The sequence below is a fragment of the Amblyomma americanum genome, chromosome 1 (assembly GCF_052857255.1).
Source record: "Amblyomma americanum isolate KBUSLIRL-KWMA chromosome 1, ASM5285725v1, whole genome shotgun sequence".
NCBI classification, from domain to species: Eukaryota; Metazoa; Arthropoda; class Arachnida; order Ixodida; family Ixodidae; genus Amblyomma; species Amblyomma americanum.
In genome coordinates this window covers 322,105,318-322,249,496 of record NC_135497.1, presented here as the reverse complement: position 1 = coordinate 322,249,496, position 144,179 = coordinate 322,105,318, and the positions used below count along the sequence as shown (strand labels likewise).

General features: G+C 45.0%; 1 protein-coding gene and 1 non-coding gene across 2 annotated transcripts; one reads left to right on the top strand and one right to left on the bottom strand.

Annotated features, from left to right (window-relative positions):
* The first annotated feature begins 80,615 nt into the window (after nucleotides 1–80,615).
* Nucleotides 80,616–132,112, top strand: LOC144120576 (nose resistant to fluoxetine protein 6-like). Its single transcript, XM_077653133.1, has 15 exons — nucleotides 80,616–80,904; nucleotides 100,411–100,622; nucleotides 103,464–103,575; nucleotides 107,215–107,299; nucleotides 109,325–109,416; nucleotides 111,147–111,323; nucleotides 112,391–112,484; nucleotides 114,297–114,383; nucleotides 114,949–115,114; nucleotides 117,787–117,869; nucleotides 120,861–120,983; nucleotides 124,087–124,207; nucleotides 127,338–127,527; nucleotides 129,785–129,927; nucleotides 131,137–132,112. The coding sequence occupies exons 1-15, from the start codon at nucleotides 80,616–80,618 to the stop codon at nucleotides 131,443–131,445; spliced, it is 2,283 nt and encodes a 760-aa protein (XP_077509259.1). The 3' UTR covers nucleotides 131,446–132,112.
* On the bottom strand, nucleotides 122,173–122,254 carry TRNAS-GCU (transfer RNA serine (anticodon GCU)). Its single transcript has one exon. It is a non-coding gene; the product is annotated as a tRNA-Ser (tRNA).
* Nucleotides 132,113–144,179: the final 12,067 nt, after the last annotated feature.

The window sequence follows — 144,179 nt, the reverse complement described above, 5'->3', positions numbered from 1 at the left end:
GTGAGATAACTGGATCTTTTGGGATGGAAAAGGTTGGTATTGAATATTGTGTGAGCAGTCCATCCTTATCACTATCAACAAAAGACATTGCCTTCGTAGATGCAGGGCCCTGTGCGAACTTGTGAAACGGTATTACATGTTTTTAGGTTCTCTTTTCGTTGCAATTGCTTTAGTTTTGTTTTTCTTTCGAGATGTCTGATTTCACACTATCAGCCTGTTAACCCCTCATGTGGTCCCCCCTGCTCTTGACTATACCTTCGTAAACCCTCTAAGCGCCATGTTTGCTTCCACTTTCTAGTTACCTTAACTAACTAAGGAGGGCGCCTGCGTCACAGCGACACTAGCTCCAAAGATGGCGTGATTGCTGCGGGTTTGTGAGATACAACGTGGGCAAACATTGACTCGTAAGTTGGCTGGTGAGTCGGACGACCTTGGATCCTTAGCGTATTTTGTTTCTAGCCGGCGTTGTTCTTTTTGTAGAAGTAAATGCCTTTCGGTGTCAGCCCGTGTCGTTCCTTTGTTCCCACAGAGCTGGGCCCACCGTGGTCGGCGAGCGCTCGTAGCGCTCGCGATCACAGGGAGGGGTCAGCGGTTTTCAGTTGTCAGCTGCGGTTAAGCGGGGAAAACATTTTTACCCCTATTCCAACCCCGCATACCCGAAGCACCAGCACCGCAGCAGTGACGTAGTTGTGACGTAGTTGCAGTGACGCACCTCGCATGCGGGAGGTGCGAGGGATCTTCGGTCCTTAGCGCCGCCGGGTACCAAGCATTGACACAATAGGTACAAACTTTCCCCTGGCCTGGTGCTCGGCTGATCTGGTGTTAAGTGCACGGGAAATAAGTCTGTGACCTCACCTTGAATAGAAGAAAATATCTTGCGCCATGGCGCTATGGCCTCTAATTTCTTTCAGGCTTTAACTGGGCAAGGCCGCTCCACCTTTTATGCAAAGAACTTTCACACAACAAGAGGTGATTCATGATAAGGCGGATTACAAGCGCATTGCATTGACCATTACTTAACCGATTGCTCCCTCACGAAAAATGAAAGAAAGCTAATCACTGATAAGTTCCCCTCAGAAACTATCGCACACAAACCAGAAATAATGAAAGACGATATAACATATGAAGCCACAGAATCACTTATTGTGCAAGTAAAAAATAACACAGATCAACACATTCAATCGCAACCAACATATAGGAATCACAGAATGTAACCCTCAGTAACTTCCTCTCCCTATCGTCAGACCAGCCGTCTCTTCAAACAAATACTCGCTCACCGCTGGTCCACCCCTCACCGCACTATACAGCCTCTATGCCCTCCACAAACACCATTTTCCTTCTTCTTCGTTTTAAATGCAAAATCATAAAGAGCTCCATAGTAGATAAAAAACAATTCAAGTGGGGAATCGCTTGGAAAAAAAGAATCATAAAGGAAGGAGTGAGAGAGAGGGGAGAGTTAGAGAAAGGAAGAACGGAAGAAAAATCAGCAAAACTAAGATGGAAATACAATAAACCGTCCAACGATATTTATAGCACTGAGGGAACATACCTGGGCACAGATCCCCTTAAAACACCCCTTCTAAAAGGAAACAGCCTCAATATCACATAATAAGTGAGTTAGACACTCAAGAAACTAAACATTTAACATTTTTGTTACATTAAGATAATTAATAGCTCTAAAGATCTAACAAAAGCGGCTAGCCAGTAAATAGCACATTTTTATTGATAACAGCACCTCATGCCAAACTTCACACCAATTAAGCAAATTGCAACCCAACTTAATAAACCAACTCAAAAAGCTCACGCCACACCTACAAACAGCAAAACTTTATCAGGCGCTCTTCATGAGCTGATTATTTCGCCCACAGAAAGGGTCCCCAGCCACCACTCATTTCGACAACAATAGCACTTACGGTAATGGAAACCACAGGCAGAAAACCCCTGTACAATGAAATCGCATGCCTGAACTACAAAAATAGTATAATTCTTAAACCCAGTAAAAAGCAAAACTCTGAATCTATTATTCTTTATGGGCTGAAGGCAAGTAGCAGGAAAAAACAACACACTTTCTTTGGAGGGAGGGGGGTGATTATCTTCTTACATTGTCTTCCAGGAATTTTTATCCCAGTCGACAGCAACAAAAGGAGCAAGGTAAAACCCACTTAGAGCAAACAACCTGAGTCCAGACATAGGCCACATCTCCTATATGTAAATAATTTAATTTCGATAGTAAGCCCAGAAAGAAAATGATTATCATTTTCTATTAGATATTTTTCTTACCTATTTCTTTTGAGTCCCATCCCCCTTAACTGTTCTTATCTCTCATTGTCATGCGAGACTCTTCTTTTTTGTGCCACTCCATTAAAAGTTGGTTTAACCCTTTATACTTAAGTGGCACGGGCCGGGACGCTTCATTTTTAATTCCTTTTAATCAGACCCACCACAGTACAACAAACAAACAAATACACGACGTAACACGTCCGGCTCCGCCTCGAGTAGGAATGTCTGTACATTAATTCTACGCGTTGGGGGTCCTGCCCGAACAGAGTGCAGGCTCTCTCCGCTTCAGACTCCATTTGTCACACGTCTCAACGCCGGCCTGTTCACCTTAAAGTATACTGGCGGTCTCGCTTCGTCTGTTTGTGTGGCACTTGTCGGCACAGTGTTAACAGCTTGTTCCTGCGGGCACCACGCCACCTTGGGCTAAGCAACGATTTCTCGCTAAGCCATCCGGAACCGTGTTCACGGCTAATGTCCAGGCAGAAATTAGTTCTCACTTTGTAGTTGCGCTAGCACGTTAAGCTTGAACCGCCAACTACTGTGGTATAAAAATGTTTGTTCCAGGAGACCAGCGTTTAGTAAAGACCGAAAAAAAAAACTGGGGAATGATGAGCTTCTCAGAACCCCTCGGTTTCTATTTGGGCCGAAAAGAGCGACGTGTATTTAGGAAGTAGTATAGTTTAACACCGTGAGAACTTGTGCTGCGCTGGCAGAGGTGCTTTCTAGACGGCAGCCGGAGCAGATTTTCGCCGCTGTTTTTCTGCGCAAATGCGAAAAACGGAAATGATCCGTGCATACAAAGTTGTATATTCGCGAAAGTCACTAGGCCCCAAGGTGCTCTTGCGAACACTTCACGATGTTTCGTTTGGTTCCTGGCTGTACTTAGTGTCATTTACTTTGTTGTGTAATGTAAAAAAATGAATTGTCACTGTTGGTCGACCCCTCACACGTCACCTGCTCGTTACCTTCGTCATTCCTGTACCTGTAGCCTTTCGTAGCCGGTTGTTTTACCGCCTTGGCAGTCGCCATCGTTCCTAGTTCAGCGGTCTGCCACCAGGCTGCGCCACCGAACCGCTGTCGCAGCTAGAGTCACTGGAAAATTTTTCCCGCGGCTCAAGTCTCAGCCGCCGCGGAGCGCATCTCGCTCGTACCTTGTGAGCAAAAGTCACCTGAGGAGTAATCAGACGACGACATGCCTTTGGTCTAACAAAATTCTTTCTGCTATTTTTCTGTACGCTTTCACGGCTTGCGACTCGGTTATATATGCTTTATCATATGGCAAGTTATACTACACGTGCAACTGCCGTGGACTGTTTTTTAATTTCATTGATCATAATCTCAGTGACTGTTCACAGGCAGTAAGGTAGTGGCATCATAAATACCGCATCACTTGCGCTATCAGGTGGCATTCTGCTGGGCCCCTCCCTGGCGCTTCCTCTTTCTATTCTCTATGTTAATGATTTAGGTAACTGTGCTTTTTACTGTCGCTCCTTTGAGAATGCTGACGACATGATACTATATCAAGGAACATTGAATAAGATACGGCTGTTGCAAATGTACAGCATGAGTGCGAACTTTTCTTGGACATTTTGCCAGAATTTAAAGCTATTATAGCTACAGAAAGGCAGGTAGTCTATTTTCACAAACCTTTAAAGCCCATGCATTTTATTACTGCACTAATTTTACGCCAACGTACCGGCGTTAATTGCAGCTGTTTTTCCCTAGAAAACGTTTGTATGATAAAGTAACAGCGCATATTTTTCGACGTTGACTTTTCGTAGGGCAGCCATTTTTTCCATGTGTGCACTAAACTTTGTGAATTAGCCTGTTTGCTTTGTTCCGTTAAAGTAATTTTCCCTGTAGTGCATGTACGAAATAAACTATGCATGATCTATGATACGGTGTACTTGGCTATAGAATGTGTTGCTTCCATTTTTGTGCTGTTTTTTTTTACTCTACCTTGAGAATGATATTAAGAGTCTGTGGTGTACGGGCGTTATAAATGATGATCTTTTCGCTTGTGTGCGGCTGCCTAACTTCACTTTGTTTTTCACGAAAACAGTTGTTCTCAGATACTTGCGGACGGAGGAGCTCTTTGGTGAGTACCCCCTGCACGAGTGATATGCCCACTGGACTGTTTTGTCTACCCCACAACACGCACAGAATATGCCGAACGAGTTCAGGTATTTTACGTTACACTAATTTGTTGCATTTGGCGAAGTGAGTGCATTTATTATCAGTAATAACAATTAAAAAGTGATTCAATCAAGCTTTATTTTCAGTGCCCAGGAACAACTCAAAGGTCTTGGTGCTTAAACGCCATACCCACACGCAGAAAAGTACATTCATTTTCCCACAAAGGAAAATAATCAAGTGAGGTAATGAAGCAGTAAACGTGATAGAAAAAAGATGTATCAACTTGGCCTCTGCTTTAGACAAAGGTGTGACAGCGAACATAAAGCATAACAAAAAGCGAAAACATGAAAACAGCTAAAACAAGGAACACACATATAAATAACAAACAGAAACAAGAAACAAAGGGAATGAAAAGAGGAACGACCTTTCACAGCAAAATACAGCATACAGCACAATACAACCAAGAATAAACAAATTCAAATATGATCGAATATGAAATCTCCAGAACACAACCTAGAAATAGAATCAAATACAGTGGCGAAATGTAATTACTGAAAGCGTTACAGACAATCAGACGCGAGTGCATGGTTTTAAAGTGAAAATATTAATGAAAACAACTACAAGTGATCAAACAATTAAGGAGAAAAAACAACCAACACTCTACAGGTGTAAATGCCCAGGTGAAGTAAAAACAAAATGCTTTAAAGGGGAAGTTATACGTGAAAAACGGTCTGCTCAAAGTGCAATGTTAGAGACATCAAATATAAACGAAGAGAGAGAGAGTTTTCGAATATATCAAGACGAAGACAAAGAAAATTAAACTTCTGCATTTTGTCCAGAGGGGAGAGGGAGTGTAGGAACGCAGAAACTTGGACCGGTCTGAATTCCCTTATGCACTTTCGCGGTACACGCAAAAGGATACATGGTACTAGTTCAGGGCATAGAATGTGACCATGAAAGGGTTTATACACAAAAATTATATCTGCTCTCCCACGACGGCAGTTAAGAGAAGGAAGCTGCGGTGAGCTACTCCGTCTGGAACAAGACCTCGAAGTTGTGCAAGAAAACCGATTTTGAAATATGCGTAAAAACTTTAGCTGAACTCTGTCGATTTTGTAACAGTTCGACTTGCAAGTGCCACTCCATAGAAGAAACGAATACTCCAAAAGCGGCAAGCATATGGACAGGTAGAGCTTAAGAAAGAAAGTGGGGCTCGGAACTCTCTCGAAAGCCAGCAGATGAAACCGAGTGTACGCATAGCCGGTAGAGCAATGAGTTTAGTATGAAAGGAAAAGCTGAGGCTACGCTCGAAAAAAACGCTGAGGTCACTAATTTCATCAACCCTGGACAACAGCATACAATTCACAGAATAAGAATAGAGAAGGCTATGCGTTTTACGCGTAAATGAGACAAACTAAGTTTTGGAAGAATTGAGTGTGAGCCCATTCTTCAAGCACCAATTAGGGAAGGCAGATATGTCCGATTGCAAAGACGAGCAATCTTGAAAAGAATGTATTACCTTGGATGTTTACATTACCTTGGAGCATAAAAGAGACACGATGAGGTTTTGGCCACAAAGGAAACGTCGTTCATAAAAACAGAGAAGAGAAGCGGCCTTATAGAGCCCAGAAGAACTCCGCTGGTTGCATTGGAAATAAATCAGGTCTGTCCATTTACACTGACAAAGCAGAACCGATCAAGAAGGTAGTTGCGTAGGAAGGCTACAATTGAAACGTCGATGTCAGACAGCAGAAGATTTTGGAGAAGTAATGAGTGACTAACAACCTTGCAAGCTTTGTTGAAATCACAGTACACAGCGTCTACCTTACACCTCTTAAAGACGGCAGCTTAGGTACACGTCATAAACGTCACAAGGTTAGTTGAAGCAGAACGACCTGTTATGAATCCATGCTGATTAGGTATATTAACATGTTTGAGGTGCAAGGAAGGAAAGTACTTTGTGCAGAGATAATTCAAAAATCTTTGAGGTTGCACAAAGAAGAGAAATGGAGCGGTAGTTCGAAACAACAGATTTGTTTCGTGAAAACTGTCAAAATGACTGTAGCAACTTTTTCAGCTTATATTTAGTCTGCTGAGGGGATCTCATCCGGGAGGACATTGAAAATTTTCGGCACGTAGGCACATCTCCTCGCTCGACCATACCTGGTACAGCTGCGCGGTGCAACGTATCGTTATGTGTTGCGCAGCACTTTGGGAGCCGCGAATCCCGTTTTGAAATTTTATGGCCAAAAATGTCGGATGGTAACTGTTTACTTAAAAAGTGACTCAAAAGACGGTAAGCCAAAGGAATTAAATAAATCATTCAAGAAGGACTAAACAAGAATTAATTAATTAAAAAAATAATAATTTTAGTATATACGTTATTTATGGGCTCACGGAGTGCTATCAACAAGTAAACCGTAAGCAAGACAATTGAAACACAAACAAAGTGACATCTTAGCCAAGGAAAGCTTAACGCTAACGCAGTTTAAGAAGCCGCGAAGACCCGGCTTTAGAAGCGCCATTCAAACTTGGTTGCATTTTTTCTTCAGAAGATGGTTTTGTTTCTGTACTGGCATTTCGCTTTTTTTTTTGTTCGTGTTTCTTGCCGCTAGTGCATATATAGACCGGTCCAAGCCGACGAAGCGCTTGTGGTGCAGTGCCAGGCAGTATGGGACTCGTCAGATCATGCACCACTAATATCAGTTTAATAATGCAGATAATAATGCCGGATTTTTAATGCGGATTTGTGTCTACAGCCAAGCGACCGAGGCGACATGTTCGATATGTTGACAAAAGATGCAAGAGGTGACTAATGCTAGGAAGGGGTAATGTAGAGGGAGACAAGGGTTTGGGCGGGGAAGGGGGGGGTCAACCTTTTACACCAACGAAACAGCCTGTATGAGCTTGCTGGCGGGACAGTAATCAGTGCATTTCGTGTAGCGTATAAAAAAAAACACTAGTACACAAAGTCATCACAACGAATACGTGATTTTGAGCTTTCATCCTCTTGCCTAATATCCTTGTTATCTCCTTGACATCATTTGCTATTCTTTTTGATGATCGCTGTCTCGTCTGACAGAATGGTATTAATAACCAAAGTGTCACTGGATGTGAAAAATACATCTCGAAGCGATTTGAAGGCAGCATACCTTTCCCGGCGCCTGACACCAGTTTAGTCACCCTCTGTAGCGATGACTTTGCCATTAATGTGTACAGTGTTTTATATGCAATGGTTCTTACTGTTTTTTATTAATCCTAGCGCAGTCCCTTTGCTACGTTTCTTGAATAGGAAGTGCCAAAACTGGATCGATACTGCTGACATCAGTGAAAGGCTAACAGCAGGAAAATAAATGCAAGGCGACAGTTCACTGCGAACTTGCGCGGTAGAATCGTGTACGGCTATGCCCATGCGCATCGTGCTGCCGTGCGCAAGGATAAAATGGAAACTAAAAACCAACTGGGTGCAGTGATTTGCAGTATTTTGAAAGATAAGAGCAGACATTACCTTGACGTCGTCTGGGGAAAGTGCGATGGACAGCCCTTCTTTATCTTTGCCTTTCTGCGCTGAATAAGAAGCAAAGAAATTCCGCAGCTTTATTTATCACTTGTCTTGTGTTTGGTGACCAATATTCGTCTAAGCTCATCCGCGCCATAACTACAATTTCCTGCAACGACCTCGTATCGCTTCGTTGCGCTGTTGTTGCCTGAGCTGTTGGACACCAGTTTAGACACCGGGTACCTTGGAATAGCAGATGACCACTGGTTTCTCTCGTGGATACCACTTGGCCTCCCGTTAAGAGATCTATGGGCTAGAAGAACAACGCTATGTCTAAGGAGGTCTCGCAGCCTGTGTCACGTGAGTGGCTCGGTCAACGGCAACGCCACCCCTCCAGCGACGACGCTGAACTTCTGAACCTCAGGACTCCGAGCGAGCTGGATGACGGAGTGCTACCACTGCCGCCAGCACCGCCACCATCACCAGTGTCAGCTGAGATCTTCTTTGAATCTATCGCCACGATCCCCACTGTAGACGATGCAGTGCCTACCACGAGGCACGCTGGCAGCCACCAAAGCTTTCGAAGCGACGAAGTCGGTAAAAGCTCAGCTGACTTCGAAGTCGGCAGCGAAGAGAACGTCGTTCCTTCAGGGGGTAGCGAACCAGAACCGAAGCCTTGAAGACGCCCATGACGTGGTCCTCGAACATCCGCTACTCAAGGTGCCGTCAGGACTCCAAGAAGTTCTGGGAAATGTGCTGCTGATCCAGTCCTCTCGTGGTGTTAGCAATATTCGTCGTGCTGGTCATTATGTAGGCGTCAGTTCGCAACTAGCGACAGACAGCTCGCGCCTATCTGTTATGCCCGAACTGACTGTCCCAGGGTTCATAGGGTGGTAATGAACTTCGGTTCTTCCTATACGCCATGAGGAATGAAAGTGTGTACTGACTTTTCGTAAGAGTGCACACGGATACATTCGGCCAAAACTTGTCCACGGATATTCGTGTGTCGAAGTAGGGCATGCAGAACACGAAGTAGTGCACAACAAAGTATTATGCAACCCATGTGGGGCCCGTGTGGTATGGCCCTAAAATACCTTGCCAAGGAATATCTTTTCTCGGAAATTTCTTGCATTTGCCAGGATAGGTATTTCTCGGTGTCATTTACGCTCCTTTTAATGTCAGCCGGTGATAACTGGCACGAATCTTTTGCATTCATTGACATATCCGAATCCCGGACCTGTTCCATCAACTTTTCCATTGTCTGTCGACATTTTATCTGAGACACAAATAAAGCTGACATCTGCCACTGGCGTTCCTTTTCTCTGCTAGGTTAGAAGCACCTCGTAGAACTGCGTAGAAGTTTTAAACTAGATTCTTGCTGTTAATGATTGCCTCCTCCTTTCCTTTGAACTTCGTGGTTGCTGGCACACGTATTAGAGGATCTTGGTCGGAAATTCCCATGCCGCCGTGGTCACAAAGGCTGTGGTAGCTCGCTGCTTGCTAGGTTGAAGAGAGGGGGCAGTAAGCTTGCGCGCACTTTCGTCTGCGGCGGCCAGTGCGACGTATCTCTTGGCGGCCACAGGGATATTTCGAAGCGTTTGCACGACAACCACAAACTGGAAGTCGTAGTGACCACCGCTCCGATTGTTAGGGCGTGGGAAAGCTTTACGAAAATATTAGGCCGAGCACCGAGCAGAAAGTATATTTACAATGGCGAGCCGTTCTGCTTTAGCTGTCCCCTATCTCGTGGACGGCTACTACTACGCCCACTTACATTGCGGCTTGATCAGCATCCCGCGTAATTTCGTCGTTTGAATAGACGGCCACCAACGTGTTTGAGTGTCCCTGTTATTTTCCAAGCAGGTTTTAATGCCCCACATGCTGGCGCTCAGATCCCAGTGGTCCCATGTTCTTCGCTTAGCTTCGCGTGAAGTTGTATAAATCGAGTTTTTACTAGAAAAATGATACACGGAGTTCGTTCATATACGAACGGAAGTCAATGATAGTGAGCGACAGCTACTGCGCCACACTCCGACAAGAGTAAGTTGGCTCTTCTTCCTCTTAACGGCTTTCAAGTGGGCCGCAGTCCAATGAGAGGCGATCTAGTTCCGCACTCGAACACTGCCCTAACTGTGCGCCCCTGTCGTCATTACGGTAGGGTAGCCAGGGATGGCATGGCGGTAACGGATGGTACACGCACTCTTTTACTGGCAGTAAAAGTAGCATCGCTGTGCTGCTTAACTTTAAGCTGCAACGAGGGCTCAACACAGATGACGCGTAAATACGGCTTGGTCTCACATGCGCGGCGCGTATAGAAAAGGCAATAAGAGACAAGAGCGGAAGCTGATCGTGTTTGTACTTTTATGATCGTTTCAGTCTTCTGTTGCTAGCCGCAGGAAAAGAGGGGCGATGCATTCTTCTAATCTTTGCCGTTGGGACTGAAAAAGGAAGGCATGATACACCATTTATTTCAGCGCTCATATGCAAGCTGCACCTGCGCGTAAAGATTTATTTGAAAAGATACAGTAATAAACGTCTAGGGACCACGCTTGAAAAAAGAACCATTTCCTTCTGTTCCAACACCTCCTACGCCGCCGCGCCACTTTGCGCAGCAAAACTGTAAATTGCCGAATTTCTCGAATGAACTTAACGGTTTGCCTTTGAACTCGGTATTATTGTAGGAATACGAATGGAAGCGGCGGATCACGTTTGTTTGGCAGCTCTACTTCGCACGCTCTCCTCTCGGTAGGAGGTACATGGCACTTGCCTGGGGAACTGTCCGACAGAGGAATTTTCTTACCTGCCCTGTTCCATGCAACGGAGAAGGAAGGGTACGGGCGCGTGTAGAAGGAGATATGAGCTGCCGGACCAATCACTTTACTCTCCAATAAACACAGAATATTCTCAGAATATTCTCAAATGGTCTAATTGCCCTGCACCCAGAGCAGATTTGCCAAAGCCTTCCACAGGAAAGTGCTATAAAAATCACCCCCAAAATGTCTTAACAGGACGTATTTTGGAACGCGTGTAGAAAGAGATATGAGCAATCGGATCCAACACTTTACTCCCCAATGAACCCAAAGTATCCTCAAAATATTCTCAAATGGTCCAGTTGCCCTGCACCCAGAGCAGATTTTGCCAGGGCCTTCCACAGGAAAGTGCTATAAAAATCATCCTCAATATATCTTAACAGGACCTATTCTGAATCACGAGGCAATTTTATTTTCTTGATGTGAAAAGCAATTGACCGTTGAAAACGACAAAGCTAAAAAAAATGCCTGTAAATACGTCCGGCGCGGAACACTAGTATGCGTTTTTGTGAGTGATACAGCCCTAGCACACCGAAAAACGTATGATTAGACAGCATCTCCCGAGTACGAAGAACTGAGAGCGTGTGACTGGCAAAACGTTTTAAAACTTGCAAGCGCAGCGTCGCAAAAGGTGCGATGCGCAGCCACAATTCCTCTGGAAAGCGATGCACTGGAGGAAGTTTGTGGCCGGCTAGCCGAATCATGCCAAGCCAGGTAATGACCAAGCCAAGTTGATTTCGTTCCACTCAGAGCGTCACAGTTTTTGTAGTCGTTGGTTTTTACATGTAGATTTATCATCTACATTGCGCGTATTTACTGTGATTACGTGGACTGCGCCACTTATGCGCGAAGCGCACATTGCCGCGATGGTGCAGAAGTCGCCGGGCAAGGTAAGTGGCTAGTTCCTGTTTAGCATACATCACGCTTGTTACAATCTGCCAATGACAGGTAGTGCAGGGCGTAAGTAGCGTAAGTTTCGGCGTTCCTGGAATTGGCGCATTTGAAATGTGAAACAATTGGAACTCACAGAATAAACTGCATCGAATGTGCCCCAGACTTCTCGAGGCGGCGAACTCTTCGCTTCTAAGTAGAAGAGACACAGAGAAACAACGTAAAGCGAGTTGCGTCCTCCGTTCGAAGTTCCAAGCTATGTGTTCTTGATTTGTTCTTCACCGCCAAGACAGACAAGCCTGAAGTTCTTTTTCGTTCGATTTTGTCGGAGGCTAACGCGCGGCGATTTTCCATGACAGCCTCTCTTCAAAGGAACTTGAACACGCTTGATGTACAGGACCCTTTCATCGTATTTATCTCTGACTCGATGGTACAATTTCTTAGCAACCAAAATCCCGCCGATTGTCTTATTTTCAGTGTTGACGCTGATGATCTTTAGTATTCTTTACCTCATACGGAGGTGATGAAGTGTGTCAAAACTTGCATCAATCAAGACAATGAAGAGGTCGCCCTCATAGCAAGATATGGGGTATCCGTTGATAGGTTTTTGGAAATCCTGTTCTTCTATTCGACATCTACTGTCATAGAGTGGAATGGCCAGCACTTTATTAGAAGGTCAGATGTATGCATACGATCCTGGGTGGCACCTGTGCTCAGTAATATCTTTCTGAGCTATGTTGGTAGGGCTATCAATGACAAGTCTCGTGGCATCTTTCAAAAATTGTCAGATATGTGGACGACTACCTGACTTTTTTTCAGGCGTCGGATTTCAAACTTGGCCTTCAGGACAATGTTAATTTATTCAGAGGGCGTGGTCGGGCGTTGAACTTTACCACTGAAGCACCGATGGATGGCAGGATCCAATTTTGGGACCTCTGGTTGCACTTTCGTCCTGGTCACTTGCACTGGCAGTATTGTCCACGAACTACGAAGGCTTTGTTAGACTTCAATTCAGGTCACTCTAAGCTTGTAAAGGATGGTATTGTGGTGTCTTTAATCCGGTCAGCCGTTTACAATGCCGTCCACCTGGTCAATGATAGCTTGTCCGAGAAGTTGGCTATAGCTGAAAATGAGTGGGCACCCTGATCACCTTATAACCTTATAACTGATCACCTTTATTATGTTGGTAAAAAGTTGCGCAAGAAAGCAGCAGATTCCCAGTGACCAAAATAAGGTTGCTGTTGTACCGTACGTCCATAGGTTGTCCCATGGATTAAAGAAGATAGGGGGCAATCGCGGCGAGAAGGTTGTTTTTTGGGCACCCAATACGTTGAGGGGCATCTGCTCACAACAAAAAAAAAAGAGATCTGACATAAGGTGCGTGGTAAAACGAGTAGGTGTCAGGTCAGGCATCGTCCAAAGTTCATTTCATGCAGTGTTGTAGTTTATAGGTTTCCGCTTTCTTGCGGTGCCGTGTATATTGGCCAGACCGGACGACGCGTTAATAAGATACTTCAGGAACACTCCAATTCCTGCGATAACAACTCGTCAAGGTCATTCATTGACCTCGCACTGCACCGTCGCTCGTGTGGTTGTACCCGAGTATTGTCTGCTACAGCCATTCTTTTTACGCGTAAGGACCAATTTGCTAGAAAGGTAATGGAAGCCTATCACTTGCTTAATTCTCATGACACTTGCGCCAGTCGGCCTTCAGTGGTGGTGTCACAAAGTGAACTAGATATCCTCAAGGGTGCTTATCTTGATTGATAACGCGATTAAGGACGCGTCCAGTGTTATCATCCTGGTCAGCGTGCTTTTGTTGTTGGACACGTGCATTTTAGTTCGCGCCTTCTATGCCGGTTCCGTTCGTGTGTTTGTTTTTGTAAGATTCGACTATGTGCATATTCTTCCCTTCCTGCAGAAAATTTTAGTTGAAGTCAGCGCTTGTTTTGTCCTGTTGCAGTTGCAGCCTATGCATCCTGAAGACTTTTGTATCTGATGATATATTTGACCACGGGCCATCATTCACGTCTCTTCTTGTGTGCTGAAAGGTGCAAGGGATAACGAGCAAAGTATGGTTTGTATGCATCAAAATCCACAAAGTAGATTTTATTTGTTTGTTTTGGTTTGTGGCTACGTAAAACCAGCAGAAGGAAAGGACAAATATTTTATCGGCACTGCTCCATGTCTTGGCTAGTTCGGAAGTGTCGTTTTGTTTTGAAGCCAGTAGTACGCGAGCATTTGTGCATGCAAAAGACAACTGCAAATCACAACTTAAACAGGTTAACTGCTAAGCTGAATAATGTGACTTATTAATTAGCCCAATTTAAAGAGCTGCAAAAAAGAACATAACGCACCATACAATGTATCTCGTATATTGCACTGTGATTCAGCGAATGTAAAACATTCCTGTTTTTGCAGGTAATTCGCAAACCTTCCATTATAAAAAGCTTTTGTTTACTGCTGCTGTTGGTGATGAAAGGTCGTGGCTCGAACATTTGTAACACTCATGGTGAAATCCTAAATTACTGCTCTTTTGTTTTCTTTTATTTGTTCTCACTTTAATCACTGACGTGCTCCTGCTTGCAGATAATAATATCAGTTTACGAATTGAATGGTTTGCTATATAACTGCGGGATCCCAGCTCTCATGATTCTGAGTGAATCAAATGCCATTAAGGTGTCATTATTTAGAATTTTTTGTTTTTTGTAAGCAGTGTTTAATCACTCAATCAGTGGTACTCAGGCTGGCTTTTTATGCTTCCGTTGAATTTGCTTCAGTTGCATGAATTGTATGTGTTGGTTTTGTTTTTTAATTTGAGCTACTCGAGCTTAACGGCTCTTTGTGAGCTTAGTGTAAGTGCCTTGACTCACACATTTTGAAGCATTTCTGATCCAGGAAGTGGCAGTGCAGAATGGGTGACTTGACCAAAAGGGAAAACAGAAATTCTCACAACTTCACATATTTCATCTTACCTACAGTAAGCGACCTACTCGTCTCCAGCATGCGCTTCAGTAACGGGTGTTTATAAACTGTTTATCGATTACTAGGGGTATGGGTAGAAACATAGCGGCTGCAGGGTGTACAGTCAAAGCTCGTTGATTCGACCCCCATTAATTAGGAGAATTCTAACTGCCGGCGCAGTCCAGGCGAATACCCATGAGTATATGGCGCCGGACGCTTGCTAATTCAGACATTACGGATCCTGAACCGCTTAATTCGAACGGGTTCCTGAAGGCAGGCCTTGAGTAATTATAACCGGCACGGCAAGCAATCGTCAGAATAGCCGTACTCTAACCTCAATTGCATGCTGCAGTCTCCCGCGCACCTCTGACGTGCGCACAACAGCATGCGTAACGACGAACGGACAGTCTCGTCTCCCAGAGTAGTCCGACCGCTTGGCGTAGATCAGTTTAGCCTTTCTGAGCTTCGCCCCAGGCTGCGGCGATGGTGGCCAAGGGTAGGAAAATTCCTATATATACCACTGCCCAGTTAGTCCAGACGTCAGCTCCAGTTCTTTCAAATAGCGGCCGGAGGAAAGCCAACTGGGGCGTCGTATCATTGTCATGGCAGGGTTAATTAGCACAATAAGACTTCAACCCCAACGGGACTTTCCTTACGGTGGTGAACAGCGTAAAATCCCGCGACACTAAAACACGTGGACCCAACATTCACGGGCAGGCGCAAATTCTGTGGGCAGTATGCTGACCTGTACTATATGTCGTGGGCCTGCCAGTATAATACAAATAGAGACAGTATAAAAGCGCAAAATAGGTAGGGCTGGGAGGCGGCCTTGTCCAGCTTGGACCTGGAGGTCCAGCGGGCCCTGGTACAAACAGTTGGGCATCGGCGGCGGCCAATGGCGTTTAGGAATCGGGACTGCCACCCAGCGCAACAACCATTCCCTCATTTTTGGCATGCGCTTAGTGAATGCTTTGACAGACATGAAGATGTATGTTTTCTTCTGAACAAAATCAGTTGCGAGTCTGCTCCTGTCCTTGTGCTCTTCACTTCCATGATTGTGTTGCTCAGTCCCTTGCTTACCGATGTACGACTGACTTGCCCGACACCATGCACTCTTATCCCCATCTCTCTTTCACAAATTATAGCACTTTTTCAATAAGTTTCCTCCTCCTCCTTTTCTCAAAACACATGCTTTCGCATTCCTCCACGTAAGCAGACTTAAGTGCCCTCAGAAATTTATTAAATTAATGGGAATGGAAAAGGTATATGATGTGGATGAATTGCTCAGCCCTGTAACTGCCTCCAGTAAAGGGTCACCACAACGGGGCCGCGCATGGGTGTGGGAATGAAATGGAAAGAGGAAAGGAAGCGGGTGGTACGTCGCCGACGTTGTTACGTTTGGGATATCCCCCCGCACGACGCAGCCGCTTGTGAGGGAACCTCCAATGCTACCGTGCCGCACCGCGATTGTTGTCGAGTATAAGCCCTTTCCATTTTAGAGTATTTCTGCTTCGACGCTCTGCTTCGACGAAAATAGGAAAAAGAGTCGTTTCGCGCATTTCTCATCTCTAAAGCAGTCGATCATTGCCCAGTCTTTCAAGAACTGAATTTACCGGAATGCAAGTGGTTGTTAAGCTTTTTTGCGGGGTCATTCGGTAATGCGAATTTCGGTGTAACTCGGACATTTTTTCTGGCCCTTTGCAAATCGAAATGGGAAGATTTTTCTTTTTGACCAATACAGTGAAGCTAAACACATTGGTGCACAGGCACTTGATAAGTTATGATGCACTGTAAGAATCTAGCATTCTCACTCATTATAATTTTTCTTGTATACTACATGTTTGCTGTAATGATGCTGCTTTTAGCACCAGTTGGGACGTACTGTACTGTCATAAGCATCGGTCAGTATGGTTCATGTGGACAGCATCATCAGTGCATTGCCACTGCGTATAGGACATAAGGTTCTAAATGAAAAAAAAGCAGTTGGCTGAAATTGGTGGTAAGCCGTTATTATTTTGTATTTTTTATCTGGCTTCTGAGGTAAGGCAGTGGTTAGCCATATTTTCTGTTGTAAGGGGTCATGTAGAAAATTTAATTGAAGGCCGTAACAAGTCTATGCACTTCATTACATTAGCACTGGTGGAGGCAACTAGCCGTTTTCGAGAAGGTCTGGGCGTTAACTGGGCTTCTACCTCTTGCACTAGAAACATTTTAGCGCATTGGAAATAGCAGTGAAATCACTTTTCATTGGTATGAGTTGTTAATAGATAGTTTTAGCTGTGCGTACGCAACGGCTTAGCGTACGCAAGGAGTTTGCGGGGACGGTAGTGCGCATGCGCAGAACGCGAGCGCAAGCCCTGCGTCTTTCGTGCGTACGCTAGCCAGCGGACTTTGTGTTGCGGCGCATGCGTGGCTTGCGTACGCTAACTTTGACAAGATGGCGGCGCCCTGGTCGCCCACTGCGGAAAAAATACATGTCGCCGCTGCTTTCACCGACGCAATAGCTCACTCAAATGGTAGCTGTTCGCTTTTATTTCGCCTACTCTTGCCCACACGTAGCGGTATAAGCGATAACTAGCCCCTGTTTTTCAGATAATTTGGCGATTTTCAAGCTCCAAGGCCTAACTAAATTCAGTGTGTTTTCCTCGTAGCAACGACACTTGGCGAAGCAGTTTTCTAGCTTTTAGCCAGTTCTTACATTTTCTTCGGTTTGCATAGTTTTTCTTCTTGGATCAAAAAAGGCTCCCAGTGCACTCACACTAGTTGCCAGTAGTCACGGATGAAATTTTCTTCAACCGAGCGTTGATGTGCTTTGACGTCTTGTCACTAGATGGCGCTACGTGCGCGTGAGGGACGCTACGGCTCGGCCAGCTAAAACCACACTTCGGAGCGGACAGCGTAACGCAAGCAGCGCCGTAGCGCTTTGCGTACGCAAGCACTTGCGTACGCCCAGCTAAAGCTGTCTAATGGCAATTATTGTTGATACACATGGAGTGAGGAACATACGGTGCGCATAAAAGGTATTTTCTGGTCACTTCGCCTAATTTGGTAAAGTTTTTTAACAAAACTATGCGCCATAAAAAGAGCCGCTTTTCGCAGAATTTAGAAGGGGCGCTAATTACGCATTCTCACGAGCCTGTTTTAGCTTCAGAAGCTAGTAATCTAACACCAGCACTGTAAAAATAACTGAAAATGTAACATATGATGGGTATTAGAGGCTGTATGGCTTCTGGTCTAATCGACAAAATTAAAGCATATTTGCAACTATTGGGGATGTTGTAATTTTGAATTAGTTCTGGGAAGTTTGTCCTAGCTACATTTTGAAGTTTTTACTCGTGGTTGGAAGTTCTTTATTTAAAGTTCTCCGTAACCAAGAAAATATGCTTGTGAAGGAAAGAATGTGTCTTGGTTGCGGTCACTTTAGAAGAACGATAACACAAAATTACAAATTGCAGCTGAGGGAAATTGAGTACACTTGACGAAATTTCTACGATCCACAAATTTGTCTGAGATGCTACCACTATTACCGAGCTTACCAATATTGGCATTAAAAACACATACTATTAAACAATTAATGCACTGTTTATTCCGATTAGTTATATAATTTGTTTTTCGAGTGCGAGAAGTATGGTCACAGCGTTGGCGCAAACATTGTCATAAACTGCCAGCAGCTGCTTCCAGCGTGGAATCACCGCCTGAAGCCAAGAATTTTGTTTTGCCCAGCAAGTCAAATCGCTATGAAAAACTAGACAATTCTCGTGTACCTATCGAAGGAAAATAAGAGTGGCATTGTATGTTTGCACGGTGATGCCCAGATAATTTTTACATTATAATTTGCACCAATGGCGAGCAATTTTTAAAAATTGGCTTTCTGGGTTAGAATAGTTTTTTTTTTGCATAGAATTGTCAGCAGTGTAGCGATCCAAATGCACCTGAGCTGTGCTATCTAGCAAGCTGGTTAATTAATATTGAACAGCTAACTTTTAACTATTAAAATTTGTCTTATTTACTAAGAGGCGCGTTGCCTACTGTAAGTAATATACATATCAGTTTTTACAATTTCGAAAATACGGTGGCTCTAGGCGCTGTGGACCAACAACGTTTGACTATTTCTTCGAGTTACGTGCACTGGAGGGGTTGCTTTGCCTACCAGCTTTTCGAAAGCGCATATATTCTGGCGCGATGAAGGCAACATTTTTCGGGTCACAGCAAGAGAAACTGCGTTTTCGAAATTCTAAAATCGGATATGCACATTACTTACGGTGGGCTACACGCCTTTCAATAAATAAGGAGACTAACAGTAATTGCTAAAAAAATTCTTATTCACTATTATTTCACCAGCCCACTAGTTAGGACGTCGAAGCTGTATTGTTATGCACTACAGCACTAACAGTTGCTAAGCCGAGGAAAAGCGCTTTTCTAAGTCAAAAAGCAACATTCAAAAATTGCATAACATCATAGATGCCTTGAACTACACTGTCATTGCCTTATATATTCTATTAAGACTTAGACAAGAAGCGCGTGCAGTAACTCGTTTTGCATTAACTGAATGATGGGAGGCATTGCGTGACTGAAAAATGTTTACAAAGAGTACTGTATAGCATTGGGATGGCTGGTTAAGGCTTTTTAAACAAATCGTGCTACACAACTAGACATGTTTGCAGACGACTGACAAAAAAATGACTTCCAAGAAAGCATCTCACGTCATGGCGCTTGATTGTGCTAAGCATGGCTCAAAATCTTGCGTGAAATTCGAGCAGAGCATAAAAGCAAATCTGTCGGAAGTAGGCCTGGGATAATATGGAAAAGATCCTGGAACTTGCTTTCCAGGACATTCTGAGTATGTGGTTTTCTCGACGGGCAAATGGGCCCCGGTAGGAGTGCTTGAGGAACAGTTCAGTGCTGCCTTAGGATGTCTGAACATTCTGCCAAGACACCTTGAGGACATTTTGTTAATGACTTTGTGTTCAGTGGGTTATCTTGAGCTTGCTTCCGCGCACACCTTCCATTCCGATCATGCGTGGATCGCGTGCTCCGTCGAATATCTCGGTGCCTGCTTCCGACAGCTATTGTATGCTTCACAGCCGCAATTCGCGTGTATGTGGGCTTCTTTCGTCATCGCAGATTTCAGAGGAATTAAGCTTCAGTTTGCATCCTTCTTAGATGACATTCAGAATAATGGCCGAATCTGACCGGTAAGTAATGCGCAAAACTGGCTAATTACAACATAGGCATCCTCGGACCATTACGCTAATTGCTTTTACCAGACTCTCTGCGAGGCCGTGCGTCCTATTGTGTGCGCCCCAGGAGCGGCAACACTGGCGACGCGTCTTGAACCACTTGGCCTTGTTGAGAGTTGTGGTTCGGCTTACCATGCAGTCTGTCGTGTTTAGGAAATTGCCCCTCCCGTCATATGTTTCCTCTTGTGTGTCTGCGATCCCGCAACCTCTGAAACGAAGACTGCACGCGACATGGCCGGGTGCCTTGCGGTGCCCGTGGACGAGCACCACTTGCTCCTCCATGGGCACGAGAATTAGTCTGGCCTCACTTGAGAAGGCAACGTCCCGGGTTACCGGTGGCATAGAGAACTATAGAATGTTTCTAGTGGCGTGGCCGCCTCTGTGCGGGAGCCTCAAGCGGTAGGAAGATGCGCGGCGCTGCAGTCGACCGCACTTGAAAGCGCGCCAGCTTTCAGACCGTCTGCCGTAGCGCGACGGCGCACCACGATCGTCTTGCCGTGCACAAAGCAGCTGCAGCTGCTTTATGTGCAGGATTCTAGCAGCCATAACTAACTAACACCACAAAATAATGAAAAACTAGGAAGAAAACAAAAATATTCCTTTCCTAGGTTTTTTTCCTTGCAGCAACACGTTGCATATGTGGAAAGATATATATTGATGCTTCATGGTCATCGTTTGCGCTGAACTTGAGGAATTAAACTATAATTTTCAATAATAAATGGCCGGAGACTAGTAAGGAATCGAAACCCGAGGTATAGAATTGCATCATATGGTATCACGGGCAGTTGCATTTAGTATGCGCATAATGAAAATGAGGCGACCTTGCTTCACATGTATGCACTTATATTATTCAGTGAATCTACCGCCAAGCAAAACAGCGGGAGAAAAACTTTATGCGTTCTTTATAATCTGCATATGGCTTTATTCGGTGCAATTTGGCAAATTTATAAAGACGTGCACAAGATCCCAACAAATACGGAAAGCATTCGTAAGATATATTTTTAGCTGCAAACGTGTACCCCACAATATTCTCGGATTACGAGATTGTTGACCGCAAGATACGCTCCTCGCGTATAAATATGCTTATTATAGTGAATGTTCAAACTGACAGTGCCTTTCCATAAAACCTTTCTTCACCTCTGTCCTTACTTTCCAGTGCCTAAAAAAATGGTTTCCGCGTACGCCATGTACAGTTCAATTGAAGGCGCAGCTCACGCCGAGACAAAAAAATTAGGATGCTACATGCCGGGATAATGGCACATGCTGGGCAATCTCCGGAAGGAGCATGCTTCTATATGGTGCGAATTACCTCCTAGTGTAAAACGTGGGACAGTACAAAAAAGCGGACGGGACGATCTTATATCTTTGCTACTTAGCACTCGTTCCGCGTACCGTTTCGTGCTGCCGCATGTGTGGCGCTAACATCTATAATAAGCCTTTAACTGTGAGTCAAACAGCCGTAAAGGAAACAGAGCTAAAATAATTTCACGTGATGTTGGAAATTATTGATCTTGGCGGCTCCTTTTTATTCCTTCTGCGCGTCGGAATTCGTTGCGATTTATATCGCTTTATGATGCTAATGTGGTTCCCTTTCTTTTTTTTTCCTTTGCAGTATATTCAGAAGACAATCTAGTACTTCGCGTTGAATCGCGTGCACGCATGCATGGTTGCTTTGTTGTTTTATTTGCCATAATTTTCCTTAGGCTCTCATATCTTTAAACTTTCTCAACGTTTCTTTTGTTGTTGCTTTCTGCGTACAGAAAACTCGTAGCAAGAGCAAGTAAAGCCCAGGAATGCATTCGGCGCCAAGTTTTTAGATGCATATGTATGCGGAAGTCGGCGACACAGAAGAACTTCGTGTGCTTCGTCGAAGGCTTCGCGTCAGCGTCGTTTGTGTGTGTGTGTGTCCCCGTTCCTGTGCACAGTTAGCGCTTTCCAAAACCGTAAGGATGAAATACCAACTAGCCCCAGTAATTACTCTTCTTCCTGTACTGCAGCATTTGAGCATTACCGTCTGTTTGAATAGCGTGATTTGTGCGACAAGCTTAATCATCCTTGATATTTCCCAGCGTCTACATCTTTGGCTACAGGCGCGAAAAGCACACAACACAAGGCAAAAAGACAGGACAGAGCGCCGCTCACAACTGATTTATTTGAAGGCAACACGGACAAATATATGCCATTGTACACGCAAGGAATGCTGTCATCTTCAAAGTTGATGTGAAAGCGAACGAGTGAAAAATTTGTTCTCAGCCTTATACAAAGATATGGACGTGTCACTGATGCACATGCTTCCTTTGATTAATTCCCTAGCTTTTGCATCTTTGGTTTTTGATAGAATTCGTGCACCGGAAAAACATGGCTTACAAGAGCGTGACGGGCTGGACCTTATATGCTTAGGCATATTTGGGCCTTCTTTATCTTCCTCAACGTTTCTTTCGTATTTCCTTATTCGCTCGTTAACGCAGCGCCCAGTTTGCCCTATGCGGCCGCAAGAGAGAGGAATTTCGTAGACAACATCTTCGGCGCATTTCATGAACGATCGTCCATGTTTGGTGCAACACCCTCTCTCTTCTTTTCGTTCTCTTTCAATACGAGAGCAAAGGCTTCCGAGGTTTTCTGGGGCTGGAAAAACAAGAGGCACACCATGCCTGCTCCCGACCTTTTTCAAGTTGTGGGCTAACTTGTGCACGTAGGGCACCACCACAGGTCGCACGACCTCTCCTCTAGGGACATCTTCCCCTGCTCTCACAGCATTTCTCTTCATCTTCTGTAGCAGGCTTTCAGCGACCGCCGTTATCTCGCATCGAGATAGCAGCGACCACTGCTATCTCGAAGTCTGCAACTGGAGCTTTCTTGCTAAAATAGGCTTAAGGTTAGGCTAAAGTGTTGGAAACGCGTCTGTGTCAAGCGTTTCTGATGTGTGCATATAATCCTTCAAAATCAATCGTGCCTGAAAGTGCAGAAATGCACGCGCAGCACAGCCGTAGCCTAGGACCAGTTCAATCTATGGAAATTTATTTGCCAAAGAAGCCGTTACTCTTCACGTTTTAGTTCTTTAAAAAGGGATAATATAAACCCTTATCCTGTTGTCGTATGCCCACTTGTCCATCCTGGTGCGTAACTATTATATAAATGCCAGTTGGCAAACATCAGCAACAGAGAAGCATAAAATTTTGCGCTGGTTTAGCTCTGGTTAAACCTGGAGTGACGCGATAGCTACAGCTGGCCAAGTGGAACTTGGTCACGTGACCAAACACGTGACGAACCACGTGATCAGCCATGGCGCCGCGCCGCCGGCAGCTGCCCCGCACCCCGTAACCAACCACGTGACAGCGTGGCGGTGCAGCCACAGGATGGCGGCGCAGCTACAGGGTGGCGCACCACCACGCTGAAGGCTCGAAATGCTACCGTAATGTAGCTATCGCAACAAAAATACTGCAACCAGAGAGCATATAGCTACTTATGTATTTCAAGCAGAAAAATTGGCAGTGGTTTAGCTCTGGTTAAACCTGGAGTGACGCGATAGCTACAGCTGGCCGAGTGGAACTTCGTCACGTGACCAGCCACGGCGCCGCGCCGCCGGCAGCTGCTCCGCACCACGTGACCAACCACGTGACACTGTGGTGGCGCAGCCAGAGGGTGGAATTGCCGCCACCATCACGGCGCCGCCACGCCGAAGGCTCGGAATGCTACCTTAATGTAGCTATCGCTACAAAAGGCGCGAAAGAAGAGGCATTATGCGGTGAGACGCAGTAGGAAGAAGCGGCCGAGGGCAGGCTGCTTCGCTTCAATTGCGGGAGACTACAGCGCCGCCGCTTGTTTCCACTAAAACCAGTACGCGCTGAACAATAGGAGCAGCCCCCCGCTCGTGCCACTGTATAACATTCTAGTACACTGTACCGGTGGCCACGGACGTCACAGAACTCAGGTGCACCTTATAATGGGCGGCGACGTCCCAACCCAAAGTTAGGTGAGGTCGGCATAGTGGGAGTCCTGTCTCATGAGGACAACGGGACAAGAAAATGGATAAGCGAACGCAAAATCACAGTTGTATTAAAACTGCTGTCCGTCGACATTCACTCTGGCGATTGCTAAGGGGCCTCTCAGTGCTTTCCTTTTTAAAAACAAACAAACAGAAATACGTATTAGGTGAGGCGCACAACTACAACAGCAACTAATGTGCCCCCCAGAAAGGAAAGAGTCTGAGTTACCAGCTATGTAGTCACCTATCTCTGTTACAGTCGGTGAAATGATATCAGCATTTAACTAATGTTTCCGAGACGGCTCTTTAATATTTGGTAACCCTATTATGCTGAGCTTCACGGCAAAGCAAAGTTTAGAAAGAGTTACTTGTCCGTCTTGGAGAAAGTACTAAATCCTAATGTTAAAACTGCGACCGGTTCACAAAAATAACACTTTGCTGTGAAATTGTCGTCATGAAAAACGTGGTATTAATGATAATTCCGCTTATGGTAATCTGCAAAAAATACTGTGCCAAAGTTCTTGCTGCTGGAGTGGCGCCGTACTTTCCTGATTCCAAATGGCAGCGTCTGTTTGTTTGGGCTTGCTTTGAGAGTGACAACAGAACTCCTTGTCGCGAGATTTAATTGCAAAGTCGAGTCGCAGCCACTACTACGCCACCATGCGGCCTCATACTTACGCCGGCGCTTTCACCTGAAAATTTGTGCCGAAGATTGTTGCGACAGCTGAAAATTACTTACGCCCTTAGACTACCACATTAAAGATAATGAAAGACCTTGAGTGCCTTGTTTTGCGTTCCGACGCCTTTGAACGCTCTGCGAAACTTTACGATGCATTGATTTCTGTGTTAATGACCCTACATGTGCCCCGAGGCCTCGCTTGAAGAACGTTTTGTTTCATCTCGCATATAGTTTCTTTTTTCCTGATTTACTCCTGCCATTGCACAAAACTGTAGCGGATCTGTCATTCAGCAAACATTTTCACATTCTATGCGAGGCTAACGTTTACTAGGACAAGTTGTCGGGCTGGTTGGCGGTAACCCATTCTTTTGTTGACAGCGCTTAAAAAACAAGAACAGAAGACTTAGAAGACCTGTGACGTCGTCTTCTATGTCTTTTGTTAGCGTTTACTGCATTACAATTACGAGTCTTTCGCGCGACTCGGCTATCGCAACTCGCTGTTGCTCGCGTCGCGTTGAAAAGTAGGTCCACCGGTGTTGGTAAAAGCATTCCACGTTAATTCGGAACTATGAATCCGACACAGTTTTCGTAATGTGATGGGGTGAGTGTAGCCTTTGGATTTTCTAGGCTTAAAAGATAAGACTCGGAGAGAGAGCGTCTTTTCCGACTGGTATTTACCGAAAAAAAGTCCAGTCGGACTAAATGTGAGGGGTCCCAGCTGAAAAAGTCCATTGGATCCAATTGGAATTCCAACTGGTTTCAGGTGGAACCAATTGGAGTTACTGGGTTCCAATTGGCAGCAGCCTGTTCAACTGGTATTGCCAAGTGGCATTGACTGGAACGAATAAGAGTTACTGGGTTCTAATTTGCAGCAGCTTGTCCTGCTGGTTTTGCCAACTGATGTTAACTGGAACCAGTTGGAGTCACTAGGTTCCAATCGTCTGCAGCTTGTCCAACTGAATAAACCCAATTGGCTCTTGAGGTTCTAATTGGGCATTCCAATGGGTTATAGCGGTTTCAGGTGGTCGGTGCCCCAGCTCACAGCTACAGTGCTCATTATTGACATACAACAGTGAACTAAAGAGGTTTCTGTTAAAAAGATATTAGCAGCTTCACCTACTCAATTGTTTTCATCATTTCTACCACCACCGCGGGCGTGAGTAAATGAAATAATTTCGCTCAACGGAGAAGCGTCACTGGCTCAAGCAGGAGGGTCCCATTAATGGAGTATATATATGTATAAGCAAAAGTGTGCTCTGTGGATATGTATTGAGCTTACGTGCCTTGTGTGTGATGCTTTTGTGATGGTTTGTTTGCCTTACTTCCCTAATAGTCTACAATTCTCATAATTTAAATTTCTGTGTAAAATGTTGGCTCAAGGCAGAATGTTCGCCAATGGTGCTGGTAGAAAATCTAATCAGTTCCAGTTGGAACCAGTTGATTTTTAACGCCACTGAAACCAATTGAAACCAATTGAAACCAATGGACTTTTTCAGCTGGGGTGTGTGATGTTTCGTAAGGTGATTCACGACCTTTTTTCTTCTTCAAGTGTTATGCCGAGAAATCGGTATTGCCTCACAACGGAATGAAAGGAGTAAGTGAAGAACATTTTCAAATTAATCCTCTTCCCTGCATTCATACTTGAAGGATGCAGAGGGTTAATTGATCTTACCAGAAAAATCTTGTAGCTGCGCTATTTGAATCCATTGCGGGGGAAATAAAGTTGTGGCCCTTGTAATGCTCAGAAAAATTTTAAAAATGGGATGACGCTTAGGCTTCGCCCTAAGAGCAGACGGGATAGCTTCTACTCCGTTTTTATCTTTATTCATTTTCTTTCTCACTTCTCACCGATTACCAATCCAAAATCAAAGTACCGTTCACGGTCATCGATTACAATCACAATTACTGATTACGTTACCGATAACCAATCACCCATCACAATTATCGATTACCAATCATCGGTCACTATATCTAGGTAACACTGCACGGCATACCACGCTATTGCACACTCATACACACCGTTTGTTTCAGTGCAATGAGGCGCCATAACACCGTCTTTTCATTTCTCGCAATCTCTGACGCCTAATTAGCATATTCATACTTCATTGTATTTTTTTATTTATTGTAACATCAGTATGCATCCCAAACACACGTTACTAAGTCACACACACCTTAACGCGTTCGCTAGGTGCCCCTGTAAGTCGCTTGAACCGACGACCTTTCGTGGCCTATGCGTTGCGGGCCCGCCTGGCGTGCGGGGGGCCTGGGTTCTAATTCTAATGCCGGATAATTCTGTTCTTCTTTTGAAACTTGTGGGGTTTTTGTCTGACTGACGGAGGAAGATGGCCGACACCGAGCTTCTGAGCAGAATGCGCTCCTTACGCCATCGCCTGAAACGTCTGTAGCTCCGCAAATGACACCAGGAGCTACTGATGGAGAGCCACGTGAATGCGCGCCTAAATGTCAATTCGAAACCCGCACAACCAAACAGCAAGCGCCCCCGCCTACAGAGGACAAAATCCATCCTTCGCGATGTAACAAGAATACTTCTTGTCGTTTCGTCTCCTTCGGTGTGTCTTCTTTCCTTTCCCGCCCCAAGGCCACCAACCCGCGTGATGAAAGCATTCCAGTGAGGTTGACAACGTATAGTGAATTCAGATCTGACTCGAAACAGAAATGTCCTCAGTACTGGATTCCCATTTTGGCTTAGTGCTGGAAAAGCTGCCTCAGCACATGACGTCTTTATTCCTTGCGCGATGCTTGTTTGCCCAGAAGTGCTGAATGCCATACACGAATAATGGACCGTTTAAGCTCTGAGCATGGAAAGGAAAAGAAATTGCCGCAGGGAGCGTCTGTGGCGTTGCCCATCCCCCCAGGTCCTTGGATTAAAAATGGACGGAGACAAAAACACATACATTCTAAACCACAAATACTGATGGTGGCGGTATTATCTGGCTACGATATCACTGCCCTTAATTCGCTAAGGGCGTCCCTCATAGCCTGAATGGTTTGGGATGTTAAACTCCAAATTACAAACGAAACCATCTATTCACTAAATCATTGTTAATGATCGAACCATGCGGCAGAAGCCGCTGAACAAGTCAAGGGTAAATAATTTTAAATGAACCGCAGACGCAAAGGATATGGACTATTCATTTCAAAGTAATAAAGAAACACTGCTTTTATCTGGGGATATATGATGCCTACCACTTTAATTTGCCTGCAGTATGCGAGTCTGAATTCGACAATTAAGCCCATAATGATGTGGCCTGCAGTCCCTTTCCCCCACTGTACAGCAAACGTTTCAATTTGACGGAAAACACAACACGAAAGGAAGGAAAGAAGGAAAGAAGGAAAGAAGGAAAAGAACTTTAATGGAATAGGGGATGTCTGCCTGGTTGTCGGCCTGGCATGCTACTCCATATGAGGGTGAAAGAAGAGAAGGGTAGAGAAAAGGATGGTGAAAAGAAAAGGAAAAGAGAAAAAGAAAGGGTGAATGGTGAAAACAAGCACACTCGCGCATTCAGAAACACACACACACACACAAAATTGTCAAAGAATGTCCACCAAACCCGTGTCTCTTAAAAGCACTAAAAATGCTTTTGTCCCGCGCACACCCGAAGCCGCGTTCCTCCAGGGTCCAAGGACATGCTCGATGAGTACGGGGCCATCCTGTGGGAGTCCTAAAGCCCTTAAAAGTGTCTTGCGATGATTGTTGAAGCGTTTGCAGCGGGAGTTCAAATGTGACAGATCCTCAGACGCACCACATGTGGGGCACTGAGGGCTACTTAATGCACCAATTTTATGTAAATAGAACTTAGTGAAGGGAACGTCCAGGCAAATTCGGTGGAGGAAATTTTGATCACATCTAGTTATATTGCGTGGCATGCGGAAGTCACAAGTGGGGTCAATACGAAGAAGGGGTCTGTATTGATGTTCCGGATCGCACCACAAAGAGCGTTGCGTGTGCCAGGATTTTGTAGATAGAAGTATCGCGCCATCACTGCGAGAAAACGGTATAGTTAGGAACAAGGTGGTGTCGCCATGCGCCGACCTCGCTGCACCGTCAGCGTGATCGTTGCCTGCAAGGCCACAGTGAGCGGGTAATCACTGCAACACAACACGATGTCCAAGCTCACAGGCCTCGGAGTGGAATCTGTTTAAGTCCTCGATGATCAGCTCTTGAAGGCTTCCTGATGACTTTATGGATTGTAATGCAGCCCGAGAGTCACTGAAAATAACCCACGCTGTTTGAGGTTGTTGAAGAATGTAAGTGAATGCTGCTCGCAGAGCAGCCAGCTCGGTAGCAGTAGTCGAGGTGCGATGACTGAGTAACGCCGAAATTGTGGTGCGCGTTGACGGAACCCAGACGCCAATCGCTGATGAGACGGGTGTGACAGAGCCATCAGTGTAGATGTGATGGTGCGCACTGTAGCATAACATAAATGTGTTCAAGGGCAAAATATTTCAGTGCGGGGCCGGGGCGGTTGTTTTTCTTTTGATGCAAGGAACCGTTGTGTTGATTTGCCATGCTGTGTACCTCTAAGGTGGGGAGGAGGTCGTGACAGGGCGCTGGTAGTGTAGTGGGAGAATGTCAGAAACTTCCTCTATGCAGTGCGCTGCGAGTGTATGGTGAGGTACACGAGCCACGAACCGCATCTGGGCACGAAGCAACTCCTGGGTTAGCAGTACTGATGCAGATAGACGTCTGCTCTCTGCTAGAGTACCCACTGTAGAGGTGGTCTTGGGAAGACCGAGGCAGATTCTCAAGGCCTTAGCCTGTATAGCTTCAAGGAGTTTGATATTTGTTTGTGCGATACCCTGAAGATCTGGGAGACTGTAACGTAGGAGGCCTTCACACAGGGCACCATACAGCCGTAGTAATGAAGGTGTAGAGCAACCTTTTCTGATGGCGGAGAGCATACGAAAGACAGAGGCGTAAGAGCAGAGCTTTATTTTAAGCTGTCGTACATGTGGGGACCACGACAGTGACCTGTCAAATGTCACCCCTAGGAATTTATGGCTTGTAACGTATGGTATTGGGGTACCAGAAACTTTCAGCACGTAGCGTGAAAGATCGCGTCTCGAAAATGCAATTGCTGAGCTTTTATCTGACGACATGACGAGACCGCGCTTACTTAAAAATGATTCTATGCAACCTGTTGCCCTCTGTAATCGGGCATGCACAATGCGCCTGTTGCGTCCGGAACACCATATACAGATGTCATCGGCGCAAAGGGAGATTTCAATTGTATGTAGGAGGCAAGCATTTTTCCAAGCCAACAAGTGAGATATTGAAAAGGGTGGGACTTAAAATGCCCCCCCTCCCCCTGAGGACCTCCGCGAGATATTTGATGCGGAGCTGTGTCACCTTCACTTGTTGACATTAAAATCTATCTTTCGTGCAGATAATCGCACAGCCAGTTATACATCCGTCCACCAATGCCAACTGACTGTAAGGCTGAAAGAATGGCATCATGTGTGACGTTTTCAAATGCTGCCTTCACGTCAAGAAACACAGCAATCACCATAGACCGCTCTGTTTTGCGGCGTTTGACACAATTTGTGAGGGCAATAACATTTCAATGCTGCTGCGTCCTTTTCGGAAACCGGACATGGCCGAAGGGTAAATATCTCTGTTTGTCAGGTCCCAGGTAAGGCGGGAGTTTTCCAACGCAGCTTACAAGCGCAATGGGGCGGTAAGAGTTTAAGTCAATTGATGCTTTTTCCAGGCTTGAGGATAGGTATCACACGCGCACGGTTCCAACACGTTTCAAGGCGGCCGGTCTCCCAGGAGGTGTTTTAAAGTGCGAGAAGCTGAACCTTGGCCTTACTTCTAAGATGAGAAAGGGCAGTGTAGCTCACACCGTCCGGTCCTGGGCACGATTTTTTATTAGGAGCTGCCAAAGCCGCCAGAAGTTCTTCCATGGTGAATGGATCATCAAGGAGGGCAGTAATAGGTGAAGGGGTAAAGCTTTGGAGAGGAAATGGCACCGATATGGCCCTTAATCGAGCAGTGATCTTAGAACATAAAGCCTCCGCTTCATCGAGACGAGAAATATTCGCATTTACAGCTGCGCAGTCAAAAGGATTTAGTGGGGTGGGCTGACTACTGAGGGTGCGTACAATACTCCATATCTTAGAAAGAGGCTTTCTGGGATGAAGCTTCGCGCAAAAGGATCGCCATTCCCGTCTTGCCAGCTTGACCAAATGACGCTGAACATGTTTCTGTGCGCGCCTAGCAACCCTGATGTCTTCTCTATAATTTGTTCTGAGTGTTCGTCTCTCTGCTCTGCGGCGAATTGCTCGAGGTCGCTCATATTCAGCATCTGCATTTGAGTGCACTTTTGATAGCGTTTTAACCTTAGTGCTGGACGTTCCGTAGTGTCACTTAGTGCTGAACCATAGTGCTGTAGCACGTGCTACAGTATCGATGAATCTTTCATAATTGAGGTTTGGGAGGTCCACTTTTTCAACTGTGTAAGCGAAAAGTTCCCAATTCGTAAAGCGTGCTACACGCCGCTGTGAACTTAAGGAAGCACCACCAACCTCTATATACGTAGGAAGATGATCGCTGCCATGAGATTCGATGTCAGCACTCCAGGTTGTTGAAGACGACAGATGAGTAGAAATCATCTAAATGTCAAGGGCACTGGATCTTGTACCTTGATAAAAGGTTGCCTGGCCGCTGTTGAGGAAAGTGAAATTGTTGCACTGTGCGATATCAAATAACTGTCGTCCTCTGGCTGTTGATGTGATGCCTCCCCAAGCAGGATGATGTGCGTTGAAATCACCCGTAATAATGTGTGGCGCAGGGGTACTGCGTACGATAGCCTGAAGGCGGTCGACGTCAAAGTTGACACGGGGGGTATGTACCGGATGATCACTCTGAAGGACAGGTTCATGATCTTGACGGTGGCCGCAACATATTCATTCCGTGCGTCGGCAGATATGGGTTGTGGAATGGAGGTGACGTCTTTCCGAACAGCTAAAAGAACTTTGCTGATGTCAGCACCTGTCATCGAGTTTACAACAGTATATCCTGAAAGACGGATAGTAGTACGCAGACGGGATTCTGAGATGGCAATGATCGGAAAACGGTGCTTCGAAACAAATTGTTGGAAATCAGACAGTCGAGGACGAAGACAGCAGGCATTCCATTGGAAGATGGTGGCCTTGCTACGGATGATTTGCACGCTAGGGAGAGTAGCTGGTCTATTGAGTGCTACCGCCATTGTGCAAGAACAGGTACAATGAATTCAAGGATTGTTAGGATGGCCTTCGCCACCGGCGAGGAGTGTGGTGTAAGGAAAGCGCGGACAGCAGCAACAAGCGAGCACAGTAGGGAACTGGTACTGTCGGAGTTTTGGCGAGTAGATCCTTCACGTGGATGGTTCCAGGTTCCATACTGCGGCTGCCGTGGGGTGTTCACTTTTTTACTCGCTACAGGAGGTGGATCAACATTTTGGCGCGGTGGAAGAGGAGGAAATTCAACCACGTCCTCAATGCTCAGGTGTCTGGCTTTGTCTTTGTCCGGCGATTGAGGAACTTTCTGCAGTGCTGAAGCGCAGACAATGTATGGAAGGCCGGTAGACTAAAGTTCCTTAAAGTATCCAAGGGCAGCAATTCCTCCCGCGTGCTTGTCCATGAATCGTCAACGACTGGGGGGTAATGAGAGTGAGGTGGATAGAACGAGGGATGTAATGGAGAGAGGCGTTCTGCGAGAAATTGAGCAGGTTTGTCAGCAGCTCTCGAAGCTATATAAATAGTAGTCGTGAAGGAATGTTGCTACACGATGGGCACAAAATCCTAACTAATCCAAGTACGTTGTCCGGGAGCGTACCCCGTATAATGTGTAAGTTAGTGTATGACCCTTCGTTTTTCGAGAAAAACGAGGACTTACAAGGATCTTGCTCCCCAAAGGGATTTCTTAATATCTTTGCGCAAACCGCTTTCTACCCGAAAATGCGCTCCTTCTAGAGAACGTATTTTTTCCAGGGCATAGAGCTGAAGACACTGCTCGACACTTAGCGAATACCAGATGGGTGTATTCCGCTAACTGATAGTTTTAAATCGCCTTTAGCGCTTCTTATTCATAGCGCGACTTAAAATTAGGATAAGTTCGAAAAATGCACTTCTGGGTAGAAACAGAACCGACTAAACCGGCTCATGTGGCCGGTATCCTTCGCGGCTCTGATAGCAGCAGGCGGCATCGTTGCGTTTATTTCTTCTTTGAATCTCTGCATCCGTAACAGCATCCCTCCATTTTCTCCTCCTAGTTCTCCATTTCGTTCTCTCATCGCCTTCCCTGTATTAGTTATCTCTTCTTTCTCTCCTGGCCGCTTCGATCGGTGACCTTGGACGGGCCTCATCTACGCGACGGCTAAGGTTGTGCGCTGTATAACGGCTCCAGCCGTAAAAGAAAAGAAAAATACTTCCATGGTTTCGATCTCGGGACCACCGCCTGTCTGGGGCAGTCGCTTCACCAACTAAGATAACCAACCTTTTATATCTACGAAATGTCTGTGAAAACTCTCCAGCTTTCCTTTGGTTTGGTTTATGGGGTTTGTCGCGGCGGGAAGGGCGAGGTGGCAAAGGCCGGAGGTCTTTAACGCAGTCCACAAGACGCTTTAGAGTCTGGCTAGCCAGTTAGCTGTTCTGACGAGAAAAAGTCTCCGGGGAGACGCGGGGAAATACTGTAAACAAGTTCTGGCGCAGAGCGTTGGAGGTCTCCTGGGAGTACGGCCCTTAAACACGAGCAGCCCAATAGGCAGGAATCTAATTAAAGCAATTCAGCCGGAACGCTACGTGCGTTCGGATATGCATATACAATTTATTTCTTTTCTTGAAATGATTGTGCACAGTGCCCACTCGAGCACTTATTTTCGAACATTGCCTGTACGTTTGCGCGTCAGCGGCGCGAACTAGAATACTTTTTGTATTCTGTAAATGCTGTACAAAGCTCTCCCCTGTCCTTTCTTGCTACCGCTCCCCTCTACACTTCTCATTGCTATCCTCGTCCATTCCCTTTCACCTACGCACGTTGCAGCTCGGGTTCTTAAGATATTGGATGCAATTGCCGCGGACGGCAACATTCTTTTCTTCACGTTTTTATTTCTTTAGAAAATAAACCCCTATCACTACCATCAACTCAGTCGGGTAGCTAAGGCGGCCTTCAGGAAAAAAAGGTGTCGCGACATACCAACACGCCTAACCAGGCCTTCCTTCTACCAGGCCATCGATCGAGAATGCTCATCTGGACATCGTGGGACCTCTACATGTGTCTCAAGGTTCTCGCTACATCCTCACCATGGTCGACTGTTTCACATGCTGTCCACAGTGCGTTTACTTTAGCGACATCACCGCTGAGGCTCCTTCACGCGCCTGCCTTTCTACGTGAGTGTCTCGTTTTGGTTGTCCCAGTACCGTGACAGATCGTGGGCGCCAATTTAAGTCTACCCTGTTTGCTTGCGTCAACCCCATTCTCGGCGCCAAGCATTGCCGCACCACTGCGTTCCACTCATGCGCCAACAGCATGGTGGAACACCTTCACCGCCAAGTGAAGGCCGCCCCATAGTTACCCGGCTCAATTGCGCCACTTGGGCTGACGACTTGTCCCTTGAGCCCTTGAGCAGACCTCCAGTGCTCTGCGGCAGAGCTTGTTTATGGTACTTGCCTGCGTCTTCTCGGAGACGCGTTCTCTTCAAAGGAGCTACAAGCCCAGCCGCAAGAGTACCTGCAGCGACTTGTGGACTGCGTTAAAGACCTCTGGCCTGTTCTACCTTGCCTTCCTCGCCGGATCACCATCTTCGTGCACCGGATCTCGTCAGCTCCACGCACGTTTTTCTCTCCGCGACGCCTTCAGGGCTTCACTAATCACAGCATACGACGGACCATTCCGTGTCATTCGCCGCACAAGAAAAACTGCCACCTTGCTGCAGAATGGCAATGAGAAAGTAGTCAGTTTGGCCAGCCTCATGCCGGCGTATCTGCCCCCCCCCCCCCCCCCCCCCCCCACTGAGCGCATCGCGTAACAGACTGCCTTCGGCAGCACATCGTGCGGCGTCTCCGACTGCCGTTGTCACGTATTCGCCGCCGCCGCTTCGTTCGGCTTCGACTTCCATTGTAGGCGGACGCCCTGCAGCAATCTTCTTTGGCTATGCCAACAGCGCGGCCAAGGTGTGGCCGCACGTAGAAGAAGAGAATAAAGAGGGTGCCATGCCGTGGCATGTGACGCCACGACACAGCAGTTCGGTTGTGGTCTTGATAAGTGTAGGTGTTCTTTTTCCTTCAATACCGTGGCATAAACATATAGATTTAATGTCCCAAAGTGGCCCAGGCTATTATGGACGCCGTAGTGGAGGGCTCCGGATACTTCCGTCCATCTGGGATTATATGACGTGCCATGACATCGCACAGTACGCGGGTCTCTAGCATTTTGCTTCCATCTGAATGCGACCACCGCGGGTGTGATTAAATCCGCATCTTTCGGTTCAGCAGCCGAGCACCGTAACAACTGAGCCACCGCAGCGGCTTTCCAGCTTTTCTCTGTAGCCGTATTGATGTGCTTGGGTGGGTGTTAGTAACTACCTCCTTATTACTATGTAAGGGACTGTTTACATTTTACACATTTCTCTTATCACCTGATTGATGATGCGATGATCTGCTGTCGAGTATGCTTCCACGAACTCGCCTTCTTTTCTGGTTGGTTGAAGTCTAAGGTTTCTCTGATTCTTTTAGCAGGGCCGTCGCGCATATCGTGTAAGAAAGGACCATAAGGTAAGTGGTGAAAAATTTTATGATTCCTTAACACCACTTTTGTTAATTAAATATTATGATTTTAGCATATTTTCGTGCTTCATGTATGATTGAAGCCATGAGGCGCTTCATACATAGGGCTGCATTTGGTTTCTTTAGCACGATGCCTGCAGCGTCCCTTTCCTCTAATATACCAAGCAATTTCTTTGTATATCTCTTTTGTCCTTTAGAACAAACGGAAGCAATTTCCAGCCTTTTAAAATTGCCCAATTTCTCATCCCCGTTTACGCCGTATCCCCTTAGTTCAATGATTTAAGCATATTCAGTAAAAGGATTAAATTACGTTATTAAAGAGTGCACCTTTGTGGGAGGGCTACGTCGCGCGACAGACTTTTCAAAAGTGCGGAATTAGTGTGTACATACACAACCAATCAGCTTTTCTTCTTATGTTGACCCCGATGAGATGGAACGCTGACAGTGTTTTTGCGTCAACTACTCCTCGGTTCCGCAAATTTGTGTTTGCACATTCGGAGTTTTTAATTAATTGGCTGGCACTTGTTAGTATATTCCAAATGTCTTAAATTTGGCATTTTTTCCGGAGAAGGATATTAATGGCCATCCATACCGAAACGAACGAATGAAAAATACTTTCGCAGATTCACCACATTACCAACGCCTGGCCTTGCGCAAAGAAAAAGTATATATCTTGTTGGCTACTTGGAGAAAAATATCCTTTTGGTGCGGATCGCGCTGCTTTCTTTTTCCAAACTTTATTTCCCGTGTTACATCATTATTTATTTGCCTGATACCTGTATTATTTTGACCCAACTGTTTTCGAAAGATGCTTTTATATGAAGGCATGGCGCATGAGGGAAACAAACTAAAAATTAAAGAACATGCAGTTCATGTTTTGAATGAGAAAAAGCATATTTGGATAACAAAAATTTGTTAGTTTTTTTTAATTTGCGGCCGTCGTTCTAAATCCTTACACTCTTTATCGCGGAGAACAGATCTCTCATTAAAACGGGTTTTGTCTTCTTTAGCCTCCATAAAGACGCCAGACAAAAAAAGCATCAATTCGGTTACCTAGAAAAATCCTCATTAAAAACGTTTTTGGTCCCGAACCCGTTTGATCCGGTTCGAACAGGAATTAAATTTTGCTCCCGAGCTGAACCCGAAACAAAACCCGAAAAGCATGAGCCCGAACCAGAACCGAAACAATTCCTGTTTGACACCGTGAGCAAAACTGAAACAATTTTGTAATTAAAGGCGAGCGTTGCTACATTCAAGCCCTCACCAATTTTGTACGGTAATTATTGCGAAATTTATGTAGAAAACTGCGCAATTTGACCGCCACTTCATGTAAGCCAACAAGATGTAGTTCATAGCGCAAGTTAGAGCATTTAAGGTTATGTTAAGGCCTTAAGGAAGCACGAACGAGAGACTTCATGAACGCTGCATGAGCCGGAGGGTGAGGCTATCCTCAGCGTGAAGACCTGAGGAACAGTGATTTGTCATGAGTTCAGCTCCGGATATGACCGGGACCGACAGGAAATTGAAACCAGAGGTAAAAAGTATGAAGGTTTACATAGAAGCATAAAAAAAAATAAGCGTTTATACGCAGAAACAGAGTTAGTGAATGCTCTTAGTGAGTGCGAACCTTTCTACCACGTCAAAGTTCGCGGGTCCCGGCTCTAAGCGCTGCTGCCACACGAGGAGTTTGGATGGACTTCGAGGGAAGACTGTTTGTACCTGGTTACAGGATCAGAAGTGAAGTAGTCGAAACTCATTTTTTTATTTAGTTAAGAGGTCTGTAGTCACCAGATCCCTATTCAGGTGTTTTCGTTCTTTCCCAATCGTCCAGTATCGTTTCTGTTCTCGCAACCTCAGAGGTGAGAATATGTATCGAACTTTGCCTCGCAGTGTTTCCAGTGGAGACGGAGGAAGCCATCGCTAGAATGCTCGGTCCCCTCGAACATCAGTGAGGGAGGATGTTGGCGCCATTCCGTTGCGCGCTGATAATGTCTCCGCAGTAGTGTTCAGGCTGCTGTGACGGCCGGGACAGCGCCTTTAATTTCACAGGCCGTAGTTTTCGCAGCGACGCCACGTACGTCCATCTTAAGCTTGATAAGCTGGACAGGCGCGGCTAGCTATAATCACTCGTATTCGTCTCGTCGGGGATATATGCCGTAATTGTTTCTCGGCGATGGGCAACAAACAACTTTCGTCCCCGCGAACAGTGGTACAAAGCGTGCCGGTGATGACGCTCCGCATCAGAGGTCGGCACCCGACAATCTAGTCCTTGTTTACTCACTAGCTTAGCTTGGAGGTCTACGGACACCGCAACGAAGTCGGTACGCAGGCTGCAGGCCTGCGATCTTAACAATGTGAACGGGGCGGGAAGCCTGACTGAAGCTGTCCCGATACAATTAGTGAGCCCCTGGAGGTGAAGCTGAATTTTCATTTCGTGATGGTGTTTACATCGAGGCTTTGCAGAATAAAAGGGCTTGTCTTTGAGAGAGCTTATGAAGCTTGCATGGATTAACGTGAGTAGTTGATTGCTCACGTGAAAGCAAGTGACTGTACAAAGGGGAACCCAAAATATGTGAGTTCAGAAATAAATGAAGTAGGGAATACAAGCTAAATGTTGTTAGAATTCAGGAAATGGCAGGGTGACAGAACCTGTGAGAGTATTTCGATAATCTCTCGTGGTATTAGGTTCATGCGTGTCACTTCTGGTTTGCTGTCTTGAGTTCCGTGTTGTCTCAACGCACCAGCTCCTGATAATGGCGTGGAGCCCTTATCTCGAAATTGAGCACGTTCACTTCAGGTAAGAAAAAGCAAAAAAAAAAGGAGAGTAACTACCCAAGCATGAGGAATTGATAATTTCCTTGCAGCACGGCTTCACTGTACCTATAGTAATCCTGTGTCAGTCCTGTTTTGTTATGCGAAGAAAATTAAAATGCCCCTAAAAAACACTATTCGAAAATTTATTTGATTGATAATGATTAGCTGGCACGCCAAATCATCAGTCGTCGATCTCTCACTCTGACGACTCCATTTCTTGAACGCGGACCAATATATGACACCACCTTCGATATCTGATTTAACCCATATCAGCTGCGACCAACGTATAGCTAAGTCGAGCAGCGGTCGCGACGGTATGCGGCGCGGCTTGCAACGGCGCTAGGCGGCACATTAAGAAATCTTTGCCGGAGGGACTTCGAGCGTACACAACTGCGCGGAACGGCGCGTAATAAGCCTTCGACTCATCGTCACCGATAAACGACCGCCGATAAATACAGGCATACAGCCGTGATTTGTGTGCGTTAATTGCAGTTGCAGCGATCCCTGCTACGCCGTATATCATGTTTATTAGCCATGTAGCGTTTTGCGGCGGCGTTGCGAAGCGACCGCGGGAGCCTACTCCCGACTGATGCGAGAGTCCGTGAGAACGATGAATGGGGGGACAAGATGATTGAGGCATGAAAGCTGTTTACCCTCGGCATGAAGGGTAAACACCTTGCTGGGGAAACAAGAACGCGTCGAAGGTCAAATGCGCCGCAGCGACAAGGTTGCGGAAAACTACTCGAGCGTGTTTAGCGGCCCCGAGGCCATACTGCGTTTTCCATCGTCTTCCTTCCTTTCCTTCCTTTGTTGATATTTACAGCGTTGTCAACACTTTGAATACGCCGCCTCTCGCGCACTGTGCGTGGGAAAAGGACACCTTTAGCCTTAATCGAAGCATCCATCTGTTGTTCTCGGCCGCAGCTCCTTTAGGCCGTCCTTGTGCTCTAAAAAGCAAGAAGCCGGAGCACTGTGAACGTACAGCTCAACGCACAGGCATGCGTCTGTTGGCAAGACTGGATGGCGAGAACTTCGGCACGTTTGGGTGGCAGCGTCCTTCTGACTTGCTTTTATTTGGTGGATATTAAGTAATTTTAACATGACTGTAAATACGAGAGTACAGTGTGTCATGCCAAAGCAATGCGGCGCAGCTTACTGTCGTGATTACTCTCATATCAAAGTTGCCCGGTGTTTTTAAGCGTTCACTTTTTTATTCTTTGCCATTTCATGAATTTCTACAAATTTCTCGTACTGATGAAGACGGCGTCACTCGAGAGGCCGTTCAGCAGGGCGCTTTTCCAAAGATGAATTCGCAGCGTAACTTGCGACAATACCGAACATTACCTATTACCGCAGGAATATTAGGGCGTTTATTCACACTTCCTAATGCGCTCATTGCAATGGTTGTTGACTGCCCATCTTACGGGTATACCGCTTAGCAGAAACTAGGGTGAAAATTGCACACCCTCCGAAAGTTACTGCAATTAGGCCGTAATTACGCGGCAGTTTACGTCGCGGCTAATGTGGTCGACCAATCAACAGGCGTGGACAGCAGGTTTATACGAAGATGCGCAGGAGGGTCAAGAAACGGTTCCCAGAAAGGCAGGTCAAAAAATAAAGCGAAACACTGAATAAAATCAAATGTGAGGAAGCTTTCCAACGCCGGGCTAAGAGGCCGGGCTAAGAGGCCGGATGATTTGACTTCCACGGGGAAGTCAAATCACCATGCTGTAATATTTCGACATACTATATGAAATCGCCCATGGCCAGGAAGAAATGGATGGGCAAGTCCAAACACTCTGGCTTTTATTGACGCTGCGGAGGAATGCAGACGCCTGCGTTTGTGGGCGAACCAGGAAAGAAGATGCCAAACCGTTACATATTGCTTTCATCAGTGGAGGCACTGAACACAAAGGAAACGTTAACAACACATATATTCAGTAGATAGTAATCAATCGCCTCAGCACATGAGGTCAATGCAGCCGATAAGGAAATGCTGTTCAGAATTAAGAACCTGCAACAAAGTACTGCGGAAGGAGCATCAAGTTTAAATTATTATTGGTGCTGTTTAAGACGTCAGCAAGTAGATTTTATTATTCATAATTCCCACTCGTGATAGAGTTCAACCTTTTTAAAATGCGTGCTGTGGAATATATGTTGTTCTCGGTTGGATTATATCTTTTTTAGGATGTTGCGAAGCGGCTGGCAGCAAGCGTGAGTACATCTGCAGTTTCGTTTAGATGAACAAATAGAGGTAATCAATCTACCAATTAAGCAAGAGATCGATCGTTCATTGAAGGCTTAACATGCATATGGTCGTTTCGTAATCGATGACAAAGCACATTATAGAGCTTGAACTCTCGGAATGCCATATGCAAAGGTGGCTTTACTTCATTCTGTTTCATTCTGCAGTGTGACTACTTTCAAGAGAGTAATTTTCTTGTCGCAGAAGAACTCAGAGCGAGCGCAAGGATATCTGTTTGGGTTCACGTATGGTGTGCAAACATTGAAACCAGCAGGCTATTTCCAAGCGCATATGTTGTCAAGATCATGCTGGAGGTGAAGACGTTGCGCGTGAAAACATGCAACCTGCCCAGCATGAAATGGCAACCGCAGAAAGATCGCGAAGACGTGGCGTGCGATTTCGAAGGAAACGGCAAGGCGAAATGAGATTAGAGAGAGAACGAATAGATAACCGATAATCCTGCAAGTTTAAAATTGAAACTCAAAGCTTGTTCACTAATTATAAATACAAATTCATAAATGCTGACTGGCTTACGCACGTTGTAGTTGTTAGCTAATCAGGGAGTGGGTGAAGAATTGTTCGCATAGCAAATCAAGTTACGTAAACACATGGAAGCGTCAATGATTTTCACAGCACAATATAAATAATGCAACAAAACCGGTCAGAGCTATGCACAAGGCAGCAAATTCAAATTCACGCACCTATCTCTTACGTGACTAGTCATTTTTCTCTTCTACTTGTGAGACATAGATATAATTTGGAATTTTATTAAATTAAGCTGGCACATAATTTCACATCGCTGTAGTATAATTTGTATAAACGCGAATTTTAACAAAACGTTGTGTTTCCATGACATATCACCTTTTTGACGGGAGTTTTGTATTCATATAAAAAATTATACCGTATCAGCACAAGAAAATAAATCAGTTAAATTTTATTTTATTATGACTTTTTATTTTATTATGCGCATTTTTTTATGCCTGTTTAGCACCAATAAACCAGCATTGCGGCTGTGCCAAGTCAAGACCGAAGGACACGTATTTATTTTGCAGTGTAAAGTGAACCGTGGGTGATTTAATGCGTAAAAAAGCGTGACAAGGTAACGGAGAGCCTTAAGTGGAGCCTAGGGCAAGTGGCCAAGGCCGGATTCAACTACGCCGCGAATCACCACTCATTTATCTGTTTTTCTCATCAAGACCTTGCCTCCGGACACCAAACCGTAGCCGCAACCGTAATTTTGGTGCCCTGCCTCGGTAAATTTTGCGCCCCGAACCGGTTTCCTAAAGGAGATGTTTTCGCTGGCTTACGTAGACTGACGTAGTTGAAGACGGGTGCATGTGATGATACGCTGCCGGGGAGCAGCGTATCAGTCAGTCATTTATCCCGAACTATGACCGAGTGAAGGTTATCCGCATTGCATATTTTTGTCGTGATGCCCAGCAGAGAACAAAAGCAACGCTGAAAAGTGAGTCGCAAGTTATACACTGGTCGCCTTTCCTTGAAACCTGTTTTAGTTGCGGATAAGGCAATAATAAATAGGGAGGAGCTGTGATCAGAAAACCAAGTAAATGATAGAGGCAGCCAAGATTGCGCGACTGTGTGCCTGCCGCGTGCTTCAGCTCGCCTTCGGTTAATTTGTCCTCGAAAATACTTACCTGTTCTTATTAACCATAAAGGTTTCTCTAGCGCTTCGGCATAGTCACCTAAAAATGGAATGAAATGTGCACTTGCTAGCAAGGCCTTTTTACTGCGTAGGTTAAGGCTTCTCTCTCTTTTTTCGTTTTTCTTGTCGCATGCGAGCGTGACAGAGTTATATCGTGTGCTTCCTAATGCACTTGCGCAAAATCTATTGCCTTCTCCAAAGACATGTGCGCATGCCTTAAATAAAAAATAAAATAATGTTAAGTCAACGCTGCGTCTCTCCCCTTGGTGTCTGCGATTTTGCGCTTTTAGGCAGTGCTGTTTTCGAATTCGTTGGTGAAACACATGACGTGTTAGCCTCGGCGTTCTTGAGGCTGTTTGAAGGGATTCAGTCGCTATCTTACGTGGTCAGTGTCGAAGAAATCTCCTCGCCTTGGCTAGGTGACGTTGAAAATAAGCACATTGAAACCGTTCATCACATAAACGGGGTTAGGGTGTAACCGATGTACCGTGCTTGTGTACGTTTTTTCGAGGAGGCGGGACCAAATTATTTCGGTCGGTAAGCGCCCAGGATGGTGCCTACAGGAAATCCCCCATCTACATCACCTCCCGCATGCTGGATTTTGCGACTTTAATATTAGTTAATGCCGCAATTTTTGCAGAAGTTTGATTACCCATCCATCGGGACTACGAATGCAATCAAATATTTCCTTCATTTGAAAACCCGCCTGCCGCTAGGTCCAGGAGGTCATCCTTTTATGTGGCATGAACACTAGATCGTGAGCCAAATAACCGCGAAACAAAGGTAAATATTATATATATTACTTTCAGTAAGGTATAGGATATTGCCCGGGCGCGGCTGGTGCTTCTTGGTGGAGGCGGAATACAGAAATACCTACCTGCTGTGCAGTGCTAGTGCATGTTCCAGAACCTGAGGGGGTCAAAATTTATTCGAAGCTATGCAACTACGGCGTCGCTTGTAGCCCGCGAAAACTTCGGGACGTTGAATGACATATATGCCACAGCAACGAAAAATTTCGGGCTGAGCATAGCAATGAAAAGATGCTTTATTGTGCTGAAGAGGGGAGCTTTTGGCATGACTTCCGGTAGAAGGCGACCATGCGATACAAGCTTGCCTGAAAAAACAGGCCTGTTATTAAAGGTGTGTTCAGGGAATACCCTGATATGGAGTAGATTTTAAAATACCGGTGTCTAGACTAAAACGAATGTTTCTTAAACAGCGAAGTTTATGGGAAGGCCGATAGCGTTTTTTTCGTAGCCGTATGGCCTGTTTGAGTGGCGTGTCAGCGCTTCTCACATGCCGGCAAAAATCACTGTTCTTAATTAAAGGACATCTCACTCTCTCTCTGCAGTTGGGTGCGTGTTAATCAGTCGCTGCTACCTCATTAGTGTTTTGAGAAGCACCCAGAAAACCGCGATTTCCACGTTTGGTACGGAAGCTCCAGTCCTGATACCATGGAATAATGCACGGAGAAATTCTGCAACATTATACTTGCATTAAAAAATAAAACAGTAATTTTTAAAAGAATAACGCGGGGCGAAGCGCTGTATACGCATCAGAGCTCTGCAGTGTTGTGGTGGTAGTAAAAGTCAGCGGCCGGGACTATTATTACGTAAGCACTGTTTTACAGCCCACTTAGATGCGAGGTTTACACCGCGGGCTTCTCTTTTCTAGCCAGCTTGCATCGCCCTTTTTGTCAACGAAAAACGAAATAATCACGGCTGCAATCGACCTGACCTTACCTTCACCACTACTTAACAGCCAGGTGATTGAGGAAGGACAGAAACACAAACTGGTTTATGGTTGATGGGTGTTTAACGTCCCAAATCGACTCAGGCTATGAGGGACGCCGTAGTGAAGGGCTCCGGAAATTTCGACCTCCTGGGGTTCTTTAACGTGCACTGACATCGCACAGCACACGGGCCTCTAGAATTTCGCCTCCATCGAAATTCGACTGCCGCGGCCGGAATCGAACCCTCGTCTCAGAAACTGAAGAAGCAGAGAAGCAGAAACTGACGCTCTGGTTTCGGGCTGTTGGGGCTGTGAGGCCCCGCCACAAGCTTCATCGCAATTGTACTGAAACAGGGCTTTTACAGAGTAGAAACAATTTCATTCAAATATCTCAATTTTACGCACGCTTCTTCATTTGAAGACAAAAAAAATCCATGTCGTTATTCGAAGCTTGAGTTCAGATGTCATGCTCCGCTTCAGGCGGGTAACCATTTCGACCTCACGGTTCGAATAACGGTCTACTTTGCCTTTTTTTTCTGTAGCCACGGGTTGTATTCAATACTTGCTAAAGCTACCGCGATCTCAAAAGACGCTTACAAAAACTGACGTTAAGGGCTATAACGTGTTTTCATTACAATGATCAAACTGCTTTTTCGTGAATTGCTAATTCTGCCTTTCGGTCTTCTGAGACAACTGAAAAAAAAAACCTGTATGTACTGTATGCGTTGATATCTGTAAAAAAAAAAACAGCCACCATTTTCACGCAACACTTTCTAAGGAAACGTCGTGTGCTATTGAACCCTCTCGTCCGCGAACTACGACTTACCTCCTTTATGATACGTATATCACGAATATTTACTTCAGTTCAATAGCAATGAGTGAGTGAGTGAACATTTATTGAATAGGATGGTGGCAGCAGAGCATGTGGGCGGGCCGTGAAACCTACAAAAGTTGTAGCCGAACAGTCATAGAATGTTTTTAAAAAATTATGGCGCACCTGTTAACACAGTTCTTTTCACATTAATAATAATACTGCGTGTGTCTGGGAGACCGCGCTCCTCAGGTTGCCGGGCGCCCGCTTCACCGCCATTCGCAGCGGCCGCGTGGCGGCGCTGCGTAAGTGGGATCCGGTAGGGTACACCTCGATGGCCAGCGCAGCTTTGGTTGCGAGCGGGCATCAAGGCACCCTTGGTATCCGGTAGGATCTGGGAGGCTGGCGCCGGACCGACTGCCCAATACACTGCCTGCAATACGAGGCTTGCAATACGAAGCTTGCATTCCTGCTCGTGTTCGTGTTTGAATGAATTCTTGTTTTTCTCGGGCTTGGAAGCGCGTGTTCCGCTTGCGGCCTGTCCAGCGGTGTTGCCAGTGCGAAACTTGCATTCGTTTTGATTGCATTCGTGTTTTTCTCGGCCTTTTGCAACCACGTGTTTCGCGCGCCTCAGTATGGCTTACTGTTGTGTGCCATTTTGCAAGTCCCCCGAAAAGAAAAAGACACCCTCTTGGGTTGTCGTTACACGAAATACCCGCCGCCACCGGTTCATCAGAGATAGCGTGCCGTAATTAGGCAGGGCGATTGGTCGCCTAATACAACTTCGAGCGACGCTAAAGTATGCAGCCGCTGGCTTCAGATTTGGAGACTTCGTGGAAGGAATAAGGCGGCGACTCAGAAAGGACGCAGTACCATCAGTCTTCGAAGACAACCCTTCAAATTTGCAGCGAAAGGCAGCAGCTGAACGAAACACGGCAAATATCGCGAAACATGATGGCGCTGCGAACGAGCAGTCGTCAAATGCTTGCCCCTAGCAACGCTACTTCGCTACCGCCGCCGAGAGCAACGCTGACACCATCATATTTCGAACCTGAAGAATCGGAGCCCATGCAGACTGCTAGCGCTGCCGGCGAAACAATAGGCCATCATGTTGTAGATTAACAGTGCCTGAATGAATGCATGCTCAAGGCTGGCCAGACGGCTACATGAGATAAAATTGTCTAGGTCGACATCAAATCCACCTCCACTTTGATCACTTCAAAAAAAAAAAAAGAATGGAAGAGAAAAGAAAGACGCCTAGCTGAGGAGCTTCTTTCCTCTTGAGTTCACTATTGAGCCTATTGGGGTCATTTTCCTATGTATTTAGAAGGGTTAAAGAAAAGATGTGGACAAGCACGTAAATTCCTCACAAACAAAATGTGTGAAGCGATTCTCGTAACTACCTTTTCCACAATTGCAATCGTTAAATATTTATTGACAGAACAGTTCTTTTTTGTGCTCACCCGAAAGTTCAATAGCTATCCAAGCGAATCCGTGTTTGGAAGCTTGCGCATGGCATCCGGGTGCAACGACATGCTGGACATTGGGTCTGCACTGTTAGGTCTCGAAAAGCTGTTAAAGACCGGGGTTCCTGCGTATAATGCAGTGTCTAATATTTACCAACAAAGAGAGTGCTCTAATGTCAGGACACACGCTCGCTGATACCGTTCATAACCCTGTCATAACCGTTCATATCCTTTCATAACAGTTTTGACTGTACTTACAAAAAAAATGAGTGCAATAGGAAACTCAGCAACAAAACATCTACGAACGTAGCCATGGCATGCATTTCTGTCAGGGATGACACGACAGCGGTCCCACGTCAGTGGTGGCACGGCGGCGAAAGGCTGCATTAGCGGCGGCGGCCGGCCGGCTCCCATTTTTTTGCTCTCATTTTCCCATGCACAGAAAGCATCGAGAATGCTCGTGTCAAGCAATCTAACGTTGTGCCAGTAGTTTGTGTCCAAATTCATGGGTGTCTTGAACGTCTGTGCTCCTGCCTCTTTTCCATAAATTTTGCCGATGTCGCACGCTTTACCGATTTCAAATTTCTTAAGATTTTATTGTTAACATCTATGACCCACGAGAAAATGAGGCGGCGGGCTAATTTGAACCGAGTTCAAAAAAAGTCCTTGATGCCTTCATGTAGTGTCATCAGTTCAGTGTTGAGAAGCCGCAATTTTGCTTTTTCAAACGCTAATTTTATGCGCACTTTAAGACTTTCACCTACATGCAGGTTGGGCATCAACCTAGCTCGGTCGCCCTGTCATCTCGAAGACCAGAGGCACAGGTGGTATTGAGTACGATGACGAATTGCGGTGCGCGGGTCGCTTCAGGCCTCGAAACAAAGTAACAAGTAGCGTGCAAACGATGTTAGAGAGAGAGAGAGAGAGAGAGAGAGGGAAAGGGGGGAGGTTTAAGTCCACGCCTCCGGTCGACAAACATAAACAAAGCAGCAGAGTCGGCACTGGCCTCCTTTGCTAAGAGAGGTGATTGAGGGCACCCGTCAAAAAGAGAAGGGTAATGCTGGCAAGCGGCGAGTCCGCGGCACGCACGCACCTTGAGAGGTCCCCCTGCGCGGCGCGGTGTCATTCTCTAAAACGAGGCTGGCACGATGGGCACTGCGCATAGCGAGGGGGCCAGTGAACGGCTCCAAACTTTCCATTGACCCACAACTAGCGCCGGGGAATAACGGCTGCTCCGGCCTCGCCTCAGCAGACACCCAAGGCCGACGGGGCGCCCGGCTGCCGGCATTGCGCAAACAACGGCGCTGAACTCGGCATACGAGGAAGTGGACGGGGGGAGGGCGACGACCAATATGCTCGACACATTGAAAGGCTCCAGAGTGGCACGGTTTTTTTTTTTCACCGCGGTGGCGTACATTGAGAATATATTTCGTTGCAGAATTGCATGAACCAAACCTGTCACGCTTTCAGTCACAGCCGGCTCTTAGGTATACTACGTTGGCATTGCGTTTTTGTAAGCCACCGCAGTAATAAGACAACTGGCTCTTTCACTTCAGCAGAAACTTCTCGCTGAGTTTTGAAAATAAAGGCAATTTTTTTTTCTTCTGATGCTATAAGTGTGTTCTCTTCATCGTCAACATCAGCCGGACAACACCCACTGCAGTGCAAAGGCCTCGCCCCTTTGTCTCCAAATAAACCTGTCCTTCGCCAGCAGCGCCCACCGTGTGCCCGCAAACTTCTCAATCTCATCCGCCCACCTAACCATCTGCCGCCCCCCGCTACGCTTACCTTCTCTAGGAATCCACTCTGTTACCCTTAAGGACCAGCGGTTATCTTCCCTTTATACACTGTAAATTACTGCCTAAGTTCTAAGCTGCTTGAAGAAGAAGAAAAAAAATTGGGAATCAAAGGAAAGTACACATAACGTGGCGCCCAAAGCATCCCATGCGCTTTTTGAAAAGAACCTATAGTGTGTAATATTTTGGGTCACATATAATTCACTCCTCCCGTCACCTGAAGGCTATGACAACCATAATACAGCGTCTTTTTTACGGTCTATACCTGAGTGAAATTCAGCCGGCGTGTCCGAGAGCGCCGAGTGTCGTACTGAGATTCTATGCTTGAATGTCCTTAGCGTGAGTAGACTGACCATACAGTGAGCCGGGATGGAGCTTCCAAAAGCAGAACAAAAGTTTGTCATAACGTAGGCTGTTCAGCTTTCTTAATTCGAAAGTGACACTCACAACAATTAGTTATTACCAGTGTTATTTGCTCTTTTTGTAAGGAACTCACAACTGCTCACTGCTCACTGTTTGCCAGCTACTATTTAGCATGGCTGCTATAAAGAGTGGTTCACGTAACTTGAGCCAAGGAAGAAAAAAAGAATTGCACGTTTCACGAGAGAAAAAAAAAACAAAACCCTCACATTATTGCAGTATTGTTTCCCGGAGAGTAGTGCGAACAGAGGCATTCTTTTGTTTCGTTATTTCTGATTTCATTAGGTCACATTAGTTTGGTTTGGTTTATAGGGTTTAACGTCCCAAAGCGACTCAGGCTATGAGGGACGCCGTAGTGAAGGTCTCCGGAAATTTCGACCATCTGGGGTTCTTTAACGTGCACTGACATCGCACAGTACACGGGCCTCTAGAATTTCGCCTCCATCGAAATTCGACCGCCAGGGCCGGGATCGAACCCGCGCCTTTCGGCTCACTAGCCGACCGCCATAACCACTGAGCCACCGCTGCGTCCAGGTCACATTAGTAAGCTCACTCCGGGTAGATATTTGCAAACATTTTGATCAGTGAATTATAGAGCGCTAAAAGATACTCTGAATGGAGCCGTGGCAGTTTTTGCAATGTTAGCTTCATTGCGAATACATTTTACCCCGTTTCGCAAAATAAAAAGCGCATGAAGCGGCATCTTTCCATAATTTCATCCAGACTGAATATGGAGAGTTATTTGCTTACTTTGCGGAGCCTACTTTGCAGCACGGCCGACTTGCACCAAGCAGTATTTACGATTTACTATTTCCAAAATAGAACCGTTTGCTGTCTGATACTTCAAGTGTAGCTATATATGTATTTACTTATGAAGGGAGTGCCAACAGTCACCGAAATCAAGGTGCATAGGGGAATGTGTAATTTAGTTTTTTTATGTGTTGTGCTTAACAGTGGGATAATAATACTTAGATTAATCTATGGCTTAAAGAAAATTACTTATAGAGCAGCAGAAAAAACAACCATGCCACCGGTGGTCTCGGTTCTGGCAGTGTTGATGCCATAGGTAGCATAAGAGGGCTCTCGCACAGTTTCCGCCCTCGCCGTTAGATGACGTTCTACGTCACACTCGCGGTAATGCAGGACGTGCTATGTTCGCCGCTATGGACGAGGGTGGCGCTGGTGAACACTCTCAAGGCTCGCTTACACGCATAAACATAAAAACCCACGAGAGCAGCAGATTGGACAGCCGTCGCCGTAGTTCAGCTGGTAAGAGCACCGGACGCGATATTCGGAGGTCGTGCCCACCGGCGGCATGGTTGTTTTTTCTGCTGCATTATAAGTAATTTTTTCTAAGCGATAGATTAATCGAAGTATCATTATCCCACTGTTAAGCACAACACATAAAAAAATTAAATTAAACATTCTCCTATGCACCTTGGTTTCGGTGATTGTTGGCTCCCTTCATGAGTTTGTCAAACGAGCCCCTCATTTCCTTTACCTTGTCTGATATATATATATATATATATATATATATATATATATATATATATATATATATATATATATATATATATATATATATATATATATATATATATATATATATATATATATATATATATATATATATATATATATATATATATATATATATATATATATATAATATCAGTAATTCACAGTTCATAGGCAGTAAAAGAATAAATAGTATTTATATTGACACTTTATTATATATATACCTTGAATTGAACACGGTTGGAAATGATGTATTTAGTTACGTTAGGAGAGATTGGCGCCTTAAATTGTCGCCGGCTACTTTTTTTAGTTGAAGGCAACAAATCTTGCAAGAACTCACATTATAGCACACAAGACGACACAGATAGCACGAAACGCATAGAGCAATTCACAACACAGCCGTAATATTCGTAGATAATGCTAAATGATTAAGCCTAAACAGCAGAGTGCACAACAAGATGATTAAGTAAACTGCAGATTATTTGCGAAATAGAATAATAACGAAGGAACTGTCGCGCGCCTTCCTTGAGCGCGTTGTGCTGCATGGCGACTGCTGTTGCATCAAATTGTAACCGCGCCGCTGGTCGCTCTTCTCGGCCGAGAAGAGAGTGCGTATACGAGCACATACGTGGACGAAAACGAAAAAGACGGGGCACGAGCATGCGCATGAGTGACTGCGGAATGTGCATACCACGCGTGGTGCGCCGGGCCCGCCTTCTAGGAGCGGGCTGGGAAAGCTGAGGGAAAATCCTCCTAGGCAAAGAAGCGGCGCCGTCAATGATGAGCTTCAAGACTGCCCCTTGAAGCATGGGGGTGTCACAAAAAGCGTGGCTGAGCAGAAACTGTATGACGTTTATATAAGGAGACTGACCTTCCCTGTCGTGCGCAGCTGCTGACAGACAAGTGGGTGAATACAATGCATGTCGTTCCATGCTGTGTTACTTTTGGCCATTTTGAGCTTCCTTGCATATGTGCGGTATGTGCTGTAATTTTCATACATTTGTCCTGTTAGTTACAGTTTTCTAAACACCGCAGTGACTTTTAATGAGCATGATAAAAAATAGCGCAAAAGAAACAACCAGGGACAGAAAGGGAACGACGTGTTTTTTTTTGGCGCTATTTTTCATCATGAACGTTGTACAACCCGACCAACTTTCGGCTTTGCTTAATGTGACTTCTAATGTGGCGCGAATGATGCGCTCCGACAAGGTGCAAATAAAAAAATAACACCGTGAAAATGAACAAAACGCGACCATGCTAAGCTATTCTAATTACAAGCGCACTTTCCTAGTAACGAAAAGAAGTTTTTGACTTCGTAGAGCGCATATAAGAAGAATGAATAATAGGCGCGCGAATTCCAATGACAATTTTTTTTTTCGCCGCACTTGCCTGCTTATTTCACATCAATGCGATGACGGTTGTCTTAACGTCTTTCGTAAGCACTTGATCTCGCGGCGCTCGGTGGTGATGAAAACGTTCTCAAAGCTGCGTCTTGATTTAATAAGATTTCGCAAGAGCGCCGTCCGTATCAACGCCTGCTGGTCGACACGATCTGATCAAGGTTGACACGATATCAACGCATAGTTGAGAGAACCAGCTGGGCTGTTTAAACGCTAAAAATAATTAGAGAGATCCCAAAGCCGAGAAATAAGCGAGGCTGACGCAGAAACTTTGAATGTCAGCTGAGAATCGGCGCAACAAAATTTACGCTCGGCAGTCGTGTAACATTCAAAGCCTGTTTCACGTACGGGCGTGAATTTACTTGCATCAGAGCGCCTAGACGACGCACACTGTGGTAAGGCGGCGCAAACAACAAGAGATAAACCTCTCAACGCCGTTGTACGAATGATATTAGAGAGCCTTGGGCACAACTAGTACTTTTTCATCGAGTGCAGGAAACCAGGAGATAGAAGATGCAGGTGACGCCGGTTTTTGCATTCACTTGACACGCAGAAGAAACGGCACCAGTTCTGCAGTAAAGATCACACGCAGGTCAAAAGAGAACAAGATTTGATGTAACTTATGTTCTATTAACTCGTATGTTCACTTGCTAGAAGAACGCTAGTAAATATTCCGAGGATATAATCCTCAAGCTTCTTTTTTTTTGCACTGCGTTTACGGACCGCATATATAAATCTCTGAATGCTGAAGTTACCTGTCGCACATAACAAATTTATCAAAAGTATCGCCGAACTGCACTACAACTCGTTACAAATAGCTAGCAATGTGTAGATTTCCTGATTCTCCTTAAAAACGCAACATCATATCAGGAGTGCTGCTCGTGGGTTATTGAGTGAACTTTGCAGTATCATTTCTTTTCTGTTTGTGTGACATTGCTTTAATATAAAGTGACAGCGCAGGGGTGTGTTTATTGCTTACTGAATCATAGTTTCATGACCCGTGCCCTATTTTCACAGGCTCCGCTCCTGCCACGCGGCCATCTAAAGGTGTTACAATCGTGAGAAATCATGACAAATTCCTTCAAGGTCTTTACCACTGGCTTAAGACATTTGTAATTCACTCTAGTGCTCTTTTTCGCTGGGAGCAGATTTTTGGAAGTGGATACTACGATCTCCGCTTCGAAGCATTGTTCCGTTTTGTGGTCTTTGTCCTTGGACGGCTCCTCGCCTTATGCGGCTAACGAAACGCGTAGGTAGAGATGACTTCCTCTACCGTGTTGAGAAACACTACTAGGACAAAATTAAATGTTGGCAGAAATGTTCAAAGCGAACCACAAAGTGGCTCAGCGGTTGTAGCGTTCTGGCACTCAGCTCAAGAAGGTTGCGGGTTCGATGCCCCACCACGGCGGTGAAATTTTGATAGAAGCGGAATGGGAGAACACGGTTCGAGATATCGTAGCACGCTGAGAACTACGCGTGTTGGGCGTGCCGCCGCGGTGGCTCACTGGTTACGGCGCTCGGCTGCTGACCTGAAAGACGCGGGTTCGATCCCGGCGGTGGCGGTGGCATTTCGATGCTGGCGAAATGCTAAAGGCCCGTATACTGTGCGGTGTCAGTGAGCGTTAAAGAACGTCAGGTGGTCGAAATTTTCGGAGTCCTTCACTACGGCGTCCCTCATACTCCAACTGTGTTTCTCACTACTGAAGTGTATCTTCTCGACGCATATGTCTGTATTTTTAAACAAAGTTTTTGAAGCGATGGGCCACTATTGCGAATTGTGCTCGGTATTTAATTTATGATTGCCTCGACGAAGAAGCACTGGCACTAGCAGAATTATAGCACTATAAAACTATTTGTAGCATTTCCTGTATACAAACAGAGCGTATAGGTCGACTATCAACATGCGTGGCGGCTGAAACATCCTTTTTAGCAGCATGCTGGCGCGATACATACAGATGTAAATAAATAAAAGTGGTTTGTTAAAGGACTATACACACCTAATTTTATTGCGTGTTTTCTTCTCTCAAATGATGCGTTATACATTGTTATACATGGGTCCCCGCATGGTATTTGTTGCGACGGCTAAATAACTTATAATTGAATTTCATATCTCGCGCTGTTTCGGTTTCAACCGAACAATGGCTGTGACGTGTAGTGGAACGTTGGGCCACGTGAGCAACGAAAAAACTGCAATATAAACGCTGATACAAACTTTTAATTCACTACAGCGCTTAAACCACATTTCTTCAAGAGCTAGATTTACAACAAACGACGCCTCAGCAGTTATATTGCCGTTTTTCCATGCCTCACGTGACCTAAAGCTCAGCTACACGTCAGAGCCATCGTTGGGTTGATGAAACCAAAACAGCATTAGAGAAGAAATTAAATTACAAATTATTTAGCGGTCGTAGGCGAATACCGCGGGGTGCTCATGTATGCCAATGTCTAGCGCATCTTTTGAGAGAAGAAAACACGCAAGCAGATATTTGCTGTCTGTAGTCCTTTCCAGATTAGAGGTGTGGCGGGGACACTTTTTTTTCAAATTTTCTTTTAGTCCCACCGCAGTATAAGCGTTTAAGATGTCACGTGCAAATTGCGTAATCACTGTCGCTGCGTAGGAGGAGCATATGCTGCATATAAAGTTCTATTAGATGCGAGCTGTGAGAAAACGAATCGTAAGTATAGTACGCTCATTCTATTTCCTAAAAGCTAACTGCAAAGCAAGCTGGATGCACTAGAAAGAAAAAGAAACACAAATAAACCGAAAGAAATACTTGCGCCTTCGTTGCCATACTCCCCGAAAGTACATGCATGTACCAGGTGTCCCAGCTAAAAGCAACCGAGGTTTTAAAAAAAAAGGAATTGCTTTAATGGGGTAAAACCAAAAGAGTGCTGTTGATAGTCGGTGGGCAAGTCTTTGGAATTGTTTTTGTTATCCAATTAGTAAATACTAGTTCGATAACTTTTTACATATTGGCTTCAGGGATGAAGTGTCAATTCAGTAGTTGTATATATAGTGTTGAAGAGCAGCCGGACGGAATGTTTGCAGCAAGCTTGTTAACATTTACTCAGTTTCATTTACCGGCCTTAAAACAAATCCCGCAAAACACAGAAGCTACCACGTGACAGCTGTTGGCGCCCGGATACATCCGAAGCCTGGCTGGCTGCAGCGCTCCGGAGAAAAGGATATTTTGTTTTCTGAGACACAGTTTTGGACGCTGAAATAGCAGCTGTGTCTCGTGGTAACTTTTCTACTTTGCGAACTTTTCTTTAGGTCTAGTAAAAAAAAACTATGTAAATAGTTCCTCGGTGCAAGCATTTCTTTCGGCTGCTTTTCAAGGCAATCTACAAATTCCGCACTGCCGCTCCATTCCCGACACCAGTATATTAAAATTTAGGGAATTAGTCTTTACTGATTATTCAAGTTTCTAGAATGAAAGAAATGCTGCTGAGTAGGTCACGCGATTCTCAACAGCACTTTAATGGCTGTAGTCGCGTAGGCCACTCGGTCATTTTTAAATTTTCTTTTCTTCTATCTGGGACGCCCGGTATAACACAGACGAAATGCATAGGCCTGAACGCCTTTGATGTTGTTCTTCATATCAGGACTGTTTGCTTTTCCGGCCAGAGCAGTCTACAAGCGTAATTAGCAGCAAACACGTTTCTTGTGAAACCTGCCTAGCATACAAGCCTGTAAATACTGGGCCTAGTCGGCGATTTATGGAACAGTAATCACGCCATATACCATACTTATTCGAATGCAGGTCGATGATTGTTTAAAAAAACACCAGATATGTAACTCTTAGGTCAGCTTTGATTCTAGTATTTGGTCGTTGTAGTCATCAAAGACGACGCCAACGCATAAAAAAGAAAAAAAGTAGCACCAAGGTGGCGCCCCCACGAAACGCCAACAGAAGGCGGCACTGTAGCCATTACTAACCTCGTTTTCTCTTCGTGTGGTGGGATGAGCACGTTCCGCGGCAGTGCAAGTTTTAGTGCGAAAGCATAACTTCATGTGGTCTAACCGGCTCACCAAGTTTGTGTGAAGTTTGACCCTGAGGGTGACGTTAGGTACGCAATAAATAAATAAATAAATAAATAAATAAATAAATAAATAAATAAATAAATAAATAAATAAATAAATAAACATTGCCTGGGCTGGGCTTAGAACCCGCGGCGGCGCGAGCAGGTCAGTTTCGCTGGTCACATTAGGTGTGTTGCACACTGTCGCATTGATCAACTAATACTGCTGTTGAGCTAATATCGCCGCCAGACGTGCCGACTGCCAAGAAAAGCAAAACCATGAGCCAACCAGGCTAAACACATGCTTTCACACAACTGCTCGGTTTAACTGCGTTAAAACCACACCACTCTTTCACCCGTGGGTTTTCACCGAAATCATGGAACCAAGCAGATGGTGTCATTATAGTGTCGCCTTCAAGTGGAAAAGTTGTGCTCGTTGCAGGTCAGCCTTCAAACCAGCAAGTTGGTCGGGACTTCGGCGTGGACGAAAAGAATGTTCTCCGTTGGAGGGGGCAGCGTGATGAACTTACTGCGTGCGTCGCAACGAGGAAGGCATTCACGGGCCAGAAGAAAGGCCGGCATCCCGAAGTGGAATCAGCTGTTGCGGAGTTCGTGAAATTGTGGAGGTCACCGGCTCTTCCAGTGACCACGAAAGTGCTAGAAGCCAAAGCGAGAGAGCTGTCTAGATAGCGAGGCATTCCACGGGGCCAATGGAGTGGAGCGAACTACAACTAGCCGCATCAAGCGCGCGTCGCTAAGAGCAGGAGAAGGAGAAACAACTTTATTTAAAAAAAGAACAAAAGGCCCTCAAGGGTGGGCTCCTACTTGTCCACGAGTCCACAGGCCTGGGCTTCGCGGAGAGCTCTGTCCACTAGCCATGTTTGACCAGCTGGTTGAGCAGCACGCGGAGCGCCCTCCGATGAGGAGGGGGATGGCTTCGGTGGGGGGGGGGGGGGGGGGACTGCCATTTGTTGGTGGCATTGCCACATGCAGTGTATGAGGGTGGCGTTGGCCGTCCCACATGTTGAGCAGAGTGGGAGGGTGAAGGTAGGGTGGCAGTCATGAAGGAGGTGAGGTGAGATGTAGCAGTTTGTCTGGAGTTGACGCCTGACCGCGCTGTATTTTGAATCGAGTGTATTGTGAGCTGGTGGCAGGCGATTTTGTGGTAAATGAGAGGTGATTTAGTGGTATGTAAATAAAGCCCGCGAGGTTTCCTGCGAGGATGTGGGTGTCCGATCTTCCGGGGCCTGGAGGGATTGTTCTCGAGCCAGCGCATGAACGCGCTGATTACCGGGGATCGAGTCATGCCCAGGAACCCGCGTAAGGCATATTTCTTCAGTAAGCGGGTGACCTTATGCCAGAATGCATCGGGCTTTTGGTGTGACAATGCTTTGCTGATAGTGATGGTACGCAGAGTCGGTGCCGATTTCCGCGATGTTGGGATCTTGTGTAGCGTGTATGGAAGCGAAGGTAATAGCTGCGCCCTCAGCCTCTGAGCCTCAGCAGGGTTGTTTGGCGTGGAGGGTGGCTGCGGACCAATGGTGTCATCCTCGTAAGCGGCTACAGCGGTCTAATAGCCTGGTAGGGTTTGTTGAACCACGTCTACAGTGAGGATGTTGGGTCTGCCTGTGTAGTGTTTGGTGTAATATTCAGCTCAAGAGTTTCGTCGGCCCCTGTGTAGCTCAGGGCTCATATTTATGGGTAGAGATTTGATGCCCAGTTTGTACTGATGTCGGGTGGGATGATTTGATAGCGGAGAGCAGGTGAGCAGGTGGTGGAAGCCAGGTGAAGCTGACATCCCGGTAAGCTTGGTAACATGCTCTTTCCGAAAGTGCAGATTTTCCAATGCACTTGATGGCGGAGAAGATTGTGCGCTGTACGAACAGGACAGTGATGACGAGGGTGAGTGAGCGAGAGCAGGTTCATGGAAATAAAAGCCGCTTGGGTGCGGTCCCTGCTGTCGTTTTCAATCTTTTTTCGGCTCGCTTACATTACAGGAATTTTTTTTATTTGGCCTTCAACTTTAGGATGTCGTCTTAGCATCGAGGCCGGCCTAGGTTCGAGTAGATACGGTTGTGACTTCCCTGCGAGATAAGTGAGGTCGGTATAATTGCTCAGTGCGCTTATGAACTTCGATAACCGAGAGTTGCCCTGGCTCAGAGCAAGTATTTCACTCAAACCAGATGGTTGCGGCGCAAAGTGATATAATGCGCTTGAAAGCGAAGTGTGCTCCCAAGATGAACAAATGAAGCATTTATTGACATTCCCATTTTGCCTTTATTTACATTCCAATTTGTGACACCACCAATAAACTAGTTGTAAGCCAAGATTGTTTTTTGCCGCATAAAACATGGGAGCCATATTGTTTCCTCACCATATTTCGTTTAAAGCGTACTTGTCGCAGTTTCGTTCAACGCAGCAAACGATACACTGCAACCTTAGCAATCTCGCTCGATGTGAAGTTATTAAGCAGTTTTTATTTGTCGGCGTGAATGCAACATCTTTGCTAGCATCACCTGGAACGCGCCGGCAGTGCCTGCAGTACACTTTGCCTTCGATGTCAATTGACTGCGTCGTAATACGCACTGGAGAAAAGTGATGCGGAAGACTGGACTAGTTGGTTGGCCATAATTCAGGGGCAGCTGAGCGTCATAAAATCACAGCGATAGAAAGAAAGGTACGTGCTGAACTTACAAGTAAATTTTATTCAGGAGCGTGTCAGCAAAAGTATGCTACAACAAAATGAATAATACAAGACGGATAAGATGCGGACATTCCGGTGACTTTAATCACAGTCATAACCTGGAATTCTATCTCTTGTTTTTTTTTTTGAAGATGAAGAAGATTAGAAGAGGTGCTGACGCATGCGGCTTTCGCTTGGACAATCTTCCTTGTTATTTTGAACCGGTTTTTGGATAGGGTTGTACAGCCCGGAATGTGGGTTTGGCAGGCAAGCTTGTGGTTGCAATGGCGGCGATGCTTCGTCAGAAACTTTGATGTAGTCGAACTTAAATTATAGCCATGCTGGCATAACCTTTCGTTGAAGCATTAACCGGACTGGCCGATGTACTTGTTGTCAGAAGATAACTTTATTTCATACGCAACACACTGACCACTGTTATGAACTGGATCCACACCGGCGATTAAAGCGAAGATTCATCGACCGGGATGACCACATGGAAGCGGCTATTTCGACAGATCGTTGGCTCACGAGGACCCCTGCGAAAAAAAGATGCCTCCCTGGGAAGCAGCCGCTGGAATCTTTACCATGCTGCACAGGAAGGGGGGGGGGGGCGGGAGAGATGACCTTCCCTTTGTCTGCAGTTCCTCGCGAGACGCGACCGACGGTGTACAGTCGAAGGGGGAAGCGGGCCGTGATTGACAGCTTCGGGCGAAGTAGCAGCGGGCCTCCGAATCCTCCTCGCCCATTCCTACGGGGCTCTGCGGGCTATGTGGCGACTCTTTCGACCTGTGTCTCGTGTGGTGAAAGATTCGGAGCCTCAGTGTATTTAACGAGCGTCACGAGTGCGAACGATCGCTCTGGCTCTTAGCGAGAAGGCTAATCCACTGGGTCTGGGCCTTGGTGAACAGGCTCATCCCGTCGCTCGACGCTATGAAGTTTTAATTTTTGCCTGTTTGTTCTTTCTTTCGTAAAATATGTAATAAAGTTTTCCTAAGTGCCAGTAAACCTGCGTGTGTCTTCATTGTCCCAGATGTCAAGCTTCCATCCTTCCTTGTCCCTTCTCCGGCCAAACAACGCTACCTTGCACCAAAACAACCGGCCATGCTACCCGGCTTACAACACCACATACAACAAATGGTTGCTTATGCTTTATTTTGCATCGGACTCTAGACTTTTTTTCCTCGATTCGTTGTCTTTGATAGTTTCGCAAGTTTCATTGGGGTTGAAAAACCTACCTTTACGTAGGCCTTCTGATCAATCCACTTGAGGTTATGTGATTTTCTCTACTTCTCTCACTGATACTCATGACATAGCCCTCCGTCTTTTTCTCTTTGAGAACACTTTCAGCGAACGACACTAACAATTCACTCAGGTGAATTTTTGTAATGGCTTAAACAAGTCCTGCTCCCAAACATTTGAGGAAAGCCTAATGAAACAGTCAGCCCGCAATCAGCGAAGGAGAGGAAAAATAATAATAATAATTGGATTTGGGGGAAAGGAAATGGCGCAGTATCTGTCTCATATATCGTTGGACACCTGAACCGCGTCGTAAGGGAAGGGATAAGGGAGGGAGTGATAGAAGAAAGGAAGAAAAGTGCCGTAGTGGAGGGCTCCGGACTAATTTCGACCACCTGGGGATCTTTAACGTGCACTGACATCGCACAGCACACGGGCGCCTTAGCGTTTTTCCTCCATAAAAACGCAGCCGCCGCGGTCGGGTTCGAACCCGGGAACTCCGGATCAGTAGTCGAGCGCCCTAACCACTGAGCCACCGCGGCGGGGCAGGAAAAAAAGCTCAAAAGCAATATGTTGAGGTCACACGTTATATTCTTAATATATCACATAACCTCAAGAGGATTGCCCAGAAGGAAAGGTAGGTTTTTCAGCTTTACAGCCCCGGTGAAAATTATTACACTATCAAGGCCGACGAATCCAGGAAAGAAAGCCGAGAGCCGGATGCAAAAAAAAAAGCTTAACAATCATTTGTTGTATGTGGTCAGGATGTTGTGTATGAAATAAAATTATCTTGTTAAAACAAGTACATAGGTCAGACCGGTCGGTATTTTAACGAAATGTTATGCGACCATGGCTATGATGTAAGTTCGCCTACATCAGCGTTTTTGATAGAGTTCATGGTGGGTGAACAGCGCAACAAAGGCAGGACAAAGGCAAGACAAGCGTTGTCTTGCCTTTGTCCCGCCTTTGTTGTGCTGTTCACCCACCATGAACGCTTACCAACTCGCCCAAATTTCAGTTTTTGATAGAGCATTGCCACCATTGTGAAAACACACCTGCCTGCCAACCTGACTTTCCCGGATGTAAAATCCTATCCAAAAACCAGCGCAAAATAGCAAGAAAGATTATCGAAGTGAAGACAATAGCTCATGAAGGGGCTTCAAGCCTCAGCACTCCAGCTATTCTTCTTTAGAAAAAAAAAGAGATAGCATTTTTGGATTTGCGAAGGTGAACTGTCATAAAGTTGCTGCAGGGTCCGTATCTTATCCGTCTTGTATTGTTTGGGTTATTGTACCATATTTCAACTAACACGCTCCTGAATAAAATTTAGTTATCAGTTCAGCGCTTCTCCCTTTCTTTCTGTCCCTTTGTCTTTCAGGTGCGCCGATCTTTAATTTACGTTGAAGAAAAGCTCAGCATTTAACTGGCAAATAGATGCAAAGCTTCTCATCGCCAATGGGACTCCCACTGATTCTTGTAGAGACACTCGCCACATCTTGCGTATTACAGGTCAAATTAAGTGCGGCTGTACTCATATTTTAAAGGTATCACTTCTCTAAGAAGCGTAATTGACATTTTTTCGTTTATGCCTGATGGGTGGTGCTGATTTGGCTTGACTTGGAGCGCAGTGCCCATCAGGAAGCTTGCAGCAACAAGCACCCTCAAAAGAAGGTGTTTATGAAGAGCGCGACGACCGCGGACGTAGAAAGAAGCAGAGGAAAGACACAATGCTGACTGACAAATGGTTTATTCGCAGAAATGGGCATGAATTAATATACGGCTTGATGTGTGTGGCAGATGGAAACAGGCGTGGTGCACAAGTTGAAAACCGATGTTACTTATCTTTCTCTTCGTGTTGTCATGAACGCCAGCTCTTTGTCTGACAACGCCAAGGAATGGCTGCGATCAACTCAGAAGTATAAGTGTTTTTGGAACGCTGGGCTTCTCTAGTAAGACACAGAAAGTAAGGCACGTGGCTTACTGAGTCATAACATGCGTGCGGAGTGCGCGCAACTTAGACCCCACTTATCACGAGCTTCACACCATTCGCATCTGCGTCGTCGACATCGCAGTTTATATTCAGAAGAGCAACGGTCGATTCTGGGGATAGCACCTCAAACTTCTCTTACGCATTCAGAATCGATTCGAATGAGATCATCTGTGGCTTAAATTATTCGGAACAAGTACTGTATCGTAGCACATGTTTACAGTAAGACCGAACTAAACACGTCAGCATAGCTTTCCTTTCATTCCGCTATCCTTCATCGGTAATTTTTTCGGAACGTAAGCGACCTTCCCCACAATCTGTTGGCCTTAGTCGTCCGACACGGTAGTATGACCTTCATATTGACGCTTCCTGAATGGTCGTTTAGTGGTCCACATACGCATTTCTCTGCAACGACACCCGTTGGGTCGTGGTATACTTATCTATGACGAGTGGCAAGCGCTTGTGAGCTGGATAATCAAGCAGTACACTTACGCAAGCAATTTTATTTCATTGCTGTCCCCAGGCAGGTAAGTTTTGACATTCTTAAGATGATGAAATCTAATTGTTTTGAAGTTAGCTGCATATCGATTTGAACAAGGATTTTTTAAACTTTCTCTTGTATTCTTACACATCTGATCTGGCCTGTTCTAACAAATGAAGCAATGAGCGGCCCCTGCCAAAGTTCTGACCAGTCATGGTAGGCAACGGGGAGATAGTTGTAGACACAACTCTGGCCAATCAAACACCAATCTTATGACCAAACGTTATGACACGTGGTCCTAGAACACGTGTCAGAACGTGTCAAGATGACATATATCTGTGAAATTGATGCTTCAGTTGTACCGAGCTCTTGTCCTCGGACATTTGTGGTACATTATGCTTGCAAGGCATGTCACACCAGTCCATCGCTTCTTTTCACGGCTGCATGATCCATTCAGAATAATACTCCTGATTTTTAACGCGATAGCGTTGAGGGTCCCGTGTCGCAGATAAGCCGGTACGGTCATTGACCGTGAGCGAAAAAACCCGATGGAAGCAAATAATGCACAAAATTCAGCTTGAAAGGATATTGGGTAAGTTGGGTTCAGGTGAGAATTGAACCAAGGATCTTCAGATTTCGAAACAGGCAGAAAGCTCGTTGATTTAAGCGGAGTAAATGTGAACCTAGTGAATGCGTCGTGATTTTATACTTAGTGCAGTGTCTCAGAGACGTGTACTGATGCGTACTTAATTAATTATGAGTACGTTAATTAGTAATTAAGTAACTGAGTAAGCGATGCGAACAGGACCCAATTATGTTATCGCGCTTTGCCCTTTAAGTCTAAGCTTAAGCGTCTCACAGTTTTTTGCCTATGGTTTTCTTTGTTAGTGGCTATTTTTTAATAAAATAAAATAACAATGGAAGGAAAACATGTTTCTAGCCGCGGTATCTGCCATCGAAACCTGAAGCACCTGAGCTGCGACTAGCGGGAATAAAAGGACAGGCAGAGGGAAAGAAAGGGGGGAGCGATAGTAAGAAAGGATAGGGGTAGGGGGTGATATACATTATGTACAAATACAGAACAAGAAATAAATGTGGGGTGCTGCGCCGCGCACGATAGGAGTATAGTTTCCTATTTTCTTCCAATTTTTGCTTATTATTTTATATAATGCTGTAACGTCGAACTGAAGCACATTGAAAATTATTTGTAATGGAATTTTTGCTGTCTTTCATCGCTTTATCGTCCCTGTCGACTGCATGTGGTGTCTACTTAAACCACGAGTATATTGCCTCTATCGGTGTGCCTTGCTTCCTTTTTAAAAGCGCCGCCGCGGTGGCTCATTGGTTATGGCACTGGGCTGCAGACCCGAAAGACGCGGGTTTGGTCCCGGCCGCGGCAGTAGCATTTCGATGGAGGCGAAATGTTAGTGGCCCGTGTACTGTGCGATGTCAATGCACGTTACACAACCCCAGACGGTTGAAAATATCCTGAGCCCTTAACTACGGCTTCCCTCATAGCCCGAGTCGCTTTGGGACGTTAAACCCCATAAAACAAAGCCATACATTTTTATTTAAAATGACTTCTCTTTCTTCTGTTACGATAACAGTATGCTTTTTTTTCGTTGCTGCACAGCTTCCCTGTCCCATTCTCCTTTATGCTAATACCCGCTCGGCTCTTGAGAGTATTTAAATGAGGAAGCACGTACCGAACCAGATTTCTAGCACTGCACAGTATGCAAGGAGAGGCTCTTGGTGTGGGTAAAGCACAGATGTGACCAAAAGTCGCCAGGCTACACGGTTTGCTTTTCAGTGGTACATCCGGACACTATAAAGATGGAAATAAAGCTGTAAAGTTTCTCAGAGGTGAGACTGATACTTCTCTTTCTCTCTACACAGATTTTTCAGCTTCGAGGGCGCCCAAACTGCCCGACTGCACTGCTCAAAAGCAAACCTAGTGACCTGGTAGTCTTTGACTAACCCTTTACTTTTACGGAGTCTCCACAGCTCCTGTCACTGGTATCGCAGGTATCGCATTTTTTGGCTATACATCGCTTTCGAGTCACACAGAGTTCATATGCGGCCTATTCCCCTTATGCCAAACCATTGCTTCCTTGCTGGTAAGGTGACAATGCGCCCTGTTTTCCCAGCTCATTGCCACTTGCTTGTCGCCAGATGCGTGAAAATATTAGTTCTGGATAAGAAAATACACACCTTCATCGAGGCTACAGCCTTTTTTCTGATGTCTTAGGCTGCGTTATGTGCGCCATATATGGAGTAGACAGTTGCGAAGAACCATCGGGGCAACTAGTTTCAAAGCAGGCCCCCTTTCCGTTCTCGCCTCACATGTATACGCAGAATGCGTGCATTTGTTCTCCGCTGGCTTCGTCTGTCCGGCCATCTTTGCGGGAGTCTTCCTCATACCAGCAAGACAAGCCGCGACCTAATTTAGCTAATGCCAGCATCGGCATGTGCAGAGGCTAATCGATGTGCAGATGTTAGTTATATCAGGCAGAGAGCAACTTGCAAATGAGCTTTGGCTTGTGACTCTCAGACAGTCTCATGTCAATCTTACGCCGCCGATAAAGACACCCTGTCGTGCGCCATGCCGCAGCGCATGCTCTCCAGACACCACTATCGAGAAGAAATGCTGCCAGATGACTTATTCTTGTACAACTTATCTCTTCAGCCGAGTGGTCTCGTAAGCGTATATCACCTTATCGCATTCGTACTCTCGGGCCTTATTCGAAGTTTCACTTGCCGCCCAGCCGTTCCCGCTTCGACGAAGCTTTGTTGCGCAATGGGCTTAAAAAACGCTTACCAATGCCTATTCGTATTTGTTTAGGCTGGAAGCTACCCGGTGTGCAAATAGTGCAGGTGAAAAGAAACCACCGAGCGCATCCTCTGGTGGCGTACGAACGGCTTTAAATCACCTAAATAGGCCATCCATCTTGAAGGACAACATGCCTGCACCTTGGCCCCACTGTTCCATAACGCACAAAGCTGTTTAACCTCTGCTGAAATACCTGTAGCGCACAAGATTCAGAGATCGTCTACATGAACTTATATATATCGCATGTTCTTATATATATCTGTGCCTCTCCCTGCCTTCTACGCTTCTCATTTTCGGATGACTTTGCCCCTCTTCCTAAAGTGCAAGGCAGCAGAGCTGATGAAATAAGCATGGACAATATCCTTAATCTTCCGCAGCTTTCTTTCTTCACTTATGAATATTAGGGGCCGAATTCTTTGAGCCTTTTGTAGATAAATTCATTAATAATTCACTGACGTCCGTGCACTTGCAAATGAAACTAACTGGAGGGTCGAGAGTCAAGGAGCCTGCCACATGGAAGCTGATCTTTAAACCGATCAGTCTTATTCCCCTTGACTCTGTTTCCTGGACCTATGAGTACGCGTGGTCTTGTTACAAGTTCGAGCTTCGGACTCTGTAGCTTATCTTATATGAAGCTACTGCAAGAGGCGTTTTAATACCTCGGCGCCATTGCGCACTTGGTTCAGGTAACAAATAAAATTCATGAACAAAACACCCAAATGAACATTGTCTTAATTTTTTACACTTGTTTATTCAAAAACGCGTCCGACATTAAGATGTATGCGTCACTCTCGCAACGTACAATGTGCTACGGCGGTGTAAAGAAAGGCCGTTACCTGAAAGAGTAGATAGAAGGCACGGAATTAACTTCTGCCAGTTCTTATCGTATTGCTTTCAGCATTCGCCGCTACCCTTAGCATGAGTGGGCTTCTTTTGGTATTATAACTATGCAACGCCGCCATTCAACCGATTTTTTTTGCACAAGAGCGGGAGGCAGAAAATTTTGCACAGCATCAAAGGAGAAGACAATGGTGGCGTGGAATGGTGTGAGATGATTGCCTGAAACGTCGTGAATAATACGCATACCACAGCTGACGTGCTTGTTTGCTTCTAGCAGCCTTGCACACCCAAACGGAAGCATCAACGACTGGTGATTTGGCTTTTAAAATAAACGTTGTTACACTGTTTCCGTTGGAGAGCTAGCGCCAACCTACGAAAACCGACCACCATAACATCGCACGGCTGCACAGCGGAGATAGTAGCTCGATCTTCAAAAACGCGAGACACTACACATACTGTAACAAGGCAACCACGTGGGCTAGTTGGCGTATTTCAGACATAACTCCACCAGCGAAAATACAAGACACCAGGAGAAGAACACAGGAAAACGCTGAACTACCAACTGAAGTTTAATCGAGAAGCGACCAACCTAAGTCACCAGAGGGCGCATGCGTATCAGACTCACTAAAAAAAAACAAATATATATGTGGCGATTCACCAAAGAGTTGATACACGCTCCATATCTGGCAAACAACAAAACACACATACTTTGCCAATAAAACATGCAAGTGCACACTTCTACTAAGGAAATTAAATTCCTTGTTGTTGAGATGCAAAGACGGTGCACTGAGGCATGTGTCACTGCCTTGCAACCTAATATGGTAGGCCTCCAGGATTTCCCTCTTCTCCTTGTTTTTACCTTTCCCGATGACTGACGTGTTGTTAAAAGCCGGAACGCAGTTTTTACAACGCCTGCAGTGACTTGGGAGATTATTTTGATCAGACAAATTTATCAGGGAATGGTCATGTTCGCGTGGCCGGTCATTAACACATCTGCAAGTTTGGCCTGTGTACATCCTACCAGATGACAGGGGTAACTTGTAAACGACACGAGTCGAACAAACAACGAACTTGTTGGCATGCTTCACAGTGCAGACCTTGGATTTCCTCCCCTCACTGTCCTTCGCGATTCGTGACCATAGAACAGACAGCTTACAAGGTGCAGAGAAGACTGCCGCCACGCCGTGCCGTTTTCAGGTTTTGCGAGACACCTTCAAGATAGGGCACCACTTCAACGTTCTTACCTCCAGTGTAACATTTCCGGAATCACGTGTGTTCTCGTTCTTAATTTTCTGCAGCATCGGCTCACCAACTGCAGTCAGCACGTCAGCCGGATAACCCGCGTCACTAAGGCGGCGGGCTTGCTGGTGAAAGCTGTCATTCTTTGCATGCGGGCAGCTCTTCTGCAAGGCATGTTTAAAACGAAAGCTTTACTATTTCAGCCAGCGAGCTATTTCAGCTCGTCGCGCAGTTCAGCCGTATGCGCGGGCCAATGAACGGCCTTGAGCCGCCGTTGCCTAGCAACACCGAAGCCGTGCTCCAACAGATGCCGCTGCCGTCACAGCTAGCTCCACCAGATGTGCTCCGCTGGGGTAGAGGGAGAGGAGGTGTCGCCTCGCGGGCGTGTGTGTATATATATATATATATATATATATATATATATATATATATATATATATATATATATATATATATATATATATATATATATATTAAAAAAGCCAACAGTCACCGAAACAAAGGTGCATAGGGGAATGTTTCTATTTTTTTTAATATCTAGTGCCAATCAATTAGTTTTTATTTAAGAAAATTACTTATGAAGCAGCAGAAAGAACAACCATGCCGCCGGTGGGATCCGAACCCACGACCTCCGAATATCGCGTCCGGTGCTCTTACCAACTGAGCTACGGCGACGGCTGTCCAATCTGCTGCTTTCGTGGGTATTTGTTTTGCGTGGAAGCGAACCTTGAGAGTGTTCGCTATATATATATATATATATATATATATATATATATATATATATATATATATATATATATATATATATATATATATATATATATATATATATATATATATATAAAGTGGCTGAGCGTCCGTCTCGCATGCGGGAGGTGCGGGGTTCGATCCCCAATGCCGCCGGGTACCCACCGGTGACACAATGGATAAAATTTTTGTCCCAACGAAGAAAAGACTTCCGCGCCTGAGACGGAAAGCTTCAGAACTGCTCAAGGATTTCAACCTGCCACGGTTGGGGAAGGCGGTCAACAAAGCGGAGCGGGATAGGCTTGAGGTGTTCTTTTCAGTCAAAACCCACAGGCGCGATTATCCGTTCAGGGCTATCGTAACCGAGGAGTGATGCTGGAAGATGCTGGTTGGTGAATTTCTGCAGCGCCAGTTGAACACGCTTCCAGTGGATGACCCAAACGTCGTTCTAAACTCCGCCAGCGTAATTGATGAACAGAAGGAGGACATTCCTGGCGCCACCTCTGCGTTCTCAGTCGACTTAGAACACTTATTCTATTCCATACTCCATGCTGAACTCTTGTGTACAGAGTGCGAGCTCATCGAACAGTCTGGTGTCATTGCGTTTCAGAATACGAGTAGTCCGAGTGGGATACGAGTGGTCTGAATGTGGACCCGCGGCGGTGGCTCAGTGGTTAGGGCGCTCGACTACTGATCCGGAGTTCCCGGGTTCAAACCCGACCGCGTCGGCTGCGTTTTTATGGAGGAAAAACGCTAAGGCGCCTGTGTGCTGTGCGATATCAGTGCACGTTAAAGATCCCCAGGTGGTCGAAATTGCTCCGGAGCCCACCACTACGGCACCTCATTCTTCCTTTCTTTCACTCCCTCCTTTATTCATTTCCTTACGGCGCGGTACAGGTGTCCAACGATATATGAGACAGATACTGCGCCATTTCCTTCCCCCCCCTCCCAAAAAAAAAAAAACCAGACCAATCTGAATGTGGTTTCGTTCACTGAGCTCTTGGTGTTTTACTTGTCCACTATTGTTGAATTTCAAGGCGAGAACAACGTACAAATGAATGGTATTTGTATTGGTGCTAGTGTAGCTCCGGTATTGTGCCAATTTTTTGTTTGGCCAAGTTTGACAACTCTCTTCGACGCAGCCTAACTGACGACCACATTCTTCGTGTGTTCAGATGTGTTGAAAATTTTTTAATAATTCTTCAGCTTGCACCAAGTGACTCGCTTCCAACCGTCGTCAGGAATGTGCTGAGTGTTTTTCATGGCTGTGCCAAGGCACTGAATTTGACCCATGCAATGAATAGTGACAATGCCATTCGGTTCCTAGACTTAAAGCTAACCTTTAACGTAGGCCACATCTGCTGGAGATACTCACCTAGAACTAACAAAGCGCTATTGCCATTTGTCTCATCGCACTCCAATGTTATGGAGATGTGCTGCCCACATGCAGTGAATGACAGCTTTCACCAGGAAGTCCGCCGCCTTAGTGATGCGGGTTACCGGCTGACGTGCTGACTGCAGTTGGTGAGTCGATGATGCAGAAAATTAAGAACGAGAACACACGTGATTCCGGAAATGTTAGACTGGAGGGAAGAGCGTTGAAGTGGTGCCCTATCTTGACGGTGTCTCGCATAACCTGAAAACGGCACGGCGTGGCGGCAGTCTTCTCTGCACCTTGTAAGCTGTCTGGTCTATGTTCGCGAATCGCGAAGGCCAGTGAGGGGAGGAAATCCAAGAGCTGCACTGTGAAGCATGCCAACGAGTTCGTTGTTTTTTCGACTCGTCTCGTTTACAAGTTACCCCTGTCATGTGGTAGGATGTACACGGGCCAAACTTGCAGATGTGTTAATGACCGGGCACGCGAACATGACAATTCCCTGAAAAATTTGTCTGATCAAAAATCTCCCACGTCACTTCAGGAGTTGTAAAAACTGTGTTCCGGCTTTTAACAACACGTCAGCCATCGGAAAAGGTAAAAACAGGGAGGAGAGGGAAATCCTGGAGGCCTACCATATTAGGTTCCTCAGTGCACCGTCTTTGCATCTCACCAATGAGGAATTTAATTCCGTGAGCAGAAGTTTGCGCGCACATGCTTGATAGGCAAAGTATGTGTCTTTTGTTTTTTGCCAGATACGGAGCGTGTATTCACTCCTTTGTGAATCGCCACATATGTATTCGTTTTTTTTAGTGAGTCAGATACGCACGCGTATTCTGGTGACCGGGGTTGGCCGTTTCTCCATTAGACTTCACTTGTTAGTGCAGTGCGGTCCTGTACTCTTCTTCTCCTGTTGTCTCGCACTTTCGCTGGTGAAGTTGTGTTTGAAGCACTAGACAAACACCGAAAATACACAAGTGCCGAACTCAGTACCATGAGAGTCTTGCGTGTGCTTTCCTTGCGTTCTGTGTCCCAGCGCTCTAACAATCATCTATACCGTCGCTTATCTGCCATCTTAAGTGACAGTTCTATGAGATCACGACAAGCACCGGATAAGCTTGGGTCATAAACAACGACTGCTTTACAGCACAAATGCTCCTATTGTCCATCGATTGCCGTTTATGCGTCATTGTATCTAATCTGCACCATCAACTAACGTCACATCGACTGACGGGCCTTTCGGCCGGCTATCGTTTGCCAACAGCCATCCCATCCCTGTTCTCATATCTCACGCTGTCAACGGTGCTAGATCGACTACGCACTAAGTACCAGAAATAGGCAGTAAGCACCGGGCGCCAGGTTTGCAGCCGCACCGATATCTATCGCTCGATCTCAACCTAGCTATCGGCGCTGCAATCTCTTGCTTGGCGCGCTATGCCTGCAGTACAGTTAAGTTTGCGATGTGGTGCGTCCAGGAGGAGCTGCAACTGTGCTATCCCCAAGATCTGCGCTGCCACGCTGGTTGTACCTGCGTTCTAAATGAGGTCGTCATAATGTTTTTAGTCTGCAATGATTATGCAGATCACAACAGCCCGCTGCCGAGAAAATTCACAGCAAGTGCGATTTGATACTCGCCGTGAAGCTGTAGAAGCGAGAGAGGTCCCATATTTCATGAAGCAAAATGTATTGTTAGGTCTGAACTGTTCCTGCAGCGTGTGTAACCTCCCGCGACATGGTTTCAAATTTTACTTTGTAAACAAATTATATAACCTGTATACCTATAGCCACCGCGGTGGCTCAGTGGTTATGGCGCTCGGCTACTGACCCGAAAGACGCGGGTTAGATCCCGGCCACGGCGGTCGCATTCCGATGGAGGCTGAATGCTAGAGACCTGTGTACTGTGCAATGCCAGTTCACGTTAAAGAAACCCAGGAGGGCGAAATTTCCGGAACCCTTAACTGTGACGTCCCTCATAGCCTGAGTCACTTTGTGACGTTAAATCCCGGTAAACCATAAACCGTTAAAAACATATTTCTGGTTCCCCAAAAGTGATTTTGCCTACCTGTCTTCACATGCTGAGTTGATATCTATTAAGGTAAAATATCATTTCTTTTAGTGCGCTAGCATTAGACCCCTCACTCGCCGATTTCGCCGTTGTGAGTCTGTTTTGTCCCACAGTGCCCACCGTGGCAGGTGGTAGTTCAGTTAATGACAGGTCGCGATAGGTTGCTCGGAAAAAGCAACCTGGCTCTCACAAGCCCCACCGTTGGCAGCACCTGTCATCGCAGGGCAGTGGCGCATCGTTTAACCACAGCACCATTGCGCCAGGAGTGGTATGAGGACTATCAGCGATATATGAATGCGAAGTGGAGAATGGCCAATTAAGCCTATATGCGCATTAATCAATCGCGTAATACCCTTCAAGGTAGAGCTTATGTCCAATTTCGCCCATATTTGTCTGAAGCCTGCTTGACCTTTAAAAGTGAGCCCCGAACACAAACCGGAGTGCTAGTGCATCTAATTCTCGTTTTACCTAAGCACCCTATATCATCCGCCGTTTTTTTGTTCCTTTGTTTCGGAGAAGTTACATCGAAAAGCCTTCGTGGACGCAATTTTCATCCGCAGTTGCTATGGGGCACCGTGCTCGATACAACTATTCCTGTTGGTTGCGCAGGCTCCCACTGCTATACTTCGGTGCACTGAAAATACCGTTGGTTCGCTGTTGCCAACAAACCTAAGCGCCTCGTAACCTTAGTAACCTTCAGTCAGGCTGAGGAGGATGATGATGATACAGCGCCTTGTTAGTACCGCTTACTGGGCTGCCGCGCATCATTCATGTGCTGATCCAGTTAAAAAAAAATACAAACTGGCATGTGTTGCAATACTAAGCACGTATTTCGTATGGTGCCCAGAGCTAGGGTAATGACGGGTTATACTGTGACACCACTGTAACACTACCCACTTAAGAATCCAAAGTAACCGCATAATAGTTCCGCTTTCCTGAGGCCCCGAGGAAGGAAATGAAGAAGCGAAATTTGAGTCCCAGTACACGCTCTGCCACTTAACGTGCGGTAGTGTTTCGGAGTAAACAAAGAGGATCTTGTTATTCGATTGAAATTGAAGTACTGTAATCTTGGCCACCGCATAGAGCAAAGGGGCCTTATTTTGCAACTATTCGAACCCCGATTCATTCTTTTGCCCTTGTAGCACCGGCAGTTGTGACTTATAAGGTCACGACGGACGGCTGAACAAGAAATGTCAACCGCCGGCTCCGGTACCGGGGAAAAGACTGACCAATGGCAAGAAAGGAAAAAAATTGATCACAGAAATTATTCGCTACGTACAGAGCGCACCCGCATGAATATATTTTAGATGGTACTGACCCCATTGCAGAGTAATTCCTTCACATTTAACGCAACGAAATGCTGGAGCGGGCCGCCGCGGTGGCTGAGGGGTTATGGCGCCCGGCTGCTGGCCCGAAAGACGCGGGTTCGATCCCGGCCGCGGCGGTCAAATTCCGATGGAGGCGAAATTCTAGAGGCCCGTGTGCTGTGCGATGTCAGTGCACGTAAAAGAACCGCAGGTGGTCGAAATTTCCGGAGCCCTTCACTACGGCGTTCCTCATAGCCTGAGTCGTTTTGGGACGTTAAACCCCCATAAACCAAACCAAGTGCTGGAACGTTTTCAATCACAAATGGGTAAAGCGCCCAAAAACGTAAGGCTGGGATAGCTTGACGTCGAGAAAAAAGAGCTCTATTCTGCAAGTTTTCTTTTACTCCACGCGTTGGAGGGGGAACGCGGCACCACAGAAAATCGCCCGTTCGCGACCAAGCGTGGCCAAGTCCATATAGTGGTCGCTTCCAAGCGTCCATCACGAAGCGTTTTCACACACTGCATATATTCGAAACATGTACTCTTGCCACTGATATTTTTCGTTTGCGTGTTTTGTACATAGCAGGAAAAACCCTTTTTCAATAAAGATGCTGCTACAATATTACGTCATTTCCGATTTATTCTGACGCTTTGCAACTGCCTGATACTTCTCATCTATCTTTAGAAGGTTTAGAATCAAATTACCCTGTTAAGTTATTTAGGTTACTGCTAATTAAAAATTTCTACTGCGTAGTTCAAGCGACTCCCAAGAGTACTGCCATGCATTTTTATAGCCGCAGCGTGTGCCAGTTTTTTTTTTCGTGAACCCAAGGTGGACATCTTCTACATTGGAAGCACACAAGACCTCACTGTTTCCACTGAAGTGTTATAGGCTCCGTTCCATTCGCAGAAGGAAGCAAAATTAGATTTTCCGGAAACTTTCTTTTTATGCTATGGCATGTCTCACGCGCATTACTAGCGTTGTGCTACTAGGAGGGCTGTTGTTCTTCCTGAGCTCAATATTGCAATGTTTAATAATCGACTGCATAATACTGGACATACCTGATCACAAAGTGATCTTGGAACAATTCAATTCGTACATTGAAATCAAGGGCTGGTGCAAATCTTGTGTGCTTTGTAGCTGTGCGCAAAGTTCTAAGACTTCTTCCTGCTTTATTGCTAACACGTGTTAAACCTACTTCTCCAAAATTGTCAACACGTGTGTTGTGTGAAACAAAACACGTTACGTGGAGCATCAAAATATAATCAACTGGCGCCTCTGCACCTGCTACTCGTAGCTCTTATTGGTGCTATTGCGCTGACAGCTGGTACCTGTTCGAGCTTCATGGGCATGGCAGTGAAACTTGAGATATACCGTCCGCGGTAAACTGCACGTGCATGGTGGAAAGATAGGTCGCGGGAAAAAAATGGACATTCAGAAGGGAGTACTTGTGAACGCCTTGTTTTGCGCAACTTATCTTTCCATCGCCATGAAACAACTTGGCCAGCAACGTATCCTGCTGCACGTGGATGACGAAATGTGTCCTTGAATGAAGACAAAGAAATTGGCACTATACTGCTAAGAATTCACCCATGTATGGAATACAATTATGCGACATTTAGTGAGCGTAGTATTAAGCATTTACGTATTAGCAATGTAATTACAGGATACACAGGCAACAAGACCTTGGAAAAGAGCACGAAGAGAAGCCTTCGACTAACGTTCAACTGCAGGGCTGCATAGTAAGTTTCATCACTCTAACTTCGTCACTGCATAATCCCGTACGCGGTAGACATCAGGCTCACTTCTCCCAGGGTATAATGCAATCCAAAAACACGGCAACATAAGTGGCTTGCATTCGATGTGGCTGTAGCCCTGAGGCTTTCTGCACCTGCACGCACGATCGTGATGGCGAAATACCGAATGTCTTTGGTTAACACCACCCACTCGAGCTCTTGCCACGTTTCTCCGGATGAAAAAAGAAACAGAGGTATGGTAAAGATCAATCTTTAGCCGATCTTCGAATGCAGAAACGCAGCCAGCCTTGAACCTGGGGGTGTTAGTGTGTGCTGTACTTGGTTTTCTTGCACAACCCCAGGCACGTGCTGTAAACATTCACAAATGCTTTACCTATTGACGACGTAGTGCATATCGTTGGAAATGAAAGAGCTCGGCTGGATAGCGTCATCCGTGGTTTCAGTAATTAGTTTTTTTCTCCTTCTTTTAAAGAGCATTATCGCGTTCATAAATCTTGGCAGAACGATTTTGCGCGTCCACTTCAATTGCCCATTGACGTTGAAAGTTGTGTTGAAAGCGTTTCTTAGATATTTCTCGTGCGATTTGTGATTTAAACTTTGTGTAGGGTCAGTTGGTGTGCATGAATAAAGACAGAGGGAAGATGATATTATCAGGCATGAAACCTCGACAAGAAAGGAAACAAGCACTGCCAAGATGTGGCAGGAGCCAATTAATAATACGTTTTCGTTTTAGCTTTTCTAGCCCGCCGTGGTTTCTTAAACTCATGCTATTTGAAACACTAAACCACTTTAACCTCGAATACGCATCTGCGATTTGATATTCTACACAACTAATGTTGACTACAACTACTGAATATAGTCAAAATAATTTCGCCTTGCTGCTTATATTATTAATTTATGTACGCATGGGCGATGCTTTCAAAATGAAATTAAGTTTAGAACGTACTTTCTTACACGAAGAAAGATCACGTCTGTGCGTTTTCCGCGCATTGTTCCTTCATAACGCAACGTTACAAAGTAGGGGTGTGCGAATATTGAATTTTTTAAATCCGAATCCAATACGAATATGAAGAAAAAATAGCTTCGAATATTGAATCGAATATCGAATATCTGGTCAGCACAAAAATAAATTCAGAAAAGATAAACAAGCAAAACATTGTTGCTCATATTCTTGTCAAAATAGTGTATGACATTTGCAACTGAAATAAACTAAACAAGACTGCCTGAGCACCGTATAAAAACAACATGATGTGCGCAAAATAGTATACAACTTAACTGAACAGCATAATAGTATCCAACCTGTAATTTGGTAAGGCAACATGAAATCCATAACATGACAAGACTGGAAACAAAAATAACATGATGGCTATTAAAACCGTTATTAATTCTGAGTTCAAAGAACCGACAGAAATGCCCGGGTTATTAGAAGGTCGATTCATAAAATGCCCCTCGGCCCCGAAAAAGAAAATATCGAAAATGCAATAGTCTTATGAGGCGGCTCTATCGTGCAAACACCTGCAATCTCTTGACGACCACCGAGTTTCGGCGTGCTGGAAGACATTGCGAACGTGAGCGAGATGGGAACGCACATTGACGTTGGAATGGCGAGACTGCTTCTAAAAAGGAAAAAAATGACCAGCCACGCGTCATTCAGCGTCTGAAAGCGGCACGGTTCTCAGATTGTACTACTGGTGAATGCGCGGACCGACAGTTGCCATTGTCACGGGCGAGTGGCAAAGCTCAGAAACCAAAACTACGCGGCCAGGTTACTTTTTTTTTGACCTAGTGACAGGGGGCCCTCTGAACGTTCTCACGCCTGCCGTTACGCCCACTTAAGAGGTGCATTGGTTACAGTGTACCGTGTAATAGGCGGGATTTTTACAGGATTACTTGCCCTGTTGTGACACCTCAACTCGTCCCTTCGGGAGCCTAATACGAAATTCCGCAAGTAGGCTTTCTCGCATAGCGAAGTTGGCCAAAACAAGATGGCGGTGGTCACGCTCAGAGAGTTAAGGTGATAGAACGAATGCCCTGGTGTGGGCATTAATTAGATAACATATTACGGAAGGATAAAAAAATAAACGGGCTTTCGCGTTGCAATTGTTAGAAGCGGGTCGTCCCCCATCCTGTTCGCAGCACGTGTGGTATGTAGGAAAGCCCACTTGCGGAATTGCGCACAAGGTCATGCCTAGTGGCATCGGAATGCGACCGGTCAGGTTTAAACTCTATATTCAGATAATTTGCCCAGATAATCCGTTTTTGCCACAATTAAATTTATGAAAGCCGGCGCGGTATACGATCGCTGCCGAGTATTCGGCAATTTTCGAATATTCGGAAATTCACGAATATCATTTCTCGAATACGAATATGAACCGAACATGAAACATATTCGATTCGTATTCGAAATTTGGAATGTTCGCACACGCCTATTAGAAAGCAATTATTATCTCACAGTTGGTCATAATTGACCTCACGCACTGGTCTCTATAATATGCTGCCGCGTTTTGCCTGAGGAAAAAGTTTTTGTCTTTCTGCCAATGACTTGCGAGAAATAGAGCCATCTCTCCTAGCCCATCTTTCTTAGTCTGTTGGCTTTATTAGAAGAATTTACCAGAAGACTTTACCAGAAGCTTTTTATCAGAAGACTATTGGCTTTATCAGTTGGCTTTATCAAATCTGAACTCAACGATCACTTTTTTCTTATATAGGTCATAACGTTGTTTGTGTTTGCTTACAGTTGCTATAGGCCGTACTAAGTTGCCGAACCCTTCTGATCTGTTCCTTGGGTGTTGGTAGAATTAGTAGTATTGTCATAGACATTAAATGAATAGATTACTTTTGTAGCGATAGCTATATTACGGCAGCATTTCGAGCCTTCAACGTGGCGGCGCCGCCACCCTGTGGCTGCGCCGCCACGCTGTCACGTGGTTGGTCACGTGGTGCGGAACAGCTGCCACCGGCGCGGCGCCATGCCTGATCATGTGGTTCGTCACGTGGTTGGTCACGCGACCAAGTTCCACCAGGCAGCTGTAGCTATCGCGTCACTCCAGGTTTAACCAAAGCTAAACCACCGCCAACATTTTAAATGCATATCGGAAATAACTGCATGCCAAACATCGTAATAAAGATTAAAAAACAGGAGTTTTTTTTATAACTTGAATGCAAAGGAACCAGACCATTACTGCAGATCCCAGTATTCACCTTCTAAAGGATTGAAAGTTGTCTCGCATAATTGATGGTTAAGAAGATGGCCTCTTGTGCGGGTATATATGCTATTAGTTTTAATGCATAGCAGAAAAAGCGCGAAAATGAACGCAAAAACGAAAAGAAAAAATTACACGGAGAGGCGCTAACTCGCAACTGATGTTTATTCGTGAAAGGTGCACGTATAAATGGGAACGCAAACGGTGCAAAAAAAAACAACACAAAGGCAGCAATCATCACATGAGGCAACACGCGTACAAACAAAAAGCGCTAAAAGATTATCATTGAAACCCAAGGCAAAAATTTTAATCGATATCAGTCAATCCTGCGGAAGTTTGATACAATTGGCACTATTTATGCGCATGTAAAAGGCTTCCACGAGTTCTCAAACCTTTTTTTCAGCTATGCATTTCAACCAAATTTCCCAACTTTCCGCAGTTTTAAGGAATGTGTATGCTATAAGCTCGCAAGGCCTATCCTGGCATCAATGCGCGCCTAAGGTAAAAGAGCGGGACAGTAAGCCTTAGTGCCAGGGGCACCTACACACAATGTGAACCTGCGTATCACTTTACAAAGTTTTTTGCAATGGCCAAGCGGCCCATTTATGAGCGTTCGGCCTTATTTCTTCTTGTTTCTATTTCGATAGTCTGTTACGAGAGACAATTGCGTTGGTTGCTTTTACTCTGAAAACAGTGCCAATATCACAATGCCAAAACGCTGGTGCCTTTCTGCAACCTCGGAGAGTGAAACATCCACCCTCCAGAAGCGCCACCCATCAGCCACCTCCCCACCTTCCCCGCGTACTTAGAGTTATGCCCACCGACACACCACTACCCCCAATTCACTTCCCGACACCACCCACACCCGCCTTCATTATCGAGATGTGGCATCCACCATGCCATTCTACCCCCCAGAAGGAGCACCCACCATCATCCACCTAACAATACCCTCCACAAGTCTTCCAACCAGTAGAAGCCCACGCAGCAGTGGAACGAAAAATTGATGGCGAAATCGAATTCAAAGAAGCAATGGCAAAGCCAACTGCCCTCCGGAAGCACTGTCCACCGCCCACTCCACACTCCACCCCTTGCTAGGTGAGGGGCGGCCCACCAACCCCCGCCACCTTCAACCCACTTCACCTTCTCCCTCAAGAAGCAACCATCGCCCACGTACACCTCCAAAGTTTTTTTTTTTTTTTGCGTGTGTGAGACCTGAGTTTTTAATAAAGGCATGAAAGTAATCATTAAGGGTAAATCCAAGCGCTTTCGCAAAATTTTTGCACCAGATGTCTGACCGTCCTGTACATTTTTTAACGCGCTAGCGTTAAAAAAGAAGAAGAATTCATTTCTGCAGAATGGGGAATGATACAGAATGATACAAGAAAAGTTAAATTTTTTTGTGTGTTCATAGATCTACAGAGGTGCCCGAGACATAAGGCTTCCACATGACGCCTGACATGGCCTCGTGGCCTTCTCATATGCTGCTCGGCAATGGACAGTGCCATTTTTTGCTGGACAGAAGTCTTTAAAGATTGGTTGCATAAGTGACACGGTGGAAACACGGCACGACATAACATCGACACATGAATATAGAGATAAAAAGAGACCATCTAAATCAATCTATGGGCAGCCAGACAACTCTAATTCTTCGAACGAACAAAGAAATAAACAGCACGAGTGAAAAAACGTAGCAGAAATGCTAGAACAAACAGCCGACAACCAACAATACAATTTCGCATATTCTTCGACAACAACTGTAAACACATACCAAAAAAGAGATCAGGGTATGACACTGCGCTAAAACTACAATTGAAATCGGGAGCGTAGTTCGAAGTTAATACTTCTAAAAACCATTAAATTCATTTTTAAAGGCCCCGTTGTTCAGAAAATCGGGTGTCGGAGCTGTGAGCGAAAAACCACTAGCATGACTCTGGCAGGTGGTGCCCAGAGAGCAACATAGGAGGCAGGTGGGCCATGTAGGTCACGTGACCTCGAGCGTTAAAACAACCTGCCCACCAGATAGTGAGAAAACTGTCCACCGTGACAGGTGGCAGTAAAATTAATGACTGGTCGGTCGGGAAGAACAACCTAGGCCGTTCAGTCTCAGTAGAGGAAAATATGCAGCGCAAAATCGCGTGGACGACAGAAAAAAGACAAACACAAGCGCTGAGTTCATTCAGCGCTTGTGTTTCTCTTTCTTCTGCCGTTCATGAGTTTTTTGCACTGCATGTTTTCCTCTTCTTTGATGAAGCTCTTCTGTGATGAAGGGCAGTGGTGCATCGCTTAACCGTTGCACCACTGCGCCAGGAGGGATATGATGACTCCCAGGGATCTATGAATATAAAGTAGGGAATGATTTTCTGCATATATGGGAATTGACCCAATGCGCTATCGCGTCTTACCCTTAATGCGGAGCATTAAGTGTGCCCTGCAATTTTTTCATTAACCTGCGTTGCCTTTTCCTAATTCTTCATTTTTTTCTTCATATTGAGACCTTTGAATGCTTGCACTGACCTCGCTCCATTTTTTATTCCAAAAAAGGACAGCCATTACGAAAGTTGATAACAATATATTCATTGCTATATCCAAATTGGTCCATGGAACAGCCGTTACCCACACTTGCAGGTAAACGCACGAAAGCTGCCTCAGCCTTGCCTCTGGGAAACTTTGGTCGTATTTTTGGTTGAGCTAATTGGTTTCATTTTCATTTGTGTCGCATGCAGCGAACTATTTAACCACGTTAACAGACCTACTTCGCGGAAGCCCGTGTGTAAAACGGCACCTTGCGAGTACACGAAGAGAATGGACACAGAAAGAAAGAGCGAGAGCACAGGCGGCGACCGACGTGCTTGTTTGTCGCGTTGCATGTTCGGACGGACAGGGGCTTAAAATATTCGTCCCTCGCTGTTAACAGCACCGCGCGCTCCCGGCAGCACACTCCGGGAAAGGCCACACTCGGACGACTAGCCACTTAGGGTGACGGCGGCAGGCTGGTATTTACGCAGACCCCGCTCGGCGCCAGTTTTGAAACCGATACGTGCGAGAATTCGCGGACGCTCTATAAATTGCCTGGCGTTGCGTTCGCGTCGAACCGGGGGCACACGACCAATTAATTACCTTCGGCTTCCAAAGCCGGCCGGCGCCTGCAAAGCGCATCACGACGCGGAGAGCGTGCCGTTAGCGCTTGCTACTGATGGGACAAGTCAAGCCGCGCACGCGGACGTTGGAAGGTAGAGTGAAAATAAACAGAGACGCGCCCTCGACTCCATCCTTACTCGCGAGTGAAGGTGAAGTGCGCCGCCGTGTGCGGTGGCGCGGGCGGAGGGAGAGTGGCCAGAAATTAATGATCACCTCAGGTAAACACAACTGGCACGCCTCCTCCGAGATGAACGGCCGATTGGCATCGTCGCCCCTGGCGTGGTTAATCGACGAATGTGTTTCTGTTCCGCCCGAGAGTCTAAACCAAGGGCAGCGGCGCAACGATGCCCTTACGTTTTTCCCCCTCCCTCTTCCCCTTTCGCCTACATGACGCGATTTACGGTCCGAGGACCGTTTAAAAAGCGATTGGCGAGCAGCTGTGCGCGCTCTTTTGACAGGTCTGTCGTCTTCTAAAGCGTGTGAAACAGGGCACCGAATTACTTGGTGTTAAAAAAAAAGGGAAGCAGGAGCATAATGGCGAGAGACGTTTTTCACTGCCGAAAAATGCTGGTCCCTTCGTTGGTCTTCTTGTTCCTCGTGTGCGCACCGCGTCTGGGCCGCTGCCTCGAGAGCGAAGGCGGTCAAGAAGGTTCGTCGTCCGGTGGTGGTCCGCCAGAGGACGTGTTCGACGGGTACTTTGATGACATGCGGAGAAAGATCGGCGAAGTCATCGCCAGGACCCCGCCCTCCCTCATGCGCAAGTTGCAGAGTGCCGACGTGTCTGCCCGTTGCTCACTAGGATTGCTCAAGTTGCTGCGCGGCGTCCGCAACCTCGAACCGTGGGCTATGAAACGTGAGTAGGGCGCCGTTCCAGAAGCTCCATTCCACGCACAAGAGCAAAAGCTTCAGCTCTGGAGAAACTCTTGCTCTTCTTGCAACCCTTGGTTTAAATGAGATACGGGAAAACAACTAGCCCACCAATTCGAGATGTGGAGGCTACCTTCTAATTTTCGCTTTCATGTCCATGTGTGACTTCTGCGTTAGAGAGGAAAGACCCTCGTCACTATTTTTCGAGCCATGTTTTACAACTTCCACTGCATGGTGCATACCGAACCACACAAAAGGAGGAATAATCAGACCTCCTGGGCTACCGCAATTTCAACAGTTGTTATGCAGCCGAGTGAGGAAATGTTCGACATTTCTTACAGATGTGTCGACTTTATTTAGAAATTAAAATCTTAATAAGACAGATTTAAGTGCGTTGCTGTGCGCACGTGAGCTTGTCAACTACTCCGACGTAGAACGTAAGCAGTTGTAGCGCTGTTTTGTCCACAGTTTATTTGAACAAAGCCTCTCTTTCCGTTAATATGAGGCGTTCAGGAGTTGTGAGCTGCCAAGGATAGCCGTTAATACACTTCTGTGTGAAAGAAAACAAAGTGCCGCTCTTGCATCCACGCGGTTTTTTTTAGATAACAGAGATTAGTTCCGTAAAATTCTTGTCGACGAATAGAATTGCTCCACCGACATCTCCACTATTTGCAGAAAACAGCGCAAACAAAAGAGCCAAATGAAATGATGAAGGAGATAATTTTTTTCTGTCCCTATTTTAATTTTTTTTTTGCAGGGCAAGGCGACCTTACTGCGCAAAGTGTTGCCGGGCCTTGAAACCTGCTGACCAATAGATATTATCGCTATTTTTTTATTGCCTTTGCTATTTTTCTTCTTGATGATGTGCACACATGCTGTCAGAAAAAAAGATAACGGTATAACAGCAGTGAGCACCATGGCATTCAAGTTAGTATTTAAATGAAAATTTTTTTCTGTTTAAAATCATCTCCAATTTCTCCACGTAGGATCGGAAAAAAAGTTTCTTTCTGGCTTAGGCAGCCTCAGAAATTACGCTAGAAAAGAAATAAATTATCTCCCGAATTTTAGTAATTCAGTACTTAATACCTGCTTTCTGTTCTTGAGACTAACCCATGTAAAACTCTGAATGCTTCAGTGTGCACTTGCGGCCTCGATTTGCACCTGCGGCTGCTTTTCGCGCGGTCTTCAGGTCTTCAGCTTTAGATGCTGATTTTACTTTTACAAGAAAAGAAAATAAACGCACAGGGAAAAATGCAACATGCACCTGCAAATCATGAAAGTCGGTTGTTGCGGCTGCTGTAACCTGTAAAAAAAAGCCGCTCCACTAACACGCATATTGTTTTAAATCTTCAAAACCAGGAAATACACATCAATGAACTAAAAGAGCCTTGAAACCAGGAAATACACATCAATGAACTAAAAGAGCCTTGAAACCAGGAAATACACATCAATGAACTAAAAGAGCCTTGAGTAGATCCCTGCGGCGTGTACCACACGAAACACGCGAGAAGTTCGGCGACATTACTACATTTTAGAGCAGAAATCCGAAGCATCCGGTCAAAAAATTGTGGATTATTGATTTCCTGCTCATTGCACTCTGGCTCAAGAAAGTGCACAAAACACGAAACAGTTAAATGTCCTTGTACTGGTAGTCATGTTGTCACCGGCTTAAAGATAATGCTTTCGTCTTTGGGATGCTTACGCCCCAAGTACCGTGGCATAACATGACGGTACCCTTTTCGACGAAACACATGCCGCTTTTGGGAGATTTCTTACCACGGTTTTATTTTTACATAATTGAACTGCTAAACCATTCTTTGGCACGGAAAACTCCTTTACTAGAGAAACTTAAGGCTATTGTTGAAATGAAAGTAAGATAGAATTTTAAATAGGACATTTTTTCTTCCTATCCCGCTGTTGAGTAATTTTTAAGAGACTATTTTGTCATTGCCTGCAACCTTTAGAACACCAACAAATTTCTACAGGGATTTTATGAACTGCGCAGCCCGCAGGAAACCGACAGGGCATAACCGGCGTGTTGGAAAAAAATCGGATTTATAAACTGAAGCAGTACGCGGCAAATATATATGCTAATGTGCTCTTCGGAGATTCTTACGGTGGCGTACAGGAAGCAGCTTTGACCTTTGCTGTGATTTTGGCGCAACTATTTGCGGGAAGAGTTCATCAGATTGGTCGCCTTTCCATGGCCGTAGCCGTGAACGTGCTTGCTGGCTGAAAGGAACGCGAAACAGACCACGTGGGTGACAGTCAAGGTGCGTGCTTTCATACTAGCTGGCAGGGGAAACCAGCAGGGGTCCTTGACTTCTGCCGGTGCTTCGTACTCGTTGGACCTTGGGAAGACAGCGAGCGTTATCGGAGAGAGGGAAAGACGCACCCCGGCGGCGGCCATCGCTCAGACGGTTTCGACTCAAGGACAAGGACGCCGCGGCGCGGCTCACATTCCTCTGCTTTGAACTTTACGCGACATTTGCTATTGAACAAACGCTAGCCCCAACGCAGCGTGAACTTATTTCTCTTTGCGTATGCACAAATGAGCTATGGTATGAGCGATGACATCCTTTTTATTCTGCACGAGAACAAAGTGTACAAATAGCTCTGTTATAAAATGTGATTTCAGGGAGTACAGAGGAACGAATTCTGTAGTGATTTCTGCATAGAAGGTCAAAATTTCTCTATTGCATTATCTTATCACTGAAAACTAAGGACTCTTATTTATACCAAAGGCAAAAGTGCTTTTCGCTCATGCTTATGAAGTAATCATTAGTTTGATGGTATAATGTGTTCCGATTTGTAATGGGGATACTTTTATATCGCAGATAAAAAAAATAAAACAACACCCATTTCAGCAGTATGTTAAATCTGTAGAGGGCTCGACCTTTTCAGGCGCTAATTACAAAATTAGTCGAATATAGTATTTGCCATGCCACTACTGGGATGATTTCTCATGTTTGCCAGAGAACGCAGTACATAATGTTCCTCAAAAAAGCAAGCTTAGAAACACGCCCTTCGACATACTTGTGCAGACGAATTTTGTGATCCATAATAATGTAGTTTTTTTTCTGCGTTTCTAGCATCATGAGCATTATCGAAATGAAATATTTAATCCTTGGAATGCTACTCATCTTACAAAGCCTGCTGTTTCTATGCTACAGCTTCCAACCATTGTGACATATTGTGTCAAATTTTGAAAATTCCTGTAAAAATAACCTGGGTTGTTTTGCATTTCCGACCTGGCTTATTGCCTTTCTCGAGGCCGGCGTTAAATATTTATTCGGAATTTTTTTTTCTGATGAGAGATGGCGTGGGACGTTAGAAAGGGCTGCCTGTCACCTTGTCAGGCGAAAAAATAATTATCACCATCGTCATAAAAATAAATTTATTTTGCGTTTGCTGTCCGCTGATGTCGGGTGAGATATCGCTTTAGATCCTGTGACAAATAACGATGAACATGACTTTGCTCTTCAAACTTGAAATGTACTATAGTTGGACACAACTCAAGAACAAAGCGGCAGATGCCCCTCAAAGGAGCTCTCCAGAGAATGGTGCCGACAGAACCTCCCTCTTGACCAATACTACCCTTCTCCCCTTTGACAGATCCCCTTGGACCTACCTGCAAGCGTGAAATCACATGGGCTGGCAGAAGAATGGGGAATAACCACGGCATAATCAGGTTAACCACGGCGTAATGAAAATCTGTCGACGCTATTGGCTGGAGGGACTCCTTTGTGGGGAATTTTCCGCTTCATTCTTGAGTTGTATCCGACGTTAAACTTGGATAACAAGCGAAACGTTGCCCATTTTGTGAGAGGCGGTACAACATCAGCCCTGGCTTCGGTGCAAATTATAGATCAGATTTCCGGCGACAGTCTTCTGTCTTTGAACAGTTGAATGATAGACAGACTTAGTCTCCGCGGTGGCTCAGGGGTTGTGGTGCTCGGCAGCTGACCCGAAGAGCACGAGTTCGTTCCCGGCCGCGACAGTCGCATTTCGATGGAGGCGAAGTACTAGAGGCTCTTGTACTGCGTGATTTTAGCGCACGTTAAAGAACCTGAGGTGATCGAAATTATCCGGTGTCCTCCATTACGGCCGACCTCACAGCTTGAATTGCTCTGGGGTGTTAAACCCCATACAGCTGAACCGAAAGACAGATTAAGAACCTCGGCTGTGTCATGAAGGAACATATGAACAGGCTTCATAGAACTATAACGATAAAGGACAAGAGTGAGAGACACAAGGCGGGCTCTGACTCGAAACCGTCACTTACTGTGAAGAAGCATAACAAGTACACAATTCGCATCTCATGCGTCATGAAGAGCCAGGAGTCAAGCAGAATGGAGTGTGGCATACATAAACATCTAATAAACATCATCTACTTTTACCAGTACCAAGAGGTGATCTGGTTTTTTCTTCATGCTCTGATGAAACGGACCTACTCTGCTGATTTGTCTAAGTCCTTCTGTTTAACGCAACAGTACCGCTGTTCCCTAATGAACAAACAACCATGGCTGCATACAAATCAATTCTGCAGTGAAGCTCTGTTTAGATTCCTGACCGCCTCCCGCAGTTCTTTCGTTACAAAGAGACAGTCCGTTGTTAAAGCCTTTTTCGTTATCCGAACAAAAAGTTGATCACAAGACAAATATATAAACGCAAGAATTTTGATGCTTCTGACGTGTTCACTAATGTACAAACGCTACATGTGATTGGTTGGGAGAGTAATGCAGCACCGTGTGCGCCATAAGTTGTTGCTAACTGCTGTTATTTGTCTCCTACTATAACCATACCACGGCGTACCGTATCGTACCGTACCATACCATACCATACCATACCATACCATACCATACCATACCGCATCTTACCGCACCTTACCTACCGTACCATACCGTACCATTACTGCACCCGCCGCCGTGGCTTAGTGGGTTTGACGTTCGGCGGCTGATGTCACGGTCGCGGTACGATCCTGGCCGCGCGGCCCTATTTAGATGGAGACGACATAAACACTCCCGTGTGCTGTGCGATGTCGGCGCACGTCAAAATAACTCCAGGTGGTATAAATTAATCCGGAGCCCTCCACTAAGGCGTCCCTTATAGCTCATGGGTCGCTTCGAGATGTAAAACGAAAAAGATAATTGGACTGCTTCACTCGCTTGCTTTGCTTGCAACCCAGTTGCGAAAATAACAGCGCAATAGATGCGAACCGTGCTCTCAAGCAGTCTTGTACACGCTTCAGAAATTAAGTCACCGATTACAATTACAATTACAATTACTCCATCTGAAATGTAACTGATTACAGTAGTCAATTACCCCTCCCCCCCCTTTCAGAAAAGTAACTGAATAATCACAGAACAGTAATCGATTGCTATTGCTTTACTTTTCATCATTTTCACTTGGTCCAAGTGGCTAGACAAATAAGTGCTGGTTATCCAATAACATTTACTTCCAGCATTTGTAAAAGGCTGCCTTACAAAACAACAAACACAGACATAAAAGCGAAGCACGAAGCGAATAGCCAGGTTATTCCGTATTTCCACGGGCTGTCGCACAATATTAAGAAGAGAGTAAATAGATGTCGCATCAACGCGGTTTTCTCTGCCCCGTACAAGCCAGGCAAGGCCAGTGTGCAATGCTTGATGATCGAAAGCACGAATCGTGCCCTGAGAAGCACGTTGCCAAGTACACAAAATGCAGGAGTCGACTTATCTATAAGATCCCCCTCACGTGCACTAGTGCTTACAATGGACAAACTGGAACATGCTGTAAAAATGGGGCCTAAGAACAAAACTTGAACGTAAAAAATAAATCCGGCGGTTTTTTAGCATATCAACGCAACAGCTGTGGTAGTAAACCGCTCGTCAACAAAACTAAGTTTCTTGCATACGCCAAAGGCAAACTGAAGTGAGAGATTATCTAAGCTATTTTTTATTTCTAAAGCGGGAGAGAAGTGCGTCAGCACATTTCGGCTTCACTCCTTGATAGCTGCAATTTCTGGACGGACACGTGTAGGCTGTTTTGTTTTTGTGGAAGGTGATTCCTGGTGACTTTCCTGCGATCTTCATGTCTTGATTACCCTTTGACTGGGATCGTTTTTTTTTAAATTTTTCCACTGCTTTGCTACGAATGGTTTTAACTGTCTACACTGGTTCCTTTTTCCGGCTTTTGACTTCGAAATTATTCCGGAGCCCTCCACTACGGCACCTAATTCTTCCTTTCTTCTTTCACTCCCTCTCATATCCCTTCCCTTACGGCGCGGTTCAGGTGTCCAACGATATATGAGACAGATTCTGCGCCATTTCCTTTCCCCAAAACCAATTATTATTATTAATTTTTCTTCTTTGACGCAACCTTGGTAAGAGAGATACGATTCTGCGTTGATAAACGCAGGTTATTTTTTGTTTGTTCCATATTATAAGCCAGTTTTTTATCGAGTTTCTTGCTTTTTGGTGTGTGGAACTGTGGCATATGTGCTGTTAGTAAGCAATGACTGCAGTGAGTAATTTAGGTTTATCGCTTGATCGCGTGGTAGATATTGCGCATTGGCTGTACCTATAAAATGTGTACCTTTGAAGCTATATGTATCAGCTGGTAGTCAGCATCCGTCTTGTAAGTATTCCTTCTCATCGCCCACGCCATCTTTGCGCTGTTTCTGACAGTTCAAGGAAAAAGCTGTTTTTTTTTATTACAACGAATTAGCTAGGCTTGACGTATTGCAAGAAGCATTCATAGATGGCGCCAGCTACAACAGGAACGAATACCGTGGAAAGCGCAAGACATCAGGCAGCCATGCGCACCTTCTTGCGCTGCAGAACTGTTTGTCGCAATCACATCGCCACGGACATTTCGCCCCGGCAGCCTTTTTTGCAAAGAAGTAATTAATTACCCTTAATCGATTACCGAAAAACAACAACTGAATTACCTGAAACGTGACAGCTTGAAAAAGGTATTTAATTGATTATAAAATTACAGAGAAATGTAATCAATTACAAATAATCAGTTACGCACATGTGAGGTGCACAACGCATCTTCGTATGATTTTTGAACGCGGTGCGTCGAGAGTGGTGCGTCGGACAGCGGAGCGCTGCGCGTGCAAGCCTAGCGTTGCGCGTGTGCACGTGCAAATGGTGTGTGCGAGGCGACGGCAACAGGGAGCGTGGCGAGCACGAGGAGCGGAGAGCTGACGCGTCAGAAAACCAAGGTGTAAAGGGAGACAGCGCAGCGGAGGTCGTGTCATTCAAACGTAGAGGTGGCAGCCGTCGGACGTGGGGTCCGTGCTGCCGTGACCTTCCTTGGATCACCGACGCAAGCCTCCTGCGTTCCTTTACACCTAGGTTTTTTTTACCCCTCAGCTCTCCGCTCATCGTGCTCGCCAAGCTCCCTGTCGCCGTCGCCTCGCACACACCATTCACACGTGCACACGCGCAACGCTGGGCTGGCACGCGCAGCGCTCCGCTGTCCGACGCACCACTGTCGACGCACCGCGTTCAAAAATCCTCCGCAGAGGTGTTGTGGGCCTCGCAGTACAGCTCTGCTGTCAAGCTACTTGTTGTTCCAGTGAGCAACAGCGCAAATGAGTGATAGCTTCAGGTCAAATATTAAGCTGAGGTTAGATCCGACTGCTGCACATACATGCCCATTGCAAGGGAGAAGTGCTGAAAGCTGCATTGTAAAATGCATTTCATTGTAATTACATCACCCTTAATATATTCAAGGTACGAGATGATAAAAGTTGTTGATTGCGATGCAGCGAACTGCCCACACCCAGTGAGCATGGTGCAGTTCAGGACAGTATGCTGCCGGCCGAGTTGGTGCAGCATGATATGAAGAAGTCGGCGCGGAAACTATAGACGAGAGACAGAAGACACATAAGGGACATTCAGCAGTGCTATTACGAACTGTTTATTCAAGTTGTCATTCACAGCATATCTAAAGTTAATTGCGAGAATACGCGGGGAGAGGATGTTGAGGCATACATACCAAGCAGCGGTGGTTTTTACCGAAAATGTAATTCAAAATGCGCATTTTGCTCCGTGTGTCAGCACCTGTAGGGCAAGATTTCAGAATACCAAGATTGTGGACAGGAGTGGGAATGAAAAGGGGCTAGGCTTCTGCTAGGGGCTTCTCAAATCAAACAGTTGTCTGATCTTAGCATGAGTGATAGGCGTACACATTTATTCTGCTGAAATTGCATTTTTAGATTTTTCTCTTAAAAACCGCGGTTGCAGTATGTGTGCACCTCAACTTTCCTTGTCCGGGCATGCTCGCTTTTCCCTCTATATACCAGGTGTTTCAGGGAAGACTAAATAATTTTCAAGAGTATAATATTTTAGATAAAAACGTAACTTTTGAGGCATAGTTTGGTTTAATTTTAGGGGTTTAACGTCCCAAAGTGACTCAGGCTATGAGGGACAGCGTTGTGGAGGGCTCCTCACAATATCAACCACCTAGGGTTCTTTAACGTGCACTGACATCGCACAGTACACTGGCCTCCAATATTTCGCCTCCATCGAAATGGGACCGCCGCGGCCGGGATCGAAGCCTCGTCTTTCGGGTCAGCAGCTGAGCACCATAACCACTGAGCCACTGCGGCGCCTTTCTTTTGTGGCATGATATTGCCAGGGTTTCGCCGACACCAGAAAACCGGTGAAACATCTTTAGCAGGCTGGATGACTAATTTCCAGCAATTAACTTTTTAACTATTAGAGTTTGGCGCCTGGTTGCAATTAGAGATTTGTAGGCGATCGTTAGTAACCACCATATCAGTTTTCAGAATCTGGAAAACGCGATTACGTAACCTCGGCGCTGTGGCCAAAGAAATCTTGGCTTATGGCGCTGTTTTCGACATTAATCATAAACCAACTGGCCCAATAATCCTTCCATTGCGGTTAAAAATCTTGGCTACATTGTGCCAAAATACATGCGCATTCGAAGAGCATGCAGGCAAAGCAACCCCTCCAGTGCAGTAACTAGTCAAAATAGCCAAATTTTGTCGAGCCACAGCGCTGATGGTAATCGCGTTTTCGAAATTATAAAAACTGGTATGGCTATTAATAACGACCGGTTACAAATCTCTAATTGCAACCAGGCTCTCAACTCTAATAGTTAATAAGTTAATTATTGGAAATTCATTTCAACAGGAAAAAGAAGACGCCGACCAAAGGTTTGTGTCAAAACGAGACGTTACGGCTTCCATACAAAAGCCTTGTTCACTCAACTGAAGCTCACTAAACTGAATTTCAGTGAACGAGGCTTCCGTATGGAAGCCTTAACGTCTTGTTTTGACAAACCTTTGGTCGGCGTCTTCTTTTTTTTGTTGAAATAATTTACTTACAACCCGACCAGACAAGACTTCGTCAGACGTTAGATTTCATTTAATTATTAGAAATTAGTTGACCACCTTACTAGTTACGATGATTCACCGGTTTGCTGGTGTCCGCCAACAATGGCAATGCTATGCCGCAAAAGCCATTTGTTTAGCTTGAAAATCCTATTTTCGAAAATTACTTAAATTTTTCTCTGAAACACGTGGTATATGCTATGTATGACAACTTGGATAAATAGTTGGTAACTGCGCTGGTGAACGCCTTATGTGTCTTCTCTTCTGTCTCTCGTGTAGATTTCGCGCTCAATTCTTCACGTAGAGCATGACGCAATCATCAGCTTCCACGGGATGCCATGGAAGGTGGTGATTCATATAGACCTTTTCTCTGTTTAAAGCTTGATTGAGCGCGCGTGCGTGTTGGACTTTGCTGCGTATGCGCTGTATATGCTTATGTGAAATTCACCAATCAGAACACTGCTGGCACAGCCCCAGTGGAAATAAGCCTGCGCCAAAAAGGCAAATGTGAAAATGTCTCTGCAGTTGCCGTCAACGATCCATACCGACGTCAATTTCACTAGATCCGTATGTTCACTGCAATTTCTTGCTTTTCAAGGGCATCTCAGAGCTTCAGGGTCTCAATGAACTTGCACAGGTACGAAGCAGAACATTCTTTGGGCCACTGTTTCTGAACGAGTCGCTAGAAAAGCGCACGCAATATTTTGTGCATATGGAAAGACGCACTGAAGGCTACCTAACTGGTTTTATCAGTGATTAAACCGGTTAGTAGTTTAATCAGCAATTGGACATTGGACAAGATTGAGACGAAGATGATTAGAAGATTAGGTCGCAAATCTAAAATTGTGCACATATAAATAAGAGCCATTAAACTGTGTCGGGTTTCTAAGTTATGGAGGGCGCTTCTTTGATCAAACAACACAAATGAAATTGACTGAGTCGCACCGTTAGTGGCAGCCTGTTCCAAGAGGACGATACGCAAGAACGTGATCACAGAATGTTTTCGAGGAAACCCTTGTTGCGACTTCATCGCGGACACTTATGGGAGGCTTCAGCTCATATCAGTTTTTTCGTGTTGCATTCTCTGTATAGCGTCATAACGTCCATGAATTAATAAAGGAAATTAGCTCTTACGGCGAAAGCAGTGAAAATTAAGGCTGCATGGATCTTGCAGCAGGTTATTTCCTGCTCTTGCTCAATTTTAACTGATCAGATAAACGTTTACGAAGCGTATACACTGAAAATTCTGCTTTCTAGATTGAAAAACCAGGGGGACACTTAATCTTTTGATGCGATCGCGTTAATGGCTCAATTCCACGGTTTCTCTTCACCTCAGCCTAGTGGTCTTGGATCGTACCGTAAATTTATACATTCCTTTCTAAAATGCATTCTCACCATCTACAATTCATCCAATACCGTCACCGGATAAGTGTAGTAAAAATGCATGCTAGCAAAAAACCAGGGGGACACTTAAGCACTGCCTTTAAGGGTTTGACGCGACCGCGTTAATGGCTCAATTCCGAGGTTTCTCTTCACAGACAGTCACCGTTTTCGTTCTTATTCACACGTTTATCACATTTATCATAACAGTTTCCACATTGTGGTCTTTGACCTCTTCCACACTGCAGTTTACGAACATATTGTACGCTAATCTGTATCTCATTAATTAGCCCGTCTCTAGTTCACTCCATTTATTACCACATTACTAAGTTTCAAATTAATCAAACACCACACGCACATTACCGCCCTCCCCCCCTCCCTTGTTCCTTAGCCAAGAAAACGTACCTACGTGGCCTAGTCGGTAAAGTGCCTGGCTGGTGACCTAAGGGTCGTGGGTTCGAATCTCGACTAAAGTTTATGCGAATCTGTCATTACCTAAGATCAATTTCTTTATAAACTTTATCGTTCGACACGTCGCCAACCTTTCGTTCACGTTACACGGCCTTTTTCAATTACTTTCATTCCAGAGATACATGAGTGACATCACGCGAGAAAAGAGTTTTAGGACACAACAACGCATCCAGGGTGACACCAGGCTTTCCGCTCAGCGTGAGCCTTGGTGTGACAGCGTTAATGCCACCTGAAGCGAACATAGGAAAATTTCGTCCGAAAAATATATTCCTCTAAAGGCACATTCTTTCGAGCATGAGTGTCAATACATCTGCTCGAAATATGCAGGCGCCTGTATGTCGTACTGATTGTTGTCGCCATATTTCTGCAGTCATTGCTTTTTTTGCAGAACAGCAGCTTGCGCTTGTTGGTTTTCCATCCAGCGCTCGTCGTGTCTTCGTCTCTTGTTTCCATCTGCGTTCTGCGCTGTTAAATTCACCATTGCTTCCTTGCTGTGCTGTGTAATTAATATCTGGAGCGCGACGAGGCGTGCGTAAGTCGGGCAGCTTTGGTTGCACTGGTGGCGCCACGCTACCAAGGTTTCTTTTCCAACTCACTACTGCCGATCTTGCGATATTTAAGAAAATAATCACCGTGTGTTTGCTTTGATGCACCATTTTACGTAATACCGGGCGTGTCGTCTCCATCGACCACGTGATTAGACAAAGCATGACCGTTCAAATCGGAAAGCCTCGTTTAAAAGGATGCCTTGACATGCCGAGCACTCACGTTAAGAATGGCTCGCGTTCAAAGCTGTGCTGATCTATCAAACCTTTCTGCACTTCATCGCACTCTATCTGCATAGACCTAGTGAGGTAGTTAAGTTGAAGGGTCGCGGCGATTACTTCAGTGTACTATTTCGGAAAACAACAGCGCGTTCTTCAGACAAGGACGAAAAAAGAGACACACGAGGACGGGTGAAGCGGCATACCGGCACACCCAATAATCAGTTTTAACTCACTTTGTTATAACCGTAGCTTCGTTATATCCCGTGTTGACCGAGCTTCCAAGGGCAATCGCCAATCCTTTGTCATATTCATTATTTATTTATAAACCGCTTTGTTATAACCAGGTTTGACTACTGGCAGTAAAGCGAATTTACTGCTGTTTGTACGACTGTTCCGTTTATCTCGCTCTCCGTTCTTGGCTAAACGCAATTACAGACACTTTCGTGTGTCTGGATTAGTAACGACCGCTCAGGTGCTTATCGACGTACTACATCTCTACCTCCGTAGCCGAATCAGCCCTTTTCTCTTTTTGACAAGCTGGCCCGTCGACGTAAGCCTTTAGGAGAGCTTTGGTTGCTCTTACCATCGTTGATTTTACCGAAAGATATAAATGACTTGGAAGAAGCGCCTTTGAACTTCGAACCTGACAGACATACGAGACAGAAACAGCCTACTTGAAAACCCTTTCTTGTGGGTCTTCTTATGCAGGCCAAACTGGCGGTTGCTTTAATGACCGGCTACAGGTGCATGAGAGAAATTTAGAAAATAACGACAGAACCTCAAATCTTGTACGGCTGTTTCTTCCCGACCCGCCGCGGTGGCTCAGTGGTTAGGGCGCTGGACTACTGATCCGGAGTTCCCGGGCTCGAACCCGACCGCGGCGGCTGCGTTTTTATGGAGGAAAAACGCTAAGACGCCCGTGTGTTGTGCGATGTCAGTGCGCGTTAAAGATCCCCAGGTGGTCGACATTATTTCGGAGCCCTCCACTACGGCACCTCCTTCTTCCTTTCTTCTTTTACTCCCTCCCTTATCCCTTCCCTTACGGCGCGGTTCAGGTGTCCAACGATATATGAGACAGATACTGCGCCATTTCCTTTCCTCAAAAAACAATTATTATTATTATTATTATTCCCGTGTCAGCACGTGTAGGGCTAGATTTGAGAACACTAAGGTTCTAGGCAGGAGCGCCAACGTAAAAGCTCGGCTTGTGCTGGAGGCCTTCAATATTAAAAGGTCATCTTATCGCTGCGCGAGTGAATCTTCTTTGCAGATTTTTGCCTCTGAATATGCTTATCTGAATTAGTTTTTGCCATACCGTAACGCGGTTGTTTGACGTGCCTGCCTCCACTGTCTTTGCGCATTCTCGTATTTTTGCTACATATTCCGTGTGTCACACCCTATTAAACAGTTGGTAGTAACGCTTGTCAGCTGTCGTTTGTGTTTATTCTCGGTCCTTCTGCAAGTTTGGCGCCCACTTCTTTTATATCTTGAAAACGACGATCAGCGAAATACTGTGCGGTAAGTTCGCTCTGTAGTAAGCGGACACTGTATTACAGTATTTTGAGATGAGTACACTGAGGCGGACAGTGGAGCTGGATAAACAATCTCGCTAGGTTATATCCCAGCCATCGTGCATATTGTGACGTTTGGCCAGCCGCAGTGCATATGAAAACGCAACTGTGCGTAAGAACAAAGATGCCTGTGAAAGTGCAAGTATCTCGAATTTCCTTTATTTGCTTCGTGTTCAATGAACATGCAGAAATTCTTGATGTGTTTATTTATTTGTTTTCATGCTTTCAAGGGCCGAGCAGATTATAAAAACGCGTGGTCATGGTAAAAAATGTTTTTAGGAGTGCGTTGAATGGAACGGGTTCGACTGTGGTAGCTTGGGGGGCTTGTAGGTAGTTGTAGCCAGCACTTGTGCGTGGAAAAAATTAATCGAAGTAAATGCTTATGTGGCATGATGTTAATTGCGCCTTGAAATGGTGGAGAGTATTTCCATGTATGCTTGATGCGGGAAAAGTGCCAATTCTTTGAGAGTCTTACTGCAGCAGGAAAGAAACAGAAATGAGAGGAAGTACCTGCAATGTATTACGCGCCAAATGTTTTCTTTGAATTTTGCTCATTGTCGTGTATTTTGCCCTTTCTATTTCCTGTCTGTATTCTACTTTTGTGTCGACCTGTCACTAGCCTATGGCTGTTGGTCCTACACTTTTTTGTATTTTTTAATATTAAGAAGTATATAAAGATGATAATGATGAACCAATGATTCGTTTTATGCACATGGCAGTTACGTCGCGGGAGTAACTTGAAATAATAAAGCGAGCAGTATGGTTTGGAAGGTATTGGAGAATGTAGCTTGGTAGCACATCCTATAGGGCCTATATATGTTGTACAGTCTGTATATCTTACGTATATATCTGTATATAATATATTTTATTTATTTGAGTTTGTATGTTATCAAATGATTGTACATGAGGAAGGTTTAAGTGGTAGTATTTCGTCGAATATCTGGCAGCTCTCATGATTTCAGAACGTGGTTAGCATTGCTAGTTGCGCACTCGAAGTGCATATTACACGTCAGATGTGCGCTTTGTGAACACAAAGCTACTAGAGTGAGATAAAAGATGGCAATAAAGTTTTATTTATTTTTTCCTTTAACAACGGCAGGCCCTTTTCGGGCCCATGCTGGAATTTTTACAAAACACAAGAAATATGCACGAACAAAAAAGGTAAATGTTCTGTCATCTAAAACACATAGACACACAAAAAGGGAGGCTATAAAATATCAATGTCAATGTTGTGAATATTTTATTTAATTATTTTTATTTACATAATACTGCAGACCTCATGTGGTCCAAGCAGGAAGGGCAGATAACAAGGCATATTTACAAACGCCATAAAGTTATTACATAGACAAAATGTTTGACATATGACACCAATGAGCGAAACAAGTCAAAGGAAATACATTGCACATCAATCTGCACATCAAAATTAATTGCTAAGATTTCTTTCAAAACTGTCACTTGAGACAATCTGTTCAGGCAGTGCATTCCAATCGTTTATAGTGCGCGGAAATTATGAGTATTTAAAGAAGTTTGTTTTCGCAAAATATGGTGTTAGGGCGTGGGTATGTTGGCGACAGGTTTTTCGTGTAGTTGAAGGTGTGACATAATGTGAAGAAGAAGTTCCAAACTTTCCCTGGATGAGTGAATGAAGAAACGTTAATCGAGCAATTTTCCGTCTTATATAAAGAGGTTTAACTTCGTTGGAGGCCATTAAAGCAGATGGCGAATCAGTTCTCTTGAATTTATTGTAAATGAAGCGCACAGCCCGCCTTTGCACGTTTTCTATTTTTGCTATATCTTTTTTGGTGTACGGGTCCCACACTGTAGCCGCATACTCAAGTTTGGGCCGAATAAGAGTGTTATAGGCTAATAGCTTAACGTGTCTGGGTGCTCCTTTGAGCTCGTGTTTCTAAAATCCAAGTTTTTTTAACGCAGATGAACAGATGTAATCAACATGGTCGATCCTGTTAAGAATATAATTCACAAATGAATCTACGGACGTATACTCTACAGAATCTTTTGAGATATATTCCAATAGGAAATGGCAGCAGGTAGCGGGTTAAAGCCGTTTGTTAATAATGCTGTGGGGCAAAAAACACTGCGAAGTGCCGCCTCCAAAACAAAGTCTGCCGTACCGACATAGCGGAAAGATATCCATTAGCATCTTAGGGCACTGGCTACAGAATTATCTTCCTCATTTATTATGCATTCCTCCTCACTATTGGCACAGTAGACGTGGGTAATGGTGGAATATATATCTGTTGTTCAATTTCAATGCACACCGAGTGAATGTCGCTATCTTGTGATTCATAAAACGAGAATATAGTTCTATCGTTTCATTACGACTTTGACGGCGAATTTCACAAATGGCACTAGTGATTGGGTTAATTCTAGATTTTATAGAGAAACTTAATAAACACCGCAGGATTTTCATAGATAAACTGTCCATGGCTGGCGTACAACGCAACGCGTCACTAAGGTAGAAGAAAGAACGGGTGATCACAGTACTAGAAACTCGCGGTTCATTCCTGGGTTTCATCATTTAAACACCTATCTCTCACACAGGAAGAACATAGGTAAAGCTGAGAGGAAAGGATACATAAAAAAATTGCAGTAAAAACTTAAATTATGAAACCGGCATCAAAACACGAGCCAAAGCCATCCAGGTCAGACTTCTAAGTTGTGGAATATGCTTCTTAGGGGTTAACAAACTTGATGGAGCCTGGTGCATGAATCTTTATGCATTGCTATGCGAGTGGCCTGTCTGAGTTCTCTTGCTGTGGCCTGTCTGAGTTCTCTTGCTGGGACAGCCGAATTTCGATGAAGGCGAAATACAAAAACGCCCATGGGCCGTGCAGATCCGCGCGCATTAAACAACACCAGGTGGCCTGAATTAATACGTAGCCCACCACTACGACGTCTCTCGTAGGCCATGTGTCGCTCGGGCACGTAAAACCTCGACATTTTTAATTTACAACTTTTCGCTAGATTTTTTTGCCAGATGGGAGTTGTTCCTAGCCACTTTTTGCTCTCTGTTGTGAGCCCGTCACACCATTTCCATGTGCCCTTTCCTATCTCTCGTTTCTCTCGTTGTTGTTGTCACTGGATAATGTTCTCCAGGTGCTGCACAGAGCTAACGGTATGTATTTCTTGGTAGTCGCTTCATAATTTAAGATTAGCTTCTTCGTGACAGTAGGTGACTCTTTCTGTAAAGGTGCGACCATGAACCTAATTCACTCGTTTGCCGCAATCGCTCACAGATCTTCTCGGTTTCAGCGTCGCTGAATTTCTGCTTTCTTAGAGCACTGGTAAAAAGCTTCGCTTTCGAATCCTTTGCGATTCAAAACTTCGTTCACTGTCACCATGATCATGTCTCAAGGATGCGGGGGGTGGGGGGATTTAGAAACTGGTCCATACTTACCACCCACAAAAAATTATTAGGCAGTAAAAGCTGGTGGATGACGCTACACTGGGGCATGGATGAAACTATTCGTACGTCTCCGTGCCCAAGGGAAGTTCTTAAGTGGCCACAACCACAGCCTTTTCCACCACAGCCATCACCGCTGCCTCGATGTCGTGACTGACCTTGGCAGGGGCCAACTGCACTGCCAACGTTTGGCCTGTATTCTCGCTGGGTAGCCGGTTTGGGCCATGCACATACGCCGGCCAATCACGAATCTTTATTGTGCTGCAAGGTGTAAGAACTGCGTTGAAGTACACGGTGGTTTGGGCTAGTTGGTTGCAGTTCATACTGGAGACAAGTTTCGCAGCATGAATAAAACACACACAGAAGACAAGGAACAAACACAGCGGAACAGCACAGTTCTGTCTTGTTTGTTCCTTGTCTTCTGTGTGCGTTCTATTCATGCTGCGAAATTTGTCTTCATTATGAACTCTAAAAACTGATTTGCGAATTTTACTCGTGAAACCGCATTTTGTAGCTATTATTTTTTCGTTTAACCATTCTTACTTGACAAGTGTGACATCAGCAACAGCAAACAGTGTCACTTGCAGATTCCATTTCAGAAGTAGGGACTGATCAATGGCACGGAGACTACATGCTTCAGGATAATTATCGTTTACAAAGTAAAGTCGAGCCCACTTATAACGAACCTCACGATCGCAAGGAAAGTGTTCGTTATATCCGAAGTTCGTAGCTAGTGGGCTTCCCATGTTAGGGCCAAAAGTACAAAGTCAGACCATATAAGTCCGTTATGCGCATCAGTTTATTTAAACTAGACTTTATTACGGTTTCTTTCCAAGCTGCACAGAGAAGTCGCATACCCCTCGCCGATAGCGCTGCTACCCCCATGCTGATTTAGGTAGGCGATACAACTAATCGCGGCGCAAGCTTTCATGGCAGCTGGCGGAAGGTCGGCCTCCTCGTCATCACCTTCATAATTTTCCTTGCAATCGGACATTGTTCGTAGTTATAACGTGTCATATTTTCGTCAGTGAATGGCTCTCCGATGTTGGCGTCATCACCGGCAACATCAATCAGATCGGTCTAGCTGCGCATCGACGACGCGTTGCCATAAATCTACACATGCATCCGATAATTTGGGTGTTCGGCAGCGTCCTCTATCGTAAACAAGATTATAAACTGTTTCTTACAGAAGCAATTCTTGATCACTACGCACTCATTTCTACCCACACGCATTTGTTCCACGGCGGGCAACTGAGTTACCCGATCTGGGACGTCGGCACCTGGTCAGTCAATTAATTACGGTCAGTATGCACTGGTGACGCAGTGCCGAGCACATGAATTATGCCAATGTGAAGTGGCACGTTAGGTGGCAGAAGAGCGGGATCACCGCAGTCGGAGAAGGCAGCATGTGGTGCTCCGCACAGTTGTCGAGCACGACAGGAGGTTCCTGTTTTTTTTTTTCAAGCCACTCGGCGAAACAGTCGCCTGTCATCCTCATACCCCGTCTACATAGTGCCACACCTGTCGAAAACAAAAGTCGCGCAGCGCCCAGCGTCTTGTGTTGTGCGCATGAGGGCGTATCTTTCACAGCACTGCGCCTTGCTAGTCTTTCCGAGTGCGCACGGCGCCCGCCTCGCCACCATGCAAGCTCGTGCACAGAAGGCGGGCCACGCGAAGCTTGATGCACTTTTCACCAGTGCTAGGCGCCGCCTTTCAAGGCATGCGTTTTTAACGGCTTCATTTTTCAAAACGGTTCGTCGGCATTTTATACATCCTTTTTTTAGGGGGTCGCGCTGTTGTTTTCTCAGAAAGGAGGGGGAGGGGGGGGGGTGTCACAGAGGCCTGGAGGTGTTCACCGCTCTCCGCTCCTGAGAGAAGCGAGGGTTTCCGACTCTGAGGACTATTTTACAGAGTCTCCTCGTTTCGCGCTGACAGAGTTATGCGGCCACACTTGGTTGTATCTGAGATACGATGCCGTAGCCCTAATACATATTTTGTCGGCAGCACCACACTCCTTCGTAATAAGCAAGCGTTCGTTATAAGTGCGGCCGTTATTATAAGTGGGTTAGAGTGTACCTCATTGTTATAGGCACACTTCTGCGTGCTGAAATGCAATGAGGCACACCGTATGTGTGTGTGCCAGTAGGCTTTTGCGGTCTTCATTTTTGTGTACTCATTACATTTTAATTTCTCATTCTTTCACATGATTTCTGGCTTCTTATGTAACGTGATTCTACAGGTGCTTGGCGTTGGCTTCTCGTTTCTACCCAGGAGAACAACGGTATTGCTACTGGCTACTACCTTCTGCTTGTGATGTGCGGGTAGGAAGGGTAAGGAAATTAGTCCGTCACGTAGGCCGTGGACTTTGTTATGTTGGGAAGTGGCCCAATGCGTGCACTTAGAGGGGCCGGGTTTTCCGTTTTGGCGGTGACCTTCTACATTGTAACGATTAGATAACGTTCTCTTCGTTCATAATTGTGGCTCGGTGCACCATTTTCACGTCGCACTATTTTTTTTGCGTGTGCAGTGTTCGACGCGTCCGCCAAGTACCCGACAGGCCTGTTCCACGGAACACGAGTGGATCTAGGCGCCTTTGACGAGTGCCTCGAGACAACTGTGGCTGGCGCCTCTGGCCACATCACCTCGAGGGGCCAGTACTGCAACCTGCGCTTTTACATTAAGAATGCTACTGCCTGGCAGAAGAAGATGGGGCCCTTTTTAAGCGTCCTGCATCCCACTGTAAGTCCACCGCCGTCCTAAGCACGTTTCGCAACTATGTTCCGTATGCGCGGCGCCTTTCGTTTTCGAGTTTTATTTTTTTACGGAATTTGGAGGGTGAAAATCGGACTGTTTTGTGAGCTGAAATTCGGGTACAAATCGGGGTATCAGCAAAAAATTCCATAATTTTATTGGGTTATTTTGCAGCAGAAGACATTGCGCCTATTATATCGCTCGTTTTGTGCGGGACATAAAATGCTGTATTTCTTGCGCATTGTTTTGTGGACAGTATGACAACAGGAAGTTGCACTACAAACCTTCCATAAAATATTTTTTTAAGAGTTATTTCAGTTACTTCGCAGTGCACATTATCAGCTGCTACGTATACACTTCGACGGACGTGAGACACCTATCTGCCTTTGCTTGTAGACTGCAATAGCATTGATTCAACATCAGTGCGATCACTTTAAACGCTTAATAGCCTTGGAACAGAACGTCGTCAGCGTGGATAGCGCTTGACACAGGGATGCCAATGAGGCGTCTAGTCAGTATGCGTGCTTTTGCTTCACGCTTCCGAAACACGTTGTTAGAACGTTACCTCAAATAAGAACTGTGATGAATAAATAAGTTCAAAGTGGTCAGTGTACTGAAAACACTACTCTGGATTTCTGCATAAGATTTCTGCTAATTTTCTTGTGGTTTCTTTAGCTTTGTTCGCATTGAAACTAAGTTTCCATGAAGGATTATTTTGAGGCAGGAATCCAGTTTAATCCGGTTTTTAAGAAATCTCCTTGGGGTAAAAGAATGGTGATAAAATGGGGTTTTATCCGGAAAACAAGGGCCCTATGTTTACGTTGTCGTTAGAAGAAACAACATGATCGCCTCCTGATGCCATTCAAATGACGCTCGTTGACGTCACGGCATTGTCCAATGCCGCATGAATGCATAGGCAAGCGATTCCAAACTGTCATGGCTGCTGTCATAAAAAGTCACGGCACGCAGTTAAATATACTGCAAAGGGCGTGTACGAGAACATTGTTTGATCTACAGACCGTAGCGCTAGTCGAAAAAAATCGAAGAATAATTATCTCGGCTAAATCGCTGGCTTGTTTGTTATCATATGTCCATCGAGGTGACAATTATCACTAATTTTTGTTTTATATGATGTTTGGGTAAGATAGTTGCCTGATTCAGTGAAAGTCTATGTGAAGTAGACATGTTATGCAGCGGTGTGGCCCTAAAAAAGACGCATTCACGTCTGCTGGAACAGAAGCGCCATCTCTCGCCCTTGTAGGGTTTGCAAGAACTCTTCGTTTCGCGTCTCGCATTCGCCTGCTTTCATCATTCTGCACCCGGCAAGAACTGGCGCTTCCAGTGTAGCTGTTGCGAAAGCCTCCTTTTGGCGCGGCAGCACAGCATGCGTTGCGGACTTCTAATTATTTCTAGAATCAGGCAAAAACCTTTCAAAATCTCGCTTAAGACAAAAATTACCGCTAAATGCCATCTCTGCACGGATTTTGAGCGCGAACAGGCCAGCGGTTTAGCCGAGATGATTATTTTTCTATTCTATCTTGGCGACGGAATAGGTTGTTTGGTTGCCTTAAAGTTCCCGGGCCACGGGGTTTGCTTTTCGAGGCGTGCACTTGCGACGGCTATGAAGCTCCCAAGGTCCCCAGGGGTGAGGATGCGATTCCTCTTCGTCCTTTGCGAATTTTGAGCTTCGGGCTGTTGTAAATGTCGCACTCCGAGGTTTAGAAGCAAATCGTGTGGTCCGGAGGCACTTTAACATTTCCTGTACATGATGCGTAAACGAATGGATAACTGGAAAAGTTGGTAATACATTCTCCAAAAGACAGTGCAAAGCGCAGGGACACAAACGAGCACTATACATCACAAGCGCTGACTCACAACAAAATTTATTGAAAATGCGCTTGTGCTCAGTACTTCTCCAATACGTCGCCATCCGAGGTGCTATTTTCCAGAGGGCACAGTTCGGACTTTCGATGAGTGCTCACGCGGCGTTATGATACGGAGCGCAGATCATTTCCAACATTGAAAACAGTGCCTGTCTGTGAAAGTGTGTTCGACTGTAGTCAGTAGCATACAATGCTCGCATATGCGCGATATCCGAAAAATTCAAACGAGTTGCCGTATCCCCGTGGACCAATTATATAATCTGCATGCTATGTTAAGTACTGCCGCGAGGAAGTTTGCTTTATGCTGCAGGAGGACAGCTTCTGCTCTGTGCAGACAGGAAAATATCCTGATTGTGGAACGGTGAAAACCACGAGCAAAAGTACTATAAAAACAACATAGGAGACCATGTTTTATCAACATCTTCATAGTATACTGATAATATCCGCGCCTAATACGAAATTACTGCGAACCCTCATGCAACAAAGCCACGGAGTCACAAGCAACGCAAAAGCGAATAACACCTGACAACGCTGGATTTTAAACAATGTACTTTGAACGTGGCCGTGCAGGGCCCTTGGCAGAGGCTCTGCACATGCACGAGAAACAAATATCTGCGAGGAAATATATTAGCTATCAAAAGGAAAAGTACCCACCGCTTTGTGAGGCGCGTATACAGGTACTGCCGCCCGCTCATAGCTGCTTACATATCCAATTTCTTCATCATAAATTGTTGTTCACTTTCGCTAACACGCACATCGGATTGCTGGATAACGCGGTGTATTGTTAGGCCGGCGACAAAGCTAACATTTAAATTCAAATATTGATGCTGCGCTGTTAATAGGCACCTGATATTATACCTGAACGTATGTGTATTCCCTTGCGTATTGTTTTGCATTTGTGCTGAGTCGCTTTGTTCCTTATTTCTCCATTTGCTCTTTTTTATAGATGCGGTACTTCAAAGATTACTTCTTTTTGGAGGAAGTGCCAATTATTCGTCTGGGAATCTGTTTTCTAGAAGACTGCACTCAACGGGATTTACAAGCATTAGTCGACTCAGGTATGCTCAACACGCAGTGCAAGCTACTTCGGCATCTATGCATTTGACATTCGCAAGGGAAGGTAACGAAATAAGTCACCTGTTCTAATAAGACATTCGGGCTATGAGAAAAACCTATAAGCACGTATGGGGCACTCGTTAGGTATAATCTGCAATGACGCATTCACTGTCTATGCTTCAGTTTGTTCATATTCATTTATTAGATCTTTGAACTTGTGTCAACTAAATTCTGAGCTAACGCGGCCTAACTGAATTTTTCACACTTAATCTCGCTTAAAATGGCGCACAAGATTAAAATAATTCAACAGTTGTCGTTTCAATTAAAATACTTCCCGTTTTATTGGGTAGTGACCGCGTATCGTGGCTCCATAAATGTCCGAGATCAACACACTTGTTTAATTCAATTACGGTAATGTCATATTGTTCTTACTGCCTGGCGGATGATTTCCGACAGTGATGATTTCGTTTTAACAGCGCCGTCTAAGCTTGGCTAACGTATTTTATCTGCACCCGGTAGGATCAATAACCTATGTCGCAAGGATTTCACTCCAGTGAACCTGAACACCAGGACAGGAGAAAGCTTCTAGTCATTGCAAAACCAGTAGCTACCCGGCGGCATAGCGCATCGAGCCCCGCATCTCTTGCATGCTAGACGAATGCTTAAACGTAAGGTCTCCTTTCCAGAATTAATGATCCGGAGCAACGTCTTTTCTGATGAAAATAAAAGTTGTTCAATCAATAAAAAATAGCTATGGTGATGTAAATCAAACATAAAGAAAGAAAAGCCTACTGGCCAACTGGTGACGCTTCTTAGTACAAGTTATTTGCTCCTTCATATCAGGCAGTTTGGGCAAGTAGAAAAGACTGTCAGTACTACTTTACAAAGTTTAATGGGTTCACACACATGTTGCCGTATTACATACTTTGCCGCTTGCATACTGCATCAAGACTAGCTTGATCCTTGACCATAAGAAAGTATTGTATCGCATTCTTTTTTTTCTTTCTCCAAAGCTTAACTATTATTGTTCATACATAACGGAAGCCCACAACCACCGAAACCAGGGAGCATAGGGGAAGCATTTTTTTAAATTCGTTGGTTTTTTCATCAATGGTATATTTATAAAAGCAGAAGAAAAACAACCACATGCCGCCGGTGGGATCTGAACGCACGACCTCCGAATTTCGCGCCCGGTCCTCTACCAACTGAGCTACGACGACGGCTGCCTAATAATCTGCTCTCAGGGGTATTTATGTGTAGTGTAACCGAAACTTGAGAGCGTTCGCCAGCGCCACCCTCATCCATACCGCGAGTGCCACGTAGGAACGTGATCGAACGGTGAGGGCGGAAGCTGCGCGAGAACCCTCTTATGCTACCTATGGCATCAAGACTGCCAGATTCAAGGTCTTCGTTAAACTATTCAGCAGACAAGGAATAGAAAGAGGTGCTTGGTATGACGTACATGACGACGCTATGAACGATGGTGGCGCTCGTGAGCACTTTGAAGGTTCGGTTATACTACACATAAATACCCCAGAGAGCAAAAGCTAAGACAGCCGTCGTCGTAGCTTGGTTGGTAGAGCACCGGACGCGAAAGTCGGAGCTCGTAGGTTCGGATCCTACCGGCGGCATGTGATTCTTTTTCTTCTGGTTGTATTAATTTGTCATTGGTGAAAAAATCACAAATTAAAACAAGAGGCGTCCCCTAAGCTCCTTGGTTTCGGTAGCTGTTGGCTTCCGTCATATATGTCATAACGAGCATTTCTTTCCATTCCCTTGTCTGCTGAGTATTCTTGTTCAGGTTAGTCACGCATCTTCTGGACAATAATAAAGAATTGAAATGAGAGTTAGCCATGTAACCAATGTTTTTGAGCCTTACACTGCTGCTTTCCTCCGTTACAAAGTTCGGGCTGCGGTCGAGGTGTGCATCAAGATATATAATTAGCATGAAGAGCAAATACACGCCGAGCCGCATGTTTGCTCCCTTTTCCTTTTGTGCAAATAAGGGTTAAGCCTCTAAATGTTAGAGCAACTTTAAATCTTATCAGCGTATGGAACAAACTGCAGGGGGGGGGGGGGGGGGGGCACATGCCCGGTGAGTGAAAACCACCACGAGAGTGGACCACTGGTGCACATAAACAAAAAATATAAATGATATAGATACTTTAAGATGCCAATGGAGGCAGGCACATATCCAAAGGAAAGCCAAAAAGTGGGTCCGGGTCTTCCCCCGCGAATGCAAGAAATTGTGTTGGGCTTCTCCCGAAACAAAAGTTGGGGCTACGTGACCAGCTCAAGGATGATTTCAAAAAGAAGGGTATACATAACTACGTCTCAACTTCGGATAACCTGTATATATCATTTAGAACTACATAGCACGTATGGAAGGATTTCCCTCGAAGTCCTGGTTTTTTCGGTGGAAACCGCGACCACTCTGTATTAAATTATAACAAATAGCCATTTCAGAAATGAAAAGAAGAAAAAGTTCGGCATCTTTCTTTCATATTTGAGTGAGTAACACCATAAGAGATGCAATAAAATTGCGGTTCTGAAAAAGAGTGCTGAAAATCATAAAGAGACAACAAATGCCAAAGAACGGGCTGACAGCTATAACAAGGAACAAAAAAGAGAGCTTTTAAAGACGCCTACAAGGCTGAGAATTTTTATAGAAAAGAGGTCATTGCTGGCACTGGGTTAAAGGCACAGCGAACATTTACCATCAAATATCCCAAGACAGCCGCATTTTTTTAAAGGAAATGTGTGATTATTCTGCCGTACGGGGTGTATGGAGACCTGGAATATTTTGTCATTGTGGGGACATACGTACTCGCTTAGCGAAGTGAAAATAGTGTTGCGATGAAATGGGGATGTTTTCTTTATGAGATATAAGAGAGAAACCAAAATATGAGAAACCAAAATACTTTGGCGAAAGTTGAAAATTTTTGTCCGCAGCACAGATAGGATGCATCGGTTAGCAGCGTATGATAGAATTGCTTTAAGTGCAGGACGGGGCTCAAGGAAGAGCTGCGATCGCAACTTCCAGTACAGCACAGCTTTGTATACTACGTGAGGTTAGGAAGGCATGGCGAACCTATTAGTGAAAGTCCAAACTTGACTGAATGGTTTTCTCTGCTTCTTCCTGTGTTGCTGTTAACCGAGTGCAGAACTTCCCAAGGCAACACATTAATATCTTGCAGTAATATGCTTAAATTCTACAGGCAATAGGAAAATTGCGACCAAGGTTACGGGGCTCTCTGTGGTTACCGAGACTAGAGTTTGTCATGTAGTAACTCCGCATGGAAGAATTACAGCGGGAGGTGGCGGTTTTCGGCGCTAATTGTGACGTCTATTTCTTCACGATGGCAAGACGGGCGAGTTGGTGATACATACTTCTGGGAAAATAGCGCAAATGACGAGGACAGCAAAGAAAGGAAACAACCGGACCAGCGCTATTCCTGTTGTTTCCTTTCTTTGCTGTCCTCGTTTTTTTCGTTATTTTCCCAGAAGGACAATTTCTGCATCCTGAGAAGGCTAAAGAGCAAGCTTTAAAAAAAATAAAGTCGGATTGCAGCTATTGGCGGCGATTACATTGGCGTTGCTGACTTAACCCTGACGCTGTAATCATGCGTTCTTTTTTTCAGTAAAGCCTTCAATACTTGACATTGAAGTTTCGAACTGCCTCACCGCCGAACGTGAACCATGGAGTACAACCCAAAAATCAATTGTGTAAGTCTGACGCTTCTATGCTTGCCTTGAAATTGAGTGGTTCGCTGCGCACTGTAGTGGCATGCGATTGAGCGCCTAACTGTAAGGAAAAGAGTTAAGTTTTTGTGCATTTTTTAGCTATTGTAACCCTTTTCCAATACTAGAAAATGAGAGTGTTTTGTACAATTTTTAAACGTTCTTTTTGTAATGCGGTTTACAACGATGATATAAATAGAAGCTAAGTCACATTAAAAGAAAAGTCTCCTTTAAAGGTGCTTGACGTTCCGATCAGTAATCTAAACTCGCCCTAAAATGTTGTGCTTTCACATTTTTGGTAGATTTCTTCACCGCGCAAAGATCAGCGACGCCACATGTGCCGCAGATCACGTTATCGTGTGCGGTGTTGAGGTGCGTGTAATACGATAATTCTTTGATTCGATTCTCTTGCATTTTTATCATCCGCCATGCCGATTAGCTGCTTTCGACGATGACAAGGGTGTGGTGCTTCCTCATTCGCCGGAGGGAAAAAGGAACAGAACTGAAATTAAATAGTAATATTAAGGCGGCACTGCTGCTCTTGCATAAATGCGCACGAAAGCTACCTAAATCTTTTCGAAAGGCTTGATCAAGAAATATTAGGAATAGATTTTTTTTCCCTTTCAATAGTTATACGCCCGTCAAACCCTCTCCTTTTCCTTCGGTTCAAGAACTGGCAAGCCTAGATATTTTACTGAATAAATAAGCGGAGAAACCATACCCAACAATTCTGGACAAATGCATTTTTAAACGGGAAACTGTTTATGAACGCAATTTTTTCATATAATGTAAGATTTCAATATAAAAATCAATATATCCGCAGATCACCCGACTGCAGTCTAATTTTTTTCTACTAACGTTCTTGCTGTCATCAAAATCGTTCCCTACTGGTTTTCTATACCGTCTTAACTGTTCGATGCGATTGATGAAAACACTTTTAACGAAATATTTTGCTCCTCATCAGAAGAATTGTGGTCCATTACCTTAAATATTTCAATAGCAGTAGTGTACAATTTTTCAACTTTGAAATTTTTTTCCGATAGTATTGGACATAATATGGACACCGATATAATGAAAGCCGGCAACCAGCAAAGCCGCGCTCACTTCATCTTCTCACATAGCATCCAAGAAACACGTTTTCAGCCTTTATGAGAACAGTAGAGCACTTGTCCAGGTTTAATTGTGTCACTACATATGTGGTTACTCTTGCTCACTAAAATTTTACAGCATGCCGCAGGCCACGGTGCGCGTAAAGAAGCTCAGGGTCCGGATTCTCACTGAAGTTCGTGCAGGAAGAGTTGGTGATTGGCTAGTACGCAAAAGGCTTGGCAACTATAAAGCCCAACGTGAGACAACAAGGCGCCGTAAAATCAGCCACAGTTGTAATATGCGAAGAGCTCCGAGGTTTTGATTCCTGATTTATAAACCCTGGCTTTAGCTTCGGCGACTTTGCCCCATTTTGATACGATAAAGTTTGGGGTTCCTTTTTAGTGTTTTGCTCCAATGGTTTTCAGTATTGAATACCCGGCTCACCAGAAAAGCTACGAACGCCACTATTCTAGTTAAGAGGCGCAACTTGCCTCTTCGTGGAACGCAACATCCGCCCAGTAATCTCTATCGTGCTACTGGTAAAGGAGGAATCATCGATACTCGCGCGGGGGGGGGGGGGGGGGGACAGCCAGGTGCGTGCTGGCGTCGCACTCAGGAGAACCTCTACTGCAGGCTTTGACAGGTAGAACGGTGTTTTTCTGGACGTCCCACTTTGCAAGAAACAAAATAACTGGTGTAGTAATTTTTCTACGCCACACTTTGTATGAAAAAAGAGCCATTATTGAGGGGAATTTCTTATCTATGCCAGACTTACGTCATTGCATGCCGAATGCGGGATTAGATATTTTTGAAGGTGGGCTCTTTTTTTTGCGAGTTTCACGTCAACATCTTTTATGCATACACGCACCGACTTACATGTTGACAAACTGCTCAAGTGCAATCACCTGCTTTGGCTTGCAGGATATTTTTAGGTTTTCTAGTCATCACTGTCATTGGCTGCACATGTGTCGACCTCTTCATGCAGTCCAAGAGAAAACTTGGAGGAAAACGCAGTAAGTTGATAAGGTTTACTTGAACCTTCGCTCTCTCTTGTAGTACACTGAAGACGGCTTAACAAGCGCGTGACGAGTGCAGAGCGCCACTTTCGAACCCAACTCATGAAGGCCACGTGCAAATAGCATGCCGGCATTTTGTAAACTTCGTTTTTTGATAACTCGATGCCATTGCAGTGAGCTGAAGGTCCGCAGATACTGTTGCAGAAAGGCGATTAGTTATAGAGTATAGTAATGAAGATAAAAAACTGAATATCTGAGAAAAGAAGTGAGAAACGCACGCGACCTGCCTAGCGTAGGTGCCCTTATGTTATTTCATTGAAGGAATGAGAAGTGGTAATAATACGCTACAAAAAAAGGTAAAAAAATACTACGCTCTCTTCTCTTCATTGGTAAACGATTGGATGAGGTATCAACTGAAACAGCAGCATCTTGGACGTTAGTTTCAAAGCTGGTATTTTAGGTAATGACGGTGGTATTATTGTCGTAAAGCCACTTCTGCCGAACGTTGTGCTCACTCAAAATTACTGCTGGAGGGCTGTAATATGGGCGCGTGCGAATACCAAGGCAATTGCATGGCCGGCACTGGAAGCGTGACGGGCAGGAAGGATGACCACATGGCCAATTCGAGCGGGCATAAAAATTCTATGGAGAGACCAACGGGGCGAACTTAGGAAAAGGAGACTACTGGAAAAGTTACAATCGCGAGACCAATAGATATCATGAAGGAAAAAGTCGAGTTGAGTATTATTGCAATAACCTTTAACGACGCCTGCTGAGAATATTGAGAGAAGTAACTAATAATGGGTTAACTGTGCTTGAATGGATTCGTCCAATTATTTATAAGAGCCGGTACCTTTGTTAGATATGGTAAAACTATTTTAACGATGTTTTTTGACGGCCTCCTTTCATGAAGTCAAGTAGCCCTAATCTATTATCGCCAATATGCGGCTAATGCTTGAAGGTTTATAACTGGATAACAACGAAAGTTTGTTTTGAGGGCGATGGCATATATAAGGCCAGTTACAGTAGACGATAATTTTCAATAAAAGATATCGTTTGCGAGCTGAAAGGGTAAGTGCAATACTAGCGGTCTTCTAATGGCTTTCTTCTACCCTCGTAGCTGCCCCCAATTTTTCACGAAGGCTCATAAGGTGCCACTGATTCACTTTTTACGAGTTTTTACCCTTAGGAGGATAGGCGAGTTCGCGAAAGGTCCACAACATGGAGTGACAAACAAGTCTAAATAGAAGCTGTATTTGAACATGTTTCAGATATGCCGGCATATAAAACCGAATCCACTATGAGCATTCAACCAATGATTGAGCCGTACATGCAAGGGGCACACCTCATTTTTTCAGATTAACAAAATTTTATGAAAAAATGTCAACACACTTCGTTATGGTGCTCAAACTCAGTGTTCTAGTTCGTACTGCTTCTACTTGCAAGTAATTTCAACATTCTTGGTTGTTAAAGAAATGAGTATGTGAGATCTTATTTCACCGCAAGAGTTTTCAAGCCTGGCGCAAGCGCGATCGTTTTCTAGCCACTCTTGCCTGTTACGCGATATGCAAAGCTCTCATCCATTCACCAATCTACCATAGGTACAATAGGCCTCTTTAGATCCAAGCTCTGATTTGTGAGCTCTACTGGGAGCCTGATGACCACAATGTAGTTGGTTGTTGAGACGGGACGTTCTCATGCTAAAATGGCTCCCACTTGCATCACAGGTGCACTGGTTCCGCTTGTCACGGCGTTCTCGGCGACGGCCAACACTCAGGCTCTGGTCAAGGCTGCCGACAAAGATAGTGACCTGTACGTGCTGCAGTTCTTGCACGGCCTGCGATTGTTCAGCCTCGCTTACATCGTGCTTGGCCACTGCTATCAGCTTATGTCGGACACGTGGTGTAAGGATCTCCATAGTTCTGCTCTTATGGTGTGCCTATGCGTGCATGCTGCATGTTGCCACTTACTATTACTGCGCTTGAAAGTAATATTTAAAATTAATTACGTCATGAACGCAGGGGAATCTACCTGCCAAAGATTTTTTCTAACTTTAGCAGCGTAAGGCGCCGCTGAGGGAAACAATTCGAAGCATTACGCTGTCATCTGGAACAGAAGAGAACTACGCCAGTGTAACATATACTCTTTGTCGTTTCCTTGTTGCCTTCGAAAGGTTCAGATCACGCCAGGATGCCGGAAATGCTGGGCTTCAGACAATAAGAAATTGGTAGCGCGAGGCCGGAAAAATTGCGCAAAAACTAAACGGAATCGACATAAAACAATTTTTATCATGCTAGCCCAACTGGAGCCATGCATTACAGTTTTACCCGCCCTGCTAAATGCATGAGATAATGCGCTCTGTAATTTATGTGCGCATTATTTCCTGCTGAAGGACATGAAGTTTTGGGTTGTGTGTAGAGTATACGCCCTTCTTAGTGTATTAAGAAAGAGGTAAGAAGAAACCTTTCAGACCGTTTTAATATCGCTTTGGTTTTGTCTATTTGAAGAAAAAACTACTAAAAAAATTGATTTTCTTGTCAACGGGGTACATAGTGTATTGAAAACAAAGCGCTTTTTGCGCTGTAATAGTGGCAAGGCTTCCAGGCAGTGATGTTCTATTGCATAATGTAGCTCCAATACACGTTTTTGTCCCTTAATTCTCATGCACCGGGTGAATAAGACTGAAGGTTCTGTATGCATATGTGTATGCTTAACGAGGCCCTTTACTTAACTGGAAGCAACAAATAGAACTTCGTACAATATTACCAAACTTCGCTGTTCAGGGGCGCGGTGTGATAATAAGCAGTCGTAGCTCCAATAAATCGGCCTACTAATCAGCAGTCGTACTAATTTCACTAGGCCGCATTTCCCCTAAGTGAGGCTACAGCAGTACGTGCCGTTCACTTCGCTTTTACGCATCAATTTAGTTTTTTTATGGATGTAGTGATAATACTTATTATTTTTTTTTCAGCTCGCCTTCTCAACATGCTCGTTAGTGTTGACGAGTGGTCAAACATGATGGTAGTAGCGGGATTCAGCTGCGTGGACACATTCTTTTTTCTCAGGCAAGTGAACGCATGTTGCATTGGAAAAAAAATGTATGTTCGAAAAAGTATCGGTAAGCCATAAAGAATGGGAAATTAAGCGCAGATTAACTTGGCATTGTACTTAATGTCACAGGTATAGTACAAATAAAATCCACATTTTTGTGCTTAAGCGCACTCCTCCAATTGCAAGTTACCAAATGACAGTACATAGGCATGTTTTTTTTTTTTTCAAATGTGCTCTTTGTTTCTTAAATCGGGGAACTTAGCTTAATTCCCGGGGCTGTCGGGAGCACCATAGCTTCACAATGCCGATGTAGACATGTCACAATGTGTGCACACATTACACAAGGAAAATATGACTACTTTAACGCAAGGTAATACCGCAGACGATCTTTTTTTCTCGCAGTCATCCGCGTATCAGCTTGCCTGCCAGGAAATTGAAGGTAAGGTTCTCGTGAAACGAGACGGCAGTTTCTGCTTTTACGACACCGCACATGCCTTTCGATGGGCGCTCTGGGCGTTTTTCTCGGCGTCGGTATATATACCAGGGATTTCATGCTACGCCAACGAATGCGCGTAGAAAGCGCTATATAAAGACGCTGAGTGAACGGGTCTAATAGACCACTTGCTTGTGAGACAACCGGTGTTTTAATCAGAAAATTTCGTTAGGTTTCGTTTTACTTTGAAAGCCTGAGTTTAAACAGATCAACGCATAAAAGAAATTGAACGATATTACTCATTATGAAATAAACACTGTTCTTTCGCTCTTCATAAAGACGATAGTGAGATAAACGCTGCGTCGTTCTGTTCCAAATCTCTGCATCATCTACGAAAGGCCCTCGTTCCGTTAGTGCTGAATGACATGTGTGCGCATCAGAATTGCCTTGACATTTAAAAATGACGACTAACTTAGATATGACAATCGGTATGACAGTTGACAAAGAAAATGTCTCGTTTACATTCTATTAGTTCCTTATTGGGAAGAGGCTTCAAGAATAATTGATAGACAAAACTTGGATGCCATTATTTCTACGCTGACGTCAAAAAGGAAAGCCCATTCCACTACAGCATGAAACTCTTTAGTCAAAAGAGCTGAGCTTTGGTGTAACGTATCGTCCGGCTCGCCCGACCAGACTGAAAGCTACTGGAGTAAGCTTGACTCACTCCGTTAATCCTTGAACATGCTATGAAATGCTAGTTCTCCCGTGTGCACACGAATTTCGGGAATCAGCAAGTGTGCAAAGAAAATTCATCAGATGCATAATTAACTATTGACAGCTCGATTTCCTCTAGAATCCGCTCAGCACAGCCAGTCTCCAATCAATTTTTAGGCGTGCTCAACTCTAGCGCTTTAAATTTATTCTGTTTTTTAAACAGGAGGTTGAGGATCAAAGATTAGTTTTTCAAAGTTTTTAGCTCCTGATGCACGCCAACTAAGTATTTTGGATACGCATATGAATTCTTCAAGAGAGGAGATGAACTTATTTCTTTTTTTTTTGCTGGAAACGGTAAAACAGTAATTTTACACCAGTAAACTTGTGTACAATTATCTGATAGGTTTCTGCCTGCCATGGAAGGAATTGTGCGCAAAACCGTATAATGCGTATGTCGAATTCATTTTCCTTAGAAAAAACTGTTCGATATGTCTGCAGAAAACTTGTGTTTTGCTTGCTGTTGCTTTCTGTGTTTGCTTGTAAACTATGAATAACTACATGGATATGTTTATGCCTATTAAGAAGTTGAGGTGTTTTATACGTGACTGACTGACTGAGTGATAGTAGTCAGATTATTTCTAATAACTTTGATAACAACCACGTAATCATTTTTCAGCGGGTTCTTTCTTACCGCGACTGTTATGCGACAGAAAAGGAACGGACCTATGGTTTTCGTAATTGGTCTTCTTCGAAGGCTAGTAAGGTAAGAATATTTTACCTTTTTGGAATAGACGTTAAAATCTGAAAACTTACCCGTGTTACAGGAATCGTTTCGTTGCAAAAATACAGCCAGCGAAGGGTAGTCTGCAGAGGTGTGGTGTTGCGATATCTTGTGGACTAAAAATGAATAAAATCCCGAGTGCATGCGACATCAAAGCTTGATTAAATCTTTCTCATGCGACTGAAATAAATTACATCCTTGACATTCAATGATCAATACGAAAAAGCAGACAGTGAATAAGTGTTTTGGGGTTTCCAAAATTTACTGCGGTATGGTGGGGCGAAATGAGGCGCAGGCAAAATCAGACATTTCTCACGTTGGGCTGCCTCTCTCACGAGAACTGCAGAAAATTGGAACACAATTTTGTATTACGATGTTGTTAGAGTTTTCCTCTTGAACAGGATGACAAATTGTTTTTATTGGTGTAAGACAAGAGAACTCGCGACGAAGTTAAGAGGAAAAACTAGTGAGTGGCAGTAGAGAAAAGGCACAGAATGTACCAAAGTAATTTATAGCCGTCTTGTTCGTCCCTGTTCTTGTGTTACAGAACTTGCATTCCACTATTCTTTATCATAATGTGCCTCTGCGTGCTTCCACTTATCGTCGCCGGGCCAGACATGGATTCTTTCTACTCGAAACTTTACAAGGACGTGGCCGGACATTGGTGGCAACTGCTGCTTCAGATTAGAAACTACTTCGAGCTGAACCAAGATGTAAGCACTCTTTCACCAGTCTTTCATTTGACTGCGTCAGTGGCCAACAAGAGCGACTTTACAAAACGGTTTTGCGTCCTTGCCAGCGGCAAGTTACTCTTGCCTTTTGGAAACCATAACCTGGTTACCACTATACACAAGCAGAGAAAGAAATAAACCACCTATGATGCTATTACCAATACTAGACATTTATGTTTTCAGTCATAACGTTGGGACAGCTTCCATTGTGTAACAGGGAACAATAAAATCGGATACTTTGCTGGGCCTTTATTTCGGAGTGACTGAGACAGCAAAACAGTCGGAAAATTAAAACACCGAACAGTTCCGCCCAGAGAGTGTAAAACGTGTTTGCAACGGGAAAATTTTAGAGCCGGTCTTCACGGTTTCCAAAAAGCAGAAGCAGAAAAACAATGAATGGAGAGAGCGCCAGTGCAGCGGGTATTATGTCTTAAGAGTTGCAAGCACGCAGCAGGCATTAACCACTTGTACTCTGCAGTACAAACTATGCAATGAGGCCCGGTGTCGGGAGCTTGAGCGTCATACTGACGTCAAGGAAGAAGACTAAAAGAGGGGGACGACGCATCAAGAGTAACTAAATGAAGAGAGAGTAGTTTCGGGGAAGAGACGACACAAGGAGATGGTGCCAATACGTAAACGATTTGATAACCATGGCGGGTTGAGAAACACTTCTTTGCGAAAGCAGATTTTACAACCTGTTAGTATTTTTGACTATGCTGCTCACGCGCGTTACTCGGCGCCACTTTTCTTGGCAAGACCAAGAAATTCCCTCATAAGTTTGTCGTGAATGCCTTCCGTTTAAACAGGGAAGTCCACGACACTCCTGTATACGACCCTTAGTTTGCGTACTTGAAAATACCTCGAACGTTTACGTGTGCTTTACCGCAGGACAAGAGTGGAATGGGAGCCGAATGGTTTTTACCGTAGAAGGCCTGTGCAATAAAACTAAATGTTCTTGAGTTAGCCATACATTATGCTGAAATGGGCGCCGTTCCGGAGAATCCCCTTCTTTTGAATTCGCTTCTAACCTAGGAATAGCTGCAATAAGCATCTGTAAAGCTAGCGCCAGACTAGCGCATTAACTCTAGACGTTTAGTCAACAAGATATTCTGTCCAATGGCAGGGCCAGGTCTTTTAATTTAAAAATCATGTTAACTTCTAAATGAGTCTAGATACCCAACTTTTGTGTGCGTGTTTTGCTCATAGCAATAATGCGTAATGCATTATTATACATGGACTTCCACATAATATTTTTCTACGAGGAATAAATAATTTGCAATCGAATTTCTTTCTCGTGCTGTTTCGGTTTAGGTTTCAATAGCTGAACGATGACTGTGGCGTGAAAGTGTGGTTACAGTCTAGAGGCCACGTGAGGCAGGGAAAAAACAACTACAATAAAATCTCTGCTTTTACAATTGTTGTCGTTCCGGCTCTTGAGGAAGGCTGGCTTCAGCACTGTAGTATTAAAATGACGCAGCAGTGATTATATCGCAGTTTTTCCACGCCTCGCGTGATATATAGCCACACTTTGACGTCAGAGCCATCATTCGGCGGTTTAAACCGAAACAGCGTGACTGAAAAATTCGATTATAAATTATTTAGGTGTCGAAGGCTAATACCACGGGGTGATTCATGCATAGTAGTGTGTTCCAATTCATTGTAGAGGAGAAAGTATGCCACCGAATTTTGGTGTCTATATCCCTTTAATTTCATGAAGCGTGCGCACGTCCACGCACGCACACACGTACGAACGCACGCACACTCCTCGATCATACCATGGGATAACAAAAATTCCTTTTCAGCTTAAAAAATTTCAACTTCAGATTTCCATTTGCTAATCGTCCCAGCTTGCTGCATTGGTACAGCGTCTAAGTAGCGCTAAAAGCTACAAAGAACCGCTACAAACGCCGAGAATCTCCGTCTGCTATGTTGCTTGGAGCAGATAAGGAGTGCTTGAAAGAATGGAGAAAAATTGTTGATATTAAATTTCTCAGTCACTTATATTTTTCGAAAATAGGCATAGATCCCCAAGAATACACGATAAAACACTCATTTAAAAAGTCCCGTGATAAGCATGGACACTATATTGAACATATTTTTGCTCGTACGAGCGTCTATAAGTTATCATTTTTCCGTAATGCAAAAAATGGAACGCCCTTCCGCATGATTCTCTTAATGGTTGCCCCCGAGGAGTGATATCAACAATCATTTGGCGTTGTCGATGACGCGGTATGTCGCTGACGCTGCGTGTTGTTTCATTTCTTGTGGGGCTCCTTTATGCGTGACGCATCTAATTTGGTTTTGTACAAGTATGCGCTGTACATTTTTGGTATCTGCCTCTCCTACTTAGACTGTATTTGGTCCGCAGTATGGAATAAATAAATAAATAAATAAATAAATAAATAAATAAATAAATAAATAACTAAATAAATAAATAAATAAATAAATAAATAAATAAAATGCAGCAGCTGCTTCATAAAGATTCTGAGCGCACACAATGAAAATCGGTGTTGCACGTTTCACGGTTTAGGCTCTTGCTAAAACTATTAACCCTATTTTGTACCTTGTTGTTGGCGTTATTTTGCGACGTGTTACTCTCGTGTGTACTATACTGTATCAGCAAGCACAACGTGTGGCTTTCATTGTAACTGCAGACTGTGTTGGGCCACACCTGGTACCTGGCAGCAGACTTTCAGCTTTTCCTAGTTTCGCTTCTGGTGCTGCTGCTACTGAAAAGGTGAGCACGCGTAAGTAGCAGGCCCATTCGATAGGATCTGCAGTACACGCGCCCTGGGTACAGCTCAGCCTACGTTTTAGACACTGCGAAGGCTGTAGTGCAGACATGAGACACAAAACAGAAGTACATGGTATTTTACACTTCCACCACGCATTTCAGAGAGTTTGTAGCGCCGCATGAAACTGCTGCAAACTATGAGCCGGAATACTGCCTCTGCAGTAAGGTTGCACGTCATACTGAGCATAACAGAACATGCTCATTTCTTTATCAAAAAACCTGTACTGAAAAGACACTTATTGACTTCTTTTTCTGGCTGTTTATACTGCTTTAAATAAAATTTTCTTCTTCAAACTTTTGAGACACCGAAAATTGATGATTCTGAAAACGGATGTTTTCTTTTAGAACCGCGTTCGTTCATGTATTCGGTGTCTTCCTGTCGGTCAGCTCAAGTAGCACGTCGACCATAGCAAGCCTGCTTCCGATATACGTCGTATGATACCAGTGTGTCTTGACTTCAGATTATAAATGGAGCAACCTCTCCGCTTGCAATATGAAATGTGAACCTTCCGACTTGGAGAATTTTCTTATTAGAAATTCTGAGTCAGTTATTTCTGAAATGAGAGCAGGAGTGGGCAATGCTCCTTGTGCGTTTTAAATAGATGTACAAAACTTGTACTGCTCTGTACCCCACAATGGCCTCTTTACAGCCATTCGTGAGAGCAGAAATGTGTTCGATCAAGCAACATTTCAGAATTCCATTGGGATTAACAGTGGCAATTTTATAACGTTTCTTTATTTTTATCTTTATTCAGCAGTTAATAATTTTAACCAGAAGTTTTACCTGCAAAGAGTCGGAATTTGCAATGGCTCGTCTATTTCTTCTAGTTTAACGGACATCTTATTGTCTTATATTGACAAGTACATCAGTGCCAAGTTGAATGGAACACCTGTTAAACGGGTGGTCCGTTTTGTAGATTATTATTTTATTGATTTGGGAACTACATCGGTGTTCTTAAAATTTAACAACGATGCTCTGAACATTTAACAACGATGTTCTTAACGTTTTTAGAGACAATTCTCAAGGACTTACGTTCAATTGGAAACTGCCTTACGGGGGCATAATCCAGTTTCTGGATTTTCAGTTTGACTTCCAAAGCAGAGATTATTTGTGCTGGGTAGACAATCCCACGCCCAAGAAAAGCCTTATACCGTTCAGCAGTGCCCATTCCAAACTGGTGGAACAAAGCATCGCCGTGACGTACTTACAGGCAGCTCTCTCGAAATCCTGCGAGCACTATGTGCAGGCTGGATTTGACAAGCAGCTTCAGTGACTGGATAATGTTGGCTACTTGCGCCTCTTGATAACTAGCGAATGTGAAACTTTGCCTAAAAAAATTAAACTCATGTCCAGTGGTGAACTGCCAAGAAAGCAGAGATGCAAGAGGCCTGTGGCGGTAATCCAGTACATGGCATGCACAAAATAGCGCACAACATGAAGAAGATAGACGGTCGATATGGAGTAAACGTTTTTTTTAGCACCATGCAAGCTTGGAAAGCTGCGCTCCGTGATAGCCAGACGACCACCCACATGGGCTGTCAAGCATGGGCTGCGGTTTACTGACTGCCAATCTGAGGTTATCTACGAGATGCCGCTCAAATGCGGGCTTGTGGAAATCGGCCAGACCGACCGTTGTGTAAATGAGAGGACGAGAGAACACCCACGGTCAGAGAAAAAACATGCAAGGGGGAATTTTCCAGACCGCTGCAAAAGTTGTGAAGGATGTGAACCAGTATTCAAAAAGGCAGTGTTTATCGGGAGAGGAAATGAGCGGGTGGAAATGGAAATAATAGATGCTTATTATATGTATACAGAAAGCTGCGCCCACGTGAATTAGCACGCCGTCAGTCAGACTCAGCGACCAAGAACTGGGTTTTTTAGACGGACACGTGTAGAATCTGATAATCAGTCATTGTACGGTGATTCTGCATTTTCTTCCTGGTAAACTGTTTTGGCAGTGATAACTTACTGGTGTATGAAAAAGATATGTTTTTCGCAATAAATTCAATTGGCTGTAGGCGCTCTTTATATGCACCCTGTATATCCTGTGTTCGTGTCTTTCAAGCCGTTAAAATTTATAACACGAACCAAATAGCCTTACAGCAAGTACACTGAGACAATTCTAATTATTATTAGAGCATATCTGTGTGTAAACTCAACTGCCCTAAGCCAAGTTAAGGGCACGCTGTTTGACAAAACTGTGCTAAGCGAGAAAACTCCTTGTATTTTGACTTCTCTATTTTTGGGAGAACGAAATGAGTACAACGAAAACACTTTAGGAAATAGAAAAGAAAGAAAGCCTGACTTTCAATAAATTTCTTATTCACTTCCAACCTGGCCAGTCCGCATGGTTCGGGCGAAAATTATGGAATATATGCAGTAGCTCACAATCGAATGTCTGCTAACGTAGCCTTAATAAACAAGCTGTAACAGGGTTAAAAAAAACAGTTTCTTAGAACCGACCATCACAAATTTGCCGACCGCAGCCGCGAGAATTCCTTTGGCCGATACTGAAATTCAGCTCCATACTATTGTACATGTGTTGAAATTTGTCTTACAGGGATCATTACGAAGTATAAACGAGATACAACACATTTAGTAGCCCTTCAGTGATTTTCTATCTGTCAGGCTGACATTACGTTTTGTGCTGCAGCGCTTACTGCTGCCGGAACTTGACTAACGTGTAACTGCCCTTTGTTTTTTCAACGCCACCGAAAACAGGCTGTGGTAATACGTAATTGAAGAAACGAATGAGATTGCTGTCCCACGTGTCCTAACGGAAAATTTCTTTCGTTCACGAATGTTTTAAACCACTTTTTTAACCAAGTGCAGAAGAAAACACTAAGCGGGAGAAAATAAGATTTCCGCTTGCTCTGTGCATTTTTTACGTGTATTTCTAACCCCAACTATCTGCGCACATGACCTCTGCACAGCCGGAAAACCTTGGCACTGGGAGCCTTCGCCGGGCTGTGTCTACTGGGTTGCGCCATCGCAACGTGGACTGTGTCCAATCCGGAGATCACACCGTTCGTCGTATTCCCCGCTAAGACGCCGCAGTGAGTACGCGGGTGGGGGGAGCGAATCTCGGGAGCGGCTTGTGCCGAACTTTCCACATGCTCGGCGGATGGCCTGTTAGAAGTTTTTCGCGCCGTAATGAAGTGAAGGTTCAATGCGATTGCAGCCCCGTGTGCACTAGTCGACATTTGTCTGGATAAAGGATAACTGGCTGGCTTAGGTGCCCTAGAAAGACCAATGTAAATATTTATGTGTTAATATTATTGTAATGGAAAGCGAAAAAGTTTTTAGAAAGGCTCTACATCGCCCATTCACATTATTAATCAGCTGCTTAAACGGCGTGGGGTATCGCCTGCATATAATTAGCGGAACTTAAGCTGGGCGCATGGCGAGTGTAAGGAAACGAAGCAAAAAACTTCAGGCATATATTGCGGCTCTCGCTGATGGACAGCAGAAAAAATTAGTGGAAACTGGAGGAAAAAAATAGGTTGCACCAATGGTAATGACGCCCAACAGGTCGCATGAATGTGTTTAATCCGGTCCTGGTATTATGGTCAGTTGATATTATGTATTGTTGGGAAGAAACATTCTAGATGATCTTAGTAGCGTTGCGGACCCTGAATCAACGGTGTTCGCAAGACAAACAGATTTTTGTTCCGGGCGAATAATCTGCTGAAGTAGGTAGTTTAGCCCTCCAGCCCAAGCCTACTTTTCAACAAATATCAAGCGAACAGTCACTGCTCTAAGCATGCTACTAGACGTTCCATTTAATGTACTAAGCTCCGAAGCTATCTTTTTTTTAACTTGTCAGCGATTTCGCTGCGATACAAGCAGAAAAACGGTAACCCCCTGACTTCTTGTTGTTTACTAACTAACTGATCAAATGAAGCTCTCTAAGAATGCTTGCAAGTTGTTCGAACCAGTATTATTTCCATTTCCTGGGCTCTCTATCGCTATTGTTCGCCCTCCGAGATAAAACAAGATTTTACTATAGATACCAGGGATCTGAGTTGTATATCAGGTTGTGTGCCCGCACAAAAGAGTCATTTTTCTTTACGTTCAGCTAATAGAATTATCAGGTAATCGGGACACCGCTCAGCGGCCTATAGCGCTTCAATGGGAGACGGCAGATATTACGATAAAAGCATATATAGGCTCATCGTTGTGGACAAGTTTTGTGCGTCCGCAGAAAGTGTCCGCTCCACCTGTAAATGAAACAAAAAGAAATTTCGACGAGGATGGGATTCGAACCCACGCGGGCAGAGCCCAATGGATTAGCAGTCCATCGCCTTAACCACTCGGCCACCTCGTCTGTCGGAACGACGATGTTTAAGAAGACATAAGTCGTAACATGAAACCGGATATAGCGAACACATCGGACGTAACGAAGGTGTAGTATGTGGTAACCTGAAACCGCATATAACGAACACACCGTATATAACGACGGTATAGTAAGTCCTAACTTGAAACCGACACTAATACTAGAAGCGTGAGGCGATCGCGTTGAGCAAGAGAGCTCAGGAGGACGACAAAAAGGCTTTCGCCTTGATGCACATTAGGTGACTTAAGTGCTGCCCAGAATTTTTTTTCTAATAACTAATCGCTGATACATCGGCCTGGATTTCTCTCAGATGATTTTAGTATTTTGGTGATCTTCCAGATCATCTGAAGGCAGCGACGCTCCGGTGTATGATCGAGATTTTGTCCTCACGCCCTTAAAAGTTTAAACAATTGGAGTCTAAGGTCTAAGGGAATGACCAAAATATGAAGGTGTTTTGGAGCACAAAAAGCTTGATTTGCTGATAATCTACAGCTCCTATCACTTTTTTCCAGCGGAAACAGATAGGGAGTCAACATTCTATCCTTCAACCTCCTGTTTGTCAGAACAACGAAAATATTCTCCAAAATTAACATTTTCAGAACATAGTCGTCTAATCCCGGGCTCTAGGGATAAAAGTCAACGTGTCCGCTGTTGTGTACTCATTGCTTTGTGGCCGAGTGGTATAAAAGGTGCTACTTCTGAACCGCGTGGACAAGTGACCGAATCTCAACAGTTGCGGACGGACGGATGGATGAGGCTGAACCCTTTAAATAGGGCGGTGGTTCAAGTCACCTAGCCGTGACTTGTGAAATTTTACTCTTGTCTTGATTTTAGTTACGAATCAGATAACTTTCGTTTCTTTACTTCTAGCAGCTTAAAATCTACTTTTCCTTCATCATCCTTAAACACCATTGCTTTGAATAAATCAGCCCCGCTGCTTTCCACTGCAGGATGAAGCCCTTTACAGAAAAGCATGAAGTGTTAAGCCGTTTCCTCCTCCTCTCCACAAGCACCGCACAACGTGTCTATCTCGCGGTACCGGACTCTATATGTTTTAGTCCGAAAAACTCCCGTCCTGGCCTCAAACAACAAAGAGCTTCCCCTACAATTGTCATAGATATTTTCTTTGGCAATTTCCTGCTTAAAGATCCTGTATGTTCCCAGTGCCGATTTCGTCAGCGTCCCTGTTCTCCACAGAGCTCTTGCTGTTTCTTTAACCTTTTTGTTTACCGATAATTCCTGATTTGCTCCCCTACTGCTGTCCATATATTTGCTTCTCAATTTTCTAGTTCGCTTTCTCCATTTCGTTCCTACATTACTTTTGTGCAGTTATCTGAAAACTTTCCTAGCCCACTGCTTTTCCCCCATTTTTCTCAATCGCTCCTCAAATGCTATCTTACTGCTAGCTTCTCTGCTCTCGAACGACGCCCATCCTATATCACCCTGTACCCCCTGATTTGGTGTATCGCCATGTGCTCCCAAAGCTAGCCTCCCTACACCGCGTTGTTTGATTCTAACCTTGCTTGAATATCTGGTCTCATGCACAGGACCGCATTGCTGAAAGTCAGACTAGGAACCATCACCCCTTTCCAGATCCCTCTTACCACCTCATACCTATTGTAATTTCACAGTGCCCCATTTTTCATGACATGTTACACTTTGCGCCACTTGGTGGCAGCCAAGAGAACTAGACTTGCTTGTCCCGGTTCCTTGAACACTTCAAATGAACACTTCAAACATATAGTAGTATATTTTCTCTCTAGCGGAATTTACAATATAAGAAATTCTTTTGTATTCATGTATGGTGTTCTCGTTTTCTGTAGGATGACAATGAAGACCGCCAATGAATACTACGTACGACCCTTTTATCACGCCGTGTGTTACTTCAGTGGCTGCATGGCGTTCCTCGTCATCGACGACTTCAGAAAACGAAAACTGTCGAAAGTAAGTTCATAGCGAACGCTTAATTTAGTCCCGAACTAAAGTTCGCCGCAGTAAAGTCTGGAACATGCGCTTTATGTCGAGCAAACGCCGATCTGTCCCTGTTCGGTGCCCAAACCATGAATTACAGTTACCAATGTTCACGAAGAAGCCCGACCCTCATTCTTTCTATAGTTTACTGCGTTTTTTGGGTGCCCACATAACGCTTCATTTCTTTTGAACGTCGGTTACAACCAGAAAGCCCTACAAGATGGTTTGCTTGTGTCCAGTTATTAGCGAAAGGTGTATTCCAAGTCGTAAGGTGGACGAATTTCGGAAATTCTACAACACGGCTCTCGGAAGTTAAAGGTTGAAGCCACCAACTAGGAGAAACTTCAATCCCGCACGCATTCAATCATTTTTATTCAAGGTGTCGCAGCTAACCTGCAGCAAAGGATAAGGAACTGCTGCAACCTATGGCAGTGAAATAGACAGTATATTTTGCACTCGCCTCAGCAGAAACCAAGGGAGGTATATATAAAGTTCCGTTAGAAAGGTGTGCACAGTTAAAGAAAGACAGAAGTTAGGGAAGTTTGTTGCGATGGCTTCAATGGAAGAGCGTTTGAGGAAACAGAGCAATGCGAGCAAAATCAGCAGTTTTCGCTGCAGCAGCGTGTGTTCTGGACAATATCATCCCGCTAACGTTCTCTTACCGCTGTTGCTGCAGCCTCTATAGGTGCGTGAACTTGCAGCCGTTATCCGCACTTGCGAACGGCGGTAACAGTGTTTCCGTCTATCATGTCGTGCGCTTGGTTGAAAGCATTACTTAGTAAAGAAATTCAGAATCAAGCTTCTTTATCTAAAATAGCGCCATTCTACTTAATTAAATTTTTTGGGTTCGCCAGCGCTTGCAAAGCTTACCTAATTAATTTTATGAATAATTTAAATGCGATGCGCAAAGGTGCTTTTTTTAAGCGATGTTTATTGCCTCAGGGCATAGATGCTTCTGTTTTCTCTTGACAATTACTATCATGAGCGATCAGTTTTGTTCCTGCAACATGTTCGAGTTTCGCTGCAATATATTTAATGAAAAAGCGTCCGAGGGGCAGGGTTAGACTCATCGGTATTGTGTTGATTTCAGAATAAATAAGGAATCTGAACTCTTGGTTCATGTCAGGGGCGGCACCATTTTTAGAGGAGCGTAAAAAAATAAACAAAAGAGGGTGCGTGTTTCGCTCAACAGTTTTTGCATATGGATTAAAAAAAAAGAACAAGTGTTAACCGCATTCTAACTGCACAGATATCACAAGGCTGGAACCCGAACATTGCTCTGCAGTGATGTGATAGATGGAGAAAGTTTGATCGAAAAAAGAAACGACGTTAGCGAAAAGGGAGACAAAGACCCGAATGTGACCAAGGTGCCTGAAAGAATCATGACCCTCAATTTAATGTGACGAGGATGTAAGCCGTCACAACAAGGCTGTGTGCAGCAGTCAGGATCGCGAGTCTGGGCCAAAAAGAGCTGCCCCGATGTGAGTCTTCACTTTTATAGAGAGTGAGCAAGTGACCAAAGGGTTAGACTCATCGGTATTGTGTTGATTTCAGAATAAATAAGGAATCTGAACTCTTGGTTCATGTCAGGGGCGGCACCATTTTTAGAGGAGCGTAAAAAAATAAACAAAAGAGGGTGCGTGTTTCGCTCAACAGTTTTTGCATATGGATTAAAAAAAAGAACAAGTGTTAACCGCATTCTAACTGCACAGATATCACAAGGCTGGAACCCGAACATTGCTCTGCAGTGATGTGATAGATGGAGAAAGTTTGATCGAAAAAAGAAACGACGTTAGCGAAAAGGGAGACAAAGACCCGAATGTGACCAAGGTGCCTGAAAGAATCATGACCCTCAATTTAATGTGACGAGGATGTAAGCCGTCACAACAAGGCTGTGTGCAGCAGCAGTCAGGATCGCGAGTCTGGGCCAAATAGAGCTGCCCCGATGTGAGTCTTCACTTTTATAGAGAGTGAGCAAGTGACCAAAGGGTTCCGTAACGTGTGCTGGTGCATTCGCCCCACCCTTGCAGGCCCTCAAAGCTCTCGACGTGAAGTCCGAACTCGCAGCACAGCAGAGCTTGGCGGTATACGCGACAAGTGCGGTATCGCGAGAGACCATTAAACGCTCTGACTCCGCTGTGCGAAACAGAGTTCAACCCTAGTAAGCATAGACGTCTGTAAAAACGTTTTCGTGAAGAAAGAAATGATAATACTTGGAGATACAGCCGCCCCGATGACTGCTGTCAAGACAGTGAACGCGAACACGTAGAGAGCAGTTCATTTCAAGCGTAGAATGCGATGGTCGGCTTCTGGAAGCCTTAAATGAATCGACCCGTATCTCAAATCCTGCACACTGCATTCTAAGTGTTTTAAAAGTTGACTTCACCGCCTCCGGAGTTTCAGACGAAGGTATTAACTCGGCCACGGCATTGCTATATGCCTTCATATGCGTTGATATGGCATGAAGTGGAGCACGCTAGAGCTGCAAAAATGGTAAGAATGTTAAAAGATGCAGTAACTTGAAAGAGTGAGGTGTGTTAGGTGGATGGTGTCGAAAGAAAAAGAATAAAACGAAATGAGAGGCAAGGGAAGCGAATGCCTTTGTTTGACGCTTCGGAGAAGGATATTGGGAGTCAGGAGTCATAATTTTTTTAACAAGTTCATCAGTTACCAAGGACTCAGAACTTGAGTGTTAATTTGATCTTAGCCCCATTGCGGAATACAGACAACTAACTGGCTTCACAAAATGTGCAAATCGGCATTTCCATTTCGTAACAGCTGGTAATTAACAGCAGTGTCTTTGATTTCTCCATCGCGTTTTTGAGACAAATTGGCCATGCTGTTCACGCGTCTTGTTTCCCAGACATGTATACGTTAACTAGGATAGCTCGAAAATGAGCTTAAATCTGCAGCAGAGTTTTGGGAGCAAAATACGGAAATGCCTGTTGTCTGACATGTTAGTACTGGAACATGCGAAAAATGGCGACGCGAGTGTGCGAAAGAAAACCAATGCTGGGCACGTGACTAGTATAATCAGTGCACTTGCTCAAAAATGTGAAATAACTAACGTTGCACGTGCCACCCTATCTTTTATTTCCTCTAGGCCATGCAGTTTGTGGGGTGGTGCGCGGCCATGGGCTGCTCTGTGAGCTGCGTCTTCATGAAGCTCGCCTGGTACACGACGGCGACTTCAACCTCGGAAGCCGGGGACCTGTTTGGGGCGTTCTTCGATCGAATTCTATGGTCGCTCTTCCTCGCGTGGGTCACGCTGGCGTGTTCCACAGGCCAAGGCGGTGAGGCTGTCTCCACAAATTTTCCTGCGTTTTTCTGCAAGAAAAGCTCACAGCACTAGATATGGTCGGCAACACAATTGGCCATCAATCAAGCGACACGACAGAAGGCCGACAAATTTTAAAGAAAAAAATATGCATAATTGCTGGCGTTTTGAGAAGTGTTGGCATTTTGGGGAGCATCCAAACGTTTCTGATCGCACTTGGCCGGAATGCATGCGATATATTTTTACCCGTGTGTCTCAGAAAGAGAAAAAAAAACTAAAAGGAAGGATACAATACCGAAGGCAACTTTGAAAGGACGACCTTCAGATGTAGCGCCTGAAACATTCAGATAAACGGGAAGAAGAAGGAACCATTTTATTTTGTACGCAACAAGAACATCGATACCTTGCCGCACCAACGTTAGCCGCTCCTGTGCCTCTGGGACTAGACCAGCCAAGATGGCCATGATGAAGGAGGAAGTTTAGGATAAGATGGCGACTGGTAAATGCACGTGTCTAGGTTGGCATACAGGGATTGGTGCGGAATCCGTAGAAGTAAAGCTTCGCGGGGGTTAAAGAGAGTGTTGGTGTGGATTTTCCTGAATACGTGTGACCGTGTGCTGTAAGGTGGGGTTTGAGTGGAGGTAACTTAGTCATGTGTCGGAGCCGCGAGTAGTGTCCATGACTTGACACTCGTCGGTCTGCTGAGCCAGGAGATTGACAGAACCCGGCTGTAAAGTTCACGGGCAAGCTGATCAACCAGTTAATTTCCGGCAATCCCTTCAAGAAAAGGGATTCATCTAAGAACAACGAAGGGAGGGCATAGCATGAGGAAAGCAGATTTTATCGCGAGGTTCTGCATGGAACGTCTTAGGAGTTTGTGTGGATGGTGCAGTTCTTCGTGCCGGGGAGTTGTAAGTGCTATGTGTCGACGATGGTAACGTTTGTTTAGTGTGTAAGATTGGGCGGATCTCAAGGTTGACGACGTTAAGGAGATTCCTGTATTATCCACAAGGATGCATGTAGAGGAGAGCAGGCCATCTGGGAGAATGGCTGACATATGCGGCAGTGCCACCTGAGGTCCTGATAAATCGCGGACTTGTATTCATGTTGGGCATCAACACAATTGTTTAAGGGCAAAGCCTTTAATATCTCATACTCGCGGCCAGGAGCTTGTCCGTCCGATGTCATGCTCTCAGCAACTCGATGAGAAAAACTTTTTGCGCACGATGAGATTCAAACCACCATCCTTCCGTTCCGCAGCCGAGCTTGCTAACGACTACACTACTTCCTGCCAGCGCATATGTAGGTCTCCTTGTCTGAGACGGCGGAGAGTGTTTGCGGAAAAGCGTCAAGTCAGACGGATGCCTCCCAAACGCCCTCGAGTGTCTCTGGCATTTAAGATTCACAAAAAATTGTGTACTTAGTGAACATCTTATCCACACGTCAGTGACACAGGCAGCAACTCCGCGCTAAAGGTTTTCGCCTCACCGCAATTTAGTTCACCAAAGTTCCCCTTTGGATTTATGATTCAAGAAAACTTCGTCAGTCTCAAAGTGCCTTTTGGGTTATTAATTGTCAGCAGACGCGTCTAGGAGCATCTCTTAGGTTTTAAAGAGTGTTTCAAATTTGCGCTTGCCTATTTGAAAATGTGTAAATTTGTGTATAAACCGACCAACACATGATCAGGGGCGGACGTAAAGATGTGTAAATAAATGTAGCAGTGGTGCTTCTACATTGCTGGGCTCAGAGGGCAAGAGAGGACAACGCGAGGACCACGATTTGCGTAGAATTACGCGGAACGCGTAATGCTAGGGAGGGACGCGTTGGTCTCAATCATTTACAGGGTTGGCCAAACGTTCCAAGCCCATAAGCGCCTGCTTTTGAGCCTTGTAGTGCAACTAAGCCCAACATTTCTCGAGTGTGACGAAGAGTCCGGTCCAATCGCCTGAGGGACTTTGTAGCTTCATAGATGCCGCAAGTACCAGACTGTACTTGCTAGAACGAATACATGTGGCTTGGGGACTTTTGGCCAACCTTACATGTTCTGCCTGCTGATGTATTTGTTGTAGCTGAACCTATGCAACCGGACCAAATGGCAGCATGTGCCAGACTTGGGAAAGAGAACAAGGCGTACGGGAATATTCTGTCACGTGTGTGTGTGTGCGTGTGTGTGTGTGTGTGTGTGTGTGCGTGCGTGCGTGCGTGCGTGCGTGTGTGTGTGTGTGTGTGTGTGTGTGTTATGTCTGACGAAGTCATGGCGATTTTTTTTTCAGGAGTTCTCGGCCGGTTCCTCTCCATGAAGGTATTCGTGCCATTCAGCAGGCTGTCATTCGGCGTCTACCTCATCCACTACCCATTCATCGAGATTATGTTGCATGCTTCCAGAGAGCGGTTGCTCTGGTCACACTTCAGTCAGGTAATTGCAGTTGCGCTCTATACAATGCTAACGGTGAGAGTGGGAATGCGGAATGGCATATAGGTAGGCGGCTACCAACGAAATACTAGCAATGTGTGTAACCAACCAGACATGTGCTCTTTGTTAGACTGTTGCTGCGTTAGTAGCTTCGGTTGTTCATGAATGGGACCAGCGTACCTATGCACGAGCCAAAAGAAGGTTATAGTGGCCCTGGCTGAAAGCACAGGCGTTCTTTCTTGTTTTGCAATGAGTCGAGATCATTCTTTCGGACTAACTAATTGTACTCGTATAGATGAATTTCTCGAGCCGTGAAACAGTTGCAAGAGGCCAAGCAGCAGGTAGCAGGACGTATGTAACTTATTTCTTCGCGCAGGCACGGTTTTCATTCCATGCGGTGCGAGTAATGGAAGCACAGTTATCCCGACAAAGCCATCTGCATTGTATGAGAGGCGAAAGCACAGTTTCAGGCAACGATGGGTCGAGAAAAGGTTACGTTCCTGTAATCTGTCTTAAATGTGAAACAGCTGTCGTCGCGTAATTTAGTTCCGTGAAATACAACCACGGAATGGCGATTAAATAAGCTGCTTTATCGAGCGCCCCCCCCCCCTCCCTCGAAAAAAAAAACAAGGTTACCTTTCTTGCTTTTATGGGTTTTCGGCTACTGTTAAATTGGTGCCCCGATTGCCACCTACCGTGGCGTTTTCTCTGCAGTTGCGATGCTGATTCCACGCAGTGTTAGGCTGGCAAGACATTTACTATACGCTCTTTCAGTTGCACGCTCTACAAACAAATTCGTTTTTTGTTTCACCGTTTCCAGCTACTCGCACCTAGCGGTAGCGCATTCACTATAAACTCTCAGAGCTTTTCTGCCGAATGAGGCCAGGTAACACTTCAATCACAAGAGAGATGCAAATCATAGGTGCACTGCCAGTTATTCCTCGTTAGTAGTCTAAGACTATAACGTTATAGTAAGGTAAGTTTGTGTTTGTTGGGTCTGCCTTCGATTGGCGCTGCAACGCGTTACAGGGAGAATTGTCATTCCACTGGTAATTTTCTCGAAACCACTGTCACTGGTGCGTTGATGCAGCAGCTTGCGCTGCGACACGCAAGGGGATTGTATGACAATCACTATTAATAGCAGCAACGTGAAGCTCCGTCTTTAATTCTGTATCTGCGCACAACCAGGGAGTCTTTCTGCTTCATTCGCAGGTTACGTTGTTCTTCGGGGTGCTCTGTTGGAGTTTCATTCTCGCTTACTTGGCGTACCTGCTCTGCGAAGCCCCGACTGCTGCCTTGGACAAGCTAGCCTTCCAGAGACTCACAGGGAAAGGGAATGCCCGCAGCCAGGTGCCGCAGCCAGACAGTGGGGACGTGGTACCGGAGAAGAGGGCAGAAGGTGGTCGGGTTGTGTCAACGCTGACCAGCGGCAAGAATAATGGTTACGGGCTACCAGACCCGTGGAATGGTGCGGTGCGTGGGCTCTCGTGGAACTCGCAGTGGATGCCAAACAGGTTGTGACTTCACTCGAACGTCGTCCTGCGTGCTCGCCGTAGTGGAGTGCTGGCCAAAACATCCAGCTGCCGATACCAAAAGTCGCGGTTTTGATGGAAGCATTAGCAGTGCCGGCGGAGGTGATGTGCACAAAAAAAGGAAAACTTGCAATGTACCGTGTTCTCGACTCGCACTGAGAGGAATGTCAGCGGTGCAACTTCAGTTGGCGAAGCCCTTCGTTGCAGGGCCTCGCGGACAATTTCACCGTAGTCACCTGAGCCACCTACGCGTAAATAATGCTACAAACCTGGTGTTTAATTTTGAGAACATCTTCATTGTGGAGACCATAAAGGCTGTTCTTTCTTTTATTATTCGTTCTTCTAAGCAAAACAAGCCCGAACATTTTACGGACATTGTGTGTTTTATGAGCACTGCACAACAATAAGCGTTTGCCGTGGGCAGCGCAAAGAATATGTACAGCGCACGCTATATGGGCAGCAAGAAGGAAGAGTGTTGTATTTGGCGCTTCAATGTCCAGAGACTGCCAACTCAGCCATAGCACAAGATTTAGCGGCTTGTGTTTATTTGCGCATGTATGTTTGTCGACTGCTCTTAGGGCGCTATGAGCAACAGTGTTGCTACATTGGCAAATGACAATATTAAAATTTGTCTGCAGTTATTTAACACCCAAGCGAATTTTGGAGTCTTGGTTTCTGGCTATGGTAAACTTGTTACCTAAGTTTTTGGTGGAAGTGTGTGGCAGTATTATGGAAGAGAGCAGAAAGTTGGGCCAGAGTGTTGATATGCATACTGAAGAAGTTGGCGCGGAAAAAAACGAGGCCGAGCGTAGACAGACGAAGACGAGCGCTCGTCTTTGTCTATATACGCTCGTCCTCGCTTTTTCCGAGCCAACTTCTTCAGTATGCATTATTATGAAGGCAGTCCACCGGTTGCGAATGAAATGAGGTGGAATAGCCTTGCTCTTGCCCATATGCGTTGTGTATATGACCACAGAATACTGCGCTTCCTTCTTATTTCTTGTCTGTGCGTGTTTGAGCAGGAGTTTGGATTGTGCGGTTAAAGAAGCCCATTTGGTCAAAGACTCTACCAGAGGCTAAGAGGAACAAAAACAGCGACAACAAAGGAAGCTGGAATCGGTAAACCTTGCATTCGTGGTTAAGCTATTGCGGGCTAATGTCGGCCAAAAAAAGGACTTTTTAGACCGTCCCGCACTCTTGGCTGGGGGCTATGGTGGGAGGCTAACCTTTCATCATTTGCATACTTTCGTCCTCTTACTTTTTCTCTTTCAGATATTTGCCAATTTTTTCAAATTTTTTTCTTGGTATTATGCCTCTTTCGCTCATTTTTAGATCTTTTTTTCATCATTCGCGACACATAAGGTGCGAGCGAGATCTATTTTTGACGCCAACCTTGAGTCCGTCTCTCTGGTACTATAGAGACCGTTATGTGTCAGTGGTGCATGCGGGGGCTATTATTTTTTAATCACTTTAGTCGGCCCCAACCTATTGAATGTCAGGTACTTGGTGAGTTCACATTAAAGATATCTCTTTGCAGGCATATATTTTATCTTTTTTTATTGAAAAGCGAATGCGTGCGACGTGCCTCTCAAAAGGCAACCTTGTGATTGATATTAAGCGTCAGGTTGTTTGAGTTTAAAATAAATGAGAATGTGATGTTCTCGCTGAAAACTGTTTCCATGGTAAACGGCTGAAAGGATGACATGAGTCACTAACTGGCACCAATGGCGGTCGAGGATAAAAACACATGGCTAGACATGAAGTATAGAAGATTGTGACCGGATAATGCAGCATAAATGCGAACTCTTTCAAGAGAATTACCAAAGTGCTGTTTATGGCAAGTAGGAAACGGCGGGAAAGGCGAAGTGGGTAGGACGCTATCCAGAAGGAAAAACTGCAGCTGATGAGGCCAATAACACACACACACACACACACACACACACACACACACACACACACACACACACACACACACACACACACACACACACACACACACACACACACACACACACACACACACACACACACACACACACACACACACACACACACACACACACACACACACACACACACACACACACACACACACACACACACACACACACACACACACACACACACACACACACACACACACACACACACACACACACACACACACACACACACACACACACACACACACACACACACACACACACACACACACACACACACACACACACACACACACACACACACACACACACACACACACACACACACACACACACACACACACACACACACACACACACACACACACACACACACACACACACACACACACACACACACACACACACACACACACACACACACACACACACACACACACACACACACACACACACACACACACACACACACACACACACACACACACACACACACACACACACACACACACACACACACACACACACACACACACACACACACACACACACACACACACACACACACACACACACACACACACACACACACACACACACACACACACACACACACACACACACACACACACACACACACACACACACACACACACACACACACACACACACACACACACACACACACACACACACACACACACACACACACACACACACACACACACACACACACACACACACACACACACACACACACACACACACACACACACACACACACACACACACACACACACACACACACACACACACACACACACACACACACACACACACACACACACACACACACACACACACACACACACACACACACACACACACACACACACACACACACACACACACACACACACACACACACACACACACACACACACACACACACACACACACACACACACACACACACACACACACACACACACACACACACACACACACACACACACACACACACACACACACACACACACACACACACACACACACACACACACACACACACACACACACACACACACACACACACACACACACACACACACACACACACACACACACACACACACACACACACACACACACACACACACACACACACACACACACACACACACACACACACACACACACACACACACACACACACACACACACACACACACACACACACACACACACACACACACACACACACACACACACACACACACACACACACACACACACACACACACACACACACACACACACACACACACACACACACACACACACACACACACACACACACACACACACACACACACACACACACACACACACACACACACACACACACACACACACACACACACACGCACACGCACACGCACGCACGCACGCACGCACGCACACGTAAAGAATATATATTACGGATGTGCGAATATTCGAAAAATTTGAATATGATTCCATTATTCTTTTGTAGGTATTAATATACGATTCGAGATTTCATTTCGGCACGTATTTCAATTTCAATTGAGGAGTTTGATGGAAACTTGGTCGGAAAGCTACACGATGGAAGATAAAACTTCCGAACCAAAGACAAACGAAATGAGGTTTGGTAGCCGGAACATTATCTTATTGGTGTTTTGGTGAGATTCGTTTAATGGATATTTTTGTTCTATATTTCCAATATTGATAAGTACACGAATATGTGAGATAACGTGAATATACGGGAGCGAATTCCCAAGCATTTGTTTCCTGCTTCGCGGCCAAAGTGAGGCGAGCTTCAAGATTGTCTTCAAAAACTCACCCCATTGGTTTTCTAAGGCAGTCTTCACTACTCTGTGTGAGCGCAAGACAAAAGCAAGATTTGGCTATTAATCGTTGGGTCAGACCACTCCCATCTATATGTTCATAACTGGATCTTGCAATATTCCATAGTTGTCTCGCATATAAAAGGAATGTCCAAGAGAACTGGAATTGAGTTACTACCACTTTAACAGCATTACAAAGATGTCTATCCCCTTCCCCACGCTGACGGTGCGCTGGACCGTCGATATGCACTCCATCGATCCATCATCTCCATCCATCGATTAACACTCCGGTTATTGGCAGTTCGATGTGGTTGACATGGGAGGAGAAAAGAACGCATTCGTTACAACTGATGGTCTCTATCAGTTGTAACGAATGACCATCAGTTGTAACGAAGTTGTAACGAAGACCAGGGCAAATCTTGTACTCATTGTATCATCGGTGGGTAGGTGGCGGCACTGGGGATCGAACCCCGCACCTCCCGCATGCGAAGCGGATGCTCAACCACTCGGTCACCGCTGCTTTTTTGTTCTTTATTGCCTCGGCCACCGCTGGGGGAAACTTGAATTCGCTTGAAATAAATGTGCATTGCAGTCTGTGGTTCTTAATATGTGCAAAGGGTCCAACACTCTTTCCTGACTTCATCCTCCTTTTTTGTCAGCACACTGTGGTTTTCCGTGCACTCAATAGTTAGTCTTATAGTTATTCTCTTTGACTCTGACTCAATGTTCATTATATACATATATTTACAGATACTAGCTTCTCATGTGTTTCAGTCCATCTTAGTCAGCCTTTCTACAAACAAGATTTTACACTGCATTTCCCGCACTTGAAACTATATCCAGCCCGTGTACACGAGCACTGCCTGATTTGTGGTTTTACGATGCATACCTGACGGTAATCTCCCCAGACCTCTTCAGTCGACTTCTGGCCCCTATTGCACTTTCATCTCATGCACAACACCATATTCCCAAAAGAAACTTTTTTCAACACCCCAAAAGCTCCACCGAGCTGTTTAAAGCACAGCCCTCATTTTGTCAAGGCATCTAGATTCTGATTCTGCATATTAAAAACGCATCTCTGGACGTGGTGAGGCTAAACACGTTGCCAATTATCTCGTATCTCTTAAGCTGAGAAAACCGCTTGGTAAACTATGTAGAATTCAACTTCCAATAATAGGTTTGGAATCATGTCGACAAGAATATTCACGTTTACGGATTGTAATTAAAAAAAAGGATATCACTGTTTTCAACCTGAGATTGTGACCATCGTTGCATACCTCTTTGAGAATAGCCTCCTATTGTAAGGCGCGACTTGAAATTTTAACATTTGGAACTATAAAATGTACTTTAAAAGCAAATATTACGCTTATACGTGCAGAGGTGCAAGAAAGAATACATAATGTTTAAGCTCCCATAATAACACAACTTCATATCCGCCGGATAACCTGTAAAGACATATAGAGCAAGGACATCTCTGGATCATCGCTCGGAAGTCCTAGCGTGGAGGACGATATGAGGCTAAGATTTGGATATCCCCGGGACCTGTTCTTTCCCTGGGAAATTACTGATCGCACTAACCCACGTTTACATGGGCGACGACGACATGAGCGGGCGGTCTTTGGTGCACTGTGTGCTGTAGTGAAGTGTACACATATGCTTCGAGGGATCATCAAAAGCATGCGATCAGTAGTCGCGCCCCGAATTATTTCATCTGAGTGAAAAATTACATGCGCATTTCTCATGAAACGGTGCGCTGTGCTGCCGATTACCGCGTATCTAACACGGTAAACATGATGGCAGGCGGCCCTTATAATTAACCTTTCCTGTGGTCGTTTCTACGTTTATTTTACGTTCGTGAATTGCTTCCTGTGATTTTTAGGCGGAAAAGAACCAGGGTACATTCCCCCCAACTTTAGCACGCCACCTGTCGGCTAGAGCTGTCAGCAGGGAACGCATGCAACAAGTGGTTGAACGCACACATCAGCTGGTTAAACATTTTTCTCGCAGAAGTGCGTGCGCCGTTATTGTCAGCTTAGCTGCATATCCCATCTGTATGCTACAGTTTTGCCGTAGAAAACCAGCATTCGAATGAAAGACGCTAAAATCCGACCTTGTGCGCCGGCGCCTCACGTATGCTGCATGCATGACGGAATGCGCTGGAAACTTTTTTTTTCTGCAATGAGTAAAATCAGAGGCAATGATACATGTATGTGGTAATTATCAGATGTTTTTCAGCATATTTGAAAGCACATCTGCCTTTCCATTGCGCGGAAAACATGTTCTCGTACTTTTGCTGGTGAAGTTATGTCTGTTACATACCAACTAGTCCACATGGTTACCTTGTTAGAGAAAACAAGCGCTCGCATCGCGCATGACACTTTGACGACGTGCACGTATGCGCGCCTGCATGAGCGCGTGCTAAGAAAAAAAAACCGTTTAGCAATTTTGGAACGTTCGTAGCCTGCACAAAGTAGACGATTAGACCGCTGGAGTGAGAATCCAACCGCTTCACTGACCGCCTAGCAAGCCCATCAGAATGTTAATGCTGTTGATAGCTTGCGGTTCTGAACTCGCTATATAGAACGGCTACATTCAGCCTGTGTGCACAGAATGCGAAGATAAAGGTACAGCGCTCGTTTTTGCATCTATAGCCTTTAGTTCTCTCCGTCGTCTGTTTTGCGCTTTTTTATGACGCACTTGGCATTCTTGGCTATGATCACCGAGACGTAATTCCCCATTGATGACGAAATAGCGTTCCTCGAGAGAGGGCCCGTAAATGCGTCACCAGTCGCAGCGGTACGAATCCTCCTTTGACGGCGCCACGTGTACTTCGCTTTTAGGCAGTTTTCTTGCGTATAAATGCTTTGTTACCGGTGAAAATGACATATTTGCTATCACGCGACGCTAACCTACCAGTCTGGGCTGATTTAGCATTTCCCTTTTGTGTCCTTTAAATAGACATGCACGTCTTTTTTCCGCGCACGCACAAGCGCTGGCTTTCCGCGTGCTAAGCTGCCTCTACGTCACGTCGCCAGCCGACGCTGGCGATCGCCGCACATGCTCTTCGAGGTCGAACTTTCTGTTTCTTTTTTTTTCGTCGCGCCTCCAAGGTCGCTCGAGGAAGAAGGCACAGGCCCTGCATAAGGACGCACACGTGGCCGCGTCTGCCTTTGAGAGAATTTGAACACAATCCTTTTTTTTGAACGGCGTCCGTGCTGAAGACGCTTCTAGCTAACCCGATCTACCTTGCAGTAATCGAATTGGAATAAGTCAACTATCTGACTAATCATTTTGTTGCGAGTGGAATCCGCGTCAGAAAGAACTAGGAAGCCTACTAAAATGGGAGTTAAGGCGGTTCGGTACCCCTACGGAATCAATAAGGCCGAACTTGCGCCCATGCTCCTCGCCGTAGTGAGGTTAAATCAGCAGTCTGACCAAGTTTGGCCCGCTCGCGTCCGAGATGCGCGTCATAAAGAGGATGGCACTATGTTCACTCTGAACGCAGTGGAAACGAGCCGCCCACAGGGGAACCGAAACATCCGAAAAACCTGAGCACTTGGTCGGTTCTACCTTCTGACATCAAATTAACAGGATCCTCCTTGGTTTGAACCTTGCGTTGTTCTGCTGAAGTACAATCAGGAACATTTGCAGCAGGCTAAGAGCTACGTGTTAAATTGAAAACACTTTGCCCGCATTATGTTGTTCTAATTTATTCTAATTATTATCCGCCTATCTTCAATTGTTACCGTCTTTTAAAGATATTATTTTTTCTACCGTGTAGGACCGGAAAAGACCGCATTACATGAGATGATGATGATAGTGATGATGATGATGATGATGGATTTTTATGTCACAAAGGCTTCTGTGGCCAAAGAGCGCCATGGCGCAAGGTATTTTCCTCTTCTCAAGGTGAGGGTCAAGGACCAATTTCCCAGACCAATTTCCCAAGCATTTCACCCTGAATAAGCCGAGCACCGGAACATGGGAAGGCTTGTACCCGGCGGCGCATTATATGGGATACTAGTAATGAAATTTACTTTAAAGAATATTAAATTTACATCTAGTACAGTCGCAGTTTGGTGAGCGTTGGGGTAGACAAAAATGAAATTAAACTAGGCATTGCTTACGTGATTTTTTCTTAGAATGGTTATTCTTGCAATTACAGTAGGCATGGTGTACGCACTTTTCTTCTTTATTTATACTAGCATTATTTGCTTATGTCCTCCGAAACCGCTCTTGTCTTTTCTATACTATAGAACACGGTCTGTGTTGCCTAGTTTGATTCCGTGGAAGCACGAAATAAGACCTAGCTCCCAAAGAAAACGAGCTGGAAAAAGACACAAAGGACGATTTATGAACACGTTTTACAATAGAATAATTTCAGCAGCGAAAACTGAAAATGAATCCCTTCAGAGACATTAGAAAGAACGCCATCCAAATTTTGTTCTTTAGTATAAATAAGTTCTATGGCTCTTCCCGGCCAGTATAAAGCTTGTTCGATATCAGTAGTAGTGGTTTATTATAAAATAGAAGTAAAAACTGGAGAAAAAGACGGTGCGGGACGCGGCAATTGCTACCTGCTATCTAGAGCACCTGAGCTGCGGCCAGCAGAAGTAAAAGGGACAGGAAGACGACCGGTAGCAGAAGTGCAGATCGGAGCGATAGCGAGAAAGGACTGAGCAGAGCTATACACATTATTTACACACATCATACAAGAAATGGTGCGAAGGTAACGCCGCTCGCTCGCGAGTGTTCAGGCACAGTTCTGTACAGTGCTGAGCTGGAGCGACCAAAAGACGCATGTATTACTGAGCAAATGGCGTTTTTTTTAAAAAAAATCAACATTTATGTTGCAGCCACTCAGACTCTTGACATCAATACCGAGTGAGACTCCGTGTCAAGCGAGTTGAAGTGAATAGCACTGTACCCTAACCTCAGGGACCCACGCGTAAAACACTGCCTTAACGTCATCGCAGTTTGCTTGCGAAAAAGGTCGATGATGGCGTTATCCGTGTTTCATTGTTTGACTTTTTTCTAAGTCATAAAAGGTACGCTTTGAGTGTAAGTAGCCTCTCCGCTTTTGAAACCCAGTGATTTTATAGTCTTCCTCTGTTAGAGCGGCCCATACCCACAGTGGGAGATTGACCAGTATGCCTTGTATACAGCAACCAATTTAATGTAGTCGAGGTTGAATTTTGTGCTAAAAAATTGTGGATTTGAACTAACAAAGGAGTGTCACTGGCATAATGATGAAATTATGTAGATAATCGCATTCTGGTTTTAGGACATATCCCCTGACGCTTGTCCCAAAAGAGAGAAGAACCGGATTTGAAAGAGGAAGCCCTAATCGAGCAAAGATAATCTGCAGATAAGCTTTTCGCTGAGAAGCAAAAAGTCGACAGGAGAGGAGAAAGGATCTTATGTCTCGATTTCATCACATGATTCACAAAAGTTCGACAGAGAAAACCCCGATCGGAACAAATAAATATTTAGTCGTGGAATCCTGCACCGCAAGAGGGTCATAGACACCTCGCATTGCCGTGAACTACATAGGCACACACTCCAAGGGAATGCATATAATCCTCTGCAGCAAGGACAGGCTAGTTAGTATGCAGTTGCAGGAACCGTTGAAAGCGGGCTGTTGTCAATTGCACAGTGTTTGGAGTAAATGGCACCACAGGTCCAGAAAGGGCAGATTTTGCTAAAAAATCAGCCATCACATCATCATAAACGCCGCAATGTACAGGTATCCAGTGAAAGCGCACATCTTTAACATGTGGAGGAATGAAAAATCTTAGGGAACGGCCCAGAAGAGCATCCCTCGAGCCTTCGAGTGCAGTCGGGACAGAAAGGCTGTCAGCAAGTAAAATGACCTCACTAACGCTGCAAGGGACATTATATAAGGCCAACAGAAACGCTATAAATTCAGCAGAGATTATAGGCGTAGCGAATGGAGAGGAACAGCTCCAATCAAGAACCCTAGAATAAGCCAATAGCTGCCTTTTCCTTTTGCTCAAAGTCATCTGTGAAAATTTCAGTATATGTGTTGGAAATTTTACAGATACTTTCCTATAAGCCCATTTAAATCATTTGCAGGCAAATTATTCGCATTTCTTGGGAGGGTCTTGCCAAAGTATATACCAGCATTGGTCCGCAGGTTGCGAATCTTTACTACAGAACCGATTGTGACTGAAAATTTTGATAGCAGATAATTTGTGAACGCAATCTGAGGGAACATATACCTAGGACAAATAATAGCGGAGAACAGAATCCGAGATGTAAATAAGGGGCTAGCCAATCCTGGAACAGGCTGTACAGCTCTAAGAAAAGTTCGCACAGTGAGAAGCTGGAACCGTGAGTTTAAATCAGACATTCGCACCTCCAAGGGCAGCACAGCATTGGCCACACTTTTTGGTAGTACAGGGCAAAGACGCACAGCATGTCTCTCCAAAAGAATTAAAGGTTGAAGTTTGCACCTTGCACAACCAGAAAAAGAACGCAGCCAAATTCAAGTAGTGTCCTTACATACTGATTTATAAAGAAATAGCAAAGTGTCACGGCACATGCCAAATTTTTTGTGGCGAATTCTCACCAACCTGCCAAGGCCGCGCTCACCTTTAAGCACATACCTTGCGACTAACTGCGGATAGTAGGTAATACCCAAGAATTTTTCGGCATCAACTTGTGGGATTAGGGTATTACGATACAATAAGGAGATGTAAAGGGGGTGCCGTTGAGAAAATAGGGCCGGCAGTCTTATTAGCATTGACAACTAACCTTAGGCTGTCCAGGCAGGCTTCCACAGCGTTGAGGTACGCTTGCAACATCCGATACAAAGTGTGGACGTCCTTCGCAGAAGCGAAGAATGTAATGTCGTCTGCGTACACGTAGACCTTAACAGCCGGGCGGACAGGAATATCTCGAATCATTATATTAAACAGTAACGGCGAAAGCACCGAACCTTGGGGAACACCCCTCGGCTGAGCGTATGTGTTTTAATTTTAATGGCCATAAGTGCAAAAGAAATGGTTATCGTTTAAGAACTCTTTTATCCATGCAAGGAGATATGAAGAAGTATTGAGGTCAGCTAGTTTACGGAGCAAAATAATGTGCTCAACACTGTCGTATACCTTTGTAGTATCAAGTGTAACTAGATATGAGGCCTCCTTCTGCCTCATTGCAAGCGTAATTCTTCTCTCCAAGTCTATGAGTGCGGAGCAAATCGAGCATCCTCGGCGAAAAGCAATCTGAGCTTCACTGAGGGCACGTAGAAGCGATACACGAATTGTGAGGCGGCTGTGTACCACCCGTTCCACAAGTTTGACCACATCTGAAGTGAGAGAAATGGGTCGAATATTGTCAAGATCAAATCCTTTTCCCGGGTCTTTTAGCAATAAAATTACTTTCGCTGTTTTCCAGTCTAGTGGAATCCATGCTTTTTCCAAAGACCAATTCATAATGCGTAGTATATTGTGAGTAAAGTGTTGAGCTTATACCTGCGACATGTCACATGTGCCTCCATCAACGTCAGGGGAGGAAGACTGCCCACCAGGAACCCAGTGATTTATCGATGCAGGCCAACTTCAATTTCTTCTTGTCTCTTTATTTTCGTCTCCGAAGGAGTTGAATGTTTAAGACAACCCAGTATATTCTAGAAGGGAAGCACTATGCATAAATATCTCTAAAGTGCTGTTAGGCTACAGGGGCTATGACTGTTTGCACACAGCGCGTATACAGTATGGTGAACATTAACATGGCCTCTATGATAAAAGTTCTTTTTGCTTCGATGCGCAGAAGTGTATTACCGTGTACGCGGGCTGCCACAAGTTCATGACATAATAGAATATTGCTCAGCTGAAAAAATGCTACTCGTTCCAACTGGAAATATGGACACGTGGTGTTTACAAACGTTGAGCACGTACGATCACTGGGGACGGATATAGAGCGCATTGGAGCTGTGGAGCCGTTATCGGCTCGTTGCCTTCACGATACTGTTCTACGTGCGGAAAGTTCTGGTTTTTTGTTCGATCTTTTCGGAAACTTTGTATGTCTAATTACCAACACGACCAAGCGTGTTTGTTTTGTGCGGTTGTTTCTTTTTAAGGCCCATGCTGGATATGCTCTGCCCGGATGGTTGCTGGAAGTTGGAGGAATAGATTTTGAGCATATTAAGTACATTTATCTACTATCTGCGGCAGCATGGGTATTCCCGAAATCTACTCTGAAGTGTAAGTCGGAACCAACGCCTAAACAGGCAAATTTTACCACGCGGGCTGTAGTTCTTGCCGGTTTGCCGCGGCTGTTAAATTTTAGAAAATCTGAAGTAGGTGTACTAGGCACATTGTGGCTTATAACGACGGGATTTCACGGTTGCTGCTTGTTATAGAACCATTATAGGATAACATTTAGAACGATTGCGCATGCATTGCGAAGTGAATGCTATAGAGATTTGTTTTACTACTGTTTAAAATTTAGAGAAAAAGGCACTAGGTCAACTTGGAAGTGGAGGAAGAAGTACAAAGTGATGAAGAACCAAGCCTGGACACAATACATAGGTTTCTGCGGGAAGTCTGTGGAAACGATTGCAGCAACGCTGGCACCAAGCCTATCGCATGTGTATGTATTATAATAATTCAAACAAACTTCAAAAGAATGCTGCGTATTTAACACCAAAAGTCAGTGAGCATATTTCAGGAAGATACGTACGCAGACGTCTCTGTCATTCGCAACATTTGTATGATGCTCGTTGATAATTTATTTTTGAGGACAGGGTCATGCTTAAGTGCTAAGTGACAAGAATTCGCATTCTTGCACTTGGCCAATGGGTTTATAGGCGCTTTGCTGTTTCCGTTTCTAGCTCCGTGATGATGCCTGCTTGCTGGTCAGAAAAAATGCTCACGTTTCGCCATCGCTGT

What these genes read in the sequence shown, in the direction of transcription:
- LOC144120576 (XM_077653133.1), top strand. Translation starts at nt 80,616, where the DNA reads ATGCTGGTCCCTTCGTTGGTCTTCTTGTTCCTCGTGTGCGCACCGCGT. An exon ending in ACAAGCATTAGTCGACTCAG is followed by an intron (nt 103,576 to 107,214) that starts GTATGCTCAACA and finishes TCTTTTTTTCAG; the next exon opens with TAAAGCCTTCAATACTTGAC. An exon ending in CTTCTTCGAAGGCTAGTAAG is followed by an intron (nt 114,384 to 114,948) that starts GTAAGAATATTT and finishes CTTGTGTTACAG; the next exon opens with AACTTGCATTCCACTATTCT.